The following is a 144,179-nucleotide window of genomic DNA, read 5'->3' on the forward strand; positions in this document are numbered from 1 at the left end:
ACTCAGATAGAATGATCTAAAAAACCACTACCTCCTTAAAAAGGGGGACAGGAAAGAGACAGGAGGAGGGAGGAGACTGAATGGGGTAAATCTCATTACACCAAGAGGTACAGAATACCTATGGTAATAGAGGGGAACAAGGGAGCAGATGAGAAACACCTGAATCTTCTTCTCATCAGACATGGCTTAATGTCAACCTACACATACTCAGTTAAACTGTAAAACATCTAACCTTTCAAGTATTAAAAGGGAAAAAGGGGAGGGGGGACAGAGAAAGGGAAAGGCAATGGGGGGGAGGGCAACCAACAAAAGAAAGGGGGAAAAGGAAAGGGGAAAGAAAGGGGAGGGGTGATATAGGAGGGCAAACACACTGAAGGGGGTGGTATTCAGAAACAAAATACTTGGGAATATGGATAAAGGAGGGGAAGGGCAAAATATAAACCGAGGAAAGATAGCACAGAGTGCAATAAAGAATTAGTAATCATAACTTTGAATGTGAATGGGATGACCTCCCTTAAAAAATAAGAGAACAACAGAGTGGATTGAAAACCAGAATCCTACAATATGCTGCTTACAAGAAACTCATTTGAAGCATAAAGATACATATAGAGTAAAGGTAAAAGGTTGGAGTAAAATATATTTTGCTTCAGGTGAAGTAAAAAAAGCAGAAGGAATCCTTATCTCAGACAAAGCAACAGTAAAAATAGATAGCATTAAAGGAGATAAGGAGGGAAACTTTATCCTCCTAAAAGTTGCCATAGACAATAAAGTTATTTCAATACTGAATATATATATGCACCCAGTGGGATAGCATAAAAATTCTTAGAGGAGAAGCTGAAAGAACTGCAGGAAGACATAGACAGCAAAACTTTACTAGTGGGAGACCTCAACCTCCCACTTTCAGATCTAGATAAATCAAATCATAAAATAAACAAGAAAGAAGTTAAGGAGGTAAATAGATTGTTAGAAAAATTAGATATATTAGACGTATGGAGGAAACTGAATGGGGATAGAAAGGAATATACAGTACATGGAACCTATACAAAAACTGACCATGTACTAGGACATATAAACCTAATGATCAACTGCAGAAAGGCAGAAATAGTGAATACATCTTTCTCAGATCACAATGCAATAGAAGTCATATGCAATATTGGACCAAGGAGATATAGACCCAGAAAAATTTGGAAACTGAATAACCTCATTTTAAAAAATGAGTGGACCAAAAAAAATTATAGAAAGAATTATCCATTTTATCCTAGGTAATGATAATCATGAAACAACATACCAAAACCTATGGGATTCAATCAAAGCGACTCTTGGGGGATATATTATAGCTTTAAATGCTTACCTGAATAAATTGGAGAAAGTAGAAATCAATGAAATAAACATGCAACTAAAAAAATTAGAGGAAAAAATCAAAAATCTCCAATTAAATATCAAATTAGAAACTCTAAAAATTAAAGGAGAAATTAATAAAATCAAAGTAAAAAAACTATTGAATTAATAAATAAAACCAAAAGTTAGTATTATGAAAAAACCAATAAAATTGATAAACCTCTGGTCAATTTGATTTAAAAAAAGAAAGAAAACCCAATTCCTAGTATCATAAAGGAAAAAGGTGAACTCACCACCAATGAGGAGGAAATTAAAGTTAATAATTCAAAATTATTTTGCCCAACTCTACCCAATACATTAGATAATCTAAGTGAAGTGGATGAATATTTACAAAAATATAAGTTGCCCAGGTTAAATGAAGAGGAGATTAAATACCTAAATAACCCTAATTCAGAAAAAAGAAATTCAACAAGCCATAACTCTCTAAAAAAATCTCCGGGACCTGATGGATTCACAAGTGAATTCTACCAAATGTTTAAGGAACAATTAGTTCCAATTCTATATAAACTCCTTGGAAAAATAGGGAAAGATAGAACTCTGCCTAACTCTTTCTATGAAACCAATATGGTGGTGTTACCTAAACCAGGAAGAGTTAAAACAGAGAAAGAAAATTATAGACCTATATTCCTGATGAATATAGATGCAAAAATCCTAAATAAAATCTTAGCAAAATGACTACAACAAGTCATCACGAGGATAATACATTAAGATCAAGTAGGATTTATTCCAGGAATGCAGGGTTGGTTCAATATTAGGAAAACTGTTAGTATACTAATTTATATCAACAACAACCCTATCAGAAATTATATGGTCATATCAATAAATGCTGAAATAGCTTCTGACAAAATACAGCATCCTTTCCTACTAAAAACACTAGAGAGTGTAGGAATAAATAGACTGTTACTTAGAATAATTTGCAGTATTTAACTAAAACCATCAACAAGCATTATATTCAATGGGGAGAGGCTAGAGGCATTCCCAATGAGATCAGGGTAAAACAAGCAGGAGATGATTATAGTAAGCTGCTGTTTGATAAACCCAAAGAGTCCAGCTATTGGGATAAAAACTCCCTGTTTGATAAAAACTGCTGAGATAATTGGAAGTTAGTATGCAAGAAACTTAGATTACACCAACACCTCACACCCTTTACCAAGATAAGATCCAAATGGTTACAGGACTTGGACATAAAAAACAATACTGTAAGCAAATTAGAAGATCAAGGACTAGTTTACCTGTCAGATCTATGGAAAGGGGAGCAGTTTATGACTAAGGAAGAGTTGGAGAACACCAAAAACCCATTAGATGATTTTGATTACATTAAATTTAAAAGCCTTTGCACAGATAAAACCACTGTGACCAAGAGCAAAAGAAATGTAGTAAATTGGGACACAATCTTTACAACTAATGATTCTGACAAAGGACTCATTTCTAAAATATACAGAGAACTGAATCATATTCTTAAAACAAAAAGCCATTCCGCAGTTGCCAAATGGTCAAAGGATATACAAAGGCAATTTACAGATGAGGAGATCAAAGCAATCCTCCATAGGCATATGTAAAAATTCTCTAAATCATTATTAGAGAAATGTAAATTAAACCTTCTCTGAGGTACTACTTCATGCCTCTCAGATTGTCCAATATTACCAGAAAGGATAATGATCATGGTTGGAAGGGATGTGCGAAATCTGGGACACTATTGCATTGTTGGTGGAGCTGTGAACCCATCCAGCCCTTCTGGAGAGCTATTTGGAACTAAGCCCAAAGGGCAACAAAAATGTGCATACCCTTTGACCCATCAATACCTCTACTGGGTCTATATCCTGAAGAGATGATGAAAAAGGGTAAAAACATCACTTGTACAAAAATATTTATAGCAGCCCTGTTTGTGGTGGCAAAGAATTGGAAATCAAGTAAATGTCCTTCAATTGGGGAATGGCTTAGCCAACTGTGGTATATGTATGTCATGGAACACTATTGTTCTATTAGAAACCAGGAGGGACGGGATTTCAGGGAAGCCTGGAGGAATTTGCATAACCTGATGCTGCGTGAGATGAGCAGAACCAGAAAAACACTGTACGCCCTAACAGCAACATGGGAGTGATGTTCAACCATGAAGGACCTGCTCATTCCATCAGTGCAACAATCGGGAACAATTTTGGGCTATCTGCAAAGGAGAGTGCCATCTGTATCCAGATAAGGACATGCGGAGCTTGAACAAAGTTCAAGGACTATTCCCTTTAATTTAGAAAAAAACAGATATCTTACTGTCTGATCATGTTACCTCTTAGACTTCTTGTCTCTTCTTTAAGGATCTAATTTCTCTCTCATCACACCCAATTTGGATCAAAGTACAACATCGAAACAATGTATAGACTGACAGATTGTTTTCCGTGGTGGGGGGGAAGTAAGATTGGGGGGGAAACTTAAAACTCAAATAATATCTTTAATAAAAATAAATTTAAAAAATAAAATAAAAGAAAAAAAAAGAATGAAAGACAGGGACAGCTAGGTGATGCAGCGAACAGAGTACAGACCCTGGAGTCAGGGGGACATGAGTTGAAATTCTGCCTCTCACACTTAACAATGACCTAGTTGTGTGACCTTGGGCAAGGCATGTAACCCCACTACCTTGCAACACCACTTCTAGAAAAAATGAAGGACAAATACGAATCATCAATAATACAGATACCAATGATAGGAGCAGTCTCCAAAGGACCTTTGTGGAACCTTTGTTCATTATTCTGCCTTTTTCCTCAGAAGTAAGAAGTATGGATATGAAAAAGGAAGTTCTTTCCTTGAGATCAAGTAAAGCCTACTTGGAAATGTGCCAACTTGATGTGGGGAATAGTGATATAGTTAGTGAAGAAGAATCTATCCTACTGCCATGACCTTTTTTCTAACTAGGCAACGATCAGGTACCCATAGAGAGGACAAATAGACATATAAAAGAGGGGGGGCTCCAACAGAACTCTCTTCCCAGTATGTCTTGAGAAGCACCAGTACCCCATTTGTGCACATAGGAACAGTGATACAGATGCAGATGACAATTTATCTATGGCATATATGAAGAAGAGTGAACTTCCAGCTGAAGATGACAGTGTAGTAGAGTATGTTCCAGCTGGAGATCAAATGGAAAGAACCATTCAGTAAGTTAGGAGCTAGGGTAAGATATCTATAACAAAGTTGGAGCTGTGCCTATCAGTCTTCTCAAGGGACAGCTCAGTAGTTGTGGTAGTAGAAACAAGATCTCTTGACAATGTAAGTCCAGGTGCTTTGGGAAAAACATCCAGTACCATGTGGAATGGTGTCATGTTCAAGATGTGAAAGTACTGAAGACTATCAGAACAGAGTGAAGCTAAGTTTAACATCTCCTTCCCTCGATGTTCTACCTTCTACTGTAAACAGGAAGAGTGAATTGAATGATCAGTCCTGAGCCTAGTATCTTTTCCATACTTTTCCATCCTAGTATCTTTTCAGATACTTCAACCTGGATCTGGAAGCTGTTCAGTACTTTGTAGAAATTAGTCAGAACCATGGAGATTAGACACACTCTGGAATCAGATCCCTGGGTCCTTATTGAAAATACAAGCTCTGATACTGTGTCCCTAAGGGGTAATAACTAGGAGAGTTCCTAGGAGACGTGCCCTGGGAGGGTCATGGGGCTGCTGAGGCTGACCATTAGATTCAGAATGATGTTAAGCTCTCTTTCCTTGGAAAATGAATAGTAAGTAATAGAAAGAAGAAAGAAGTCCATGAACTCTCAGGTTCACTCCAGGGTTAAGTCTACACTCATAATCTCTGGTCTGCATGTTTCTGAACCTCCTCAAATCTGCAGTCATTTATTTCTCCCTCCTCAACCGCCTTTGTCTCTGGTTTTACTCAACATTATGTAAAACATTTATATTTTGATTCAGTAATGCCTCTCAGTCTTGTTCTCTCTTTTGACTCCCTCTGGATGATCCAGATGAGTCCTGGACGTCTTGGTCACATGGCCACTCTGTTCAGAACACTCTGAGGCACTGGGAACTCAGCCCATGAACTCTTATATTGCAGCCAGTGGAGCTTGAATATCCCCACCTAGGACATCCTCAGATGTACAACCTGGGAACTCAGAAAATGCAACATCCTCCAGGAGTCAAGGAACAGAGAATTCAAATACCAAGATCCAGGGACTATCTGTGGAGATTGATATGAAAATCCAGGTGATAGAAACAAGAACACCTAGGATAAAACCAGAAATACAAATAATAAAAGGACCATTGACGAGAAAGACATTATCAAATAATGCAAAGAAATCGAAGAGAAAATGAGATACTGGAAGCACATAGAGATATGCCGGAAAGACTATAGCAACATACTGCAGGTAGAAGAAAGTGGAATGTTGTGACAGAGAGAGAATCATTAAAAGTTATGGAGAAACAGGCATTAGAGAAGGAAATGAAGAGGCAAATCCTGGGAAAGACATGTTTGAGAGACAGGCATCAAGTAGTTTGTAGCTGGTGGGGAGATCTAGTCCTATCCACAGAAGTTGACTTCTCAGACAGTAGCTATGAGGGCTATACCAGAAGCTGGGCCAATGGTTGGGGGAACACTGCCACATTAAGTTGTCAGTAGTTGTTGCTGGCAGTCATAAAGCAGGTGGGGGTCCTTCTCTCTGATAATTCTTGATATCTCTTTGAAGAATTATCATTTTGATGGGGAAAAGAATACAAATGAGCAAATGCAATGTAATAAAGTATAAGCTTGTTTATATGAATCCTATTTTTCCTTTGATCACTATATATATTTTATCTGCAGGAAGACCTGGATTCCTCAGATGTAACTTTTATAGGCTCTGAGGTTCCAGTCATTGCTGGCCCAACCCCTCATTTGGTTCCTAGAAACATCAAGAGCCCAAAGAGAACATTCAAATTGCTCCATTCTTCCCCTCCTGCTCCTCAAGAGTCACCTATTTTGGGAAAGGTAAAGGGAAGGGGAAGAAGAGGAAGTACCTAGGGTATCTTCTGGGCTGAAAACTTTGTACCTCTCCTCCCTCAAGATTTTAGAGACAAGTCAGTCCTCTTCCCAAAGGCAGATGCTCCCTTGTCCTCTGAGCTCCTCCCCTCCATCCCTAAAGAATTGCCCATAATTACTGAACCCACATTGAGATTCATCAAAGGCAGAAACAGGGACTCACTAGAAAATTGTACCAGTTCTCCCCAATCACCTCCCATTCCCATTCCCATTCCTTAGAAAAGAGAGATCAAAATCCCTGGAGGGGCCACCCAGGGCTCTCCAAAGTCAGAATAGGGGCAGGAGAAACTTGGGAGTCACTCATAGAGTCTTCTGATTCTCTGACATCTGAGGCACTTGCCCTTCAAGCTAAGGAGCAAAAAGGTAGGGGCAGTAAGTATCGCTGGCTGTACTACAGAGGGTCAGACTAAGATCCAAGGCTGCAAGCAGGTTCCAGCTAACAAGGAATTATCTCCATGCCTCAAGGAACACCTCAAAGGTTGGCCCTGGCAACATGCAGACAGCAATGGAGAGGAAGATGAGCAGCCAGTTAATGTTGAGGTAAGAGGTGGAAGAGGAATAGGCATTAGCCCAGAAGGAGGAGATAACACTAAGAACTCATTGGGACCTGTTTTACCAGACTGCTGTGAAGGTCCCTGTGCAGGTTGCCAAACTGCCAGTCCAGTCAAAGGCTAGGGTCAAGGTAATGCCTCCCCAGAATATGGAATGGCCTAGCTTCACTCAAGTAGTAAGAGCTCTCTGGTCATGCAGAGGAACTGTGGGGAAAGGCAAAGAGTTTCCATAAGTGGTAGGAGGGGATCCTTTAGAAAGGAGGATGTCCTTAAGAGGAATCAATGGGTATGTAGAGGCTTGTTGGACTATAGTCTCTAGGCGATCTTCATAGGAGCCACAAGTAGAACAAGCTTTGATGTCGCTAGAGGGAAATCTGGCTTGTTCTATCCTAGAAACCTCAGACATGGAGACAGATGAAAAGGATCTGGCCCTAGAATAAGGAACATGGAGACCAGTTTCAGAGGCCTATGAAAAGTAAACAAAGGTAGGATATGAACTACTTGCTTTGCTTAGATTTTACCTTTATTTATTAGAGGGACTTATCTTCTTAAGCCTATGAAATCCTGGTTAGTTCTGTCCTTAAGAGTCTGAGGGTATTCTCACAAAAGTCCTTTAAGCAACCTTTGTCTCAATTTACCTTAAAATCACAGGAAAGATTTGTATTTGTTTAATTTTTCAAAAAAATTTTGAATTTTAAACAAAAAAAGAAGATAAAAGAAATATATATACTTTGTCATGGACACAACATACCTTAAGATAGAATTTAATATAGAAGAATGAATTTCCATTCCAAGAACTCTAGATAACAAAGACAATGTTTTTTTTCATGTTATAGAGCCTTTTTCTGCTTACTTGTTGATTGTCTTACAGGTTAGCAGCCTGTAGTTTAAATCTTTTTAAGGCTTTGTCAACTCTAGGTCAAAGCGCCTCAGATGATTTCACCCCATCACTCTCACATAAGTCTTTCAGTTTCTTAGGTTTCAGTTTTCCCTTGTATATTATCAGATGCCCTTTATATCCAAATCCTCTGAAGAGCATAACATTTCTATACCTAAGAGATTATGGGAGTTTTCACACATGTAAACCTCAGTTTGACCTATAATAGTAACAGAGTGGGGAGGTTTGGGGAGTTGGACTCAAAGGCTACTGAAGCCTTTTCAGCTCTAGTCCCAGAACCCTTTATGTGACCTCACACAGGTCTCTTCAAGTTCTTAGACTTCAGTTTCTCCTGTAATTGTGATTGATGAGTGTACATGGAATAGAAAGTACAAAATAAAATGAACTTGATAAAAATTACATAAAAACATTAAAGTATTAGAAAGAGTAGTACAATGGGTACAAATGGAAAGAAGAGTAGAATGGGGTAAATTATGTCACATGAAGAAACATGGAAGGTCTGTTACAGTGGGGGTAAAGATGGGAGAGTGACCAATGAGCATTGTGTGACCTTTCATCGGTATTGGCTTAGAGGTAATAATTTAAGCACTAGTAGAATATCAAAACTTATTTTCATGACAGAAAAGTTGGGTGAGAGGAGATCAAATAATGATGGTTGGTGTAGGCATTGACAGAAAGGTGGGAAGATTAGGGAAGTGATAGAATTGAAATACTGATGAGAATGGAAAGGGTGTAATGAGAGAGAAGACAAACAGGAGGAAGGATGACCTGAAGGGAAATAAATACAGAGGAAGTGTTCATAATTCTGATAGTGAATGGGATGAGGTCTCCCATAAAATGGAAGATAAAGAAGAGTGGATAAAAAAGACTCCTACAATATGTGGCTTACAAGAAACACACATAAAATAGAAAGGCACACAGAGCAAAGGTAAAAGACTGGAGCAGAATTGATTATGCTTAAGCTGAAATGAAAAAAAAAAAGGAAGGGTAGGAATCCCGGTGTAAGACAAAATAAAAGTAGAAATGCACCTAATTTAAAGTGATAATGAAGGAAACAACATATTGCTAAAAGTTATCATAGATAATGAAACAATTTAAATACTAACCTTGTATGTGCTAAGTGGCATACCATTCAAATTCTTGAAGGACAAGTTAAATGTGTTAGAGAAAGAAAAAGAAAGCTAAGTGGCAGAGGGGATAGAGTACTAGCCCTGGAATCAGGAGGACCTGAATTTAAGTTCAGCATCAGGCACTTAAATAATTATCTGTTGTGATCCGGCTAGCTAACTTATCCATTACTCATAACCTAATACTTGACTCAGTCAAACTGTAGTCAAGTTCTCAGAAGAACGCTGAAGAGGCAGGAGACAAAGATGACAAGTTCTCCATTTATTCAACCCAAACCAAGTACTTAAATACCCTTTTTTACTCCAATTCCTGTGGCATTTTTAAATTACAAGTCAAACAATGCTCCGGTGACCATGGACAGCAGGTGTTAACGGATTACTTCATCAGTCTGGTACTCTCATACACAACAGTCTCTTACAAATCCCCCTTTTCGTTTTTGAGGAAGTGTTTTAATATTCTTGTGCTTTCCAATGTAACACAGATTCATTGATGGATGCCACATAAGTTGTTAACAAAAGTTCAAGATTAGTATAAACAAATGTACTGAAAAAAAGCATTTTTAAAACTGCACATGTCCAAAAAGTAATTTGCAACAAAATTTTCTATAACTTTGGCCATGTTTAGAATGAAGAAAAATTCCAGTTGCAGAATGAATCTCTCCTTTAAAGCTGGTAAATGTGCCAATAGGCATTATCCTGAGTAACTGGCTCACTCTCACAATTAATTATGATGCACCTGGAATGATCATGGCAATTTGCTATTACATACCAGAGAAGGACATGAGGACATGTTCCCTTATGAAGTCATACAGGTAATATTTTTCAGTGAGCCAGTTTAACGAAGGGTTCCTTTAAAAGAATCCTAACCCAGCTGAGGCTAGTGTTGTTTTCTCAAAGGTCACTTATTCCATCTGCAGCATTTAACATCAAACCCCATAGGGCAAAATGGCTTCATTGACATATAATATTTCTATTTTACCATACCTTAAGTCAAGCAGATCAATTATCAATAGGTTGTAATATATCAATTATCTATCACCAGCGCTTCAGGTGGTTTGAACACTTAGGAGAACCAAGAGTGTGTCAGGCTGTAATTTGGTATTACAGATCCAGGAAAAAAAATCTTAATTCAGTTGTTGCTCAAAACTAAGGACAGTGCTGTAAATGAAATGTAATAAACAGATTTTGAGATGTTAAACGCAACAATCTTAATTCTTATTTTTTAAAGTAACTAAACATCTCCTTCCGGCTAGGAGGTTAGCCATCATCATCATACTTCTCACACAACAATTGGCTAGAGATTGCCACAGAGGATTCTCCAGTCATCATCATTATTTTATCTTCCTCATGTTACATAGGTGCTTTTCCCTCAAAGCAAATTATCAATTTACAAAATTTAGTACAATATTTCTTTTTTCTCAAAAGAAATCAGTAAATAGATTATATGATTCAATATTTCCAAATTCCTTGACATATGATTCATCCCAAATATATTTTCCTTCTTAATAACACATATAAAAACTTTCAAATGGTATAAGCAGATAGGATCAGATTCCAACTTCATTAATTCCTTAAAGGTAGACCCTTTCAAGCAATTAAATTCAAAACTCAAACTAAAATGAGTAACATTTATCCTTACCTATTTAACATCTGAATATCTTAATTACACACACACACACACACACACATACACACAAGCAGACAGAGGCGCAAAATACAGAAACAACTCTCTTGTATCACATTTACCAAGCTGAGATTGATACCCTGCCAATACCAGATCTCAGAATATGGAAACATTTTCCCACCTGTCCAGGCCAGTACAGATGTAAAATGTAAAATGTAAAATGCCCTAAATACACATATATACACGTATATTTATATTTTGACATGTCAAGAAAAGTAACTTTTGGAATCAATAAGAATTTCTTAAGGAAAATCATATATATATATATATATTATATACATATATATTCTTTAATATCTTGAATTATTCAATCAATAAAAATTGAATGCAGTCTTTTGTTTTAGATTTTTTTTCAAGGCAATGGGGTTAAGTGGCTTGCCTAATGTCACACAACTAGGTTATTTTAAAGTGTCTGAGGCAGTATTTCAACTCAGGTACTCCTGACTCCAGGGCTGGTGCTCTATCCACTGTATCACATAGCCGCCCCAAATTGAATGCATTCTTTTTTTATATTTAATATTTATTTATTCTCATTTAATACGAATAACACTTTTTATATATTAATAATATATTCTTGTTTAAGAGTAAGCAAAATACCCCTCCATATAGACTTGCTTGAATGATAAAGTGAAGGGCAGAGAAAAAAAATTAAAATAAAAATAATAATAGTAATAATTGTAGGTATGGCCAGGAGGCACAATGGACGGAGCACCAGTCCTGGAGTCATGAGCACCCAAGCCCAAATCTGGCCCCGTGCACCCAACAATCACCCAGCCATGTGACATACAAGCCACCCCAACCTCACTGCCCTGCAAAAAACCAAAAAAAGAAAAAAATCCAAAATAAAATGAAATAATAATAACAGTAGGTGTGGCTGGGTGGCAGACAGAGTATTGGCCCTTGAGCCAGCAGCACCTGGGTCCAAATCCGGGCTCAGACACCCAACGAGCACCCTGCTATGTGGCCCCAGGCAGGCCACCCAGCCCCATCTGCCCTGCAACCCCCCCCCCAAAATAATAATAATAAAAAATGTGCTTGAATCTTTGTTCTAACACCAACAACTCTGTTGCAGGTGGATCACATTCTTTATGATAAGTCCATGGCAAAAGTTACTTCCATATTTTTCCACTGTTGCCATTGCTGATCTCAGCTCCCTCCTTTCATATTTCTCCATTACCATGTACTATATTTTCTCTCTCCTTTCATTCTGACTCTGCTGTAGGGTAGCTGAGTGGCAAAGCAGACAGATCCCTGGCCCTGGGGCCAAGAGGCCCTGAGCCCCTGTACCACCCCTTAGGCCCAGCATCCAACTGGCCCTATGGTCCCAGACAGGCCTTCCAATCCCAGCCCCTTGCAAGAAGTAAAAAAGAAAATGTGTTATATCTGACCATTCTCCCCCCATTGGTCCATCCTCTTCTCCATCACTCACATCACCACCCTTAACCCTGCCCCCCCTCCTTCTTACTCCAGATGCCTATACCCCATTGAGTGTATGTATATACTGTTTCCTCTCCTAGCCACCTCTGATGAGAGTGAAGATTCCCTCATTTCCTCTTGCCTCCTCCCCTTACATACCACTGCAATAGCTCATTGTAATAAAGAAAAATCTTATTATATGAAATATCCTGTCCTACTCCCCCTCTCCTTTTTCTTTCTCATATTACATTTCCATTTTTTATTGATTCCATTTTTACACCATATTTTATCTTCAAAGTCAGCTTTTTTCCTGTGCTTCAACTATAAAAGTTACTTCTACCTGCTTTATTAACTGAGAAGGTTCATATGAGTATTTTCAGGGTCATTTTTCTATGCAGGAATACATGCAGTTCATCATCATTAAATCCCTCATATTTTCCCCTTCTCCTCCAATCTCTATGCTTCACCTGAGTCCTGTATTTGAAGATCAAACCTTCTGTTCACCTCTGGCCATACTAACAGGAATATTTGAAATTCCCCTGGTTCATTGAAAGTCCATCTTTTTTCCCTGGAAGAGGACATTCAGTTTTGCTGGGTAGTTGATTATCGGTTGCATTCTGAGCTTTTTTTGCCTTCTGGTATATTATATTCCAAGCCCTATGAGCTTTTAATGTAGTTGCTGCTAAGTCCTGTGTGATCTCGGAGTTCTGGAATTTGGCTATAATATTCCTAGGGGTTGTTTTTTGGGGATCTCTTTCTCGGGGGGGGGCATCGGTGGATTCTCTCCATTTCTATTTTGCCCTCTGCTTCTAGAATATCAGTGCAATTTTCCTGTAGTAATTCTTTGAAAATGATGTCAAGGCTCTTTTCCTGATCATGACTTTCAGGTTTTCCAATAATTTTTAAATTATCTTTCCTAAATCTGTTTTCCATATCAGTTGCTTTTTCAATGAGATATTTCACATTTTCTTGTAATTTTTCATTCATTTGGTTTTGAAGTATTGAGTCCTGATTTCTCGTAAATTCAACAATCTCCCTGAGTTCTGTTCTTTGTCTGAAGGATTTGTTTTCCTCAGAGAGCTTTCTTATCTCCTTTTCCATCTGGTCAATTCTGCTTTTTAAAGCATTCTTCTCCTCAATAACTTTTGGAACTGTTTTATCCATTTGACCTAAGCTGGTTTTTAGCATGCTATTTTCTTCAGCATTTTTTTGGATTTCTTTGACTAAGCTACTGACTTCATTTTCATGTTTTTCCTGCATCTCTCTCATTTCTTTTCCTAGTTTTTCTTCTAACTCCTTCATTTGATTTTCAAAGTCTTTTTTTGAGCTCTGTCATAGCCTGAGCCCAATTTCTGTTTATCTTGGAGTCTTTAGATGCAGGAGCTTGTGCTTCCTCATCTTCAGACTGAGTGTTTTGATCCTTCTTGGGCTCACAGGCAAAATATTTCTCAATGGTGTTCCTGTTTTTTCTCTGCTTGCTCATTTTCCCAGCCTAAGCCTATTTTTGAAGTTCTTCCTGAGCTTTTGGGACACTCCCACAAGGATCTCAGTGTGTGAGGCTCTGTCTTCCCTCCTGGTCTGTGAATAACAATAAGCACTCTGCCACAGCTGAGTTGTGTGTGGGGGCCTGCTGTTCTTGGGCGGGGGGGGGGGGGGCTAGATTATGATCAGGATCTGAATGTGGTCAGAACCCCAGCATCCAGTTCCAGGGGTGGAGGACAGAGTTCATCAGTCTCTGGTCACTCCCCTCCCTAAGTTCAATGGACTCATGCCCTGGGGGCTCTTGCTTACTGGCTCTGCCTACTTCTGCTTCCTGGAACTAGGCTGCACTGTCCATACTGCACTTTGTGTGCCCTGAGGGCTGGGCTTCATGTGCACACTCTGGCAGAGGTCTCCCTCCCCCATTGTTCCCCCAAGGTGTGCCCAGTGCTCCCTGGGGTGTAGGTCAGAAAACTCCCTCACTGCTGTGAGCCATGGCTCCAAGAGTCCTGGGGTTTGCCTCCAGGAGGCTGGAATACTTTCCCTCTGGTGGGCCACCCTTCTTGCCGGCCGCCCCTCCAACCCTGGGGAGCAGAGCCTTTCTGCTCTTTTCCAGGTTACCTTGAGTAGAAGAACTGCCTCACTGGGTCCCTCTGTGGGTTCTATTTCTCAAAAATTTAGTTAGAGTCCTTATTTTATAAGTTTTATGAGAGAGCACCTAAGACATGATCCTCTCCTGTCTCCATCTTGGCTCCGCCCCTGCTCCTGGTTTCTAATAGAACAATAGTGTTCCATCACATACATATACCACAGTTTTTTAAGCCATTCCCCAATGGATGGACATTCATTTAATTTCCCAATCTTTGTCACCACAAACAGGGCTGCTATGAATACTTTAGTTCAAGTGATGTTTTTACCTTTTCTCACATTCTCTTCAGGGTACAGGCCTAGTAGTAATATTCTGGGTTCAAAGGGTATGCATATTTTATTGCCCTTTGGACAGCATTCGAAATTGCTCTCCAGAAAGGTTGGATGAGTTCACAACTCCACCAACAACATATTAGTCACCCACCTTTCCCACATCCACTCCAACATTGATCATTGTCCTTTCTGATAATATTGGCTAGTCTGAGAGGTATGAAGTGATACTTCAGAGATGCTTTAATTTGCATTTCTCTAAGAAGTAGTGATTTAGAGCAATTTTTCATACGATTATGGGTCACTTTGATTTCCTCAGCTGTAAATTGCTTTGCATATTCTTTAATCATATTTCGATTGCAGAATGGTTTGTCTTTTTAAAAATTTCACTCAGTTTTCTGTATATTTTAGAAATGAGTCCTTTTTGGAAATACTAGCTGTAAAAATTGTTTTCCAATTTCCTACATTTTGTCTGTACTTAGGTACAGTGATTTTTTTCTGTGGAAAAGTTTTTTTTTTTTTATTAAATGTAGTCAAAATTCTCTTGTTTATTTTAAATGATGTCCTCCATCTTTTTCTTCATCATATACTGCTTTCCTTTCCATAGATCTGACAGGTAACCTATTTCTTGATCTCCTTGTCTGCTTATAATATTGTTTTGTTGTTGTTGTTTTTTCAGGGGCATCTGAGAGCCTTGAGGATCCTTGTGTTTGTTTGTTTTTTTAGATTTTTCAGGGCAATGGGGTTAAGTGGCTTGCTGAAGGCCACATGGCTAGGTAATTATTAAGTGTCTGAGGTTGGTTTTGAACCCAGGTACTCCTGACTCCAAGGCTGGTGTTCTGTTCACTGCGCCACCTAGCCACCCCCATAATATTGGTTTTTATGTCTAAATCCTGTATCCATTTTGATCTTATCTTGGTATAGGATGTGAGGTTTTGGTCTAATCCAAGTTTCTGCCATGCTAATTTCCAATTTTCCCAACAGTTGTTATCAAAGAGACAGTTTTTATCCCAATATCTGAACTCTTTGGGTTTATCAAACAGCAGATATTGAGATAAAAACTGTCTCTTTGATAACAACTGTTGGGAAAATTGGAAATTAGCATGGCATCTAGTCTATTACACTGATTCACCATTCTATTTCTTAGCCAGTACCAGTCAGTTTTGAAGACAGATGTATTATAATATAGTTTTAGATCTGGTAGGGCTAAGTCATCTTCTTCTGCACATTTTTCATTAAATCCATGGTGATTCTTGACTTTTTGTTTCTCCATATGAATTTACTTACAATATTTTCTAACTCATTAAAGTAATTTTTTGGAAATTTGTTTGATAGGGCACTAAACAAGTAGTTTAATTTAGGTAGAATTATCATTTTTCTATATTAGCTCGGCCTATTCTTGAGCAGTTGATATTGGCCAAATTATTTGTGTGAGAAGTGTTTTGTAATTGTTTTCAAAAGGTTTCTGAATCTGCCTTGGTAAGTAGACTCCTAGGTATTTTATATTGTCTGAAGTTACTTGGAATGGGATTTCTCTTTCTATCTCTTTCTGCTGCATCTTGCTAGTCATGTATAGAAATGTTGAGAATTTATGAGGGTTTATTTTGTAACTTGAGACGTTGCTAAAGTTGCTTATTATTTCTAGTATTTTTAGATGGTTTTGGGGGATTCTCCAGGCATATCAGCATGCCATCTGCAAAGACTGAGAGTTCTGTCTCTTCCTTCCCAGTTTTAAGTCCTTCAATTTTTTTTCTTCTCTTATTGTTGCAGCTAACATTTCTAATAAAATATTGAATAGTAGTGGTGACAGTAGGCATCCTTGTTTCACCCCGATCTTATTGGGAATGCCTCTTGGCTATCCCCATTGCATATAATGCTTGTTGATGGTTTCAGATAGATACTGCTTATTATTCTAAGGAACATTCCTAACTTTCTAGTGTTTATAGAGAAATGGGTGCTGTATTTCATAAAAAGCTTCTTAAGCTCATATGATTTCTGATATGGTTATAACTGACATAATTATTTATACTAACAATTTTCCTAATATTGACTGAAGCCTGCATTTCTGGGATAGATCCTACTTGGTCATAATGTATAATCCTGGTGATAAACTGTTGTAAACATTTTGCTAAGATTTTCTTTAAGATATTTGCTTCTATTTTCATCAGGGTCATAGGTTTCTAATTTTTTTTCTCTGTTTTAACTATTCTTGCATTAGATATCAGCACCATTTTGGTGTCATAGAAAGAGTTAGGCAGATTTCCATCTTCACTTATCTTTCCAAAGAGTTTATATAGAATTGGAAACCAGTTGTTCTTTAAATGTTTGGTAGAATTCACTTGTGAACCCATCAGGCCCTGGAGACTTTTTCTTAGACAGTTCAATAATGGCTTGTTGAATTTCTTTTTCTGAGATAGGGTTGTTTAGGTATTTAATTTCCTCCTCATTTGAACTGGGCAACTTATATTTTTGCAATTATTTGTCCATTTCACTGAAATTATCAAATTTATTGACATAGAGTTGGGCAAATTAATTCTGAATTATTAGTTTAATCTCCTCTTCATTGGTGGTGAGTTCACCTTTTTCATTTATGACTCTAACAATTTGATTTTCTTCTTTCTTTTTTTAAATCAAATTGACCAGAGGTTTATCAATTTTCTTGTTTTTTTGCATCAAAACAATGCTTGGATTTATTTATTAGTTCAATATTTTCTTGCTTTTGTTCTTTTATTAATTTCTCCTTTAATTTTTAGAATGTCTAATTTGACATTTAATTGGGGGTTTTCGGTTTGTTCTTCCTCTATTTTTCAGTCGCATATTTAGTTCATTGATTTCATCTTTTTCTAAAAATTTGGATTTCTATATTCCATTCCTTGTTTTAGATATTGCTTCAAATTACATATAAAACATTGTGTTAAGATGTCAAATTAAATTTTATTGCAGCCGTCTGCATTCTCATTTACCCTTCATACCTATCATTTACTGTTTAAAAGAAAGAAAGAAAACCAGATTTCAGCAATCTATTTCTCAAGTGAAATTTTGTTTTCTGAAAACCCTACCTCTAAAAAAGTCTGGTTTTTAAATTGAAGTCATCCCAATTCTTTTAATTTTTAAATTTCTTTTCCGATTTCACATGTAGAGGTCTTAATTACAAATGTATGACATAAAATTATGGCATCATAATTAATTTTGATGCAGAAATGTGAATTCTATCATCCTAATCTGATATTATTTAAGAAAAAAGCATTTCTGCAGGGAGAATCTGAAATCTCCAATCAATTTCTGAAATGAATTTGGCAATTTTTAATTCCTTACCTGTTTGAAAGCCTAGTTTTTTTAATTACATGCAAACCACAACTTTGAATTTCTCAATTGTTTTTTTGATTTTTCATTCTGTAGTCGAGATCCTATGGAAGGCATTACTACATGATGTCAGATTGAATTTTCATGCAGCAATTTAATTTTTCTTTTACAGTTCTGGTCATACTTTAAATTTAAAAAATAACATTTCAGAAATAAAAAAACAGAAATCTCCAATCTTTTTTCCAAACGTCTTAATAAATTTTTAGGCACTAGTCTGAATTCTCATTTACAATTCTGATTAGACATTCTATGCTGAAAAAAAGGACATTTGAAATGAAAACAAGAAAGCTCCAGTGTCTATGTGAAATGAACTTGGCAGTTCTTTAATCCCTATTTGTCTAAAACTCTCTTTTTATTTAAGTGCAAACTCAACTAAAGTACTGAATTTCTAAATATCTTTTCTGATTTGGAATTCTGTGGGTTAAATTACCAAAATGACATAAGATTGTGCCACCATAAGAATTATTGATGTTGCAATCTGAATTCTAATTTAACTTCTGTTCTTAAATTCTATGTTAATAAAGCAGTTCTGATTATTAAAACAGTAATCTCAAAGCTATTTTTGAATTGAATTTGAAATTTGTATTCCCTTCCTCTTTGAGTCTGCTTTTAAATTTAAAGCAAACTTTGGATTTCTATATTTCTCACCTGATATGTTAGTTCTATAAAAATCATTAATTATGACATTGTAATGAACATTGATGAAGGAATCTCCAGTCTCATTTACTATTCTTATCTGATGGTTTATTTAAAAATAACTGCTGCTCACAGGATAACCTGAAATATCCAATCTATCTCTCAAATGAAACTGTCTGCTGTTTGGTCTTTTACTTTTTTTGATTGGTTTTTGAATTAAATTCAAAGGGAAGCAATGGTTTTCTGAATTTCATTCATAGTTTTACATCAAGAGTTTTACATGCCATATAAGCCATTCCGTTGTGATGTCATAATGAATACTGATGCAATTAACTGATTTCTCAATTAGAGTTCTAATCTGACAATCTGCGTTACAAAACTGCACTATTGAAATGATAACTAGATTTCTACTATATATTTCTGAAATGAATTTGGCAGTTCTTTATTTCCTAACTCTGTGAAAGGCTGGTTTTTTAAATTAAATGAAAAACAAACTTTGGATTTGTAAATTGCAATCATTGTTTTTCATTCAGAGGTCCAAATTGGATATAAAGTATTATATGAAGATGCAATGATGGGTTTTGATATAGCAGTATGCATTCTTCATTACAGTTGTGAATACCCTACCCTGAGAACATTTTGCTTTTAAAGTGATGTCACCCCAGAGATTTTAATTTCTAAATTTCTCTGATTCTTTTCATGTATGACATGTATGATAAATGTATGACATTTTTCATGTACAACATATCATTACACTGTCATCATGAATTTTGATGATGTCATCTGAATTCTCATTTACAATTCTGATCTGATACTCTAAAGAAAAAAAGCACTTCTGTAGTGAGAATATAAAATCTCCAATCTATTTCTGAAATGAATTTGGCAACTCTTCATTCCTTACCTCATTGAAAGTCGAGTTTTTAAATTACATGGAAATGCAAACTTTGGATTTCCCTGTTGATTTTCTGATTTTTCATTACATAGTTGATATTCTATGAAAGATATTAATTTATGATATCAAAATGAATGTGCATCAGTGATTTCTCCTTTACACGTCTGATCACACACTTCATGTTACAAAAGCATTTTTGGAATACAAATCAGAAATATCCAATCTCTTTCCAAAACATGTTAGATAGTATATTATACACTACCCTTTGTCCAATTTAGAGACAGATTTCCTCCAAAATGTCTCCTTTCTGCGCCTCTGAAAAGCATAATGTTCAACTAGTCTTATCGAATTACAAACACTATAGAAGCAAATGGCTCAAAAATCATTTTTATTTTATTTATCATCTGTGCACAAGAGTAACTGATGAAACCAACAGAGAGTTTTATTTTGACATGGTGGTTAAAAGTAAGTGAAACATCACAGCACTTTCAGTGAAAGTAATATTTAACATTTCAGATCAAATCGTGATGCAGGTTAGAATTGCTGTAGTAAATCTCAATAGCCTTAGGCAAAACCACTTTTGGGGAATAATACAATGGGTTTTCAGTCTACAAAAAAGCCTTGAAGGGAATTTATAGTTGATCTGTGAATGTCCAGACAATGTTCCAACATAGTTTTCTGAAAAATTAAAAGTATACTTGAAGAGCTAAACAGGATCAGCATTTTTACTATATTTTCAATGAAGTTGCCTAAACAGCACTTTTGCTGAGAGATGTTTCTCAAAGTTGCTGTAAGATTCTACACAATTAGAGAAGTATCTGTTTTCATGTTGAATTGTTCTCTCACTTTTTGTTTGCAAGTATCCTGCTCCGTGTGTCTATTGCAATGGATGTTTCTCAAAAAGCACAGTTTCAGATGTGCATACTGTATTTTATACAAATAAAGCAAAAATGCTCATTAAGTGGTATAAATAATAGAGCACTGTACTAGCAAAGATACATGCCTAAGTCACAATAGGCAATATTATACCACAAATTATAGTATCTAATCATTTGGTTGTTTTTGATACGTTTATTTCTACATCAATTACTACCATAGGCTAATGTTTCAAAAGCAAATAAATTGGACAGTCACAGGACAAAACCTGTTTACCCAAATGTAAAACCTGATATCAGTTTCCAAAAATCATGGTAAATGCAGAACAAAGGGAAGCATTTGATTCATGTGACACCTTTGGGTGAAAAATCATTGATTCCCAGAAACAAAACAAAAAAGCTACTGTACTCCACCTTCAAATGCGTTGCATTGGTTTAGTTGTTAATAGGACAAAATTGCAAGTGTCAAAATGAAATCAGGCAGGTGTTTTAAAGATATAAGTACCCTTACCAAATTGCATTACATTTTTCCAAGATTCTGAAATGTCACTATGGTGTCTGGGAGCCCAGTAGCCTTTCGACGGCTGCACTGACATTTCCTCCTGTTACTATCAGAGCCTGTAAGTTTGCTTCATGGTTCAAGAAACCCATATCTCTGAGCTGGTCCAGTTGCTGTTGAAATCTGACTTTCGCATTTTGTAAGTGAGGGTTTGCCCCGGCAAGTGCTTGCACCATTTGTGGAATAAACTGTTGGTGTCCAGGTGCTGTAGTGCCTGTTGACCACCTTGTGTTTTCCCTATATGCCAATCCAGTCACATTGGTTCCTGTAGGGCTTCCAGCGTTTTCCCTCCCTCCCAGGCCAGGAGTAAACCCTGGTATGAACCCTGGAGCTGCTGTTGTTAATGTCCATAGACCCTGCTGAATCTGCAATAAGGCCTGCATGGCTCTAGGATTGCACACTGCTGATAGTGTGTTGGAATTCTTTATTTGCTGGAGGAAAATGGGAAGGTGCTGTCTTATGTGTTCCTGAAGCTGAGTATTTCCAGCCAATAAGGGATTATTCAGCATCATCTGAGTAGTGACATCATCAGGATTCTGATTTACTGACTGCATCATGCTCCTCATGTAGGGTGCTCATAACATGTTTGGCATTAACTGTGGATTTTCAGTTAACTGCTGCAATAAACTCTGCAGTCCCGGTGCGTGGAACATGTGAGCTCCCACTCCAGGCTCCGGATTTAGCCTAATGCTACTTTGTCCGATAGAGCTCGTGTGCTAGCATTGCTACCATTGTCAGCTACTTTGCTGGCAGCATTTCTGCTGGCCCTTGACCTCTGGGGACCAGACAGTGGAACCCAGGGGTTAGGTAAAGGTTCTCTATTCTCTGTACAGGAAGAGTGACTGACTTCCTTCAGGAGAGGGTGAACTGCTCAGCATTGAAAAAGAGGGTTACCACCAAACTGTTCTTGTGTTGCATTCCACATGGGTTCCTGAATGTCAGTGTACATCCGCTGCAAAGAGTTGTATCCGCTGGGTAGGCTTTCGAGATTATTCAGGGCTCTGTCTTGATTTCTCATCATTTCCTGCAACATTGCCGGATTCCTAGCAACTTCTAGGGTTTTTCTTGTTATTTCTGGGTTGTTAATCATATGACCAATCTCTGGATTCCATTCCACTAACTGCTGCATTTGAGGGCAGGCCATCATTAACTGCCTCACCAGGCCCGAGTTGGAAGGCAGGCTCTGGACAAAGGGATTTTCCATAATCTGGACCATCATGCCCTGGTTGGGCCTCAGTTGCCGCCACATTTGGCTGCGTGGTTCAGCGAAGTGGGAAGCCTTCAGACCCAAGGTGCTCAGCCCTGCCAGGTCTCCAAGGCTGCCCAGACCTGCAGGGTGACTGCTCCTTGTGGAAGCTGGTACCGAGCTCCTGCCATGCTTTATCTATCTCATTTAGAAGATGCCAAAAAAGCGTGTTTTCCTTTAAAAGTATGGAATTTATCTCAATTATTATTTTGGTTTTATACATAATTTTAATTTCATTATCACAGTGATTAAATTAATTGAAATGTTTAAAATATAAAGATTGAATGACAACTTGTCAAGTATCGACTTGGGAATAATATTTTTGATGGGGACAGCAAGGTAGAGCAGTGGATAGAGTACCGGCCCTGGACTCAAATGCGGACTCAGACACTTACTCATTACCTAGCTGTGTGGCCTTGGACAAGTCACCAAACCCCATCTACTTGCAAATACTTACAAACATTGGTAGAACACTTTTATGAAGTCCTCAGGACATGGACAACTTGCTTTGAATGTTCCCTTATAGCTAGATCTATTTTGCTTTCTGAAATTCTGAAATTTATGAAATTTCTTTATTATTTCAGTCTTGCCTTTTTATAATTTGTGTATTTCATATCCTCACATTTATTCCTTTATTCTTTTCTTTCAGTACGTAGTTGTGTTATCATGAAACTGTATATATTATGCCGTAATGATCCTTTTTTCTAGTTTTGTTATATATTCAGTTCTTTCATTTCTTATTGGATATGAAATTTTGCATTTCAAATGTCAGATTAGTTAATGATTTATCAATTTTATCTGTGTTTTTGAAGAAACAGCCTTAAATTTGATTTAATGTATATTTTTCCCCAAATTTGCCTACTTTTCTACTAATTTAAGTTGTTCGCTTATCCTTATTGTTGTCAATTTTTAAATTTAATTTTAACGTTTTCTTTCAGATTCTGTTCTTTGACTTTTCTCATACAATTTTGTTCATGGTTTTTTTGCACAAATACTATTTCCTTTCTTTAGATTACTTTAACAGTATTCCAGATATTTGGTGATAGCCTTTCATCAACATTATCACTTTTGTTCACATAATAATAACTTGCTTCTTCTTACTTTACTTTCACAAATTAAAGTTTCAGGGTTTTATTTCATTGTTAAATCTTAATTCTGGTTAAATTTTTGAATGTAATCCTTGAACTAATAAATATTATACTGCTTTATGGATCTACAAAGGATGGATGAAGTATTTGTTGCTTGTCCCTCTGTGTGCAATAGCTCTGTGAACAGATACATAGGTAATATTAAAATTTTCATGTGGTGCTTAGAAACTTGTAAATGCTTTATGTGTTTCATTTAGAAGATGCCAAAAAAGTGTGTTTTCCTGTTCATGTATGGAATTTATCTCAATTATCATTTTGGTTTTATACATAATTTTAATTTCATTGTCTCTTTGATTAAATTAATTGACCTTTTTAAAATGCAAAGGTTGAATGATAACTTGTCAAGTATCGTCTTGGGAATAATATTTTTGATGGGGACAGCAATGTGCAGCAGTGGATAGAGTACCTGCCCTGGACTCAGGAGTGCCTGAGTTCAAATGCGGACTGAGACAGTTAATTATTACCTAGCTGTGTGGCCTTGGGTAAGTCACCAAACCCCATCGACTTGCAAATACTTAAAAACATTGGTAAAACACTTTAATGAAGTCCTCAGGACATGGACAACTTGCTTTGAATGTTCCTTTATAGCTAGATCTATTTTGCTTTCTGAAATTCTGAAATTTTTGAAATTTTTTATCATTTAATAATTGCCTTTTCATAATTTGTGTATTTCATATCCTCACATTTATTACTTTATTTCTTTTTTCAGTTCATAGCTGTGTTATCCTGAAACTGTATATATTATGCCACAATCATTCTTTTTCTTTTAGGTTTGTTATATTTTCAGTTTTTTCATTTGTTATTTGATAAGAATTTTTGCATTTCATTTGTCAGATTAGTTAATGATTTATCAACTTCATCTGTCTTTTTGAATTAACAGCCTTAAATTTGATTTAATGTATATTTTTTCCCGAATGTACCAACTTTTCTCCTTATTTCAAATTATTCGCTTATGCTTATTTTGGTCAATTATTTAAGTTTAATTTCAATGTTTTATTTCATATTCTGTTCTTGGACTTTTCTCATTCAATTTTGGTCATGGTTTTGTTGCACAAATATCATTTCCTTCCTTAAGATTACTGTAACTCTATTGCACATATTTGGTCTTAGCCTTTCATCAATATTATCACTATCTTTCACACTATAATAACTTATTTCCTCTTACTTTACTTTGACAAATTCAAATTTTAGTGTTTTATTTCATTATTAAATCTCAATTTTGGTTTAATCTTTTGAATGTAATCCTCAGACTAATGAGTATTTTATTACTTTATGGGTCTACAAAGGATAGATTAAGTATTTGTTGCTTCTTGCTCTGTGTGCAATATCTTTGTGAACAGATACATAGATAATATTAAAATTTTCATGTGGTGCTAAGAAACTTGTAAATGCTTTATCTATCTCATTTAGAAGATGCCAAAAAAAGTGTGTTTTCCTGTAAAAGTATGGAATTTATCTCAATTATTATTTTGGTTTTATACATAATTTTAATTTCAATATCACAGTGATTAAATTAATTGAAATGTTTAAAATATAAAGATTGAATGATAACTTGTCAAGTATCGTCTTGGGAATAATGTTTTTGATGGGGACAGCAATGTGCAGCAGTGGATAGAGTACCTGCCCTGGACTCAGGAGTCCCTGAGTTCAAATGCAGACTGAGACACTTAATCATTACCTCGCTGTGTGGCCTTGGGAAAGTCACCAAACCCCATCTACTTGCAAATACTTAAAAACATTGGTAAAACACTTCAATGAAGTCCTCAGGACATGGACAACTTGCTTTGAATGTTCCTTTATAGCTAGATCTATTTTGCTTTCTGAAATTCTGAAATTTTTGAAATTTCTTTATCATTTAATAATTGCCTTTTCATAATTTGTGTATTTCATATCCTCACATTCATTCCTTTATTTCTTTTTTCAGTTCATAGTTGTGTTATCCTGAAACTGTATATATCCTGCCACTATCATTCTTTTTATTTTAGGTTTGTTATATTTTCAGTTCTTTCATTTGTTATTTGATAAGAATTTTTGCATTTCATTTGTCAGATTAGTTAATGATTTATCAATTTCATCTGTCTTTTTGAATTAACAGCCTTAAATTTGATTTAATGTATATTTTTTTCCCGAATGTACCAACTTTTCTACTTATTTCAAATTATTCGCTTATCCTTATTTTGGTCAATTATTTAAGTTTAATTTTATTTAATGTTTTATTTCATATTCTGTTCTTGGACTTTTCTCATTCTATTTTGGTCATGGTTTTTTTGCACAAATATCATTTCCTTCCTTAAGATTACTTTAACTCTATTGCACATATTTGGTCTTAGCCTTTCATCAACATTATCACTGTCTTTCACACTATAATAACTTATTTCCTCTTACTTTACTTTGACAAATTCAAATTTCAGTGTTTTATTTCGTTATTAAATCTTAATTTTGGTTAAATTTTTTGAATGTAATTATCACACTAATGAGTATTTTATTACTTTATGGATCTACAAAAGATGCATTAAGTATTTGTTGCTTCTTGCTCTGTGTGCAATAACTTTGTGAACAGATACACAGATAATATTAAAATTTTCATGTGGTGCTATGAAACTTGTAAATAAATGCTTTATCTATCTCATTTAGAAGATGCCAAAAAAAGTGTGTTTTCCTGTTAAATTATGGAATTTATCTCAATTATTATTTTGGTTTTATACATAATATTAATTTCATTATCACAGTAATTATATTAATTGAAATGTTTAAAATATAAAGATTGAATGATAACTTGTCAAGTATCGTCTTGGGAATAATGTTTTTGATGGGGACAGCAATGTGCAGCAGTGGATAGAGTACCTGCCCTGGACTCAGGAGTCCCTGAGTTCAAATGCGGACTGAGACACTTAATCATTACCTCGCTGTGTGGCCTTGGGCAAGTCACCAAACCCCATCTACTTGCAAATACTTACAAACATTGGTAGAACACTTTTATGAAGTCCTCAGGACATGGACAACTTGCTTTGAATGTTCCCTTAGAGCTAGATCTATTTTGCTTTCTGAAATTCTGAAATATTTGAAATTTCTTTATCATTTAATAATTGCCTTTTTATAATTTGTGTATTTCATATCCTCACATTTATTCCTTTATTCCTTTTTTCAGTTCATAGTTGTGTTATCCTGAAACTGTATATATTATGCCGCAATCATTCTTTTTCTTTTAGGTTTATTATATTTTGAGTTCTTTCATTTGTTATTTGATAAGAATTTTTGCCTTTCATTTGTCTGATTAGTTAATGATTTATCAATTTCATCTGTCTTTTTGAATTACCAGTCTTAAATTTGATTTAATGTATATTTTTTTCCCAAATGTACCAACTTTTCTACTTATTTCAAATTATTCGCTTATCCTTATTTTGGTCAATTATTTAAGTTTAATTTTAATGTTTTATTTCATATTCTGTTCTTGGACTTTTCTCATTCTATTTTGGTCATTTTTTTGCACAAACATTTTTTCCTTCCTTAAGATTCCTTTAACACTCTTGCACATATTTGGTCATAGCCTTTCATCAACATTATCACTTTCTTTCACATAATTATAACTTGCTTCCTCTTACTTTACTTTGATAAATTCAAATTTTAGGTTTTACTTCATTATTAAATCTTAATTTTGCTTAAATTTTTTGAATGTAATCCTTGAAATAGTGAGTATTTTATTTCTTTATTGATCTACAAAGGATGAATTAAGTATTTGTTCCTTGTTCCTCTGTGTGCAATATCTTTGTGAACAGATACATAGATAATTTTAAAATTTTCATGTGGTGCTAAGAAACTTGTAAATGCTTTATCTATCTCATTTAGAAGATGCCAAAAAAAGTGTGTTTTCCTGTTAAAGTATGGAATTTATCTCAATTATTATTTTGGTTTTATACATAATTTTAATTTCATCATCACAGTGATTAAATTAATTGAAATGTTTAAAATATAAAGACTGAATGATAACTTGTCAAGTATCTACTTGGGCATAATATTATTGATGGGGACAGCAAGGTAGAGCAGTGGATAGAGTACAGGCCCTCTACTCAGGAGTGCCTGAGTTCAAATGCGGACTCAGAAACTTAATCATAACCTAGCTGTGTGCCCTTGGACAAGTCACCAAACCCCATCTACTTGCAAATACTTACAAACATTGGTAGAACGCTTTTATGAAGTCCTCAGGACATGGACAACTTGCTTTGAATGTTCCCTTATAGCTAGATCTATTTTGCTTTCTGAAATTCTGAAATTTTTGAAATTTCTTTATTATTTCAGCGTTGCCTTTTTATAATTTGTGTATTTCATATCCTCACATTTATTCCTTTATTCCTTTTTTTCAGTTCGTAGTTGTGTTATCATGAAACTGTATATATTATGCCATAATGATTCTTTTTTCTAGTTTTGTTATATATTCAGTTCTTTCATTTCTTATTGGATATGAAATTTTGCATTTCAAATGTCAGATTAGTTAATGATTTATCAATTTTATCTGCGCTTTTGAAGAAACAGCCTTAAATTTGATTTAATGTATATTTTTTCCCAAATATGCCTACTTTTCTACTAATTTCAAGTTGTTCACTTATCCTTATTGTTGTCAATTTTTAAATTTAATTTTAATGTTTTCTTTCAGATTCTGTTCTTTGACTTTTCTCATACAATTTTGTTCATGGTTTTTTTGCACAAATACTATTTCCTTTCTTAAGATTACTTTAACAGTATTCCAAATATTTGGTCATAGCCTTTCATCAACATTATCAATTTTTTCACATAATAATAACTTGCTTCCTCTTACTTTCCTTTGACAAATTAAAATTTCAGGGTTTTATTTCGTTGTTAAATCTTAATTTTGGTTAAATTTTTGAATGTAATCCTTGAACTAATGAATATTTTACTGCTTTATGGATCTACCAAGGATGGATTAAGTATTTGTTGCTTGTCCCTCTGTGTGCAATAGCTTTGTGAACAGATACATAGATAATATTTAAATTTTCCTGTGGTGCTTAGAAACTTGTCAATGCTTTATGTTTTTCATTTAGAAGATGCCAAAAAAGTGGAATTTATCTCAATTATCATTTTGGTTTTATACATAATTTTAACCTCATTATCACATTGATTAAACTAATTGAAAAATTTAAAATACAAAGATTGAATGATAACATGTCAAGTATAGTCTTGGTAATAATGTTTTTGATAGGGACAGCAAGGTGGTGCTGAACCTGTATATATTAGGCTGTAATTATTCTTTTTTCTTCTAGTTTAGTTAAATTTTCAGTTCATTTATTTTTGTATTTGCTATGAATTTGTACCTATTAAATGTATGGTTAGGTAATAATTTTTCAGTTTTATCTTACTTTTTTAAGAAACATCTTCAAATGTCGTTTAATGCTTATTTTTTTCAGCGAATTTGTCTACATTTCTTCTAATTTCTGTAATTCCCTTATGTTTATTTAGGTCAGTTCTTTATTTAATTTTTAATGTTTTACTTACATTTTCTGTTCTTTGAATTTTCTTTTTCTATTTTATACAAGGTGCTTTACATAAACTTCATTTCTTTTTTTTATTATTACTTTAACATTATTCCAGATATTTGGTCATAGCATTTCTTCAATATTAACACTTTCCTTTACATAATTACAACTTGCTTCCTGTTACTTTATTTAGACAAATTCAAATTTTAGCATTTTTTCAAAATTAAATCTCAATTTTGGTTAATTTTTTCACATTTAATCCTTGAAGTATTGAATACTTTATTGATAATGCATCTAAAAAGAATGGATTAACTATTTGTTCCTTGTTTTCTATGTGTGAAGTGGGTTTGTGAAGAGATAGGTAGATAATTTCAAAATTTTTATGTGGTGCTAAGAAACTTGTAAATGTTTTTTTGTTATCTACCTCATTTAGGAGATGCCAGAAAAAGCCTCTTTTCCTATTAAAATATGGAATTTATCACAATTATTATTTTGGTTTTATGCATAAGTTTAATTTCATTATTAAATTCATTAAATTAATGGAAATTGTTAAAATACAAAGTTTGAATGATAACTTATCAGGTAACATCTTGAGAATATTACATTTGATAGGGTCAGCAAGGTGGTGCTGTGGATAGAGCTCTGGCCTGGAGACAGGAGTAACTGAGTTCAAATGTGGCTCAGACACTTAATAATTATCTAGCTGTGTGGCCTTGAGCAAATCACTTAACCTCAATGCTTTGCAAAAAATAGCCAGAGAATAATATTTTTAGTCAGGGCTAGTACTTACTCTACCTTGGAGGGCACTTATTTTTTGTAAAAAAAAATTTTAGCATTTATTTTTTAACAAAACACATGTAAAAACAGCTTTGAACATTCTTTTTTAAAAATTTGAATTCCCAATACTCTCCTACATTCCCTCATCACACCGTTATTTGAAATTCAATCAGTCTGATATAGGTTAGACATGTATAGTCATGCAAATAATTTACCCATTGTAGTCATGATGTTAAAGAAAACCTAGACTAAATAAATACAAAAAAAAATAATAATTGAATATAGAATGGAAAATGAAGGGAGGAAGGAAGGAAGGAAGAAAGGAAGGAAGGAAGGGAGGAAGCAAGGAAGGAAGGAAGGAAGGAAGGAAGGAAGGAAGGAAGGAAGGAAGGAAGGAAGGAAGGAAGGAAGGAAGGAAAGAGGGAGGAAAGAATGGAGGAAGGCATGAAGAGAGTGGTTGGAAGGAAGGGGTATGGAAGAATGAAGGAGAGAAGCAGAAAGGAAGGAAGAAACAAAAAATGGATGGAAGAAAGAAAAAAGAAAAGAATAAGAAAGAAAATTTAAAAAGATGTTCTTTAATCTGTATTCAATTTTTTCTCTGGGGTTGGATAATGTTTTTCATGCTAAGTCCTTTAGAGTTGTCTTTTATATTTATATTGCTGAAAATAGCAAATCATTCAACACTAATGATCATTCCATATTTCTCATACTGTGAACAATATTGTTTGCTTCTAGTCATTTCCCTATGCTTCAGTTCATATAAGACTTTATAAAGGGATTTAATACTTTTTTAACAACAAAAAAATTTCTTTGGAGCCGCAAGTTGGTGTATTCTATAGAGTAACAGCTCTTTAGTCAGGAGTATCTGAGTTCAAAACCAACCTCAGACACTTAATAATTACCTAGCTGTGTGGCCATGGGCAAGTCACTTAACCCCTTTGCCTTGCAAAAACTTAGAAAAAAATTGGTAGAACTCTTTTTTGAATTCCCCACGACCTGGACATTTTCCCTTGAATGTTCTATTAATGCTAGATCTTTTTTGCTTTACGAAATTCTGAAATTTTTAAAATTTCTTTATTTTTTCCGTCTTGCCTTTTTATAATTTGTGTATTTCATATTCTCACTTTTATTCATTTAGTTCTTTTCTCAGTTCGTAGTTGTGTTATCCTGAAACTGTATATATTATTCCGTAATCATTCTTTTTTCTTTTAGTTTTGTTATATTTTCAGTTCTTTCATTCGTTATTGGATAAGAATTTTTGCCTTTTCAATGTCAGATTAGTTAATGATTTATGAATTTTTATCTTTCTTTTTGAAGAAACAGCCTTAAATTTCATTTAATGTTTATTTTTCCCCGAATTTACCTACTGTTCTTCTAATTTCAAGTTATTTGCTTATGCTTATTTTTGTAAATTTTCATTTTAGTTTCAATGTTTTATTTCATATTCTGTTCTTTTACTTTTCTCACCTTATTTTGTTCATGGTTTTTTGCAGAAATATCATTTTCTTTCTTAGGATGCCGTTAACTGTATAACATTTATTTGTTCATATCCTTTCAACAACATTATCACTTTCTTTGACATAATAATAACTTGCTTCCTCTTACTTTACTTTGACAAATTCAAATGTTAGGTTTTTATTTCTTTATTAAATCTTAAATTGTTTAAATTTTTTGAATGTAATCCTTGAACTAATGAATATTTTATTGCTTTATTGATTTACAAAGGATCAATTAAGAACTTGTTGCTTGTTCTTCTGTGTGCAATATCTTTGTGAACAAATACATAGATAATTTTAAAGTTTTCATGTGGTGCTAAGAAACTTGTAAATGCTTTATCTAGATCATTTAGAAGATGCAAAAAAAGTTTGTTTTCATGTTAAAGTATGGAATTTATCTCAATTATTATTTTGGTTTTGTATATAATTTTAATTTCATTATCACATTGATTAAATTAATTGAAAATTTTAAAATACAAAGATTGAATGATAACATGTCAAGTATAGTCTTGGGAATAATGTTTTTGATAGGGACAGCAAGGTGGAGTAGTGGATAGAGTACCTGCCCTGGACTCAGGAGTGCCTGAGTTCAAATGCGGACTCAGACACTTAATCATTTCCTAGCTATATGGCCTTGGGAAAGTCACCTAACCCCGATCGCCTTGCAAATACTTAAAAAGATTGGTAGAACACTTTTATGAAGTCCTCAGGACATGGACAACTTTCTGTGAATGTTCCTTTATAGATAGATGCTTTTGGCTTTCTTAATTTCAGAAAGTTTTGGAATTTCTTTATTGTTTCAGTCTCACCTTTTTATGAGTTTTTTATTTCATACCCTCACATTGATTCAGTTCTTTCTTTCTTCATAGTTTTGTTATCATGAAACTGTATATATTAGGGTGTAATTATTCTTTTTTCTTCTATTTTAGTCATATTTTCATTTCATTTATTTTGTATTTGCTATGAATTTGTACCTATTAAAAGTTAGGTTAGGTAATAATTTGTCATTTTTATCTACCTTTTTGAAGAAAGATCTTCAAATGTCATTTAATGCTTATTTTTCCACTGAATTTGTCCACATTTCTTGTAATTTCTGTAATTCCCTTATGTTTATTTAGGTCAGTTCTTTATTTAATTTTTAATGTTTTACTTGCCTTTTCTGTTCTTTGAATTTTCTTATTCTATTTTATTCAAGGTGTTTTGTAGAAACTTCATTTCCTTTCTTATTATTACTTTAACAGTATTCCATATATTTGGTCATATCATTTCTTCAATATTATCACTTTCTTTTACATAATTACAACTTGCTTCCTGTTACTTTATTTTGACAAATTCAAATTTCAGCCTTTTTCTTCCAAAATTAAATTTCAATTTTGGTTAACTTTTTCGCATTTCATCCTTGAAGTATTGAATACTTTATTGATAATGGATCTACAAAGAATGGATTAACTATTTTTTCCTTGTTTCCTCTGTGTGAAGTGGGTTTGTCAAGAGATAGGGAGATAATTTCAAAATTCTTATGTGGTACTAAGAACCTTTAAATGTTTTTTTTTTTATTTACCTCATTTAGGAGATGCCACAAAAGCCTCTTTTCCTATTAAAATATGGAATTTATCAAAATTATTATTTTGGTTTTATGCATAAGTTTAATTTTATTATTAAATTCATTAAATTAATCGAAATTTTAAAAATACAAAATTTGAATGATAACGTATCAGGTATCATCTTGAGAATATTACTTTTGATGGGGTCAGCAAGGTGGTGCAGTGGATAGAACTCCGGCCCTGTAGTCAGGAGTACCTGAGTTCAAATTTGGCTTAGACACTTAATAATTAGCTCGCTGTTTGGCCTTGAACAAATCACTTAACCTCAATGCCTTGCAAAAAAAACCCCAGAGAATAATATTTTTAGGCTTGGCTAGTACTGATTCTACCTAGGAAGGCACTTACTTTTTGTAAAAAAAATATTTAGCATTTATTTTTTCACAAAATACATGTAAAAACAGCTTTGAACATTCTGTTTTAAAAATTTGAATTCCCAATACTCTCCTACATTCCCTCATCGCACTGTTATTTCGAATTCAATCAGTCTGATATAGGTTAGACATGTATAGTCATGCAAATAATTTACCCATAGTAGTCATGATGTTAAAGAAAACCTAGACTAAATAAATACAAGAAAAATAATAATTGAATATAGAATGGAAATTGAAGGGAGGAAGGAAGGAAGGAAGAAAGGAAGGAAGGAAGGGAAGAAGGAAGGAAGGAAGGAAGGAAGGAAGGAAGGAAGGAAGGAAGGAAGGAAGGAAGGAAGGAACGATGGAAGGAAGGAAGGAAGGAAAGAGGGAGGAAAGAATGGAGGAAGGCATGAAGAGAGTGGTTGGAAGGAAGGGGTATGGAAGAATGAAGTAGAGAAGCAGAAAGGAAGGAAGAAACAAAAAAATGGATGGAAGAAAGAAAAAAGAAAAGAATAAGTAAGAATATTTAAAAAGATGTTCTTTAATCTGTATTCAATTTTTTCTCTGGGGTTGGATAATGTTTTTCATGCTAAGTCCTTTAGAGTTGTCTTTTATATTTATATTGCTGAAAATAGCAAATCATTCAACACTAATGATCATTCCATATTTCTCATACTGTGAACAATATTGTTTGCTTCTAGTCATTTCCCTATGCTTCAGTTCATATAAGACTTTATAAAGGGATTTAATACTTTTTTAACAACAAAAAAATTTCTTTGGAGCCGCAAGTTGGTGTATTCTATAGAGTAACAGCCCTTTAGTCAGGAGTATCTGAGTTCAAAACCAACCTCAGACACTTAATAATTACCTAGCTGTGTGGCCATGGGCAAGTCACTTAACCCCTTTGCCTTGCAAAAACTTAGAAAAAAATTGGTAGAACTCTTTTTTGAATTCCCCACGACCTGGACATTTTCCCTTGAATGTTCTATTAATGCTAGATCTTTTTTGCTTTACGAAATTCTGAAATTTTTAAAATTTCTTTATTTTTTCCGTCTTGCCTTTTTATAATTTGTGTATTTCATATTCTCACTTTTATTCATTTAGTTCTTTTCTCAGTTCGTAGTTGTGTTATCCTGAAACTGTATATATTATTCCGTAATCATTCTTTTTTCTTTTAGTTTTGTTATATTTTCAGTTCTTTCATTCGTTATTGGATAAGAAATAAGAATTTTTGCCTTTTCAATGTCAGATTAGTTAATGATTTATGAATTTTTATCTTTCTTTTTGAAGAAACAGCCTTAAATTTCATTTAATGTTTATTTTTCCCCGAATTTACCTACTGTTCTTCTAATTTCAAGTTATTTGCTTATGCTTATTTTTGTAAATTTTCATTTTAGTTTCAATGTTTTATTTCATATTCTGTTCTTTTACTTTTCTCACCTTATTTTGTTCATGGTTTTTTGCAGAAATATCATTTTCTTTCTTAGGATGCCGTTAACTGTATAACATTTATTTGTTCATATCCTTTCAACAACATTATCACTTTCTTTGACATAATAATAACTTGCTTCCTCTTACTTTACTTTGACAAATTCAAATGTTAGGTTTTTATTTCTTTATTAAATCTTAAATTGTTTAAATTTTTTGAATGTAATCCTTGAACTAATGAATATTTTATTGCTTTATTGATTTACAAAGGATCAATTAAGAACTTGTTGCTTGTTCTTCTGTGTGCAATATCTTTGTGAACAAATACATAGATAATTTTAAAGTTTTCATGTGGTGCTAAGAAACTTGTAAATGCTTTATCTAGATCATTTAGAAGATGCAAAAAAAGTTTGTTTTCATGTTAAAGGATGGAATTTATCTCAATTATTATTTTGGTTTTGTATATAATTTTAATTTCATTATCACATTGATTAAATTAATTGAAAATTTTAAAATACAAAGATTGAATGATAACATGTCAAGTATAGTCTTGGGAATAATGTTTTTGATAGGGACAGCAAGGTGGAGTAGTGGATAGAGTACCTGCCCTGGACTCAGGAGTGCCTGAGTTCAAATGCGGACTCAGACACTTAATCATTTCCTAGCTATATGGCCTTGGGAAAGTCACCTAACCCCGATCGCCTTGCAAATACTTAAAAAGATTGGTAGAACACTTTTATGAAGTCCTCAGGACATGGACAACTTTCTGTGAATGTTCCTTTATAGATAGATGCTTTTGGCTTTCTTAATTTCAGAAAGTTTTGGAATTTCTTTATTGTTTCAGTCTCACCTTTTTATGAGTTTTTTTTTCATACCCTCACATTGATTCAGTTCTTTCTTTCTTCATAGTTTTGTTATCATGAAACTGTATATATTAGGGTGTAATTATTCTTTTTTCTTCTATTTTAGTCATATTTTCATTTCATTTATTTTGTATTTGCTATGAATTTGTACCTATTAAAAGTTAGGTTAGGTAATAATTTGTCATTTTTATCTACCTTTTTGAAGAAAGATCTTCAAATGTCATTTAATGCTTATTTTTCCACTGAATTTGTCCACATTTCTTGTAATTTCTGTAATTCCCTTATGTTTATTTAGGTCAGTTCTTTATTTAATTTTTAATGTTTTACTTGCCTTTTCTGTTCTTTGAATTTTCTTATTCTATTTTATTCAAGGTGTTTTGTAGAAACTTCATTTCCTTTCTTATTATTACTTTAACAGTATTCCATATATTTGGTCATATCATTTCTTCAATATTATCACTTTCTTTTACATAATTACAACTTGCTTCCTGTTACTTTATTTTGACAAATTCAAATTTCAGCCTTTTTCTTCCAAAATTAAATTTCAATTTTGGTTAACTTTTTCGCATTTCATCCTTGAAGTATTGAATACTTTATTGATAATGGATCTACAAAGAATGGATTAACTATTTTTTTCCTTGTTTCCTCTGTGTGAAGTGGGTTTGTCAAGAGATAGGGAGATAATTTCAAAATTCTTATGTGGTACTAAGAACCTTTAAATGTTTTTTTTTTATTTACCTCATTTAGGAGATGCCACAAAAGCCTCTTTTCCTATTAAAATATGGAATTTATCAAAATTATTATTTTGGTTTTATGCATAAGTTTAATTTTATTATTAAATTCATTAAATTAATCGAAATTTTAAAAATACAAAATTTGAATGATAACGTATCAGGTATCATCTTGAGAATATTACTTTTGATGGGGTCACCAAGATGGTGCAGTGGATAGAACTCCGGCCCTGTAGTCAGGAGTACCTGAGTTCAAATTTGGCTTAGACACTTAATAATTAGCTCGCTGTTTGGCCTTGAACAAATCACTTAACCTCAATGCCTTGCAAAAAAAACCCCAGAGAATAATATTTTTAGGCTTGGCTAGTACTTATTCTACCTAGGAAGGCACTTACTTTTTGTAAAAAAAATATTTAGCATTTATTTTTTCACAAAATACATGTAAAAACAGCTTTGAACATTCTGTTTTAAAAATTTGAATTCCCAATACTCTCCTACATTCCCTCATCGCACTGTTATTTCGAATTCAATCAGTCTGATATAGGTTAGACATGTATAGTCATGCAAATAATTTACCCATAGTAGTCATGATGTTAAAGAAAACCTAGACTAAATAAATACAAGAAAAATAATAATTGAATATAGAATGGAAATTGAAGGGAGGAAGGAAGGAAGGAAGAAAGGAAGGAAGGAAGGGAAGAAGGAAGGAAGGAAGGAAGGAAGGAAGGAAGGAAGGAAGGAAGGAAGGAAGGATGGAAGGAAGGAAGGAAGGAAAGAGGGAGGAAAGAATGGAGGAAGGCATGAAGAGAGTGGTTGGAAGGAAGGGGTATGGAAGAATGAAGTAGAGAAGCAGAAAGGAAGGAAGAAACAAAAAAATGGATGGAAGAAAGAAAAAAGAAAAGAATAAGTAAGAATATTTAAAAAGATGTTCTTTAATCTGTATTCAATTTTTTCTCTGGGGTTGGATAATGTTTTTCATGCTAAGTCCTTTAGAGTTGTCTTTTATATTTATATTGCTGAAAATAGCAAATCATTCAACACTAATGATCATTCCATATTTCTCATACTGTGAACAATATTGTTTGCTTCTAGTCATTTCCCTATGCTTCAGTTCATATAAGACTTTATAAAGGGATTTAATACTTTTTTAACAACAAAAAAATTTCTTTGGAGCCGCAAGTTGGTGTATTCTATAGAGTAACAGCTCTTTAGTCAGGAGTATCTGAGTTCAAAACCAACCTCAGACACTTAATAATTACCTAGCTGTGTGGCCATGGGCAAGTCACTTAACCCCTTTGCCTTGCAAAAACTTAGAAAAAAATTGGTAGAACTCTTTTTTGAATTCCCCACGACCTGGACATTTTCCCTTGAATGTTCTATTAATGCTAGATCTTTTTTGCTTTACGAAATTCTGAAATTTTTAAAATTTCTTTATTTTTTCCGTCTTGCCTTTTTATAATTTGTGTATTTCATATTCTCACTTTTATTCATTTAGTTCTTTTCTCAGTTCGTAGTTGTGTTATCCTGAAACTGTATATATTATTCCGTAATCATTCTTTTTTCTTTTAGTTTTGTTATATTTTCAGTTCTTTCATTCGTTATTGGATAAGAATTTTTGCCTTTTCAATGTCAGATTAGTTAATGATTTATGAATATTTATCTTTCTTTTTGAAGAAACAGCCTTAAATTTCATTTAATGTTTATTTTTCCCCGAATTTACCTACTGTTCTTCTAATTTCAAGTTATTTGCTTATGCTTATTTTTGTAAATTTTTATTTTAATTTCAATGTTTTATTTCATATTCTGTTCTTTTACTTTTCTCACCTTATTTTGTTCATGGTTTTTTGAAGAAATATCATTTTCTTTCTTAGGATGCCATTAACTGTATAACATTTATTTGTTCATATCCTTTCAACAAAATTATCACTTTCTTTGACATAATAATAACTTGCTTCCTCTTACTTTACTTTGACAAATTCAAATGTTAGGTTTTTATTTCTTTATTAAATCTTAAATTGTTTAAATTTTTTGAATGTAATCCTTGAACTAATGAATATTTTATTGCTTTATTGATTTACAAAGGATCAATTAAGAACTTGTTGCTTGTTCTTCTGTGTGCAATATCTTTGTGAACAAATACATAGATAATTTTAAAGTTTTCATGTGGTGCTAAGAAACTTGTAAATGCTTTATCTAGATCATTTAGAAGATGCAAAAAAAGTTTGTTTTCATGTTAAAGTATGGAATTTATCTCAATTATTATTTTGGTTTTGTATATAATTTTAATTTCATTATCACATTGATTAAATTAATTGAAAATTTTAAAATACAAAGATTGAATGATAACATGTCAAGTATAGTCTTGGGAATAATGTTTTTGATAGGCACAGCAAGGTGGAGTAGTGGATAGAGTACCTGCCCTGGACTCAGGAGTGCCTGAGTTCAAATGCGGACTCAGACACTTAATCATTTCCTAGCTATATGGCCTTGGGAAAGTCACCTAACCCCGATCGCCTTGCAAATACTTAAAAAGATTGGTAGAACACTTTTATGAAGTCCTCAGGACATGGACAACTTTCTGTGAATGTTCCTTTATAGATAGATGCTTTTGGCTTTCTTAATTTCAGAAAGTTTTGGAATTTCTTTATTGTTTCAGTCTCACCTTTTTATGAGTTTTTTATTTCATACCCTCACATTGATTCAGTTCTTTCTTTCTTCATAGTTTTGTTATCATGAAACTGTATATATTAGGGTGTAATTATTCTTTTTTCTTCTATTTTAGTCATATTTTCATTTCATTTATTTTGTATTTGCTATGAATTTGTACCTATTAAAAGTTAGGTTAGGTAATAATTTGTCATTTTTATCTACCTTTTTGAAGAAAGATCTTCAAATGTCATTTAATGCTTATTTTTCCACTGAATTTGTCCACATTTCTTGTAATTTCTGTAATTCCCTTATGTTTATTTAGGTCAGTGCTTTATTTAATTTTTAATGTTTTACTTGCCTTTTCTGTTCTTTGAATTTTCTTATTCTATTTTATTCAAGGTGTTTTGTAGAAACTTCATTTCCTTTCTTATTATTACTTTAACAGTATTCCATATATTTGGTCATATCATTTCTTCAATATTATCACTTTCTTTTACATAATTACAACTTGCTTCCTGTTACTTTATTTTGACAAATTCAAATTTCAGCCTTTTTCTTCCAAAATTAAATTTCAATTTTGGTTAACTTTTTCGCATTTCATCCTTGAAGTATTGAATACTTTATTGATAATGGATCTACAAAGAATGGATTAACTATTCTTTCCTTGTTTCCTCTGTGTGAAGTGGGTTTGTCAAGAGATAGGTAGATAATTTCAAAATTCTTATGTGGTGCTAAGAACCTTTAAATGTTTTTTTTTATTTACCTCATTTAGGAGATGCCACAAAAGCCTCTTTTTCCTATTGAAATATGGAATTTATCAAAATTATTATTTTGGTTTTATGCATAAGTTTAATTTTATTATTAAATTCATTAAATTAATCGAAATTTTAAAAATACAAAATTTGAATGATAACGTATCAGGTATCATCTTGAGAATATTACTTTTGATGGGGTCAGCAAGGTGGTGCAGTGGATAGAACTCCGGCCCTGTAGTCAGGAGTACCTGAGTTCAAATTTGGCTTAGACACTTAATAATTAGCTCGCTGTTTGGCCTTGAACAAATCACTTAACCACAATGCCTTGCAAAAAAAAAAACCCCAGAGAATAATATTTTTAGGCTTGGCTAGTACTTATTCTACCTAGGAAGGCACTTACTTTTTGTAAAAAAATATTTAGCATTTATTTTTTCACAAAATACATGTAAAAACAGCTTTGAACATTCTGTTTTAAAAATTTGAATTCCCAATACTCTCCTACATTCCCTCATCGCACTGCTATTTCGAATTCAATCAGTCTGATATAGGTTAGACATGTATAGTCATGCAAATAATTTACCCATAGTAGTCATGATGTTAAAGAAAACCTAGACTAAATAAATACAAGAAAAATAATAATTGAATATAGAATGGAAATTGAAGGCAGGACGGAAGGAAGGAAGAAAGGAAGGAAGGAAGGGAAGAAGGAAGGAAGGAAGGAAGGAAGGAAGGAAGGAAGGAAGGATGGAAGGAAGGAAGGAAGGAAGGAAGGAAGGGAGGAGGAAGGAAGGAAGGAAGGAAGGAAGGAAGGAAGGAAGGAAGGAAGGAAGGAAGGAAAGAGGGAGGAAGGAATGGAGGAAGGCATGACGAGAGTGGTTGGAAAGAAGGGGGTATGGAAGAATGAAGGAGAGAAGCAGAAAGGAAGGAAGAAACAAAAAATGGATGGAAGAAAGAAAAAAGAAAAGAACAAGAAAGAAAATTTAAAAAGATGTGCTTTAATCTGTATTCAATTTTTTCTCTGGGGTTGGATAATGTTTTTCATGCTAAGTTCTTTAGACTTGTCTTTTATATTTATATTGCTGAAAATAGCGAATCATTCAAAGCTAATGATCATTCCATATTTCTCATACTGTGAACAACATTGTTTTGTTCTAGTCATTTCCCCATGCTTAAGTTCATATAAGACTTTTTAAAGGGATTTAATATATTTTAACAAAAAATATTTATTGTAGCAGGGACGTGGTGTATTGTATAGAGCAACAGCTTTTTAGTCAGGAGTATCTGAGTTCATAACCAACCTCAGACACTTAAGAATTACCTAGCTGTGTGGCCATGGGCAAGTCACTTAATCCCTTTGCCTTGCAAAAATTTTAAAAAAAATTGGTAGAACTCTTCTTTGAATTCTCTAGGCCCTGGACATTTTTCCTTGAGTGTTCCTTAAATGCTAGATTTATTTTGCTTTATGAAATTCTGAAATTTTTGAAATTTCTTTATTATTTCCGTCTTGCCTTTTTATAATTTGCATATTTCATATGCTCACTTTTATTCATTTATTTCTTTTTTCAGTTTGTAGTTTTGTTATCCTCAAACTGTATATATTATTATGTAATCATTCTTTTTTTCTTTTAGTTTGTTATGTTTTCAGTTCTTTCATTTATTATTGGATAACAATTTTTGCCTTTTCAATGTCAGATTAGTTAATGATTTATGAATTTTTATCTGTCTTTTTGAAGAAACAGCCTTTATTTTCAATTAATGTTTATTTTTCCCCGAATTTACCTACTTTTCTTCTAATTTCACATTATTTGCTTATGCTTATTTTTGTCAATTTTAAATTTAATTTTAATGTTTTATTTCATATTCTGTTCTTTGACTGTTCTTACCTTCTTTTGTTCATGGTGTTTTTCAGAAATATCATTTTCTTTCTTAGGATTCCATTAACAGTATAACATTTATTTGGCCATATCCTTTCATCGACATAATCACTTTCTTTACCATAATAATAACTTGCTTCCTCTTACTTTACTTTGACAAATTTAAATTTTAGGGTTTTATTTCTTTAATAAATCTTAATTTTGTTTAAATTTTTAGAATGTAATCCTTGAACTAATAAATATTTTATTGCTTTATTGATTTACAAAGGATCGATTAAGTATTTGTTGCTTGTTCTTCTGTGTCCAATATCTTTGTGAACATATACATAGATAATTTTAAAGTTTTAATGTGGTGCTAAGAAACTTGTAAATGCTTTTTCTATCTCATTTAGAAGATGCAAAAAAGTTTGTTTTCCTTTTGAAGTATGGAATTTATCTCAATTATTAATTTGGTTTTATGTATAATTTTAATTTCATTATCACATTGATTAAATTTATTGAAATTTTTAAAATATAAATATTGAATGATAATGTGTCAAGTATTGTCTTGGGAATAAAATTTTTGATAGGGACAGCAAGGTGAAGCAGTGGATAGACTACCTGCTCTGGACTCAAGAGTGCCTGAGTTCAAGTGCGGACTCATACACTTAATCATTACCTAGCTATATGGCCTTGGGAAAGTCACCTTACCCCAATCGCCTTGCAAATACTTAAAAACATTGGTAGAACACTTTTATGAAATCCTTAGGATATGGACAACTTTCTGTGAATGTTCCTTTATAGATAGATCTTTGTGGCTTTCTTAATTTCAGAAATTTTTGGAATTTCATTAATGTTTCAGTCTTGCCTTTTTATGATTTTTTTTTTATTTCCTGCCCTCACATTGATTCATTTCTTTTTTTCTTCATAGTTTTGATATCATGAAAATATATATATTGGGCTGTAATTATTCTTTTTTCTTCTATTTTAGTTATATTTTCAGTTCATTTATTTTTGTATTTGCTGTGAAGTTGTACCTATTAAATGTTAGGTTGGGTAATAATTTGTCATTTTTATCTATCTGTTTGATGAAGCATCTTCAAATGTCATATAATGCTTATTTTTTCACCAAATTTGTCTACATATCTTCTAATTTCTGTAATTCCCTTAAGTTTATTTAGGTCAGTTCTTTATTTAATTTTTAATATTTTACTTGCATTTTCTGTTCTTTGAATTTTCTTATTCTATTTTATTCAAGGTGTTTTGTAGAAACTTCATTTCCTTTTTTTTATTATTACTTTAACAGTATTCCAGCTATTTGGTCATATCATTTCTTCAATATTATCACTTTCTTTTACATAATTACAACTTGCTTCCTTTTACTTTATTTAGACAAATTCAAATTTCAGCGTTTTTTTCAAAATTAAATCTCAATTTTTGTTAATTTTTTCGCATTTAATCCTTGAAGTATTGAATACTTTATTGATACCGGTTCTACAAAGGATGGATTAACTATTTGTTCCTTGTTTTCTCTGTGTGAAGTGGGTTTGTGAAGAGATAGGTAGATAATTTCAAAATTTTTATGTGGTGCTAAGAAACTTGTAAATTTTTTTTCTATGTACCTCATTTAGGAGATACCAAAAAAGCTTCTTTTCCTATTAAAATATGGAATTTATCATATTTATTATTTTGGTTTTATGCATAAGTTTAATTTTATTATTAAGTTCATTAAATTAATGGAAATTTTTAAAATACAAAGTTTGAATTATAACTTGCCAGGTATCGTTTTGAGAATATTACTTTTGATGGGGTCAGCAAGGTGGTGCACTGGATAGAGCTCTGGCCCTGTAGTCAGGAGTACCTGAGTTCAAATTCGGCTCAGACACTTAATAATTAGCTAGCTGTGTGGCCTTGAACAAATCACTTAACCTCAGTGCCTTGCAAAAAAACCCAGATAATAATATTTTTAGTCTTGGCTAGTACTTACTCTCCCCTGGAGGGCACTTACATTTTGTAAAAAATATTTAGCATTTATTTTTAACAAATTACATGTAAAAACAGCTTTAAACATTCTGTTTTAAAAATTTGAATTCCAAATACTCTCCTACATTCCTTCATCGCACCGTTATTTCGAATTCAATCAGTCTGAAACAGGTTAGACATGTATCGTCATGTAAATAATTTACCCATAGTAGTAATGATGTAAGAGAAAACCCATACTAATAAATACAAGAAAAATAATAATTGAATATAGAATGGAAAATGAAAGGATGAATGAATGAAGGAAAGAAGGAAGGAAGAATGGAAGGAAGGAAGGAAGGAAAGAAGGAGAGTGGGAGGAAAGAATGGAGGAAGGCAAAAAGAGAGGGAGGGAAGGAAGGGGGGAGGGAGGAATGAAAGAGAGAAGCAGAAAGGAAGGAAGAAACAAAAAATGGATGGATAGTTGATGCTTGGTTGCGTTGCATCCCAAGCTATTTTGCCTTCCAGAATATCATATTCCAAGCCCTACAAGCCCTTAAATTGGATGCTACTAAGTCCTGGGTATTCCTGACTGTATTACCACAATATTTGAATTGTTTTCTTCCAGCTCCTTGTAGGATTTTCTCTCTGCATTGGGAGTTCTGGAATTTAGCTATAATATTCCTGGGAGTTATTATTTTTTGCTTTTTTGGATTTCTTTCAGTTGGAGATCAGTGGATTCTCTCAATTTCTATTTTTCCCTCTGTTTCTGGAATATCAGGACAATTTTCCTCTAGAAATTCTTTAAAAATTAAGTCAAGGCTCTTTTCCTGAACATGATTTCTAGGTAGGCCAATAATTTTGAAATTTTCTCTCCTGGAGCTGTTTTCCAGATCCTTTGTTTTTTCCATGAGGTATTTCACCTTTTCTTCTAGGTTGTTATTCTTCTGATATTGTTTTATTGTCTTGATTCCTCGCAAAGTCACCCACTTCCTTTAGTTCCATTCTACATTTCAAGGATTTGTTTTCTTCATAAAGCTTTCTTCTCTCCTTTTCCATCTGGCCAATTCTGTTTTTTAAGGTATTTTTAGCCTCATTAACTTTTGGAACTGTTTTTCTATTTGACCTAAACCAGTTTTTAGTATGTTATTTTCTTCAGCATTTTTTTTTGGATCTCATTGACTAAGCTGTTGACATGGTTTCATGTTATTCCTGCATCTCTCTCATTTCTCTTCCCAATTTTTCCTCTATCTCCCTTACTTGATTTTTCAAAATCTTTTTTGAGCTCTGAAATAGGCTAAACCCAACTTCTATATTTCTTGGAGGATTTAGATGCATAAGCTGGAACTTTGTCATCTTCTGATTTTGTGTTTTTGTCCTCCATGGGATCAAAGGAATTGCCTATGGTCAAGTTCCTTTTTTTTTCCTGTTTACTCATTTCCCCAGCCTTTGCCTGGTTTGTGGTATTTTCCAAGCTTTTGAGTTTTATTGGGAGACGCCCACAAGAACTTCAGCATATGAGGCTCTGTCTGCTCTCCTGCCTATGTTCTGGTCTGTGGATAGCAATGGGGGGCTTGCAGAGTGCGACCAGGGCCTGAATATGGACAAAGCTCAAGAGTCCTGTCCTGGGGCCAGACGAGAGACTTTGACAATCTCCCCCAACCCCTGACCTTCCATGGGCTGAGCATTCTGGTCACATCTGCCTGGTGGCTCACTTCCCAGTGGGCTCTGTGCACCTGCTTCCATTTCTTGGGATCTGGGCTACACTGAGGGCCACAGCTATGCTGTTGGCAGTAGCTGTGCTGAGGCACACGCTAGCTCCCACTCACTCTGGCAGAGGTTTCCCTGATGATGTTCCTAGTTGTGCTCTGTGTTCTCTGCATTTCCAGGTCAGGAAAATGCTTCTGCAGCCAGGAGCCAGTGCTCTCTGTGACCCCAGGATGCTGTTCTCGGAAGACTGGAGCTCCTTCACTCCAGTGTGAAAATACTGGTTGTGCTGCCTCCCTCTCCACCCCCATGGAACAGTTTTCCCATGATTTTCAAGGCTACCTTGGGCTGGAGAAATGCCTCACTGGACCTTTCGATGGGTTCTGTCTTTCAAAAACTGAGAGCCATAATTTTAAGGATTTTGGAATTGTTTTGAGAGAGATCCTAGGAAAGACTAGTCTCATATTGTCATCTTGGCTTCACCCCCCCCTCTACCAGTAACTTTAACTTAATTTCTGCAAATCTTCTTTTTTTCAAAGGTACATACAATGAACACTGGAGATAGAAATTTTCTTCCCTGGAATGCCAGTTCACCATTATGATTCATCAGTCTTAAATTGGGAATGGTTCTGAGATCAAAAGTGAGGTTTGGAAAAGCATAAATTCACAGATTACTGTGCTTTTTCTGGGTTTAAAATTGGAAATGGACTAACATTAGAAGAAAGGCAGAAGGAGAGAAATGAGGAATGTAGTAGAATATTCTGAAGGAACCAAGGTGGTTGTTTTGGAGATGAAAGAACATGTCAAATTGAAACATGTGAAAGTGAACAATGTAGAAAACAAGGGACTTAGAGATCTGATGCCCTGAGACCTGAAGGACCAGCTGATCACATATCCAATGAATTGTTGGTAGGAGGATTTTCTTTTTAGACCTCAACATTTGGAGGGGGCCATTTTTTATAGTCCAATAGTATAAGACTCTTCAGTATACCCTCTTTCTTCCAATTACTCTTCCCATATTATCTTCTCCAGGAGCAAATTAGCAACTGCTGTAGCCACATTTCTTCTTTCTCCCTTAAGTGCACATGTATTAAGTTACACCAGCTCCTTTGTTGGGCCCCTCTTTTAGTGATGAGCAGCATTTATTGATACATTCATATTTTTTGCTTATTTCCTTTATTTTTTGTCCTTTGTTTTTCCAATTTGACGTAGAGATCACTTTCAACTTTATTTTTAATAGTTTTGTTCCAATTGCCTTCAACTGGAAATTTTAATATTCATTTCTGTAAGATTTTTGAGTACTGCATTTTTCTCACTCCCCTTAACAGCAAATGATATAACTTATGCATGAGTAACTATGTTAAACTTATTTCCAAATAAGTTATGAATGAAGAATCAAAGCAAAAGAGAAAATAACATCATGAGAGGAAAAAACCATAAAACCTAAAACAAGTTTTACCATTTGATGATAGAGTGCTTTGGTTTGCATGGAGCCTTCATGTGTCTCTGGATATGGATGACATTTTCCATCCCATGGCTTTAAGAACTGTGCTTAATACCTACATTTCTGGGGAGTGTTAGGTTTACCATAGTTAATCATCTCACAGTGTTGCTATTCCTGTGTATAATGTTGTTTTGCTCCTGCTCACTTGATTCAGCATCAGGTATGCATCAGAGTCTTTTGTATTTGCTAGGTTTTTAAGCCTCAAGTATCCATCAAGCTGAAGAGTGAACTTTTCCACCTGACACACTTGGTGATCCAGGAGTGAAATGACAGTTGTTGTGAGGATGCCATTTGAAAGCAAAAAGCAAGTTATGATAATATGGATCAAAATGGAGATGTAGGAAGATCTGAATCCAGGTTATTCCAATAAAAAATGTGAAGAGAGAACTACTGAATAAATAATTGCACAATAACAGAATATAGATGGCCACTACTAATTCAGGATCCAATAGAAATGTTAAAAAAGGAAAAGAACCTATTTGTACAGAACTATTTCTAGCAGCCATTTTAATGCTGGCTAATACTTGGAAATTGAAGGAATGCCCATCACTTCAGGTAAGGGTTGAACAAATTGTTGTATTTGAAAGTAAAGGAATATTATGCGAGAAGAAATGACATGCCGATGGTGATTTCAGGGAAACCTGAAAAGACCTAATGTGATACCAATTTGAGTGAGCTGAACCATGAAAACTTTGTAAGAAGTAACAGTGATATTGTGTGATGTTTAACTGGAAAGGACTTACTTTGAATACAATGAATTCTTATCTGCTGTTGAGGATTGTTTTTATTTAGGACAATTCAATTTTTTAATTTAATTTTAAGAATTTTTTAACTCTTGGTGAGATTGAATTTACAAAGGTTGGTCTACTAAGATCTTTTATCATAGTCTTACGTTCTACTTCCTTCATAGTCTACTCAGTCTACTGAAATTGCTCCTTTACTATTCAATAGTACAGGGTTTGATCACATTCTAAATTAGAACACAGATATGGAATTGAAAGATTTGAGAATCTTGTGTGGCCTTAGGGAAATTACTTAATTTCACTAGGTCACAGATTCTTTATCTATCTCACAAAGTGGTTGTCCAGTTGGACTTATAGGATCCTTTCTTAATATCCCTAATCCAGTGATGTTTAGTTTGCTTGTTATGATTTGAGTTTTTTAGAAGAATATTTATAGAGGATGATAATAATAATGATAATAATAATCATAATCATCATAATAATAATAACAATGTTTGTCCTTCACTTTGAAGAAGACCATGGCATCAGGGTGGTGATGTCATGATGATGCATGTGACTTGGATTTGAGTGAGGGAATGCTGGTGCTAAATCACCAGCATCCTTTCTCCTACAGCATCATCTGGGTCCTGAGGCCAAATATGAATCAGGATAACTGGAGATGGCCGTGGATGGGGGGGGCAATCAGAGTTAAGTAACTTGTCCAAGGTCACACATCCAGTAAATGGCAAAGGTTGGATTTGAACTCCCATCCTCCTTGTTCCAAGGCCTGTTCTTTACTCAATGTACCATAGAGGATGTTGAAAAGGTAAAGCCTCTCTGCAGAAGGAAAGTTGAAAAAATCAAAGTGGTCCATGAGGATGTACCATTAATGGTCGGAGGAAAGAATCTTAGAAATTGAGTCTAGAGTGGAGAAGGCAGGAGAGTTTGTGAAAATTATTTTTATGTAGTTTGATAGGTTGGCATGTGGAAGAGTGTTTGGCAGTGTTTGGACCCAAGAGACAAAATAGAAACAATTAAAAGGGCAGCCTGCAAAGATTAAAATGTTATGAAGTCAAAACAAACCTCAAAATTATTCCTTTCCCATTGGTGTGTGTAGTCCCTCGGGATAAATAGTTGATGCCTCCTCACTCGAAAACCATAAGGCAAGGTGAGATAATCACTTGGCTGTATTGTAGAACTGCAATTTCTCTTACTGGATGGGCTCAAGTAACAATGAGGGCTCTGAATTCTAACATTCTGTGACATCTTGGTATCCTATGTCACCAACTTCTCAAACAGCAACATGAAACTGTTGAGGTCTTTTTCTTGTATCTGAAGGGGAGATATGCTTCCTATTTGAACCTTATATAACATATCAGAAACTTTAGAAAATTCTGAGTCTTTCTTCTCCCAATCCCTTTACCTTTCTCCCTGCTACTCTTCTTTGTTTCGAATGGATATACTATGAAAGGTTTTGGTGGGAACTTCTTCTGTCACTAGTCTATGATGACCACCAGACCACCATCATGGTTCATCACTATTGAACTGAGAGCTGTGCTAAGTTTCAAAAATGAATTTGGAAAAGCTGAAATAGAGAGATTACTGTGCTTTCTCTGGGGAGAAAAAAAATGGAGATGAATACGCATTAGATGAAAGACAAAAGGGGAAATATAAGGAATGCTGCAGAATGAGCTGAAGGAACAATAGTGGCTAACTGAGAGACGGAAAAAGTCAAACTGAAACAGATTAAAGGGAACAATGGGGAGGAGAAGGGACAGAGAGACCTGATGATTTAGGAACTGTAGCACCAGCTGATCACATTCAATGACTTGCTTGTAGGAGGATTTTACTTTTAAAACTCAACTCTGGAGGAGATTAATTTTTATAATCAGTGAGTATAAGACTCTTCAGTGTACCCTACTTCTCCAATTGCTTTTCCTACCCTATCTTCTCCTAGAGCACACTATTAACTGTCTTAGTCAAATTTTTCTACCTACCTTAAGGTCAAATATAGTAAGTAACATGAGTTCCTTTGCTATGCCCCTGTTTTAGAGATTGGCTGCATTTTTTTGATTCTTGCCTGGTTTCTTTCACTTTCCAATTATATGCCAAGACAATTTCCAACTTCTATTTTTAAATAAGTTTTCTTTTCCAATTGAATGGAAGGAGAGTTTTTTAATATTCTTTTTTTGGAAGATTTTGAATCTCACGTTTTTCTCCCTCCCTCACTTCTCTCTTACCTCCCCTTGAAAGGAAGTGATATAAGATATACTTGAGGTACAGTATTAAACACATTTCCATGTAAGTTATGTTGTGACCGAAGAATCAGGACAAAAGGGTAAATAGAATCATTTATGAAATCAAAACATAAAATTTTAAAAAATGGTTCAAATTTTGCTGTAGTACATTTTGCTCTACATGCAGACTCCATCTTCCTCTGTATTACGATGACATTTTCCATCCCCAGTTATCTTAGAATTGACTTTGATCACTGCCTTCCTGAGAAGAGTGAAATTTATCATAGTTGTTCATCACACAAGGTTGATGTTGCTGTGTACAGTGAAGTCCTGGTAAGACTCACTTCACTCAGCATCAGTTCTTCATTAGAGTCCTTTGCTTGCAATCATATTCTTTTCAGTTTCATAGACTAAACATATGACCAACCTAGAATTCTATTACAGATTTTATTGATTGAGAAGCAACCTCTTGAGGGTATTCAGGTCTCCTCTCTGCTTTTACATATTGGGAAACTGAGGACCAGAAGTTGTTCAGGTTATAGGTCTTGTAAAATAGCAGACACTGCATTTTAATCACATCAAAAAGAGAGACCTTCAGAGCATCCCAATATTGTTGCTTCTGACCCCCTTGTCCATACTTGTCCTGTGTGATTTCTCTCTAAAAGAGGCTTTTTGGCAAATATATTTCTGGCATTCCAACATTGTGCCCAGTTCATCATAGCTGTACTCTTTGTAGTAACATTTGAATCATTGGCAATTTAGCTGAGAAAGGATCTCAGTGTCTCTTCGCTTATTCTAAGGGGTGGTGTTCAGAATCTTCCTATGGAATTCTAAATGGAAGAGATTCGGTTTCCTGACATGGTACTGGGAGACTGTCCAGATTTCACATGTCATCATGAGACTGACAGACAATACTGATGAATTTCTCTGGGCTACCCAATTTTGACATACACTTCCCTAAACTCTGATGGTCTCAAATGACTGACAACACCAAAGGTCTTGGTCAGATGCACAGATGTTGTACATAGACCCCTGGAGTTGTTGGGCAGCAAGCACCATGTCAACTGATCTTCCACCCTTTCTGAAGCCATACTGGCTCTCAGGTAGGTGACCATCCTCCAGGTGAAGAACCAGTCTATTGACAAGGAAGCTGGCAAGAAGCTTGCCAGCAATGAGTAAAAGAGAACCACCCCTTTAATTGTCACAGAATAATCTATTCCCTTTACAGTTAGAGACGTAAAACATAGATAAATCTATGGGACCTTGTGTTGTCTATGAGTGTGTGCCCATGATTCAATGTGGTAAGGCAGAGTCAAGACACCTAGGGATAACTCTGGATGCTGTGTGTCTGACCAAACTCTAAGTGTTCCCTGATATCTGCTTCAGGTGGCTGCTTCCTGGTTGGTGTAACAAAGTTTACTCATCCACCCATTCCGTGAGTAAAGGAGTGCAGAGTGCAGCAGAGAACTGCAGAAGACATCAGAGGACTGCAGAGGACAGCAGAGGGCCATCAGGGGACTACAGAAGGGTGCAGTGGGCAATAGAGAACTGCAGAGGGTAGCAGGGAACAGCAGAACTCAACAGAGGGCTGCAGAGAAATGCAGGTTGGTTGAATGATCAATTGGTTCTTGTCCTTTATTATTGAAGAAAAACAGATTTCATTAAACTTGAGACTAATCCCAGTCTATCCAATTATGGCTGATCAGACCAGTACAAATTCTGAATGCTCATTCAGAGTTGAGGTGCAAATCACCCATGTGAAAACCCATGGTACTCCCCCTAGAACATATGTCATGTTTCCTTTGAGCTGCTGCGCTTCTGTCCTCCTTATAGGGCACAAAACTCTCTGAGGAGAGCACACCATGCTAGGAGGTCCTGTGCCAGTGTCTCACATGTTGTACACACAATTCTTATGTATATAAGATAGTCCTTCAGGGTGTCTAAGCATTGCTTCTGCTGCCTTATGAATGTGTACCCTGTGTGAGTTCTCCATAAAATAGTCTTTTTGGCAAGAGTGTTTCTGGCATTCTAACAACATGATAGTTCATTGTCGTGGCCCTCTCTGCAGTAGTGTTGGAATTCTCCACAGTTTAACTTAAGAAAGGAGGGGAGGGGAGGCACCCTCTGTGTGTCCTAGCCAACTACTTCTAGCATCTATTGGTGTTGACAGCTTTGCAGCTTCAATGTCAGGTGCAGAGACTTATGCCTACCTGTTCTGTTCTGATCAAAACCAAGAACTAGAAGAAGTGGGGAAATGTTACATAATGATAAACCTAGGTTTGAGTGAAGGATTACTCTGGAATGATTAGGTCTATCTAAACTTGGACTGGTCTGTCACCGTCATTGAGTTATTTTGTTCTGGAACTCTCATCTTAAACAGGATATGGCTACTTTGTAAAGGGAATCCTCATTCTGATATCATTTGTACCGACTTCTCTCTCTGCTTCTTTCCAACTCCAAGTCTCTGTGACTGAATAAGTCTGCCCTATTCAGCTTTGGAAACCCTAAGAAAACCACGATCTCTCGTCTTTGAACTGTCTTATCTTGGAGACAACCATTCTGCCACATGTGAAAGTCCTAATATAGAAAGACAGTAGATGCAGATAATGTTTTTATTGTGGCAATCAGCTAAATTTAAAGAATTTAATCACCTGAATATCTGGGGAGGGGGATCATCAATTTTTAGTCAACAGAAGACATGAAAGGTAAAGGAAAGCTTGTTCATGCATTTTACATTAATAAACCTTCACAACAGTTGAATTGTCCATAGCAATATCAGCCTGTTAAATTTTAAGGGTAGGATATGAATATTGAAGGAAATTCCAGACTGCTACAAGAGGAACCTCAATGGTTCATGCTTTCCATCTCCTTTCCACGTCTATTTGTCTTGTTGCAGCATGAGACAACTGGATGGCAGCTTAACCTTCATATGGTTCAGTGTAATCAAACCAAGCTGAAATCCCCAGCTTGAGAACCAGTGTGAGCTATAAAAATACAAAGGTGATAGATTATTTCCTTGGCAACTGCGTGTTCTTAGGATTTCTGGAGTATATTATCTTTCTCACTATAATGTTTGAATCAAAAAATGAAAAGCGGATCATTTAAAACTGAGGGGCATGGATTGATAACCAATTAGTGTACCGTTATTGACATCAAATAGACTTTGGAATAATAGAGCAAAGAAATTTAGTCCTTTCTTAGCCATTCTTCAGAAAGTTACTTTCTTTTGTACATGTTTTTGGTTGGAAATTTTCTTATTAAATTCAATAATAGGAAGAAATTGTGGGAAAGGTCATAGATTGCTTTTTCCATTTTGATGTGGCAGTTTTTTTAGAAAAGTGTTTAGGCTGCATACGTTTCAAGGAATGAGTATCATTCATCATGAGTGACAATATAGTGAATGATTAGAAAACCGTGATCTGAATCATCTCACAAGGTATGATGAATTTGAAAAATTTTAATATATTCTCTGATCTTTGCAAAATCCAACACTTAGCACAATGTCTTACGGATAGTAAGTGCTTAGAAGATGATTGTTGAGTTAGTGACAAAATAAAAATTTGGTTTTGACTTCCACATTTTAATAGAAGTTTAACATGATACATTAGGAACATCAGATGATTTTTTGATGTCACACTCATGTAGAATGCCAAATAAATATTAATTAAGAAGTAATACATTATTCCTGTAGAGTTTCTTAAGCCAATGGCTCAAGGTACTTAGATCAGTTCCCTTCACACTGGGAAATCAGGGTGGGTGAAATGGAGGATAGGGTGAGGAAATGAGGATAGAGACAGGTAAAGTGATTGTAGAATAAATTTGAGTTTAATATCATCTCATGGAGTCAGTAAGAATTTATCAAATCTTCACTATGCACTAAGAATCGTGTAAGTGTTAGGAATAACAAGGAATACATAAACGATGATTTCAGCTGTTAGGAACAGGCACCTAATTCTCATGGGAGGGTGGCAAAGAATATTCAAAATAGTGTGTACATAGAAGAGAATGAGAGAATCTTAGAAGGAAGGAAAAGTCCATGGTGGGGGAAGGAGTGTGGTGGCAGGAAAGACTTTTTGAAGATTTCAGCTGAAACTTGAAGGATGTCAGAGAAGACAGTAGGCAGAGATGAGGAGGGGTTTGGGACTGGAGATATATATCAGGGAATCATCCATATAGAGATGAGGACTTCATCTGCTCTCCAATGGAAGATGATGAGATCTTTAAATGAGCTAATACAGAGAAGAGATAATAAAGGACAGACTTTTAGGGAACATTTGTATATGTGGCCTGGATGAAGATTCAGTGAAAAAGTTGCAGAAGGAATGGTTAGGAAGGAAGGAAGGAATAGAGAGCCAAAGGAGAGAAGTATCAGGAAAACCTGGAGTGGATACAATATCCAGGAGAATACAGTGCCAAATACGGGAGAGGTCCATGAGGGTGAGGATTGAGAAAAGGCCTTTAGACTTGACTTCATCACTTTGCGGAAAGCATTATGAATCAAATGATGATACCAGAACTTGCACTGCAGAAGCTTCATAACTGAGTGAGAGGAAAAGTGGCATAGTTTTCTTGAGATATTTAGGTGAGAGATGTAAGGGATGGTGGCATAAAGAGAGAAGCCTTTGAGGATTTAGGATGTGTGGACAGAAGAGAAGGAACTACTTGTTAGCGAGAAAATGAAGAGTAGAAAGAATATGGGAATGACTGGGACAATCTAATGAAAAAAACTGGATTGCCTGTGATGAATGGATTTCCTTGACAAGGAGAAAATGATGATTTCTTCATGACTGGGACCTTCAAAGGCACCTAAGTTGGCATAAAGGGACTCTAGCTTCCTTTTTGTTACTTGAGAAACCTGAAGAAAAATAAAGTGAAAGAAAGAATGAGAAAAAGTGGCTTAAGTCTGTATTCAGACGCCATGAGTTCACACTTTGTGACAGGTAAGATTCTTCAACATCAGTCCTTCAGAGTTCTCTTGGGTCACAGGATTGCTGAGCAAAGATAGGTCCTTCACAGCTGATCATCCTGCAATGTTGTTGTATGTTGTATAGGGCACATTTCTGATCATTCTGCTCATGTAAGTTTTTACTGAGAGTATCCTGGTCATTTTTTTCCCATAATAGAACAGCATTTCATCTCAATCCTATGAGATACATTTTTCAGCCATTCCCCAACTCCTGGGGAACCCAGCCTTCCCCAACTCCCCAACACCCTAACCCTCCATCTCTAGCTACTCATCACCAAAAGAGGGTTGCTATAAATATCCCCATACATATAGATTCTTTTCTTCCCTTATTTCGTCTCTTCTGGAAGGCTGTCCTACCAGCTGAACTATTAGGCAGAAGGGTAGGCCTGGTTTTACAGCCCTTTGGGTGGAGTTCCGAAATGCTCAACAGAATGGTTGAATCCTTACAACATTCCTCCAGCAATGCATCAGTGTCTCAATTTCTGTTCATCCATCCCTTGCAAAATTTTTCATTTCCTCCTCCTCTCATATTAGCCAATCCAATAAGGTAAGACCTCAGAATTGTTCCAACTGCATGTCTTCCATTTATAGTCAGATAGCATATTTGTAAAATAATTAAATAGATTGTATTGATAATCTCATCTAAAAACTTTTCTTATTTCTTCATCAATGATCAATTGAGAAATGACTTATTTTTTTAAAAATCTGAGAAATTTAATTTGAGAAATGGAGTCTTTATCAAAGAAACTTTATGAAATTTTTTCCCCATAGTTGCTATTTCTAGCTGTATTTCCTTTGATCCTGTTACCCCCAACCCCATTTATTCTATTTTATGTCTCCTTTTGCTGTGTCCCTCCTCAAAAGTGGGGTTCATCTGAGTATTCTCTTCCAAGATCTTCCTTACCTTTTGTCATCTACAAACTCCACCCTTCCTCAACTCCCCTTTCTTCCATCCCTTTTCTCTCCTAGGGTCAGATAGATTTCTGTCCTCAATTGAGTGTGTTTGTTATTCCCTCTCTGATTCAATTCTGATGAAAGTAAAGCTTACTTGCTCCCCCTCCCCGTATTCCTTTTCCATTACACTGCAAAATATTTTCTTGGTTTTTTTTATATGAAATACCTTTCTGCATTCTACTTCTCCTTTCCCTTTCCCCTGGTGCATTCCACTCTGAGGATTTAATTTAGCAAGCTCTTTAAATTATCTCTGCTTCATTGATTCAAAGATACATACAATGAAAAATGGAGGTGTAACTGTTCCTCTTTGCCTGAGATAATCACGAGTTCACCATTATGTTTCATTAGGATCAAACTGGGATCTGAGCTAAGATTCAAAAGGAACGTTTGGAAAGGCAGAAATGGAGAGATTATTGTGTTTTTCCTGAGAGAAGAAATGGAGATGGACAGCATTAGAAGAAAGGTCGTAGAGGAAAAATAAGAAATGCAGTAGAATGAGCTGAAGGAGCCAGGGTGCATGTATTAGACAGGGTAATGCAAGGTAGGACAGCATGTTCTTTTTCTTAGATAAAAATTTGAGATGTGGGAAGATTTGAAACAAGGTTCTTCCAAGAAATAAATGTGAAGAGAGTAGAAGAGCTGAAAAAATGGAGTGTTATTGAGGCTAGGTCAACACCATAGAACAGAATCAAAGAGAGAGTTTGTATTTAAAAGGAAATAAAATTATTTGTACAACAATATTTTCAGCAATTCTTGTAGTGGTGACTTAGATTGCTTGTTACAGGTAAATCGATTCATTGTGGCAAAGTTGAAGTAATTGGGGCATATGAATGCGAGAGAACATTATGCTAGAAGAAAGAATATTCAGAAGATGATTTCAGAGAAACCCACAAAGACTTGAATCAATAAAAATTGAGTGAGCAGATACAGCGGAACACTGTTCACAGTAACAACAATATTGTCTGATGATTAACTGGGATTCACATACATTGTTTCAATAATAGAATGTTTGATTTGCTGGTCAGGGTTTCTTATTTTCAACCCATGGTGAAGGTGAATTGACATAAGCCCCTTCAGTCTAGTCTTATCTCCCACATCCTTCACACCACTTATCTTCACCACAAACTCACTATTTCTCTCATTTTTCTCATTCAACTCAGTCTCAAAGTCTTTTTCTATTCAATAGGAGAGGGTTTGGTCCCATTTTAAGGTGGAATCAGGAAAGGCCATGACTTTAGAATGGAAAGATTTGTGTCTGAATATTGTATGACCTAATCAGATATCATTTCCTTATGTGACAAAGTGGTTGACCAGATGGACTTGTAGGGTTTCTCCATATTCCTTGATCCAGTGATATCTAGTGGTGTCCAGTTTGCCAGTTATACTAAATGAGGGGAAGAAAAGCAATGAGTTCCAGAGCAGAGACATAAAATTTAAGGCAAAGGCTGCCTAAGAGAGAGAATTGATCCATGAGGAGTGGGAGTTCAGAGAGAGAAGCAACCAGGCCTCTATTTTGAAGAGACTTTGGTTTGTTGGTAAATTTTCTAGGGACTGATCGAAAGAGACAGAGTCTTGAGAGAGATTACCTCTGAGTAGAGAAGAAGCCTAAGAAGTCCTGGTTTTCAGGGCAAGTTCACTAGAAGAGCCTATTCATGATGGACAGCCATCATTCTGATGAAGATGTCTATGGTTAGGCCTAAAAGCTCAGTTTGAGTCAACAAGGTATGACTACCCCAAACATTATTGGTATTGATGGGGGCTGGTTTAAGGAGCATTATTTCTGGAATAAGCTGTTGTGGATGCTCTGGAGTAGTGGATAAAGCAATGGGTTTGCAGTTAGCACACCTAAGTTCAGATTCAGACACTGAGTGACCCTCAGGAAGTGACCTAAATGCTGTTTGTCCTGTAAGACGAAGATCATCAAAGCACCACTGCAATGTGAGGAGCAAAATCAAAGCACAGGTTTCACATATTTATTGAGAATCTAATGTTCAACATTTAGTGGTTGTCATACAGGAGCTTTGGAACTCATTATTCCCTTTCATTCTCCTTTGCCCCTCTCTGTTTAGAGCTCTGGTACATAATTTTGTTGAGTTTTAAGAAGAATATTTACAAAGGATGTTGAGAAGCTTAAGACTCTCTAGCAGAGGAAAATGGAAAGAGGTCCATAAGGATGTAAGTGACAGGGCAAAGAACCTCAAAATTGGTTCTAGAATGGAGCCAGGAGAATATGTGACAATCTTTTTAATGTGGTTTGAAAGTTTGCTATGGATGTGAGGGTATGATAGTGTTTGGACCCAGTGGTCAAACTAGAAATAATTGAAAGGGTCAGCATAAAAAAAGTCAATGGCTATAAAATAATAAGAAAACATTCCAAAATGATTGATTTCCTAGATGAGGATGGGCTCCTTCAGGATGAATAGTTTATTTCTCCTTATTGGAAAACCATAAGCAAAGGTGAGATAAGCACTTGTTTGTACTGCAGGAGTGGATTTGCAATTATTGGTTGGGCTAAAGAAACACTGAGGTCTGTTTGAATTCCTCTTCTCTATGACCTCTTGATATCCTGTGTCCCCAAGCATCTCAGGATGGGCTTAGTAAGGACTTTTAACTATCATTTGAAGGGAAGACATGCTCTCCTGTTTGATCCCTTTATAATCCATCAGAGACCTTAGATGTTTCCAAGTATTGATTCTCCCAGTCACTTCACTTTGTTCTGTGCAACTCTTCTCTGTTTGAAAGGTACCTACAATGAAAGATGGAGGCAGAGCTTTTCCTCTTCATTTGCCTTGAATTCCCACCCATGCACACATTATGATTCATCAGTATTGGGCTGAGAGCTGTGCTGAGACCCCAAAGGGAGTTTTGTACAAGCATAAATGATCAGAGCTTTGAGATAAATAATTGGAAATGGCTCAATTAGAAGAAAGTCAGAAAGGTAGAAAAAGGAATGTTGTAGGATATTCTGAAGGAACCAAGGTGGGTGTGTTGGAGATGAAAGAATATGCCAGATTAAAACATGTGAAAGTGAACAACGGGGAAGAGGAGGACCATAGAGACCTGATGACCTGAAGGAGCCCTTGATCATATATCCAATGAATTGCTGGTAGGAGGCTTTTCTTCGCAAACCTCCATATTGGAGGGGACTAATTTTTATAGAGCAACAGATTACGACTCTTCAGTGTGCCGTCCTTCTTCCATTTACTTTTTCCACCTTTTCTGTTCTAGGAACAAACAATGAACTACTGTAGTCAAATTTTTTCAACCGACTTTAACTTAAAATGAAGTGAATTACATCAGCTCCTTTGTTAGGACCCTTTTTTTAGTGATGGGTTATATTTATATAAACTTTTTTTCATGTCTTTCCTTTTTTGTTCATTCCTTTGATTTTCCAATTTGATGTTGAGATAATTTTCAACATTTATTTTTATCAATTTTTTTCTAATTGCATACAACTAGAAATATTCATATTTACATTTGCAAGGTGTTTTGAGTCCACATTTTCTTCACTCTCTCTCTATTTTATGGCAAACCATGTAACATATACAAGAATAACTGTGTTTACCTTATTTCCAGATAAGTTATGAAGAATTAGAGCCAAACCAAAAATAACATCATGAGAGGAAATGAACCATAAATCTTGAAATAAGTTTTAAAATGTGACGATTGAATGCTTTGATTTTCTTGAAACCTCCATTTGTAAGAGTGTATAATAAGATGGCATTTTCCATCTCAAGTGTTTTAGAACTGCGTTTGATCTCTCCATTCCTGAGAAGAGGTCAGGTTATCATAGATGATCATCATACAATTTTACTCTTAATGTGTACAATGTTCTACTGGTTCTGCTCCCTTCATTCAGCATCAAGTCTACATCAGAATCTTTTGGTCTCAATCATTCATAAATTATATTTGCAATGTTTTTCAGCCTTAAGGATTCACTGAGCTGAAGACTGGACCTTTCCACCTAAGAGTCTCGGGGGACATGTCTCTCCCTGAGTGGACACTCTTGTTAATCAGGAGTGAGATGACAGTTGTCTTGAGGATGCTATTTGAGAGGGATAAGCAAGGTATGATAGAATGCTACTTTTCTTGGTAAAAATGGTGATATCAAAGGTGTTGATACAAGGGAACAATGGGGAAGAGAAGGGACCTAAAGACCTGTTGATCTGAGAACTGTGGGACCAGCTGATCACATCTCCAGTGAATTGATAGAACGAGGATTTTCTTTTCAAAACTCCATGCTGGAAGAGCCCCAAAGTAAAAGACTTTTCAGTATACTCTCTTTCTCCCAGGTACTTTTCTTCTCCAGCTGCAAACTGTGAACTGCTGTAGTTAATTTTTTTCTCCTTACCTTCAGTTCAAATGTGACTTAAAATATCTCCTTTGTTAGGAACCCTGTTTTACTGAGGGCCACTTTACTAATACATTTTGTATTTATTTGTTCCTTTATTTTTCTAGTTATATGCAGGAAGAAATTTCACTTTTATCTTCTTTTTTAAGGTTTTTGAGAACAATGGGGTTAAGTGGCTTGCCCAAGGCCACACAGTTAGGTAAATATTAAATGTCTAAGGTCAGATTTGATCTCAGCTACTCCTGACCCCAGGGCAGATGCTCTATCCACTGCTCCACTGAGCTGCCCCACTTTTTATCTTTTAAGAATTTTCTCCTGAATCCTAAAATGAAAGTTTTTAATATTTCTTTTGATATGACATTTTTCATCCCCCATTTTTCTGTCTCCTCTCTGCCTACTCAACTGCCTTTTATAGTAAGCAATATAAGTTTCATGTGTCTATACTATGGAAATAAGTTATGTTGTGAAAGAAGAATCAGAGCAAAATGGAAAATAATACCAAAAGAGGTAAAAAACATATAATACAAAACAAGTTTTACATTTTATTTTAGTAGGAGTGGAGCTCTCCATGCAGATTCCATTTTTCTTGGATGTGTATGGCATTTTTCATCACAAGTTCTTTTTTGAATTTATTCTGACTTCTGCATTTCTGAGAAGAGGTTGATCATCACACAAAGATTCTATTGCTGTGTACCGTGTTGTCCTATTTCTTAAACCTTCATTCAGCATCAGATGTGCATCGGAGTTCTTTTCTCTCAATCATTCATACTTTGTATTTGTTATAATAATCAGCCTCAAGGATTCCCTGAGATGAAGAGTGAACCTTTCCACCTAATAGGCTGGGGGTTCTTTTCATCATCCCTTGCTCAATCTTGGTTATCGGGAGTGAGCTGACACTTGTCCTGAGGATGCCATTTGAGAGGGAAAAGCAAGGTATGAAAGAGTGTTATTTATTTTTTGGCGAACAGTGGAGATTTGGATAGATTTGAAACTGGGTTATTGGAAGGAATATATCGGAAGAGGATAGAAGATCTGTATAAAAACAAGTGCCAAATAACAGAGGGTAGATGAAGACTACTAAGTAATCATCCACTAGAAATGTTCACAAAAAGGAAAAAGAACCTATTTGTACAAAAAAAAATATTTCTAGCAGTTCTTGTAGTGTTGGCTATGTTTTGGAAATTGAAGGCATGCCCATCAAGTCAGGAACGACTGACTTAATTGTGATATATGAATGCAAGAACATAGTATGCTTTAAGAAATGACATTCACAACATGATTTCTGGACAAACTGGAGAGATTCCCACCAGTCCACCTTATGATTCATCAGTATTAAGCTGGAAACTGTGTTGAGGCACAAAAGTGAGTTGCGGCAAAGTGGAAATGGGGGCATTGTTGTGCTTTGTCTGGGAGAAAATATTGGAGATGGTTCAGTAATAGAAGAAAGGCAGAAGTGGAGAAATAAGGAATGCAGTTGAATGAGGTGAAGGAACAAGGGTGGGTGTATTAGAGATGACAGGAGAGTCTCAAATTGAAAGATGTGTAAGGGCACAGTGGGGAAGAGAAGGGCCATAAAGACCTGATGACTGGAGAGCTGAAGGATCAGCTGATCACATTTCCAATGACTTGCTGGTAAGAGGATTTTCTTTTGAAACCTCAAGCCTGGAGGACACTAATTTTTACTGCTTAACAGTATGAAACTGTTCAGAGAACTCTCTTTCTTCCAAATACTTTTGCCACTTTATCTTCTCCAGGTACTACCTAGGAACTGGTATAGCCAAAGTTCCTCTACCTGTCTTAAATTCAAACATAGTAAGTTGTATCCATTCCTTTGCTAGGCCCCTGTTTCAGGGATCAGCTACTGTTATTTTTTGTCAGTGTGATTCTTTGTTTGTCTAATTATTTGTAGAGATAGTTTACAGCATTTATTTCTTGTTTCAACAATTATATATAAAGCATAATTTTAGTATTAACATTTGTAACATTTTTGAGTCCCACATTTTCTTCATTCATCCCTTCCCTCTCACTTCCCCTTTACAGCAAGCAATTTAAGTTATACCTGTATAACTATACTAATTTTCTTTCCCAAAAAGTTCCAATGTGAAAGAATCCAAACAATAGGGAAAATGACATCATGAAAGGAAAAAAAGAAAACATAAAACAAGTTTTAAAAGTGAAGGTTGTATGGATTTGATCTGCATACAGACTCTATCTTTCTCTAGATGTGGATGGCATTTTCCAACACAAGTTTTTTGGAATTGACTTTGATCACTTTGATACATTCCTGAGTTTATCATTGTTGATCATCCCACAATGTTGCTATTGCTGTGTACAATGTGACCTGATTCTGCTTACTTACTTGGAAATCACAGGCATGCCCATCAGTTGTGGCAAGGCTGATGAAATTGGGGTATGGAATGCAAGAGAATATTATGCTATAGGAAATAACATGCAGAAGATGATCATAGGAAAACATGGAGCAACTTAAACTGATAGGAATTAGAGTAAGCAGAACCGAGAGAACACTGTCCACAGTAATAGAAATAATGTCTGATGATTACCCAGTATTGACCTGCCTAGTTTCAACAATACAAAGTCTTATGTGCTGGTAAGGGTTTCTTATATTCAACTCTTGGTTTGCTTGAATTTACAGAAACCCCTTCATCATAGTCTTAACTGCTACTTCCTTCATAGTACTTATCTTTACCCCCAAACTTACTATTTTCTCATCTTTCCCATTTAGCTCAGTATAGGAGTCTAGTAAAATTATTCCTTTCCTATTCAGTAGCACAGGACTTGGCAATATTTTTTTAGGTAGAATCAGGAAAGATCAAGGCTTTGGATTAGAAATCTTTGCATCTGGATCTTATATGAGCTAACGGGACACAGTTTCTTTATCTAACAAAGTAGTTGACCAGATGGACAAGTAGGGTACTTGATCTGTACCCCATGATCCAGTAATGTCATTTCCTGGCTGTAAGAAATGAGGGAAGGGGAGCAATGAGATCCTGAGCAGAGTCATGGAATTTAAGGTCAAAGCTTCCTAGCAGAGAGCATTGATGCATGAGGAATGGAGGCTTAAGGGTAGAATAGGAACCATATCCAATTTGATTCATATTGTTTTTTGTTTGCATCATAGTTTTCTTGGATTTTTTAATAATTTAAAAGGAAAAATCAATTTTCAGTGAAGTCAACTAGATTTTGTTTTGTCTTTTGGCTACTTTTCATGGAAAAAGGAAAAGAAATGAAGATCAAAAATTTTTATAAAAATGAGGGGAAAAAAACCAAACCGTTATGTGCAATTGTTCTTTCCAAAGAGCTAGTACTTTTACTCTGACTGAGACGTCTATCCTGTGGTGGGTCTTATGTTTCCTCCTGAGTGCATTGGAGTACTGGATGGTTAGTGCCTTGAGTTGAATTCTGCAGACTTTCTAAGTCTCTTTTGAGAGTAATTTTGTGACTATAGGAACTATTCAATTTGATCCTGCATTTTTCTCTTCCTATCTGTGACTGAATCCTTTCCCATTTTGGGCTTTACTTTTATTTTCCAGAGTCATTTTCCAGTGAAAATAAATAAATATATATATATATATATATATATATATATTGTAAATGTGATATATATGTATCTATTGCAAAGATTTAGTTCTCCATAATACCCCTCTCTCTCCAGTAGTGTCACCCACCTCCCATGGGAAAAACCATAATATTTGCACAAGACCGTTAGGCCTGTGGGTAGAGTTGTGATGATATTTTGTTATTACCTGTGTTAGATGCTCTTTGTATGTGAAGGGTCAAGCATTCAAACTTGATTATCATGAAGTCAGCTTTGATGGACCGGCCATGGTGTGAGAATGCGAAGTGTATACTTGCGCAAAAGGATATTTTGTGTTGCACTGACCCCGGACAAATGCTGAAAACGGGGCAGAACTTGACGCAGGGATATTCTGCTGGTGTCTTTGGAACTGTGCAATGGGTTGATAGTAATTTTGTGACTGTATAATCGATTGAATTTGATCCTACACTTTTTTGTTCCTCAGTGTTCCTGAATACTCTCGAGTTTTTTGCTCCTAAAATGATTTGTTTTAATTTTCCAGAAACATTTAGAATGAAAATTGAAAAAAATATATATATATATTTTGTTGCTGTGATATATATATATATATATATATATATATATATATATATATGGCAATGATTTACTTCTCTGTAATTACCCTCTCACTATGCTGCCTAGCCACCCCCCTTCTCTCCTTCTTACTACAGATGTCTGTACCCCATTGAGCATATATGCTGTTTCCCCTCCTAGCCACCTCTGATAAGGGCAGAGATTCCCATATACTCCCTCTCCTTCCCCCCTTCTATATCATTGCAATAGCTCATTAAAATCAAGAAAAATCTTAATTTATGAAATATCTTAGCCTATTCCTCCTCTCCTTTTTCTTGCTCCCATTATGTTTTCCTTTTAGCTATTGACTACAATTTTTACTTATATATATATATATATATATATATATATTCAAATTCAGTTTTCTCCTGTGCTTCATGTATAAAAGCTCCTTCTACCTGCTCTATTAAATGGGAAGGTTCATATGAGTATTATCAGCATCATTTTTCTGTACAGGATTACATGTAGTTAAATTGTGAAAGCAGTATGTCCTGGGTCCCTTGGAATGTAAGGATTTCTTTTTTCTGTTTTTCTTTTTTTTTTAGGTTTTTGCAAGGCAATGGGCATAAGCGACTTTCCCAAGGTCCAACAGCTAGGTAATTATTAAGTGTCTGAGACCAGATTTGAACCCAGGTACTCCTGATTCCAGGGCTGGTGCTTTATGCACTGCGCCACCTAGCCGCCCCTGCCAGCTAGCCACCATTAATGCAAGGTTTTCTTGACAAAAACATTTCTTAACCCTGAGAGGACTTCATCAGGAACTTTCCCACTCCAGTCGAAACATCAGATGGTTTAAGTGAGCACTAGATACCCTCCTGTTAGGTTTCTTTTTTCTTTTAATATTTTATTGACTTATTTTTCTGAGTGTATGAAACATTCATTTTCAAGAATCATTTTTTGCAAGATTTTGAGTGTGCCATTTTTTCTCTCCCCACACAGAAAGGAAACTAATAGATCAGCTCCACATGTATATTCAATCATGTTATATGAGTTATCTCATAGTCCTAAGGTCCCTTCCAGGGACACTGCTACTTTTACCCAACAGAGAAAATGCCTGGCTATTGTCAACAATTGCGGGAAATAGCTTTCTGAAACAAATCCCTCTCTCTTAAACCATGTTCAAATATGAGCAAACATCTGAATTGGGTTAGACAAGAAGTCATACCCACTCTGAGCTTGGTCATCTGCTAGGACACCAATCTGTCATTAGAGAGAGCTCTCGCTCTATTCTTTCCCCTTCCATAGCCTCCTCTCCCCTCCCCTTCCTGTCCTCTCCTCCTCAGCTCGCCACTGGTCACCATCTCCCCCGTCACATGCCTAGCTGGCTGAGTCAAACTGCTTTCAACTTGCACCAGACATCCCATATACACCCATTTCTCCAGAACATTTCCTTGGAGTACTTGATGGTTATTGCCTTGAGTTGAATTCTAGAGTCTCTCTAAGTCTCCTTTGAGAGTAATTTTGTGACTATAGGAACAATTCAGTTTGATCCTGCATTTTTCTCTTCCTATCTGTGACTGAATCCTCTCCAATTTTTGGCTTTACTTTTATTTTCCAGAGTCATTTTCCAATGAAAATTAAAAAAAAATTGTTACTGTGATATATAAATATAGCAAAGATTTAATTCTCCATAAAACACCTCTCTCTCCAGTAGTGTCACCAGACTCCCAGGGGAAAAACCATAATATTTCTGCAGGACTGTTAGGCTTGTGGGTATGTGATGAGATTTTGTTATTGCTTGCGTTAGATGCTTTTTGTATGTGAAGGGTCAAGCATTCAAACGTGATTATCATGAGGTCAGCTTTGATGGACTGGCCATGGTGTGAGAATACCCAATGTATACTGGCCCAAAAGGGCATTTTGTGGAGCACTGACCCAGGACAAATGCTGAAAAGGGGGCAGAGAAGGTGATGCGGGGATATTCTGCTGGTCTCTTTAGAACTTTGCAATGGATTGATAGTAACTTTATGACTGTATGATCGATTAAATGTGACCCTACTCTTTTTTGTTCCTCAGTGTTCCTGTTTGTCCTAGGTTCTTGTTGGAATGAAAGCACCAACCATTCCTGCATTTTTATCATGAGGGCAAGATCGATGGACTGGCTTGATTATCATAGGCTCAGCTTTGATGGACTGGCCATGGTGTGAGATTTTCAAACCTCCAGTTGCCCAAAAGGATATTTTCTAGAGCATTGACCCAGGATAAGTGGTGAAAAGGGGTCAGTGCACAAGATGCAGGGACATTCTGCTGCTTTCCTAAGAACTTTGAAATGGATTGTGCAACATGGGAGCCAAGGAAAAAGCCTGCCCATTATGGTGAGGCATCAGAGAGGGTGCTGTGCTCTATGAATAAAGCAGAAGGTAATGCTCTCAGGAAATGGGAGATGTGCAGGTTTATTGTCCCCACTTCTGGCTTTCACATGGGTGATTTGTGGCTTCCCTGTGATAGAGCATTGCTAGCTTATATTGGTCTGATAAGCCACAGTGATACACATGGTCACTTGTCTCTAACATAGTGATGTCATTTTGGTTTTTTCAGATAGTGATTATGTTTGTCTTTCACTCTGCAAAATGCCCACGACACGGGGGAGGTTATGCTAACACAAACCAACGAGTGGGATTTGTGTGAGGAATTTCTGCCCCAAGTTACCAACCTCATTTTCTCTTCCAGAGCTATCTGGGTCATTCTATGACAAAAACCTTTCCTCTGTCTGTCAGTCTCAATGATTGCCTTTGTCATCTCACTGTCTACCTGTGTCTGTGTCCTGATGACCTGGTTATGTTTTTCATTGAAAATGCTCTAAAATTAAATGTGTTAATCTGCAGATTTGACCTTCATAAGGAACAACTGTCACAAGAAAGAACAAAAGGAATTTGTTTAACATACAGGTTGGTAAGTATTTCTTTAAGCTTGCTAATTATGCAGGCATGTGGGGAGTCCAGGCTAGAGAAAGGAATTCTGCATATGATGTTTCTAATGGACCTTCATAGCCCTTTTGTATGAGAAAGTGGGATCTGATAAAGGTATATATGTGTTTATCCATCAAGGGAACATCCCTGAAATTAGGAAGTGACTGTATATCAGACACTTCTCCTAGAGCCATGTATAGGAGGATAAGTCCAGAGAGAAAGCTCCACCCAGCATTCCCATGCTTTATCATTTCAACTAATCCTAGGTAAGGCAGCTGAAAATGTCCTTTCTGTTATGTTGGCTTCACCCTGTGACTTTTGATTTCATATTATTGGTCATCAGTTTACAACCAATTTTAATCTATCTGTCTCACTTCTTGTCTATCCTTCCTTCATACTACTTACCTATCCTTCATCTGTCTGCACATCTCTATTTGCATGTTTGTCTGTCTCTCTCTTTTTGCCTATTTAGTTACTGGTCCAGCTGGCTGTACCAGTCCGGCCAATTCTAGTATTTCTTGGTATTGTTTCTTTCTGATTCCAGTAGGAGCATTTATTATTCTTGAGTTTTCTGAAATGTTTCTGAAAACCAAAGCCTAAATCCATTTTGTCATACTTGGATTATGAAAGTCAAATGTGCCTGACAATGACTTTTCACTTGGTTGGGCAGTAGAATATTGATTCAGAAGAAGGTATTGAAAGAAGATAGGGGTCAATAAAGGAATGTCATGGCGGTTTCTTGATGTTTGCCCTCTATGAAGGAAGAACAAATTTAGCTTTTGGAAAGCGATTTTATTGAGACTGTCAGATCCTAAGTCAGGGTGAATGGAGATGACCCTAAATGGCAGGCCATCAGGCATAAGTGACTTTGTCCATAAGGGCAAACGTTCTGAGGCTAGATTCGAACTCCCTTTCGTGAGACGCCAAGGTCAGTACTGCGTCATGTAGCTGCACTCCTCCATATTCATCAAATGGTCATACATAGAAAACACAGTCCTCATCAGAATAACTTGAATTTGTTTAAGGGCCTTGGATCTACATGGATTCATTCACCCCTTCGAGGTTCTGACATTTGATTCATATTGGTTATTGCTGTTTTCATTATGGCTTTTCTGATTTTTTAAAATATTAAAATTGAAAAATCAATTTCATGATAGAGAACCGCATTTTCCTTTAGTCTTTGTCCTTCTTTTGAAGTAAAAAGAAAAAAGAACTGAAGATTAAAAGTTTTCTTAAAAATGAGAAAAGAAACAAATGGTGATGTGCAATTGTTCTTTTCAAAGAAGTAGTACTTTTACTCTGACTATGATGTCTGTCCTGTTGTGGGTCATATGTTTTCTCCTCAGTGCTTTAGGGTACTTGATGATTAGTTCCTTCATTTGAATTCCGGAGTCTTTGAAAGACTCTTTCGAGAGATATTTTGTGATTGTAAAAAGGATTCAATTTAATCCTGCATTATTCTCTTCCTGTGTATATCTGAATCCTTTCACACTTTCACTTTCTTAAATGTTTACTTTTTACTTTCCAGAGACATTTTAGAATGAAAATTTAAAATATATGTATTTTTACCGTGATATTTGTGTGTATATATGTATATGTATATGTATATGTATATGTATATGTATATGTATATGTATATGTATATGTATATGTATATGTAGATATATAGATATATAGATATATAGATATATAGATATATAGATATATATATCTCAGAGATTTAGTTCTCCTTATTTGCCCTCTCTCTCCAATAGAGTGACCAGCTTCTCAGGCAAAATCCATATTATTTCTTAAAGAGTGTTAGGCTTGTGGCTAGAGTTGTGATAATTGCTTGTTATTGTTTGTGTTAGATGATATTTGTATCTAAAAGTTGAAGCATTCAACCATTATTATCATGACGTCAACTTTGTTGGACTGGCCATAGTGTGAGAATGCCAAATGTACACTTGTACAAATGGAGTGACCCAGGACTGACAGTTATTTCTAGTGTGTCTTGGCCCTGTTTCTTTCTGATCCCCATGGGAGCATTTGCGGTTCTTGAGTTCTCTGCAATATTTCTGAAGTCCAAAGTCTAAATCCAATTCCTCATACTTTGATTTTGACTGTCACATATGCCTGACAATGACTTTATACTTAGGCAGTAGAATATTGACAAAGAGGAAGAAATTCAAAAAAGATACACGATAATATAGGACTTTTGTGTTGATTTGTTCATGTTTGTCCCCTATGAAGGAAGAACATCTTTAGCTTTGGGGAGGTGATGCCATTTCAAGGACATGAATGGGATTTTATCGAGACTACGAGGTGGTTTTCCAGAGTGCAGGACAAACATAATCACTACCTAAAAGGACCCAAATGACATCACTAAGTTATTTTTATTTTCCAGAGAAATTTTAGAATGAAAATTTACAAACATATTTTGTTACTGTGATATATATCTGTGGCAAAGATGTACTTCTCTATCATTTCCCTCTCTCTCCATCGAGTCACCAGCCTCCCAGTAGAAACACCAAAATGTTTCAGAAAGGTTGTTTGGATAACTTGTTATTTTTTGTGTTAGTTCCTTTTTCTAATTAAAGAGCCATCCATTCAAACATGATTATCATGAGGGCAACTTCGATGGACTGGCCACAGTGTGAGAATGCCAAAGTTAGATTTGCCCAAAAGTATATTTTGTGGAACACTGTCCCAGGTTAAAGGATGCAAAGGAGTCAGAAGACATGATGCACGGACATACTGCTGGTCTCTCTTGAGAAGTTTAAAATTGATTGTGCAAGATGTGAGACCGGGGAAAGGCCCACCCAGCATGGGTTGGCATCAGAGAGCATGCTGTTCTCTATGAGTAAAGCAGAAAGGAATCCTCTCAGGAAATGGGAGATGTGCAGGTTTTGGGCATTCATCCTTGGTGCTCACGTGGGTGATTTGTGGCTGACCTGTGATTCAGCATTCGTACCTTTTTTCTGCAGTACATGGCACTTACCCAAAAATTGACCATGTACCAGGACATTAAAATCCTAATGTTCAACAGCAGAAAGGCAGAAATAGTGATTACATCTTTCTCAAATCATACTGATATAAAAATGATATGCAGTTCTGGGCCAGGGAGATGTAGAACCAGAGCTAATTGGAAACTGAGCAGCCTCATTTTGAAAATGAGTAGATGAAGTAAAATATTATGGAAGGAATTAATTATTTTTTCCTCGATAATGACAACAACAATAAAAAAAAATACCAAAGCCTATGAGATACACTCAAGGCGGATTTCAGGGGATATATTAAATCTTTAAATGCTTACATGAATTAATTAGAGAAAGAAGAAATCAATGAACTAAATATGCAACTATGAAAATGTGAGAAAGAACAAATTAAAACTCCCCAAGTAAATACCACATTAGAAAAATATAATAATTAAAGGAGCAATTAATAAACTTGTAAGTAAGAAAACAATGGAAATAATAAATGAAACCAAGAGATGGTTTTATCAAAAAGCTTGTAGAATTGATAGACTTCTGGCCCATCTGATTAAAAACAAAGAATGAATGAATCCAAATTGCTAGTATCTCAAATGCAAAAGGTGAACTTACCACCAATGAGGAAGAAATTAAAATTATAATTTGGAATATTTTACCCAATTCTATGCCAATAAATTAGACAATCTGTAACTTTCAACTTGCTACTCAAAAGGAGGTTTGCCTAGATTTCCTGCTGAGTTTATGCAGAATTTTCATGGTTGGAATGGACGTTTCCTTTCCGGACAGGGATTCCTCACCCATCTTTAAATACCCACTCTTTAATCCCCAACCCCCTCCCCTCCCATTTCCCTTTGTAGCTCTGATTTAGGGCCTGGAGGAAGAGTGTCCTAGGAAAGAAGCTAAGGATGACAGCTCATGCCTAGGATAGCTACAAGATCTTCAAGAGCATTAGCTTGTTCACCTCAGCTGTGAAACTCTGGGAGCCACAGAAATTGTAGAAATATCAGGTATTATAGCAAGGTTGGAGGTGGCCTGTCTCTCCCACAGGCAATAAGCAGATGAGGCACTTAAGAAGCAAGAGAGAGGATGCAATGAGCGTGGAACTAACCCTTCCAGGCCTATTGTCTGGTGTCTTCACCATCCCCTGCCAGGAAGATTGAGCTGCCTGCCTTGTTGCCCCTTCCTAGGACAGAGAATGCCTGGGCCTTTGTAATTGTACTCAGGTACAGATTTGACATCTTGAAGAAAATGGGAAGAGACTGAGCTGCTGAGAAAACAGTAAGATTTCACATTCTTTGAGGGCTGAAGAAACCATGAACTGGCAGTATTGGTTGAGCTCCTAGGATCTTCAAACTTGAGACTTCTCTTTATTTTCCATCACCAAGCCATGAAATATCCCCTCCCCAAGGGGTCCCACAATCCAGGATCCTCTATTCTCATGCCCCTGGGTCAGAGGAAAAGCCCCAGCCCTCTTCTCCTCTTGAAGAACAAAAGCCTATTACAATCAAGGTAAGCCTCCAGATGGCAGAAAGCCATGGGGGCAGGGTCCCTTCATTCCTGGGCCATTTGCCTAGGGTTTCTTTTGCCTTTGGGGAAAAAGCTATACCAGAAAATGTAAAAGAGCAATGTGACGGTCCCTTCCCCTGGTAAGAGACAGAGAGGAACCCCAATATGTCATTTCCTTGGGGACCTGTGATTAGTCAGTCCCCTAGGAAAAGTGGAGGTATTAGCCATTTGGGTAGTGTCCATTCTGGAACAATGGTGGGGGCAATACCTAGTGGGTATGAGATCTAGGTTCATGTGCCTGGTGGGCACTATGCATCACTTGCCCAATTCCTTCTGGGATGAAACGCTGGTGTGGAACAGTGGGGAAGAGGCCTGGAGAGAATAGCATGATGACATCACCAGAATACAGGGGCAGACCTGGAACCTGTGACATGTGATTTAACCACCCTTGTGTCTTACATGTGTGCCCCATTCACAGGTGTGCATTAAGCACACTGATTGTGTGTCTTTGGCCATTTACTTCTCCACACATGAGCCTTGGTCACCCAGAGAGCCCAAAATGGAGAGCCACAGACTGGTGCTCTTGGAAGAAATAGAAAAATAATAGAAAGGGGGGTAGGTTTTGTGGGAAATTATAACAAGTTTAGCTTTAGGGATGTTCCATTGAAGATATCTATGGAACATACAATGCCAAATGATTAATAGGCAATTGGAAATCAGAGACTGGAAGTCATCAGAGAGGTTAGGGCTAGATCAGTAGATTTCAAACCCTTTAGGACTGAACACACTTGGGGTTGTGAGATCACCAGGAAAATTGTAAGTAGTATATAGAGAAAAGGGTCTTGTGGAATACCACAATTAGCAGCTATGACCTAAATGTAGATCAATCAGAGGAGACTGAATAGGAGTGGTCAGATTAATAAGATGTCAATCATGAGAAGAGAATGATTGACAGTGTTGAGAAAGTGAGAAGGCCATCATAGTAGATATATATTTTGTAACTTTGAATAGAGCAGTTTCTAGTGAATTGAGAAAATGGAAGGCAGACTGTGCAGAATTAAGAAGAGAGTGAGAAGACAGGAAGTGTAGGCATTGATTGTGGATGGTCTCAGAGTTATACCACAGAAATCAGGAGAGAGCTAGGAGAATAGCAAGGATGGAAGCTTGAAGTATTTTTTTCAGAAGCAAGGTGATAATGAACATGTTTGTAGGCAGTAGAAAAGTAGCCTTTAGACAAGGGACATAATGAAGACAACTGAGGATGGGGTGTACATGCACAATGATTTTTAGCATATTAATATATTAGTCATGTAGTCAAAGAGGAATTATCGGTAAGGGGGGATACTTTGAGAAAGAAAGGAAAGACATAAAAGAATTGTAAAGTGAACATAGTTTGCTTTGCTCTGCCTTCAGTATCCATAGTTTCTTTTCTGGATGTGGATGGCATTTTCCTTAAGAGATTGATTGAGGTATTTTTAAAAAGAGACTAGATCTTTTCAGCTTCACGAGAGCTGGCAGACAGTGGACCGGAGAGAGTGAAGTGAAATAAAATCCTTTGTTTTCTAAACTCAACTCAACTCTCTGTAGAGGAAAGACTTATCCCCCTGTCCCCTAGAAATATTCATTGAGAAATTTCCAAAGGCCTTTTTGTAGGTCACGCTTCCTTAAAGCATCATCATGCTCTAGGTAGGTGAAATGGTAGGCTTAGACCCGAAAAGATCTGGTTTGTTTAGGTATGTGGTCTTAGACAAATTGATATCTCTGGACTTCAATTTTCTTACCTGTAAAATGGGAAGAAACATGCTTGTAATCAGTAACTCGGGTGGTGGTTCTGAGGCTTAAAATGATAATATAAACCACTATTTAAATATTATTCTGCTCTTTTCCCATAACAGAAAACAGGTTAAATTCCAGTTGAAATCTAAGAGGCCTTCTCTTCCATGACAAATGGATAAGTTTTTGTTAAGCACTTCCTGTGATGTGCAGTGTACTAAGTTCTAGGAAGATAAAATTGAGCTCATCCCTATCCACAAATAACTTGAATTCTAATAAAGAGACCAAGTATAGAGGAGGATAGCTTCCCAGTGAAGGGAATTTTGGTTTGAGGAGTCCTAAGCTGGTTCGTGATCATTGAAAGGAGTATCAATGAAGAGAAGCAATGGTATTATTCATTTGATGATTACTTCCAAAGGAAGAGGCAGAAGGAATGGGCTACTTAGAATTCTTTCAAGAGTGTTCAGATGAGTTTTCTGACAAAGGGATCCCTCCCTGTCCCCTCTCCCTCTCAAAGACTAGCAATTTTCATTATATTTCTCACTATAGACATGGCTAGCAGCAAATATGAGAAAGTCATTGTTTCTTCCATGGGCTCTATAGAGCCTAGGCTTATGGCATGTTAGAACGAGAGGCACTGGGAGAGAAGCATCCATTCTATTTTCCTGACTTTACAGAAGAGAAAATCAAAACCAAGGGAGATGATAAAACTTGGTAGAATGCCCTTTTTCTGACTTTTCATCCAGTATTCTTATTAACTGCTGAGCTTTGTTATAGGCAACATCATATCAATGTCCTGTTTGACCTTGTTGGCTCTGTCCCATGGCTATATCCCTCATTCCAACCAGTTATCCTAGAAATTTCTACTCACTGTTTACAATGAATGGAGCTCGACAAGAAGGTAGATGCAAATCCATCACTAATACTGGAAAAATGACCTACAGAACAGAACCAACCGACAATGAATGGTTTCTAGTTTCATCTTTACACAGAAGACCACTAATAAGAATTGTAATTATAATGCTTCACAAATATTTTCTCATTTTTATTCACAATAAGCCTAGGAGACTATTATTATCTTTGTGAGGATACTACACCCAGTGAAAGTTAAAGTAATTTTCCAGTGCCACACACCTAATTTTAGTGTCTGAGGCTGGATCTTTTCACCTGCGGATCTACTGCTTTCTTTCCTGAGGCCCCCAGTGACCTTATCTAAATCACTGACCAAGGTCCAGTTGGTGTGCTTCTCATACACATTGAGCTAACCAGCCAAACATTATGTATGACCTCTGAACCTCAAGTGTAGATGTTGTCCAGGAGGGTCAGGGTTCATGTTCTAGGCCTAATAACTAATTGTTTGATTTATGACGTCTCTTCTGGCTTTTAGTTTACTTGTTTGTAAAATGAACAGTTTGGTCTAGGTCTTTTTAAGTTTCTTCCTGTTCTCAAATCTGTGATCCTATTGTTTAGTCATTTTTCAGTCATGACTGACTCTTTGTGATCCCATTTAGAGTTTTCTTGGCAAAAATACTAGAATGGTTTGCCATTTCCTTTTCATTTTAGAGATGAGGAAATTGAGACAAACAGCTCAAGATCACATAGCTAGTAAATATTTGAGTCTGTATTTGAACTCCTGAAGATGAGTTTTCCTGACTCCAGCTCTAGTATGCTATCCACTGTGCAACCCAGCTAGCCCCTTATTTTTTAATTGATATTTTGTTTTTCCAGTTACACATTATGAAAGTTTTTCAACATTCATCCACTTGTATGTTTATAAGTTACAGTTTTCTTCCTCCTTCCCCCTCCACTCCCCTCTAGTGGATGTTGTACATTTGCCTGTTCAATACATTTACATATTAGTCATTTTGCACGTGAGGAATTAGAAGTAATGGGGGGGGGGAGAAAATGAGGAAATAGGAAGGAAAAACATAAGAGAAATTATTTAAAAAATGAGCCTAGTCTTCTTTCAGATTCTGTGATCATTTTTTAATATGTATGTTGATGGCACTGTCCCTATCAAGCTTTCCAGAGTTGTCCTAACTCTCTGAACTGCTGAAAGAAGCTGAACCCATCACAGATGATCCACTCACAGTCTTGTTGTTACTGGCGATGATGTTCTCTTGGTTCTGTTCCTTTCACTCAGCATCAGGTCCTGTAGTTTTTTCCAGGCTTCTCTAGAGTCTGACCATTCAGGAATTTTTTCATCTGAATAAGTTTTGAGTATTTTAAAAAATAAAGGAAGCATGTGACTCAGAAGTACTAGATGTATTATAATCCACACTTGGAAATCACTAAGGTAATAAATTGGTCAAGACTATGGTCTTGCCAGTCTTATTAAAGTTGGGTTCATGAAATTCATATTTTGTACCTTTTCCATGTTCTATGTTCAACTTATTAGTAGTGTTCCAAAAGGCTTAGTCTAATTTTAAAACTGCTGTAAGTGAAGAGGGAATATGTCTGAGAGGAGCTGAAAGAATTGTGCACAGTGCATGTTGTGGGGAGCTTCCTTGGAGTCCTACTGCCACTCTGTGCCTGAAGGCTACAGGGGCAGAAACAAGTTGTCAGGGACTCTCCTGAGCTCTCCCCAATTCCACTCCAAACAACTATGTTCACATGAATTATTTGTGCTTGACTTGTGGAAGAGCATTCTGAGCTCACATCAGTCCTTATCCAAGGCCATCCCAAATACCAAGTCTGATCACCAAATAATCTTTGCTGATTTCAAAAAGATGACTCAGATTTGAGTGATTTAGAAAAGCTTTATTTATTTTGTTTTGTGATAGTTTCATTTTTCCTCCCCAATGACTTATCTAAGGCATTTTTTAAAAAAAATATTTAATTTATGCATTTTCCAACTATACACAGAGATAGTTTAAGCAATAATTTTTACCAGGTTTTGAGTTTCACATTTTTCTCTCTCCCTCTACCCCTGCCCTGCCAAGAAAGCAATCTAATATAGGTTCCTCTACCCCTGCCCTGCCAAGAAAGCAATCTAATATAGGTTATGTGTCGATCATTTTCCTTTTTATTTATATTGACCAATCTGATAGGTGTGAGGTGGTATCTCAAAGTTGTTTTAATGTGAATATCCCTAATTCACAATGATTTAGAGCAGTCATTTCTTCATCTAAGAACTGCATTTTTATATGCTTTGACTATTTATCCTTTGGAAAATGTCTTGATACATGATAAACTATTCCTTGTTTCCCTCCCTTACTTATGCCATCACCTTTTATGACTCTATTTGCTATCCATTTTGACCTTATCTTGTTATAAGGTGTGATAATTTTTTTCTAGGCTTTCTTTCCTTCTTACTATTTTCCTGTTATCCCAGCATATTTTGTTAAACAGTGAGTTCTTATCCAAGAATCTGGAATTCTTCAGTTTTATCAAACAGCAGATTAGTAGGGTCATTTACTGCTGTTTCTTTTGTACCTAATCTATTCCACTGAGCCACCACTCCATTTATTAGCCAGTCCAAAAGAGCTTTGATGCATGCTGATTTCTCAAATGATTTTAGTTCTGGTAGAACTAGGCCACCTTCAAGATTTCTCCATTTTTCCATTCCAGACATCTGGCATGAGGTAGGTGGGCTATGGAGTAAAGGCTGTAGAGGAAGGTGAGCAGGGGCTGGTGAGAGTGAATAGACTACTCCAGGATTTCAGAGGGCAGCTCAGGGAGGTTGGTTGCTTGGTTGGTTCTTGTCCTTATTTGTCAAAGAAGACATAAAATTTCATCACTGTCTTGGAGACAAATGACAGTATGTCTGACTGTGGCTGATCAAGCCAGTAGGAGCTCTGAATATTCTACCAGAGGTCAGGCAAAAATAATCCATGTACACAACTGGGATGTTTACTCTAAACTTATATATGTCACATGTTTCCTTTGAGCTGCCACCAGTCTGCCCTCCTCATGGAGAACAGCAGCCTCTCTGATGAGGGCATGCCAGGCTGGGCTGTCCTGTGCCAGTCTTTCCCATGATGTACACTCTATTCTAATATTTTTTTAGTTTTTTGGAAGGCAAATGGGGTTAAGTGGCTTGCCCAAAGCCACAAATATAGGTAATTATTAAGTGTCTGAGGCTGGATTTGAACTCAGGCACTCCTGAGTCCAGGCCAGTGCTCTATCCACTGCACCACGTAGCCACCCCCTTTTCTAATATACTTAAGAGAGACCTTGAGGGTATCCAGGAATTACTCCTTCTGAGCCTCTTGTGAGCTCTTTCCCTGTGTGAGTTCTCCATAAAATAGTCTTTTTGGCAAGTGTACTTCTGGAACTCTAACAATGTGGCTAGCCCATCGTCGTTGCTCTCTCATTAGTAATGTTGGAATTTTGAGTTTGAGAAAGGAGGGGAGAGGAGGCATACCTGTGGGTCCTAGCCATCTGCCTCCTGCACCTGTGTCTGCTTTGGACTCTGAATGGCAGGCACAAAAATTTATTCATAAGTGCCATGTTCAGATTAAAATGAAGAACCAGAAGAAATGGGAAAAACTTAAAAAATTTTAAATCTGGCCTTGGGTGAAGGGCTAAACTGGAATGATTAGCACTATGTAAACCTGGTCTGGACTGGCTCAATGATTGAGTTATTTGACTCTGAAACTCATCTTAAAACAGACCATGGCTTCTTTGTAAAGGGATCACTCATCGTGATTTAAGTTGTGCTGGCTGCAGTCTCTGCTTCTTACCAATTCCAAGACTGTGACTGAGTCATTCTTGCCTATTCCGCCTCAGAATCCCTGAAAAACCCATGATCCCTCATCTCCGAACTGTTCTTGTATTGGATTCTACCATTCTACCCCATGTGAAGGTCCTAATAGTGAAGGACAGCAGATGCAAATGATTGTGTCAGTGAGCTACATATTTAAAACCTTAACCACAGAAGTATTTGAAGGGGCTGGATTTTCAGTTTCTAAGCAATCTAAGCATGAAAGGTCAAAGAAAGCTTGCTCATACATTTTGCATTAATACATCTTCACAAGAGTAGAACTGTCCATACTAATATCAGATTGTTGAAGTATAAAGCAATTGGGAATAGAAGCCTATATCAGACTGATTGCCATCGAATTGAGATTGCAATGAGGCTAGGTAGAAGAGAATTTGGAACTCAAATTTTTACAACCCTAAAGTTCAAAGTGGTTTTTACAGGTAATTTCATAAAAAAATAAATGCTAAATAATTTTTGTCAAAAAGGAAGAAACCCCAGATTAGAGTAAGTACTAGCCAAGACACAAAAATATTATTCTCTTTTTTTTTGAAAGGCAATTAGGTTAAGTGATTTGCCCAAGGCCATACATCTAGGTAATTAATGAGTTTCCGAGTCTGGATTTGAACTCAGATACTACTGACACCATAGTTGGTGCTCTATCTACTACATCACATAGCTGCCACAATAAATATTTAAAAAAAAAACATTTTAAATCCCTTTAAAAAGACATATATGAACTGAAGCAAAGATAAATGAGTAGACCCAAAGAATATTGTTCACAGTATGAAAAATATTGTATGATAAATAGTTGTGAATGACATCGCTATTTTCAGCAATATAAAGATTCAAGACAACACTAAATGACATATGATGAAAAAGATTATCCTTCCCCAGAGATAAAACTTAATACAGAATGAAGCACATCTTTTTAAATTCTCTTTCTTATCCTATTCTTCTTTCCTTCTTCCACCCATTTTTTGTTTCTTCCTTCCTTCCTGCTTCTCTCATACCTTCCTCCCTCCATCCGTCCTTCCTTCCTGCCCTCCCTTCCTCACTGGCTCTCTCCTTCTCTGCTTCCCTCATTTCTTCCTTCCTTTCATTCTTCCTTCTTTCCATTCTGTATTCATTGATTATTTTTCTTGTATTTATTTAGTCTAGATATCCTTTTACATCATGACTACTGTGGGTAAATGATTTGCATGACTACACATGTCTAACCAATATCAGACTGATTGCCTTCCAAATAAGGGTCCGATGAGGGTTGGTAGGAGAGAACTTGGAACTCAAATTTTTAAAACTGAATGTACAAAGCTGTTTTTACTTGTAATATGGTAAAGAAAAATAAATGCTAAATAATTTTTTTCGAAAAGGAAGAGACCCCAGAGTAGAGTAAGCTCCATCCACTGCGCCATATTGTTGTCCCCATCAAAAATATTACTCTCAAGATGATATTTGACAACTTATCATTCAAAGTTGTATTTTAAAAATTTCCATTAATTTAATCAACTTGATAATAAAATTAAACTTATGCAAGAAACCAAAATAATAATTGCGTTAAATTCCATAGTTTATAAGGAAAACAGACTTTTTTGGCATCTTCTAAATGAGATAGATAAAGCATTTCCAAGTTTGTTATCACCACATGAAAATTTTACAATTATCTATATATCTGTTCACAAAGATATTGCACACAGAGAAACAAGGAAGAAATACTTAATCCATCCTTTGTAGATTCATAAAGCAAAAAAAATATTCATTAATTCGAGGATTGCTTGCAAAAAATTAGCCAAAATTAAGATTTAATAATGAAATAAATCCTTAAAATTTGAATTTGTCAAAGTAAAGTAATAGGAAGCAAGTTATAATCATGTGAAAGAAAGTGATAATGTTGATGAAATGATATGCCCAAATATCTGGAATACTGTTAAAGTAATCCTAAGAAAGGAAATGATATTTCTACAAACAACCATGAACAAAATAGAATAAGAAAAGTCAAAGAACAGAATATACAAGTAAAACATTAAAAATTAAATCAAGAATTGACCTAAAAAACCATAAGTGAATAACCTGAAATTAGAAGAAAAGTAGACAAATTCGGGGAAAAAATAAGTATTAAATGCCATTTAAAGCTGTTTCTTAAAAAAAGATAAAATTGATAAATCATTGACTAACCTAACATTTAAAAAGCAGAACTTTATATCAAATAACGAATGAACTGAAAATATAACAAAACCAGAAGAAAAAATAATAATTAAAGCATAATATATACAGTTTCATGATAACACAACTACGAACAAAAAAGAAATAAAGGAATCAATGTGAGGATATGAACTACCCAAATAATAATAAGGGAAGACTGAAAGAATAATGAAATTTCAAAAATTTCAGAATTTTAGAAAGCTAAATAGATCTAGCTATAAAGGAACATTCAAAAACATGCCCAGGCCCTGATGAATTCATAGAAAAGTTTTAATTTTTTTTTTAAGTTTTTGCAAGGCAAAGGGGGTTAAGTGACTTGCCCAAGTCCACACAGCTAAGTAATTATTAAATGTCTCAGGGTGAATTTGAACTCAGATACTCCTGACTCCATAGCTGGTGCTCTATCCACTGCACCACATACGTGCCCCAATAATTTTTTTTTTAAATTCTAAATCCCTTTAAAAAGATTTATATAAACTGAAGCAAAGGGAAATGAGTAGACCAAAAGAATGTTGTTTACAGTAAGAGAAATACTGTATGGTAATTAGATGTGAATGACTTTTCTATTTTTAGCAATAAAAAGATTAAGACAACTCTAAAGGACTTATGATGGAAAACATTATCCATCTCCAGAGAAAGAACTGAATACTTATTGAAGGACATCCCTTTAAATTTTCTTTCTTATCCTTTTATTCTTTCCTTCTTCCACCCATTTTTTGTTTCTTGCTTCCTCCGTCTTTCCTTCCTTCCCTCTCTTCCAACCTTCTGCCCTTCCTTTCTCCCTCTCTCATTCTCTCCTTCCTTCCTTCCTTCCTTCCTTCTTTCCTTCCTTCCTTCCTTCCTTCCTTCCTTCGTTCCTTCCGTCCTTCCTTCCTTCCTTCCTTCCTTCCTTCCTTCCTTCCTTCCTTCTTTCCATTCTGTATTCACTTATTATTTTTCTTGTATTTATTTAGTCTAGGTTTTCTTTTACATCATGACTACTATGGGTAAATGATTTGCATGACTTCACATGTCTAACCTATATCAGACTGAATGCCTTCGAAAAGAGGGTTGGATGTGGGTAGGTAGGAGAGCATTTGGAACTCACATTTATAAACTGAATGGTCAACGCTGTTTTTACATGTAATTTGGTAAAAAATAAATGCTAAATATTTTTTTTCAAAAAGCAAGAGTCCCCAGAGTAGAGTAAGTACTAGCCAAGTCTCAAAAATATTATTGTCTGGAGTGGCTAGGTGGTGTAGTGGATAAAGCACCAGCCTTGGAGTCAGGAGTACCTGTGTTCAAATCTGGTATCAGACACTTAAGAATTACCGAGCTGTGTGGCTTTGGGCAAGCCATTTAACCCCATTTTCCTTGCAAAAACCTAAAAAAAATTATTGTCTTTTTTTTTTTGCAAGGCAATGTGGATAAGTGACTTGCCCTAGCCCACACAGCTAGCAAATTATTAAGTGTCTGAGTACGGATTTAAACTCAGGTACTCCTGAGTCCAGTGCAGGTGCTCTATCCACTGCGCCACCTTGCTATGCCCATCAAAAATATCATTCTTGAGTCAATAATTGACAAATTATCATTCAAAATTTGTATTTTAAAATTTTCAATTAATTTAATCAACTTGATAATAAAATTAAAATTATGTATAAAACCAAAATAATAATTGTGATGAATTCCAAACTTTAATTATTAAGTGTATTAGGCTGGATTTGAACTCAGACACTTTTGACTCCAGAGCTGGATCTCTATCCACTGCACAACCTAGCTGCCCTAATAAATATTTTTTTTGAAAAAATACTGTTAAATCCCTTTAAAAAGACTTATGTGAACTGAAGCAAAGGGAAATGAGTAGACCAAAAGAATATTGTTCACATTAAGAGAAATATTTCATGATAATTAGCTTTGAATGACTTCACTATTTTCAGCAATATAAAGATGCAAGACAAATCTAAAGGACATATGATGAAAAACAATATCCATCACCAGAGAAAAAACTGAATACTTTTTGAAGCCCATCCTTTTAAATATTTTTGTTATACTCTTCTTCCTTCTTCCACCCATTTTTTGTTTCTTCCTTCCTTCCTGCTTCTCTCCTTCCTTCCTCCCTCTCTCCTTCCTTCCTTCCCTCTCTTCCAACATTCTGCCCTTCCTTCCTCCCTCTCTCCTTCCTTCCTTCCTTCCTTTCTTTATTTCTTTCTTCCTTCTTTCCATTCTTTTTTCAATTACTATTTTTCTTTTACATCATGACCACTAAGGATAAATGATTTGCATGACTACACATGTCGAACCTATATCAGACTGATTGCATTCGAAATTAGGGTGCGATGAGGGTAGATAGGAGAGAATTTGGAACTCAAATTTTTAAACCTGAATGTTCAAAGCTGTTTTTACATGTAATTTGGTAAAAGATAAATGCTAAATATTTTCAAAAAGGAAGAGACCACCGAGTAGAGTAAGTACCAGCCAATAAACAAAAACATTATTCTCTTTTGTTTTTGCAAGGCAATGAAGTTAATTTTCTTGCCCAAGGCCACACAGCTATGTAATTATTAAGTGTCTGAGTCCGCATCTGAACTCAGGTACTCCTGACTCCAGGGCCGTTGCTCTATCCATTGCACCACCTTGCTGTCCCCATCAAAAATATTATTCTCAAGACAATAATTGACAAAGCTTCCCAAATGAACTTGCCCTGAAAACCAAGACCAAAAGAAATTTAGTAAATTGGGAAACAATCTTTACAACTAATGATTTTGACAAAGGACTCATTTCTAAAATATACAGAGAACTGAGTCATATTTTTAAAACAAAAAGCCATTCCCCAATTGACAAATGGTCAAAGGATATGCAAAGGCAACTTACAGATGAGGAGATCAAAGTCATACATAGCCATATGAAAAAATGCTCTAAATCATTAATAATTAGAGAAATGAAAATTAAAGCTTCTCTGAGTTTCCACCTCACACCTCTCAGATTGGCCAATATGACCAGGAAGGATAATAATCATTGTTAGAAGGGCTGTGGGAAATCTGGGACACTACTACACTGTTTGTGGAGCTGTGAACTCATCCAACCCTTCTGGAGAGCTATTTGGAACTATTCCCAAAGGACAACAAAAATGTGCATACCCTTTGACCCAGCAATACCACTCCTGGTTCCATACCCTGAAGAGATGATCAAAAAGGGTAAAAATATTACTTGTACAAAAATATTTATAGCAGCCCTGTTTGTGGTGGTAAAAAATTAGAAATCAAGTAAATGTCCTTCAATTGGGGAATGGCTTAGCAAACTGTAGTATATGTATCTCATGGAACACTATTGTTCTATTGGAAACTAGGAGGGACAGGATTTCAGGGAAGCTAGAAGGGATTTGCATGAACTGATGCTACGTGAGATGAGCAGAACCAGAAAAATACTCTACAACCTAACAGCAACATGGGAGTGATGTTCAACCTTGAAGGACATGCTCATTCCATCAGTGCAACAATCGGGAACAATAATGGGTTGTCTGCAAAGGAGAGTGCCATCTGTATCCAGAAAAGGAGCTATGGAGTTTGAACAAAGTGCAAGGACTATTCCCTTTAATTTAGAGAAAAACACATATCTTATAGTCTGATCTTGTTACCTTTTAGACTTCTCTTCTTTAAGGATATGATTTCTCTCTCATCACACCCAATTTGGATCAAGGTACAACATGGAAACAAAGTAAAGACTGACAGAGTGCTTTCCATGGGGGGGGGAGCAAGATTGGGGATAAAATTGTAAAACTGAAATAATATCATTAATAAAAATAAATTTAAAAAAGAATATTAGAAAAGTCAGTGGCTAGGTGGTGCAGTGAATAGAGTACCAGCCTGGACTCAGTAGTACCTGAGTTCAAATCCAGCTTCAGATACTTAATAATTACCTAGATTTGTGGCCTTGGGCAAGCCACTTAACCCCATTTGCCTTGCAAACAACTAAAAAAAGAATATTAGAATAGAATGTACATCATGGGAAAGACTGGCTCAGGACAGCCCAGCCAGGCATGCCCTCATTAGAGAGGCTGCTGTGCTCCATGAGGAGGGCAGACTGATGGCAGCTCAAAGGAAACATGTGACATACATAAGTTTAGAGTAAACATCCCAGTTGTGTACATGCCTGACCTCTGGTAGAATATTCAGAGCTCCTACTGGCCTGATCAGCCACAGTCAGACACACTGTCATTTGTCTCCAAGACAGTGATGAAATTTTATGTCTTCTTTGATAAATAAGGACAAGAACCAACCAAGCAACCAACCTCCCTGAGCTGCCCTCTGAAATCCTGGAGTAGTCTATTCACTCTCACCAGCTCCTGCTCAGCTTCCTCTACTAAAAGTTAACAATGGTTAACTTTCCTTTGAATCTCTTAATAAGCATGGGAGTTGGGTTCCATTGTTATCTTTCTTATATAGGTGAAGAAACTCAGGCAGATAAGAATTTACTGAATTGTGCAAGGTCAAACAAGTATTTGATTAGTGGGTGTCTCAGTCTGGTTGAAAACTCAGTTCTCTTCCCTCCACCAGGTCTAGGGTTTTAGTCCTTGTATCACTTGACTAATTTTAAACACATGCATTTTATGCAATTAAAACATGACCTGAGATTGGGTTGATGAGTATCACTAACCCTCTAAGGAGTCAGTGACACATCTGTGAAGAAGGGATCCTAAATCTATTACTTTAGGAGGAGTAGATCATTACTGATTCTCTATTGTCAACATTCCCAACCAATCCTTGGAGATTTCCCACAGTATATTCATCCCATCCCAAACAGAATGTATATTTTCTCTCCCTAAACGTTCTCAAATTCTTCACTTGGGTTATTGAACAAACACTAGGCCTTCCTGTCACTCCAGTTTTTAAATTCCAAGTTATCATTGCCTCCTCTCTCAACCTCCTTCCCAATCAATTCCATGAATTATTCAATTGAATAGTATCTCTTCATTACATCTTGGTTTCTAGGCTCACACAACCTCCACCATAACATATACAGTTTTAAATATCAACTGAATAATTTCAATAATGATTTATATAAACTCCCAATTGACTTTCTGATCTGAAGTCTCCTCTTTGCTTAATCTTACCTCCCCATAGCAGTCAAATTCTGTTTCTAAAGCATCCATTGGATTATTCCCTTGTTCAACTCTGCCTCCTTAACCACTCTAAAAGTGTTCTTAAAACTCTTCTGTTTGTTTGATATTTGAAGCTTTATGGAATCTGAATCAAAGTTCCTTATAGCAGAGACTCTGTGACCCAGTAGGGGCAGGTTGAGTCTCCTGAAGTTATGAGCTCTTTCTCCCTTCAGGGTTCTTTAAGAATTAGGAGGAGGAGAAGGAGGAGACAGGGGATTTTCTGCCTTTATCGTAGTGCCTCTCCTATAATGATCAGCTAATATAAATTAGTCAACTAGAAATAACTACCTTTTTAAGGTGATAGACTAAGTTTGAGATACTTTCTCCAAAAGGTTATACAAATGTAGACCAAGGGAAAGTCATCCCACATGTAGAGTGCATGAAAAAGGGGATTACTCACAGAAACTCCTGAATTCACTTTTCTGGAGTCCTTAAGAATATTCTCCTTAGGTAAAATGTGACTTTCTTCTGATCTTCCCAGGGAGTTCTGAATGGTATTCCCCTATATAGAGACATTATCTTTGTTTATGAGTATTATGTTGCTGTCAGTAAGCACTATGGTCCGGGGGTGCCAGGGAGGTTTGAGTTGTTGGAACCTCTAAACCTCACAAAGTCCTTTTCCTTTGAGGACAGAGAGGTAGAGACTCCCTCAAGCCCCATCAATACATGTCCCTCTCACAGGGGATTCATTAGAACTCACTCCTTTCTGGAATTCATTCTATCAAACAATTCAAAGAGGTTGCCAAACCACCTTGCTGTTTTATATTAAACCCAGAGGACAAACTGTTGTTTTCCTTCAGCCAGTTTTATTGTTCTTCTGTGATTGATTATCGATGTAAAGAGACTTGGGTCTCATTCACATTTAGGTCACATGTGTGAGTGAATGAGCAAATAGTGAATCCCATGCGAGTCTAATGACTAACAGGTCCTTCAAGGTTGATGTTCCTTTTTTCCCAAGTACACTGACTTTCAGCCACACTTCTCTTTTTCTGTTCTGTCCACAGCTTGAGGAGTTCCTGTCTTTTTTTCTTTACATATTACCCCTTTTCACCTGTAAAATATAAAACCTCTCTTCATTCAAGGCTTGTGAAATTTTGCTCACGTATGGCTTTTGCTACTCCTGAGTAGCTAGTTTCTTTGTAAGGATTTGCCTTTAGTGACTTTGTGAGCATTTTTTCCTCTAGTGGACTGTAAGGTCCTTTTGGATAGAGATTCCTTTATATTCACCACCCAGGAAAAATTACCTATACCTGAAAATTTTTGAGTTATTCTTTTCTCCAGTGATCTAAGACATTACTATTAAATATTCTTTCTTTCAGTATTTTGCCTTTATTGTTTTTTTGCAAGGGAAATGGGGTTAAGTGGCTTGCCCAAGGCCACACAGCTAGGTAATTATTAAGTGTCTGAGACTGGTTTTGAACCCAGGTACTTCTGACTCCAGGGCCGGTGCTTTATCCACTGTGCCACCTAGCCACCCCGCCTTTAGTGTTTTAAAGACAGACAAAAAGAGGCAACCTCGGAATTCCTAATGAGAGTTAGGAAGAAAATCTTTCTTCTACCCATTTTAAAGATATTTAGTTCTAGTGATCAGAAGGGAATTGAACAGCATTGAACTATTTCCAGGCAGCAATAACAGCATTCCTACAAATTGATCTCCTTTGCTTCCTCCATTGACTGGCACCATATATGGAGTCTCCCATAAGAACTCTATATTTCAGCTGTAAAAGTAATGCTTATGAAATGAGTTTTCCTTCAGTTGCTAAACTTAGGCTTCCCTAAATACCAATGGAAATCCAAATTTCTGCTTTATAGTTCAATAGGCTGCTATTACTATGGATATTTGCACTCTTGTAAAGACATATTTAATGCAAAATATATGAGCAATTTTAGCTCCTGCTGCCTAGAAACTGAAGATTCCCCCCACCCCAAAACATTTTTTTTGTGATTTAAATTTTTAAAACTTAAGCTGGGTGACACAATAACAACATCATTTTCATCTAATGTCCTTTGATAACAGAACTTTCACATGTGGCAGAACGACTGTCTCCAAGATAAGAACAGTTCAACGATATGAGATCATCGTTTTCATAGGGTTTCCGCAGCTGCATAGGGCAGAATTATTCAGTCACAGAATCTTGGAGTTGGCCAGAAGCAGAGAGAGAGTAGTTGGTACAAATGATATCAGAATGAGGATTCCCCTTACAAAGTAGCCATATTCTGTTTAAGATGAGAGTTCCAGAACAAAGTAACTCAATGAAGGTGACAGACCAGTCCAAGTTTCAATAGCACTAATAATTCCATATTAGCCCTTCACTCAAATCTAGGTTTATAATTGTGAAACGTTTCCCCACATCTAGTTCTTGGTTTTGATCAGAACAGAACAGGTAGGCATAAGTCTCTGTGCCTGACATTGAAGCTGCAAAGCTGTCAACACCAACCGGTGCTGGAAGTAGTTGGCTAGGACACAGAAAGGGTGCCTCCCCTACCCTCCTTTCTTAAGTTAAACTGTCGAGCATTCCAACACTACTGCAGAGAGGGCAACGACAATGGACTATCATGTTGTTGGAATGCCAGATACACTCTTGAGTTCTGCTGTTCCCTAGTACCTTTTGCTGTTCACTGCTGCCCTCTGCCGTTCTCGGCTCATCTGCCTCCCTCTACTACCCTCTGAAGTTCTCTACTGCCCTCTGAAGTTCTCTACTGCCCTCTGCTGTGTGCTGGTGCCCTCTGTAGTCCCCTGATGGCCCTCTACTGCCCTCTGATGTTCTCTACCGTTTTCTTCTGGACTCTCCTGTTCTCTGCACACCTCTACTGCACTGTGCAGGCCCCTGCAGTCCTCTTCTGCCCTCTCCTGTTCTCTACTGCCCTCTGATATTCCCTGCTGCCACTGCAGTCCTGTGCTCTTCTTTGTCCCTCTACTGCCCTCTGCTATACTCTGTAGTACTCAGCTGCCAACTGATGCCCTCTTTCTGCCCTCTGCTCATCACTGCTTCTCTCTACTCTTCTGCTTTCCTGAGAGATGTAGAATTTCCTGATGGACAATTAGTGTGAGTGCTACTGAGCCCTTTTCATGGCTATTTCCAAATTTGATGTCCACCTGAGCCACCTAACTCTCACATGTGGCTCCAAGAAGTAGTGGGAGTCACAGTGGCCACTCTGGCAGTTTCAGTACTTGCGTTAAACCATTCTTAGGATAACTAAAGGTATCTCAAACTCTTTGGGGAATTTGGGAGTTTTATGCAATCCAAGCTTATGAAGTTTTCCACTGGTGGAATGGGTGGATGAGTAAACTTTGTTACACCAACCATAAAGCAGCCACATGAAGCAGATATCAGGGAACACTTAGAGTTTGGTCAGACATCACTGAATCTAGAGTCATCCCTAGGTGTCTTGACTCTACCTTGCCACACTGAAGCATGGGCTCATAGACAACACGAGATCCTATAGATTTATCTATATGTTTTACGTCTCTAAGGGTAAAGGGAAAAACTTGTGCTGTGACAATTACTGGGGTGGCTCTCTTTTAGTCATTACTGCCAAGATTCCTGCCAGATTCCTTGTCAATGGGATTATACTTCACCTGGATAATGGTCACCTACCTGAGAGCCAGTGCGGCTTCAGAAAGGGTGGAAGATCAATAGACATGGTGCTTACTGCCCAACAACTCTAGGGCTCTGTATCCAGCATCTGTGCATCTGACCAAGACCTTTGATGTTGTCAGTCATTTGATACCATCAGAGTTTAAGGAAGTGTATGTCAAAACTGGGTAGCCCAGAGAAGTTCATCAGTATTGTCTGTCAGTCTCATGATGGAATCTGAAATCTGGACAGTCTCCCAGGCCCATGTCAAGAAACCAAATCACTTCCATTTAGAATGTGGTAGGGAAATTCTGAAGACAACGTCTTAGGAGAAGTGAAGAGACACTGAGATCCTTTCTCAGCTAAACTGCCAATGATTCAAATGTTACTACAAAGAGTACAGCTATGATGAACTGGGCATAATGGTGGAATGCCAGAAATATACTTGCCAAAAAGACTCTTTTATAGAGAAATCACACAGGACAAGTACGGACAAGGGGGTCAGAAGGAACAATATTTGGATGCTCTGAAGATCTTGCTTTTTTTGCATGATTATAATGCAGTGTCTGCTATTTTATAAGACCTTTGACCTGAACAATTTCTGGTCCTCAGTTTCCCAATATGTAAAAACACAGAGGAGACCTAAGTGTCCTCAAGAGATTTCTTCTCAACATATAAAATCTAGAATCAAGCTATAGGTTGGTCATATGGTTGGTCTATGAAGCTGAAAAGAATATGATTGCAAGCAAAGGACTCTAATGCAGAACTGAGGCTGAGTGAAGTGAGTCTTACCAGGACTACACTGTACACAGCAACATCATCCTTTTGTGATGATCAACTATAATAAATTTAACTCTTCTCAGCAAGGCAGTGATAAAAGTCAATTCTAAAATATCTGGGGATGGAAAATGTCATCCAAAAACAGAGGAGATGGAGCCTGTATGCAGAACAAAATGTACAATTTAAAACATTTTTAAAATTTTTTTTTTGGCTTCATAAATGATTTTATTTACCCTTTTTTCCTGATTCTTCTATCACAGCATAACCTACATTGGAAATGTGTTTAATACTGTATCTCAAGTATATCCTATATCACTTGCTTTCAAGGGGAGGTAAGAAACAAGTGAGGGATGGAGAAAAATGTGAGATTCAAAATCTTCCAAAAAAGATTATTATAAAACTATCCTTCCATTCAATTGGAAAGCCAAACTTATTTTAAAAAGAGAAGGTGAAAATTATCTTGGCATATAATTGGAAAGCAAAAGAAACAAGGCAAGAGTAAAAAAAATGCAGCCAATCCCTAAAAGAGGGGCATAGCAAAGGAACTGATGTAACTTACTACATTTGAAGTTAAAATAGGTAGAAAAAAATTGACTATGGCAGTTGTATTGTAGGAGAAGACAGGGTAGGAATAGTAATTGGAAAAAGGAGGGTACACTGAAGAGTCTTATACTCACTGATTATAAAAATTAATCTCCTCCAGAGTAGTTTTAAAAGGAAAATCCTCCTACCAGCAAGTCCTTGGAGGTGATCAACTGGTCCTACAGTTCCCAAATCATCAGCTCTCTCTGTCCCTTCCCTTCCCCATTGTTTTCTTTAATCTGTTTCAGTTTGACTCTTTCCTTCCATCTCTCACTTATCCACCATCATTCCTTCAGCTCATTGTGCTGCATTCCTTATATTTTCCCTTTTGACTTTCATCTAATGCTTATTCATCTCAATTTTTTTTCTCCCCAGAGAAAGCACAGTAATCTCTCTATTTCAGTTTTTCCAAACTCATTTGTGAAACTTAGCACAGCTCTCAGTTCAATACCAATGAACCATGATGGTGGAGTGGAGGTCATCACAGACTAGGGAAAGCAAAAGTCCCCACCTCAAACTTTCGTTGTATATCCCTTTGAAACAAAGAAGAGTAGCAGGGAGAAAGGGAAAGGGATTGGGAGAAAAAGACTCAGAATTTTCTAAAGTTTCTGATATGTTTACAAAGTTCAAATAGAAAGCATATCTCCCCTTCAGATACAAGAAAAAGACCTCAACAGTTCCATCTTGTTCTTTGAGATGTTGGTGATCTAGGATACCAAGATGTCACAGAATGTTAGAATTCAAAGAGCATTCATTGTTGCTTTAACCCAACCAGGAACATAAATTGCACTTCTACAATACACCCAAGTGATTATCTCAGCTTGCCTTTGGTTTTCAAGTGAGGACGAATCAACTATTTATCCTGAGGGAGTACACCCACCAATAGGAAAGGAATAATTTTTGAGGTTGGTTTTGACTTCATAACCTTTTACTCTTTGCACGCTGCCCTTTTTAATGTTTCTATTTTGTCTCTTGGGTCCAAACACTTCCAAACACTCTTCCACATGCCTCTCTATCAAACTACATAAAAGCATTTGACACAAATTCTCCTGCATTCTCCAATCTAAACTCAATTTGTAAGATTCTTTCCTCTGACCATTAATGGTACATCCTCATGGACCACTTTGATTTTTTCAACTTTCCTTCTGGAGAGAGGCTTTACCTTTTCACCATCTTCTATGGTACATTGAGTAAAGAACTGGCCTTGGAACAAGGAGGATGGGAGTTCAAATCCAACCTCTGCCATTTACTAGATATGTGACCTTGGACATGTTACTTAGCCCTGATTGCCTCCCCCCACATCCACGGCCATCTCCAGTTATCCTGATTCATATTTTGTCTCAGGACCTAGATGAAGCTATAGGAGAAAGGAAGCTGGTCACTTAGCACCAGCACTCCCTCACTCAAATAGAAGTCACATGCATCATCATTACATCACCACCCTGAGGCCATGGTCTTCTTCAAAGTGAAGGACAAACATTATTAGTATTATATTATTATCATCCTCTAAAAATGTTCTTCCAAAAACTCAAATCACTAATATACAAGGGGCTTAAACAATAGAGGTCCAAGGAAGATGGAAGTGAATAAGCAGTTCTCCAAGCTCCTATGGGGTCTTTTAATATCAGCATTAATAAAATATGAGAAATTGCTGCTTTGATGACTCATTTTACAATTGAGGGATTTGAAGTCATATGCGCCCAGTCACACTGTACTCAGGTGTTCTAATTCCAAGCCCTATCAAACAGGTCTATCCACTGAGCATCAACAACTGCTTACTCCATAAATTATGCTCCTCAAACAAGCACCCATCGACACCATTACCTTTTGGGACTGTCCAATCATGTTGATTCATACTGAGCCTGTAGACCTCTAAAGTAGAGACATCTTCATCAGAGCAACTGATATGTATCATGCATAGACTCCTCATATGAACTAGTCTTGAAAATAAGTACTTCATAGAATTCTTGCCCACACAGAGATGTTCTCTGACATGTATCTACCTCTTTCTACCTCTCCATACAAATAAAGGGCTCTTCAAACTAGAGGACTAATTTCTTCTCTCCCTTAATCCTAATTCCTCATAGGTAGCCTTGCCCTTAAACACCATGACTTTGTTCAAGAACTCACTGCTTCCCTTCCTTCATTTCTCATAACTGGGAATCTTGACATCACTGGATTGGGGGATCTAGAGAAAGGATCCTACGAGTCCAACTGCACAATCACTTTGGGAGATATATAAACAATCAGTGACCAAGAGAAATTTAGTAATTACCTTTAGATCACATGAGATTCACAAATCTTTCCATTCCAAAGTTGTGTTTTGTCTTAGAATTTGAACAAACCCTGTTCTGAACAGTACAGGAACAATTTCAATAGACTGTAAGACAGACTTGAATGGGAAGGATGAGAAAATAAGAAGTTTGGAGGATGAACATCAGTGCTATGAAGGAAGTAAAGGATAAGCCTGCAATTAAGGGTCTTAGTAGACTAACAATCAAACAAATCAATCAAACAAAAGTTTGAAATTAAAATCCTAAAGAGCAGATGAGACTTTGTCTTATTGAAATTAAATACATCATTCCTAGGTAATCATCAAACAACATTGCTGATACTATTTACAATGTTCTCCTGGTTCTGCTCACTCAAATTTTGATCACTTTCAGTCTCTCCAGGTTTTCCTGAAATCATCTTCAGCATGTCATTTCTTATAGCAGAATATTCTAGCACCTTGATATAACACAATTTGTTCAACCATTTTCTCAATTGCTGGGCATTCCATCAGTTTCCAAGTATTAGTAAACACAACAATAACTGCTAGAAGTATTTCTGTAAAAATATATTATTTTTATTTTTTGCATCTCAATTATACCTGAGTTAGCAGTGGTCATCTATCATCTGTCATTCTGTAGTTTTTATTTATTCAGTTTGTATACTCTCCTCACATTGATTTTTTTGGAATAACTTGGCTTTTCACCTTCAATATCTCCATTTTTATCCAAGAAAAGTAGGATTCTATCACACCTTGCTTATCCCATTCAAATTGCATGCTCAGGACAGCTGTCATCTCAGTCCTGATTCGCAAGAGTATCCAAGCAGGGATAGCCATGTAGCCCCAGACTCTTAGGTGGAAAGGGTCACTCCTCAACTCAGTGAAACATAAAAGCTGAAAAACATAGCAATACAATACAATACATTCATGCAATGTATGAATGATTGAGTGCAAAAGACTGGCGTCGACATGATGATGAATGAAGAGAGCAGAAACAGTACAATACAGACAATTGTAAAATTGTGTGATGATCAAATATGATGACCTGAACTCTTCTCAGAAAGGGAGAGATCAAACTACGTTCTAAAACACTTGAGATAGAAAATGCCATGTTATCATATACATTTTTACAGATGGAGGTTTCAAGCAAAACAAAGCATTTTATCATCACATTTTAAAATTTGTTTCAAGATTTATGGTTTATTTTACCTTATGATGTTACTTTTGGTTTTGCTCTGATTCTTCATACCTTCTTTGGAAATAAGTTTAACACACTTATTCGTGTTTATGTTATATTGTTTGCCATAACCTGAATAAAGAGTGTAGGGGGGGAGGGAAGAACATTTGGGACTCAAAAACCTTGGAAACATGAATATAAAAAATTCCAGTTACATACAATTAGAAAATAATAGCTAAAAATAAATGTTGAAAATTATCTCAGTATTATCAATTTGCAAAAAAAAGGAACAAAAAAGGAAACAAATAACAAAATAAATGTTTATATAAATGTAGGCCATCACTCAAAAATTGGCCTAACAAAGGAGCTGATGTAATTCATTTCATTTTAAGTTAAGGTCGGTAGAAAAAATTTGGCTACAGCGGTTCATTGTTCCTGAAAAAGATAAGGTGGGAAAAGAAACTGGAAGAAAGCAGGCACACTGAAGATTCATATTCAATTGATTTATAAAAATTTGTCTCCTACAGTGTTTAGCTTTACAAAGAAAATCCTCCTATCATCAATTCACTGGATATATGATCAGTGCGTCCTTCAGGTCATCAGGGCTCTATGGCCCTTCTGTTCCTCACTGATCACTTTCACATGTTTAAATCTGACATATTATTTCATCTCTAACACAGGAACCTTGGTTCCTTCAGACTTTTCTACAACATTCCTTATCTCTCCCTTGCTCACTTTCTTCTAATTGACCCATTTACAATTTTTTATCCCAAACATCTGATCATTTCTGCTTTTCCAAAACTCACTTTGGGGTCTCAGCATAGCTCTCAATTCAATACTGATGAATTATAATGTATGCACAGGTGGGCATTCCAGCCAAGTGAAGAGGAAAAGCTCTGCCTCCATTTTTATTGTAGGTACCTTTCAAACTGAGTAGAGTTGCACGAACTAATTAAAGTTACTGGGAAAAGAAATATTCAGAAATATCTAAGGCCTCTGATAGATTATAAAGGGATAAAACAGGAGAGCATGTCATCCCTTCAGATGAGAGTTAAAAGTCCTTACCAAGTCCATCCTGAGATTAACCTCAGGATTAGCCTTAACCTCAGGGTTAAGAAATGTTTTTGTCAAGAAAACCTTGCATTAGGGCGCTAGGTGGGTGGTGGGAGGCTGGGTGGTGCAGTGGATAAAGCACAGGCCCTGGAAGCAGGAGCACCTGTGTTCAAATCCTTCCTCAGACACTTAACAATTACCTAGCTGTGTGAATGTGAGCAAGTCACTTAAGTCCATTGCCTTGCAAAAACATAAAATGGAAAAAAAGAAAAAAAGAAAAGACGCCCTTACATTCCAAGGGACCTGGGATATCCTGCTTTCACCACTGAACTACCTGTATTGTTGTATAGAAAAATGATACTGATAATACTCATATGAACCTTCCCATTTAATAGAGCGGGTAGAAGGAGCTTTTATACATGAAGCACAGGAGAAAACTGAATTTGAGGATAATATATATACATATATATATATATGTATAAAAAATGGAGTCAATAGATAAAAGGGAAATGTAATGGGCAAAAGAAAAAGGAGAGAAGGAATAGGCTAAGATAATTCATATAATAAGATTTTTCTTGATTACAATGAGCTATTGCAATGAGATGGAAGGGGGGAAGGCAAGGGGGAATGAGGGAATCTGCCCTCATCAGAGGTGGCTAGGTGAGGAAACAGCATATATCCTCAATTGGATATAGACATCTATATTAAACAGGAGAGAAGGGGGACAGGGGGAAGGGGGGTATATAAGTGATGGAGGAGAGGATGGACCATGCTGGGAGAGTTGTCAGATATAACACATTTTCTTTTTTACTCCTTGTAAGGTGTTGGGATTGGATGGCCTGTCCAGGACCAATAGGGCTGGTTGGTTGCTGGATAAGGGGTGGTATATGGTTTAGAGACCTCTTAGCCCCAGAGCTGGGGATCCGTCATCTGTGACACTCAACTAACCTATAACAGAGACAGAGTGAAAGGAGAGAGAAAATATAGTTCATGGTAGTAGAGAACTATGAATGGAGGGATTTGTGATCAGCAATGACAATGGTGGAAAAATATGGAAGTAACTTTCGTGATGGACTTATCCTAAAGCATGTGATCCACCTACAACAGAGCTGGTGGTGTTGGAACACAGACTGAAGCCCATTTTTATTATTATTATTATTTTCTTGGGGGTGTTTTTTGCAGGGCAAATGAGACTGGGTGGCCTTCCTAGGGCTGCACAGCTGGGTGATTGTTGGGTGTCTGAGGCCAGATTTGGACCTGGGTGCTGCTGGCTCAAGGGCCAGTGATCTGTCTGCCACCCAGCTACCCCTACTATTATTATTATTACTATTTTGTTTTGGGTCTGTTTTTTTGCTTTTTGTAGGGCAGTGGGGTTGGAGTGGCTTGAATGGGGTCACACAGCTGGGGGATTGTTGGGTGTCTGGGACCGGATTTGGGCTCAGGTGCTTCTAACTCCATGGCCAGTGCTCTGTCGGTCCACTGCACCACCTGGCCATACCTACAATTATTATTATTAATATTTTTAATTTTAATTTTAATTTTTTATCTCCCTTTAATTGCTTATGCGGGTCTATGTTTTCTTGGGGGAAGAGGGTATTTTCTTTATTCTTTTGGGGTTTTTTTTGGGGGGGTTGCAAGGCAAATGGAGTTAGTTGGCTTGCCCAAGGCCACATAGCTAGGTAATTATTAAATGCCTGAGACCGGTTTTGAACCCAGGTACTCCTGACTCCAGGACTAGTGCTTTATGCACTGTGCCACCTAGCCACCCCTATTATTTTTATCTTAAACAATATTATTTTAATAATGTATAAAAGCATTTTTGTACAAAATGAGAATAAATAAATAAACAAACAAATAAATGAATGAATAGAAGGAAGGGACAGTCACTATGAAGGCACAGTAACTGGAGAAGAAACTTACATGTGATGAATAGCAGGTAAAACGGGATTGCTGCACCATAGTGTATATATGAAAGGGAGTGAATTGCCAAAAGATGGGAAAGATAGGAAGGGAATTGTTCATAAAAAGCTTTAAATGTCAAACAGAAGAGTTTTATATTTGCTTTGTATATATTTTAGTCCAGGATATATGTGTTCATATTGTTTCTTCCGGTACGAAAAAATTTCTTGAAATAAAGAAAAAGGACCAGTCATAACAATTATCTCAATTTTCACAAGAACTTTTATAAATTAACAATTTTAATAAAAAAATAATACTTTTTTGCTGATCATGAGAATTCTATTTTTTCTAGTCAAAACAATTATGAAGGTCCTCAATGCTCTCTAAACTAAGAGGGTCAGGTAACAGGTCACCCTACCATCTGGCAAGATACATATTTTGAAAACATTGCATTCTGTTTTTTTGCATCTGTTGCTGGAGTTGATTTCCGCGAATAGACTATATCCCCTGAAACCTAACCAGTGGGTTAAAGGGGAAATGGGGCCTGGGTGTGGATAATGCGGTTAAAATCTTTATAAACCACCTTGCCATGCTTTCAGTGTGTCTCTCTGAGAGAAAACATCTTGGTGTACCTGGGAGTCTGCCCTTTTCCAGAAAAAAGTAAAGAAAAAAATTTTCCTTTGCTCAGACCAGTCTTTGAAAATCTTCTTTAGCGTATTTTCATCACACCCTGATAGAAGACACTCAATCTCAGGAACACTCAGACCCTTAAAAGTGGGCTCTTTCATCTAATTCAACCTTCTCATTTTACAGCTTCCTTCTCTTCAGAAATAGAAGAATTCCTCAGCCCCTTATCGCTTGTGTTTGAGATGGTGCCAGGTTCAATGACATTTTCTGCTCCAGAACAAGAACTGCATTTCTACTTGGTTCCAGTCAAGAGAGAGGGCAATGTTGCTCACTTCTCTGCCAGTACTCACATCCAAGTATTCAGAAGGCACAGAAGGACAAAGTAGATTCAGTGTTACCTGCAGACTGCTCCTGCATTTGATGCAAATCAGAGTCCTGCCATTTGTGGAAAGCTAGGTGAAAGGCTCTCTTTTCTGGTGCATTGAGTCAACTTCTTCGGGGAGAGTCCAGACAGAGCTGTTTCAGCCCCCTGGGAACCCACCAGGCATGTGTCCTGACATTGCCCCTGCACTCCTGTGTAATGATGGGTTTGCAGACCTTCTGCAATTCTTTCTGCTGAGGCTCATGTTCTTCCTTTGCAGCAGTTGGCATCTTATCCAGTCAGTAGATTATTTCATCCCTGACTCTAAATGACTTATTCAGTGCCACACCAATCAAACTACCAAAATACCTTTTTAGAGAGCTAGAAAAAAATAGAAGCAGAATACATCTGGAGGGAGAAATGGTCAAGAAGATGAAAGGAATTCATTGGAGAAAAAATGCAAAGGAAAGTTGCCTACCTGCAGGAGATCTAAAACCATACTGTAAACTGGCAGTCATCTAAACAGTATGGTACTGCCTAAGAAATAGAGAAAGGTTCAGTGGAAGTAGGAAATGATTAGAGTAATCTCCACTATGAGAAACTCAGACTCCAGCTTCTGGGATAAGATCTCCCTATTTGACTAAAACTGCCAGGAAAACTGGAAAATCCTGTGGTATAGACAATCAGACACCAGCATCTCACATCCAATACCAAGATAAGCTATAGAACATATACAGTGTAAAACCCATGGCTTCTGAATGCACAGCAAAGATTACTAGGTTCACTTTATTAAACTTTTTTCATATTTTTTCCCTTTCTCATACTTTCCCCCTCTTTGTTCTAATTCTTCTTTCACAACTAATATGGAAGACTGTAAGCAGAACTGCAAATTCCCTGCAATTGTCCTATGTCACTTCATTGTCAAATATAAATCCCCCAAGATGAGAACAACCTCAGCCCATCCCTCTTCTCTTCCTCCAGCTTCCTGCCCCTTAGTCTTCCAAAATGCCTTACCTGACCCCAGACATGTAGAGGTATGTGTGTGGGGTATCACTTTAACCCACTTTCCCCCTGATTCTTCCCTGCACAGGAAGTTGGAAGGACTATAAAAGTTTGACTCACATTCCCCTGAAAGGCTGAAGTGAGTCTAAACCCAGCCATTTCTTAAAGCTATTATCCTTTCACTCTTTCCTTCAGGCAGTGTCACCTAGACATTTGTTCTTCATTCTGTCCTCAAGAAACTTATTGTCTCTAAAGGAAAAAGTTTAGTCTCCCACTCTTAGATTTAGACAAGTCTAACCAAAAAATGAACAAGTAGGTAGTTAAGATTACCTCTAGAAAACCTAGACATGATAGACTTATGGAGGTAATTGAATGGGTATAGAAAGGAATATACTTGTTTTTTCTCCACTACATGGCACTTACACAAACACTGACCATGTACTAGGGTATAAAAACCTAATGTTTAACTGCAGAAAGGCAGAAATAGTGAATGCATCTTTCTCAAATCATAATGTAAAAACAATCACATGCAATATTCGGCCAGGGAGATTCAGACCTCTAACTAATTGGAAACTAAATAAACCTCATTTTAAAGAATGAGTGGATCAAACAATAAATTATAGAAAGAATTATTTCATCCTAGAAAATGAAGATAATGAAACAACACAACAAAACCTATGGGATACACTCAAGGCTGCAGTAAGGGGATATATAATATCTTTAAATGCTTAAATGAATAAATTAGTGAAAGAGGAAATCAATGAACGAAATATGCAAATAAAAAAATTAAAGAAATAAAAAATTAAAAATCCCAAATTAAATACCTAATTAGAAATTCTAAAAGTTAAAGGAGAAATTAATAAAATTGAAAACAAGAAAACTTTGAACTGATAAATATAACCAAGAGCTGGTTTTATCAAAAAGTCAATAAAATCGATAGCCTTCTGGTCAATTTGATTTATAGAAAGAAAGAGAACCAGATTGCTAGTATCATAACTGAAAAAAGGTGAACTAATTTGGAATTATTTCTCCCAGCTCTTTGCCAAAAATTGGATAATCAAAGTGAAATAAACAAATATTTACAAAATTATAAGTTGCCCAGTTTAAATGAAGAGGAAAGTTAATACCTAAATAACCTTTTGTCAAAAAACGAAATTCAACAAGCCATTATTGAACTCCCTCAGAAAAAAATCACCAGGGCCAGATGGATTCACAAGTAAATTCTTTCAAACATTTAAGGAACAATTGGTTTCCAATTCTAGACAAACTCTTTGGAAATATAGTTGAAGATGGAACTCTGCCTAACTCTTTCTATGACACCAATAAGGTGCTGATATCTAAAGCAGGAAGAGTTAAAACAGAGAAAGAAAATTATAGACCTATCTCTCTGATGGATATAGGTGCAAAAATCTTAACTAAAATCTTAGCAAAACAATTACAACAATTTATCCCTAGGATAATACATTATGACCAAGTAGGATTTATCCCAGGAATGCAGTTAGTTTAATTAATTATATCAATAACAAATTTATCAGAAATCATTTCATTCTATCAATAAATGCTGTAAAAGCTTTTGCCAAAATACAGCATCTATTCATACTAAAAACCCTAGCGAGTGTTGGCAGAATTAGACTGTTTCTTAGAATAATAAGCAATGCCTATCTGAAACCATCAACAAGCATTATACACAATGGGAATAGGCTAGATGTATTCCAAATAAGATCGGGGTGAAATCATCACTACTATTCAGTGTTGTATTAGAAATGTTAGCTTTAGCAATAAGAAAAAGAAAGTGAAGAAATTGAAGGAATTAGAATTGGGAAGCGAGAGACAAAACTCTCACTGTTTCCAGATGACATGATGGTATACCTAGAAAATCCCCCAAAAGTCATCCAAAAAACTACTAGAAATAATAAGCAACTTTAGTAAAGTAACAGGATATAAAATAAACCCTCATAAATCCTCAAAATTTCTATATATGAGTAGCAAGATGCAGCAGAAAGAGATAGAAAGAGAAATCCCATTCGCTAGGTGGTGCAGTGGAAAGAATACTGAGTCCTGGAGACAGGAGGACCTGTCCTCAGTAATCTGTCCTCAGACACATAATAATTGACTAGCTGTGTGACCTTGGGCAAGTCACTTAACACCACTGTCTTATAAAAAAAACTTTAAAAAACGAAGGAGAAAGTAACTTCAGACAATATAAAATACCTGGGAGTCTACCTGCCAGGGCAGACTCAGAAGCTTTTTGACAACAAATGCAACATGCATGTCACACAAATAAAATCAGATTTCTATAACTTAGCAAATATTAACTACTGATGGATAGACCCAGCTAATATAAATAAAAATGACAATTCTACCAAAATTAAACTACATGTTTAGTGCCACAACAATCAAAATTCCAAAAAATTACTTTAATGAGTTAGAATAAAATTGTAAGTCAATTCATATGGAGAAATAAAAAAGTTGAGAATTTCCAGGGATTTAATTTTTAAAAAGTGCAAAAGAAGGTGGCTTAGCCCTACCAGATCTAAAATTATATTATAAAACATCAGTCATCAAATCTTCCTGGTATTAGCTAAGAAATAGAGTGGTGGACTAGGGGAATAGACTAGGTGCAGTAGCAGGAGATGTTTCTAGTAATCTGCTGTTTGATAAACCCAAAGAGTCCAGATATTAGGATATAAACGCTGTCTTCGATAAAAGCTGTTGAGAACATTGGACTAGTATGGCAGAAACTGGGATTAGACCAACACCTTACACCCTATACCAAGATAAAATCAAAATGTATACGGGATTTCTACGTAAAAAAACAATATTATAATCAAGCTAAGAGAACAAGGAAGTTTACCTGTCAGATCTATGGAAAGGGGAGCAGTTTATGACAAAGGAAGAGATGGAGAACATCATTAAAAACAAACTAGAGAATTTTGATGATATTACATTAAAAAGCTTTTGCAGACAAACCACAGTAGGCATGATGAAAAGAAAAGTAGTAAATCAGGAAACAAATTTTACTAGTATTCCTGACAAAGGATTCCTTTAAACTTAGTCAAATTTAAAAAAAATAAGCAATTCCCCAATTGACAAATGACCAGCAAAGGCAATTTACAGATAAGGAATTCAAAGTGACGGAAATTCATATGAAGTCCAACTTCACTGAAACCAGTTTAGCCCGGGATTCCAGCCGGACAGAGCCTTCCCTTCTGATTGGCCGCACAGAGTCTCTGCTAGCCAATGGGGAATGGAAGCCACTGCATGTCACTGGGCACTGGGGAGTAGGACCCCGGCCAGCTCAGGACCCCTAAAGGGGAGGCCATGCGGGTTAAGGGACTTGCCCACAGTCACACAGCTCATCATCATCATCTTCCTCATCAAAATAACAGCAGCACTACAGTGTCTGGGGCCGAATGGGAACTCAAGTCCTCAGCACTCCAGGACTGGGGCATTGCCCGACTGCAGCACCTCTCTGCCCCAGGCTCTGCAGAGCTGGAAGAAGACAGGGAAAAAGAGTGGCCACACCTAGGATGGACGGACCTTTCAAGTTACAAAAGGGAGGAGTGAGGGGGCATAGATGGCCAGTGGGGAGGACCTCAAGTCATCCCTTCCTGGTATGAGGAGAAGAGACACAAAGGAGAGAAACTGAGGGCCAAGGAGAAAAGAGAAGTTCGGAGAGAAAGGAGATGATGATGGACAAAGAAGGCACTCTTCTGGAGAACATGGGTGCAATCGGATGTCTGGTGCAGGTTGAAAGGGGTTTGACTCAGCCAGCTAGGCATATGAAGTGGCAGATGGTGACCAGTGGTGAGCTGAGGAGGAGCAGACAATAGAGGGGAGAGGAGAGGAGGCTACGAGAGGGCAAAGAAGAGAGAGAGCTCTCTCTAATGACAGATTGGTGTACCAGCTGGCGACCAAGCTCAGAGTGAGTACGTCTTCTTGTCTAACCTAATTCAGATGTTTGTTCATATCTGACCATGGTTTAAGATAGAGGGATTTGTTCCAGAAAGGTATTTCCCCCAGTTGTTGACAAGAGCCCGGATACTGCTGTTTGGTAAAAGTAACAATGTCCCTGTAAGGGGCCTTAGGACTATGAGATGACTCATATAGCATGATTGATTATACATATGGAGCTGATATATTGGTTTGCTTTCTGTGCAGGGAGGGGAAAAATAGCAAACTCAAACTCTTGCAAAAAATGATTCTTGAAAGTGAATGTTTCATAGACTCAGAAAAATAAATCAATAAAATATTAAAAGAAAAAAAAGAAAGCAAAGAGGAGGGTATCTAGTTGAACCATCTGATGATTCACCTGGAGTAGGAAAGTTCCTGATGAAGTCCTCTCAGGGTTAAGAAATTTTTTTTTCAAGAAAACCTTGCATTAGGGGCGGCTAGGTGGCAGGGGCAGTTGGATGGCCCAGTGGATAAAGCATTGGCCCTGGAATCAGGAATGCCTGGGTTCAAATCCAGTCTCAGACACTTAATAATTACCTAGCTGTATGGCCTTGGGCAAGCTACTTAACCCCATTTGCCTTGTAAAAACCTAAAAATAAACTCCTAGCTTTCAGGGGCAGCTAGGTGGCACAATGGATAGAGCATATGCCCTGGACTCAGGAGTACCTGAGTTCAAATCCGGCTTCAGACACTTAATAATTACCTAGCTGTGTGGCATTGGGTAGGCCCCTTAAACCCACTGCTTTTCAAAAATTTTTTAAGAAAAGATAAAAAGTTGAAAATTCTCCCTGCATATAGCTGGAAAAATAAAGGAACAAATAAACAACTAAAAAATGTATTGGTTAAGTAGACCTCCCTAAAACAGGGTCCTTAACAAAGGAGATATTTTAAGTCACATTTGAACTGAAGGTAGGGAGAAAAAAAATTAACTACAGCAATTCACAGTTTGTAGCTGGAGAAGAAAAGTAACTGGAAGAAAGGGAGTACACTGAAAAGCCTTATACTTTGGGTCTCTTCCAGCATGGAGTTTTGAAAAGAAAATCCTCCTATCAGTTCAATGGAGATGTGAACAGCTGGTCCCACAGTTCTTAGATCAACAGGTCTTTAGGTCCTTTCTCTTCCCCATTGTTCCCTTTCGTATACTTCAATCTCAAATTTTATTTCAGCTCTAATACACCCACCCTGATTCCTTCATCCCAGTCTACTGCATTCCTTATTTCTCCCCTTCTACCTCTCAGCTAATGCTGACTGATCTCCATTTTTTTGCTCCCAGATAAAACACAGGAATCTCTCTATTTCTGCTTCTCTACAACTCACTTTTGGGTGTAAGCACAGTTCCTAGCTCAATACTGATAAACCAAAATGGTGAACTGGTGGTCATCACAGGATAGTGAAGAGGAATATCTCTGTCTCCAGCTTTCATTTCATGGACTGTTGAAATAAAGAGGAGTAGCAGAGAGTAAGGTAAGGGCACTGGGTGAATAAAAAGCCAAAAGTTTCTTAAGTCTCTGATGCATTATATATGGTTCAAATAGGATAAAAGGTCTCCCCTTCAGATACTATTAAAAAAAAAACTCAATAGCTCCATCTTGTTTGGAAAGGGTGGTGAGCCAGGATACCAAGACATCATAAAATATTAGAACTGAAATAGACTTCAGTATTCTTTCAGCCCAACCAGTCCCAGAAAATGCAGGCCTACAATACAACCAAGTGTTTATTTCACCTTAGCTTAAGATTTGGCAGTGAGAAAGAATCAACTCTATATACTGAGGGAATCAATCCTCCTATAGGAAATGAATAATTTCTGAGGCATGTTTTGACTTCGTAACATTTTATTCTTTTCAGGGTGCCCATTTTATAAGTACTATTTTGTCCATTGGGTCCAATTACTGCCAAACCCTCTTCTACCTACAAACCAATAAGACCACATAAAAATAACTGTCACATATTCTCCTGCCTTCTTCACTCCGGACTCGATGTCTAAAGTTCTTGCATCTGGCCAATGGATGTTACACCATCATGGACCACTTTGATTTTTTCAATTTTCCTCTTCCAGAGACTCTTTAATTTTTCAATATCCTCTATCAATAGTCTTCTAAAACCTCAACTCAATAATATACAAAAAGAGTAGAGGTCAAAAGAGGGATGGAAGTGAATAAGCAGTTCTCCAAGCTCCTGTGTGAAAGACATTGGTATTTTAATATTAGCATCTCTTAAAATATGTTAAATTAGTACTTTGATGACTCATTTTATAACTGAGAAAAGTGAGGGAAGCAGGGTTGAAGTCACATGCTCCCAGTCACACTGTACACAGGTGTTGTAATTCCAAGCCCTATTAAGCAGGTCTATCCACTGAGCATCCACAACTGTTTACTCCATAAATTATGATCCTCAAACAAGCCCCCATCGATACCAATAACTTTTGGGAGTGTCCTATCATGGTGACGCATACATGAGCTTGCAGATCTCTAAACCAGAGACATCTTCATCAGAATGATTACCCTCCATCATGCATAGAAACCTCATATGAAGTAGTCTTGAAAATCAGGACCTCATAGAATTCTTCCCCACACAGAGATGTTCTCTCTCATGTATCTATCTCTTTCTACCTCTCAATACAAACCAAGGGCTCTTCAAACAAGAGGACTAATTTCTTCTCTCCCTTAATCCTAATTCCTCTTAGGTTAATACTCTCTCTTAGCAAGCCTTGCCCTTAAATACCATGACTCTACTCAAGAACTCACTGCTACCCTTCCTTCATTTCTCATAACAGGGAATCTTGACATCACTGGATTGTGGGATCTAGAGAAAGGATCCTACAAGTCCAACTGCACAATCACTTTGGGAGATAGATAAACAATCAGTGACCAAGTGAAATTTAGTAATTCCCTTAAGATCACACAAGATTCTCAAATGTTTTCCATTCCAAAGTTGTGTCCTATCTTAGAATGTGAACAAACCCTGTACTGAATAGTGCAGGAGAAATTTCAATAGACTCTGAGACAGACGTGAAAGGGAAGGATGAGAAAATAAGAAGTTTGGAAGTGAAAATCAGTGCTATGAAGGAAATACAGTGTAAGACTACAAAGAAAGTTCTTAGTAGACTACCCTAAGTAAATTCAATCTCACAAAAGGTTGAAATTAAAAAATCCTAAACATCAGATGAGACTTTGTCTTATTGAAATCAAATACAGCATTCCTAGGTAATCATCACACAACATTGCTGATACTACTTACAATGTTCTCCTGGTTCTGCTCACTCAAATTTTGATCACTTTCAGTCTCTCCAGGTTTCCCTGAAATCACCTTCTGCATGTCATTTCTTATAGAAGAATATTCTAGCACCTTGATATAATGCAATTTGTTCAACCGTTTTCTCAATTGCTGGGAATTCCATCAGTTTCCAAGTTTTAGCACACACAAAAATAACTGCTAGAACTATTTCTGTACAAATATATTATTTTCCTTTTTTAACATCTTTATTGGACCTGAAGTAGTAGTGGTCATCTATCATCCCTTATTCTGCAGTTGTTGTTTATTCAGTTCTACCTATCTGTATCCCTAACACATCCCTATACCTAGGCCTATACCTATGTCTATCCAAAGCCCTATCCCTATACCTATCGTTATACCCTATCCCTATCCCTATCCCTATCCCTATTCCTATCACTATCCCTAACCCTATCCTATACCTATCCTTATCCTTATCCCTATACCAATCCCTCTCCCTATCCATCTCCCTAAGCCTATTGCCATCCCTATTCCTATACCTAATCCTATTACTATCCCTATCACTGTCCTTATCACTATACTTATACTTATCACTTTCCATATGCCTATCCCTATCCCTTTCCCTGAACCTATCTCTATCCCTATCCCTATCCCTATCCCTCTCTCCCTCTCCCTCTCCCTCTCCCTCTCCCTCTCCCTCTCCCTCTCCCTCTCCCTCTCCATCTCCCTCTCCCTCTCCCTCTCCCTCTCCCTATCCCTAACCCTATCCCTATCCCTCACCCTATCCCTAACCGTATCTCTGATCCTAACCCTCTCCCTCACCCTATACTTATCCCTATCCCTATCCCTATTCCTAACCCTATTCCTATGCCTAATTCTATTCCTATAACTATCCCTATCTGTTTCCCTTTCTCTATACTTATACGTATCCCTATACCTTTGCCTGAACCTATACATATCCCTATCCTTATCGGTATCCTTATCCCTATCCCTATGCCTGACCCTATATGTAACCCTATCCCAATCCTTGCCCCTATCCCTATCGCTATGCCTATGCCTATCCCTGTCCCTTTCCCATTCTTATGGCTTTCAATATACCTATCCCTATCCCTGTCCCTATAACTATCCCTATCCCTATCCCGATCCCTATCCGTATACCTATACCTATTCCAATCCCTATCTCTAAACTTTTACTTAACCCCATCACTATCCATGTCCTTATCCCTATCCCTATCCCTATCCCTATCCCTATCTCTATCCCTATCCCTATTCCTATCCCTATCCTTATCCCGATACTTATCCCTATCCCTATATCTTTCCCAAACCTATACATTTCCTTATCAATATACCTATTCCTATCCATGTCTCTATCCCATTCCTACCCCTATCCCTATCCCTATCCCAATCCTTATCCCAATCCCAATCCCTATACCTTTCCCTATACCTATACCTTTCCGTATCACCATAACTATACCTATCCCTGGCTCTATCCCTTCCCTATGCCTATTGTTATACCTAACTGTATCCCTATCCCTATCCCTATACCATCCCAATTCCTAACCCTATAGATTTGCATATCCCTATCCCTATCCCTATCCCTATCCCTATCTGTATCCGTATCCGTAATCCATCGCTATCTCTGTCCCTATACCTAGGGCTATCCCTATCTCTATACCTGTCACTATCGGAATCCCTTTCCCTATCCCTATACTGATGCCTATAACTATACCTATCAATATCACAATCCCTTTATCTATCCCTATCCCTGTCCCTATCCCTATCCCTATCCCTATCCCTATCCCTATCCCTATCCCTATCTGTATGCCTAACCCATCCTTATTCCTATCCCTATAGATATGCTTATCCCAGTCCCTATACCTACACCTATGCCTATCCCTATCGCTATAACGATACCTATCCCTATTCACTATCCCTAGCCAGATCCTTATACCTATACCTAACACTACCGAAATCCCTTTCCCTATCCCGTGCCCTATCCTAATACTTTTCCCTATTCCTATAACTATGCCTAACACTACACCTATTGCTATCCCTATCCCTATCCCTATCCCTATCCCTGTCCCTATACCTATCCCTATCCCTGTCCCTATCCCATCCCTATGCCTATTGCTATAACTATCCCTATCACTAACCCTATTCCTATCCTATCCCTATCCCTATTTCTATACATATTCCTATACCTATCCCTATCGCCATCCCTATCCCAATGCCTATCCTTATCCTTATACCTATCCCTCTCCCGATTCATCTCCCTATGCCTATACATCTCCCTATACCTAAATATCCCTATCTCTATCAGTATCCATGTCCTTCACCCATCCCTATCCCTATCCCTATTCCTAGGGCTATCCCTATGCCTATACCTATACCTATCCAAATTCCCTATCCCTATCCCAATCTCTATACATATACTTATCACTATCGCAATCGCTTTCCCTATCCATATTTCCATCCCTATACCTTTCTCTGTACCTATCCCTCATCCCTATCCCTCTCTCTCTCCCTATCCCATTAGCTGTCCCTATCCCATCCCTATGCCTATCCCTGTCCCTATAACTGTCCCCATCCCATTGCTATGCCTATCGCTATCCCTATCCCTATCCCTATTCCAATCCCTATACCTATCCCGATCCCTATCCCTACCCCTATCCATATCCATTTCCCTTTCCCTAAACCTATTCCAATCCGTATCCCTATCCCTATCCCTATCCTAATCCCTATCCCTATCCCTATCACAATACCTATCCTTATCCCTATGCCTATCCCTATCCCTATCCATATCGCTAATCCTATTCCTATAATTATCAGTATCCATTTCATATCACTATACCTATATGTATCCCTAACACTGTACCTAAACCTATCCCTGTCCCTGAACCTAGCCCTATCTCTATCCCTATCCGTTTCCACATCCCTATCCCCATCCCTTTCCCTATCCCTATCCCTATCCCTATCTCTATACCTATCCCTTTCCATATATCTATGCCTTTGCCTATCACTATACCCATCCCTATCCCTGTCCCTATACCATCCATTTGACTATCCCTATACATATACGTATAACAGTCCCTAACCTATCCCTATCCATATCCCTATCCCTAACCCTATCCCTATCGCTATTCCTATCCCTATCCCTATCCCTATCCCTGTCCCTATACCTATCCCTATCCCTGTCCCTATCCCATCCCTATGCCTATCACTGTAACTATCCCTATCACTAACCCTATTCCTATCCTATCCCTATCCCGATTTCTATACATATTCCTATCCCTATCCCAATCCCTATCCTTATCCCTATCCCTATACCTTTCCCTCTCCTGATTCATCTCCCTTTGCCTATACATCTCCCTATCCCTATCCCTATCACTAACTATCCTTATCTCTATCAGTATCCATATCTCTCACCCATCCCTATCCCTATCCCTAGGGCTATGCCTATGCCAATACCTATACCTATCCAAATTCCCTATCCCTATCCCAGTCTCTACACATATACTTATCACTATCACAATCCCTTTCCCTATCCATATTTCCATCCTTATACCTTTCCCTGTACCTATCCCTATCCCTATCCCTATCACTCTCTGTATCCCTATACCTTTCCCTGTCCCTATCCTTATCCTTATGCCTATCCCTTTCCCTATGCCTTTCCCTAACCCTATCCTTATACCTAACCATGTTCCTATCCCTAACCCTATCCCTGTACCTATCCCTCTTCCTAATCCTATTCCTATAACTATGCCTATCTCTTTCCCTATCACTATACATAAACATATCTGTATCCATATACCTATACCTATTCCTTTTTCCTGAACCTACCCCTATCCCTATCCCTATCCCTATCCCTATCCCTATCCCTATCCCTATCCCTATCCCTATCCCTATCCCTATCCCTATCCCTATCCCTATCCCTACTGCTATCCTTATCCCTATCCCTATCCTTATTCCTATAACTATGCCTAACACTACGCCTATCCCTATCCCTATCCCTATCCCTATCCCTATCCCTATCCCTATCCTTATCCCTACCCCTATCGCTATCCCTATCCCTATCACTATCCCTATCCCAATCCCTATCCCAATCCCTATCTGTTTCCATATCCATATCCCTCACCTATCCCTATTCCTTTCCCTATACCTATGCCTATCCCAATCCCTATACCTATCCCTTTGCCTTACCCTGTTGCTATAACTATACCTATCCCTATTCACTATCCCTATCCAGATGCCTATACCTATACCTAACACTAAAGAAATCCCTTTCCCTATCTCTATGCCTATCCCAATACTTTTCCCTATACCTATAACTATGCCTAACAATCCCTATGCCTATTCCTATCACTATGCCTATCCCTATTTGTATCCGTATACCAGTTCCTATACATATCCCTATCCCTGTCCCTATCCCATCCCTATGCTTTTGGCTATAACTATCCCTATCCCTAACCCTATTCCTATCCCTATGCCTAACCCTATTCCTATACATATTCCTATACCTATCCCTATCCCTATCCCTATCACAATCCTTATCCTTATCCCTGTCACTATACTTATCCCTCTCCCGATCCATCTCACTATGTCCATACATAGCCCTGTCCCTATCGCTATACCTAACTATCCCTATCTTTATCAGTATCCGTATCCCTCAACCATCCCTACCCCTATCCCAATCATATCCCTATCCCTTTCCCTATCACTATGACTATCCCTCTATCTATCCCTATCCCTATCCGTATCCCCATTCCTATCCCATTCCCTGTCCCTATCCCATCCCTAAACCTATTCCTATCCATATACCTATAACTGTCCCTATCCCATGCCTATGCCTATCACTCCCTATCACTATTTTAATTCCTATACCTATCCCGATCACTATCCCTACCCCTTTCTGGTATCCCTATCCTTATCCAAAGCCCTATACCTATCCATACCTCTATCCCTATCCCTATCCCTATCCCTATCCCTATCCCTATCCCTATCCCTATCCCTATCCCTATCCTTATCCCTATTCCTATACCTATCCCTCTCCCTATCCATCTCCCGATCCATCTCCCTATGCCTATCCCTATCCCTATCGATATCGCTAATCCTATTCCTATAACTATCAGTATCCATTTCATGTCGCTATACCTATGCGTATCCCTAACCCTGTAACTAACCCTATTGCTATCCCTGAACCTGTCCCTTTCCCTATCGGTTTTTGTTTCTCTATCCCCATCCCTATCCCTAACCCTATCCCTATCCCTATCCCTATCCCTATCCCTATCCCTATCCCTATCCCTATCCCTATCCCTATCCCTATCCCTAACCCTATCCCTATCCCTATTTCTATCCCTATCCTTCTCCATATCCCTTTCCATATACCTATACCTTTTCCTATCACTATACCCATCCCTATCCCTGTCCCTATCCCATCCCTTTGACTATCCCTATACATATCCGTATAACTGTCCCTAACCTATCCCTACCCCTATCCCAATCATATCCTTATCCCTGTCCCTATCACTATGCCTATCCCTATCCCTCTATCTATCCCTATCCCTATCCCTATCCGTAATCCTATCCCTTTATCTGTCCCAATCCCATCCCTTTGGCTATACCTATAACTGTCCCTATCGCATGCCTAGGCCTATCACTACACCTATCGCTAAACCTATCACTATCCCTATCCCTATTCCAATCCTATACCTATCCTGATACCTATCCCTACCCCTCTCCATATCCCTATCCTTAACTCTATCCCTATCCCCATCCCTATAACTATCCCTATCCCTTTATCTATCCCTATCTCTATCCCTATCCGTATCCATCACCCATCCCCAACCCTATCCCTATTCCTATGCCTATACCTATCCCCATACCAATACCTATCCAAACTCTCTACCCCTATCCTGATCCATATACCTATAGTTATCACTATAGGAATCCCTTTCCCTCTCCCTATCTCTATCCCTATCCCTCTCCCCTTCCCTATACCTATACCTAACCCTATAACTATCCCTATTGCTATGCCTATCCCTATCCCTATTGCTATGCCTATCCCTATCACTATTGCTATGCCTATCCCTATCCCTATCCCTATCCCTATCCCTATCCCTATCCCTATCCCTATCCCTATCCCTATCCTTATCCCTATCCCTATCCCTCTCCATATCCCTTTCCATATACCTATACCTTTTCCTATCACTATACCCATCTCTATCCCTGTCCCTATCACTATGCCTATCTCTCTATCTATCCTTATCCCTATCCCTATCCCATTCCCTGTCCCTATCCCATGCCTATGCCTATCGCTATCCCTATCCCTAGCCCTATTCCAATCCCTATCCCTAACCCAATCCCTATGCCTACCCCTATCCGTATCCCTATCCTTATCCCTATTCCTATTCCTATCTGTATCCCTATCCCTATCACTATTCCTATCCCTATCCCTCGCCTAATCCCTATCCCTATACCTATCCCAATCCCTATCGTTATCCCTTTTCCTATACCTATCCCTCTCCTTATCCATCTCCCTGTCCATCTCCCTATGCCTATCCCTATCCCTATACATATCGCTAATGATATTCCTATAACTATCAGTATCTATTTCATATCGCTATACCTATACATATCCCTAAACCTGTACCTAACCCTATCCCTATCCCTGAAACTATCCCTATCCCTATCCCTATCCCTATCCGTTTCCGTATCCTTATCCCTATCCCTATCCATATCCTGATCCGTAACCCTATCCCTATCTCTATCCCTATCCCTATCCCTATCCCTATCCCTATCCCTATCACTTTCCATATACCTATACCTTTTCCTATCACTACACCCATCCTTATCCCTGTCCCTATCTCATCCCTGTGACTATCCCTATACATATCCGTATAACTGTCCCTAACCTATCCCTGTCCCTATCCCTATCCCTAACAATATCACTATCATTATTCCTATTCTTATCACTATCCCTATCCCTATCCCTATCCTTATTCCAATCCTATACCTATCCTGATCCCTGTCCCTACACCTCTCCATATCCCTATCCTTAACCCTATCCCTATGGCTATCCGTATCCCTATCGCTATTCCTATCCCCATCACTATCCCTATCTCTGTCCTTATCCCAATCATATCCCTATCCCTGTCCTTATCACTATGCCTATCCCTATCCCTCTATCTATCCCTATCCCTATCCCTGTCCCTATCCCATCCCTATTCCTATTGCTATAACTATCCCTATCACTAACCCCATTCCTATCCTATCCCTATCCCTATTTCTATACATATTCCTATACCTACCCCTATCCCTATCACAATCCATATCCATATCCCTATCCTTATACCTATCCCTCTCCCGATTCATCTTACTATGTCTATACATATCCCTATCCGTATTGCTACACCTCATTATCCCTATCTTTATCAGTATCCGTATGCCTCAACCATCCCTATCCCTATCCCAATCATATCCCTATCCCTGTTACTATCACTATGACTCTCCCTCTATCTATCCCTATCCCTATCCATATCCATATCCCTATCCCATTCCCTGTCCCCATCCCATCCCTATGCCTATCGCTATACCTATCCCTATCCTGTGCCTATCGCTATACCTATCCCTATCACTATTCCAATTCCTAAACCTATCCTGATCACTATCCCTATACATTTCCATATCCCTATACTTATCCCTAGCCTTATCCCTATCCCTATCCCTATCCCTATCCCTATTCCTATCCCTATCCCTATCCCTATCCCTATCCCTATCCCTATCCCTATCCCTATCCCTATCCCTATCCCTATGCCTATCGCTATCCCTATCCCTATCCCTATCCTTATCCCTATTCTTATACCTATCCCTCTCCCTATCCATCTCCAGATCCATCTCCTTATGCCTATCCCTATCCCTATCGATATCTCTAATCCTATTCCTATAACTATCAGTATCCATTTCGTATCGCTATACCTATATGTATCCCTAACCCAGTACCTAAACTTATAGCTATCCCTGAACCTGTCCCTATCCCTAACCCTATCCATTTGCGTTTCTCTATCTCCATCCCTATCCCTATCCTTATCCCTATCCCTATCCCTATCCCTATCCCTATCCCTATCCCTATCCCTATTCCTATCCCTATCCCTATCCCAATCATATCCTTAACCCTTTCCCTATCACTATGCCTAGCCCTATCCCTCTATCTATCCCTATCCCTATCTGTATCCCTATCCCTTTATCTATCCCAATCCCATACCTATGGCTATAGCTATAACTGTCCCTATCGCATGCCTAGGCCTATCCCTATCCCTATCGCTATCCCTATCCCTATTCCAATCCTACACCTATCCCGATCCCTATCCCTACCCCTCTCCATATCCCTATCCTTAACTCTATCCCTATCCCCATCCCTATCCCTGTCCCTATAACTATCCCTATCCCTTTATCTATCCCTATCTCTATCCCTGTCTGTATCCATCACCCATCCCCAGCCCTGGCCCTATTCCTATGCTTATCCCTATCCCCATACCAATACCTATCCAAACTCTCTACCCCTATCCAGATCCATATACCTATAGTTATCACTATAGGAATCCCTTTCCCTCTCCCTATCTCTATCCCTATCCCTCTCCCCTATACCTAACCCTATAACTATCCCTATCCCTATCCCTCCCTATCCCTAACCGTAACTCTATCCCTATCCCTATCCTTATCCCTATTGCTATCCCAATCAGATTCCTATCCCTATCCCTATCACTATGCCTATCTCTCTATCTATCCCTATCCCTATCCCTATATTCCAATCCCTATGCCTATCCCGATCCCTATGCCTATACCAATAACTGTCCCTATCCCATGCCCATGCCTATTGCTATCCCTATCCCTATCCCTATTCCAATCCCTATGCCTATCCCGATCCCTATGCCTACCCCTATTCATATCCCTGTCCTTATCCCTATCCCTATTCCTATCTGTATCCCTATCCGTATCCCTATTCCTATCCCTATCCCTCTCCTAATCCCTATCCCTATACCTATCCCAATCCCTATCGTTATCCCTATTCCTATACCTATCCCTCTCCTTTTCCATCTCCCTATCCATCTCCCTATGCCTTTCCCTATCCCTATCATATCGCTAATCCTATTCCTATAACTATCAGTATCTATTTCATATCGCTATACCTATACACATCCCTAAAACTGCACCTAACCCTATCCCTATCCCTGAACCTATCCCTATCCCTATCCCTATCCCTATCCCTATCCCTATCCCTATCCCTATCCCTATCACTTTCCATATACCTATACCTTCTCTTTTCACTACACCCATCCCTATCCCTGTCCCTGTCTCATCCCTTTGACTATCCCTATACATATCCATATAACTGTCCCTAACCTATCCCTGTCCCTATCCCTATCCCTAACAATATCACTATCATTATTCCTATTCTTATCACTATCCCTATCCCTATCCCTATCCCTATTCCAATCCTATACTTATCCCGATCCCTGTCCCTACCCCTCTCCATATCCCTATCCTTAACCCTATCCCTATCCCTATCCCTATCCCTATCCCAATCATATCCCTATCCCTGTCCCTATCACTCTGCCTAGTCCCATCCCTCTATCTATCCCTATCCCTATCCATATCCCTCTCCCTAGACCTTTCCCTGTCCCAATCCCATCCCTATCCCTATCCCTATCCCTATCCCTAACCCTATCCCTATCGCTATTCCTTTTCATATCACTATCCCTAACCCTATCCCTATCCCAAACATATCCCTATCCCTGTCCCTATGACTATCCCTATCGCTATTCCTTTTCGTATCAATATCCCTATCCCTATCCCAAACATATCCCTATCCCTGTCCCTATCACTATGCCTATCCCTATCCCTCTATCTTTTCCTATCCCTATTCCTGTCCCTATACCTATCCCTATCCCTGTCCCTATCCCATTCATATGCCTATTGCTATAACTATCCCTATCACAAACCCTATTCCTATCCTATCCCTATCCTTATTTCTATACATATTCCTATACCTATCCCTATCCCCATCCCTATCCCAATCCCTATACCTTTTCCTCTCCCGATTCATCTTCCTATTCCTATACATCTCCCTATCCCTATCCCTATCCCTAACTATCCCTACCTATCTCTATAAGAATCCATATCCCTCACCCATCCCTATCCCTATTCATAGAGCTAACTCTATGCCTATACCTATACTTATCCAAATTCCCTATCCCTATCCCAGTCTCTATACATATACTTATCACTATCGCCAATCCATTTCCCTATGCGTATTTCCCTCCCTATACCTTTCCCTGTACCTATCCATATCCCTATCCCTATCCCTCTCTCTATCCCTATGCCTTTCCCTGTCCCTATCCTGATCCCTATCCGTATCCCTTTCCCTATCCCTATCCCTAACCCTATCCCTATGCCTAACCGTATCCATATTCCTAACCCTATCCCTATCCCTATTCTTATCCTTTTCCATATACCTATACCTTTTCCTATCACTACACCCATCCCTATCCCTGTCCCTATCCCATCACTTTGACTAACCCTATACATATCAGTATAACTGTCCTTAACCTATCCCTATCGCTATTCCTATTCTTATCCCTATCCCTATCCCTATCCCTATCCCAATCTTATCTGTATTCCTGTCCCTATCACTATGCCTAGCCCTCTATCTATCCCTATCCCTATCTGTATCCTTATCCTTATCCCTTTCCCTGTCCCAATCCCATCCCTATGCCTATTCCTATTGCTATCCTTATAACTGTCCCTATCGCATGCCTAAGCCTATTATTATTCCTATCCCTATCCCTATCCCTATCCCTATCCCTATTCCAATCCTATACCTATCCCAATCCCAGTCCCTACCCCTATCCATATCCCTATCCTATAGTCTTAAGGGTGGCCTGAGAGGGGTGGGACAATAATATATCGTCCATGTAGTGGATGCAGGTTAGATGTGGGTAGGTACGGATGAGTTTAAGGGCTGCATCAACTTAAGTCTGACAAAGGGTGGAGCTATTTGCCATGCCCTGAGGCAGAACCACCCAATGAAAGCGGTCATTTGGAGATTCAAAGTTTGTAGCAGAATGGAAAAAGCAAAGTGGGGGCATCCTGAGGATGCAGAGGAATGCGGTAAAAGCAGTATTTAATGTCTATTACAAAAATGGGTTGGTTTTTGGGTATAGCCGATGGGTGAGGGAGACCTGGCTGTAATCGGCCCATGGGGATAAGCCAGCTGTTGGGTCCCTGGAGGTCATGTAAGATATGGTATTTTCCTGGTGTCTTTTTGGGGATAACAAAAATCGGGGAGTTCTAGGGACTGGTGGAATGAACAACGTATCCCAAGGAAAGCTGCTCCGAGACAAGCGTGCGGAGAGCAGTCAATTTAATAGTAGGTAAAGGCCACTGATCCATCCACAAGGGGGTCTCATCCTTCCATTGCATTGGGGTAGGCTGGGGGGGGCAAGGAGGGAAGGATGGCAGGGGCAGAGTAGTAGCCTCTAGAATTGGGGGTGACCGGTAGAGACATCAGTGGATATGTGGAGACCCATCTGTTTCTGGAGGTCCCTTCCCCAAAGGACATGGGGAGCACCCGGTACCATGAAGTGTCGGTTGGATCCTGAATGACCTTCCCAGTCCTCCCATCAGAGGTCTCAGGATAGCATCCAAGTGGATGTTTCCCCACAGACCCCCATGATGGTGGGTCCTTTTTCAGTGGTCCATTCACTGTGGGCCTGATTGGCAGGGATAATAGTGGTGTCAGGTCCTGTGTCAATGACCCCAGTCCAGACCGACCCGGCCAATTTTAGGGACATTCTGGGCTGCCCAAGTTGAATGGGTGCTGTCCAGAGGATTTCGTTCCCTCTTAGGCATGGGGCTGAGAGTTGCCCCATATCCTGTTTCCTGAGGGGGAAGGAGGAGGGGGAGCGAGATCCAAATGACAGTCTTTAGCCCAATGAAGGCCTTTCTTCCATTTGGGGCAGGGTGTCCGTGGCTTCCTTGTCTGTGAGGGCTGGGGCCCATGGCTGGGGGCAGCACCAGGGAATTGGTGCTGCCGATTAGCGCATTCTCTTGCTAGGTGGTCCGTTCCTGCACATGCATAACATTTCCTGTCTTGGTTCCCTGTCTTTGCACTCTGAACTTGTATGTGCAAGGTCTCTAGGCCTCGGGCTAGGGCGGAGGCTTAATGGGTCACAGACCCCACATGCAGGCAGGCTAAAATCCAATCTTCTATGTGAGTGGATTTAGAAAGATCAATCAGCCTCTGGCATTCCTGGGAGCAGACTTCATTAATGAGTTCTTTAGTAAGGGCATTGGCTGCTCCTGTGTGAGTGTCTTTGAATTCAACAGCCTCTTGGACCTGAGCAACGAAATCAGAAAAGGGCTCTGTCCATCCTTGGATGAGTTTGCGCAAGGGCTCTTTAGAGGGCCCTGATCATGGTGTACGATGCCAAGCCTGTAGTGCACAGAGCCTGACCTAATCAAAGTACTGGGGGGGGGGGCTGGGACTGGATGCTCTTAGTACTAAAGGTCCCTTCCCCTGCTAGCATGTTAAAGGTTAGTTGGACACCAGTGAGACTATTGTGCTCAGCCTGTTGTTCACATTCATCATAAAAGGCAGCCTTCCACATGAGAAAGTCCCCAGGGTTTAAAAGGGTCCACAGCAGTTGTTTATAGTCCCCTGGGCAATTAAGATCAATGCTCCAAGTATCTAACATGCTTTGCAAGTAGGGGCTATTAAGGCCTTCCTCCCTGATGACCTTCCTCGTTCTTTCCAGGACCTTAGCATCTGTGGGATACCACCTTAAGGGTCTTTGTGGGGTAGGGTTAATGTTAACTGGGAAAGGCTGAGCAAAAGGCTCTGGCTTTGGGGAAAATGCACCCCAGCAGGAATCTCTCATCTGGTGGGCTTCTGTGAAGTCATTAGTATATGCTGAGGGGGCAGGGGAAGCATCTTGATGTTTCAGACCACAGGGGTTATCACCAATGAGCTTGTCAGGGATTTTACTGTGTGTCCAGGGTGGCTCTGGGGGAGAGTGTTGGGGGAGTTGGATCCAGTCATCTCCCCGAGGCAACTCAGGGTAGAGACGAGGAGGCTTTGGGGGCATGTGGTTTGTCTGGCACAGGATCTGGGGAGGGCTTAAGAGGAGGGGGAAAGTGTATTTCTCATCAGTTTGAGTGCCCTCATTGCGGACCTCATTGAGGTGGCACAGGCTCTCTCTTTTCTGCATCTAAAGTTGCCTGTAAAATATCTTGAGGCTTTTCTCCTCGCCCTGAAAGGCAGGCATGTATTGCAGTGACTATAGGATAGAAGGGCAGTGGGTGAGAAAAGTCACCACGGACCTCAGCTATGCCGACAAGTGTCAAAACACGCCCCCAAACTTCAGGATCCAGGATGTGACCAGCTTCAATCCGGGGGCCAAAGCCAAAACTGTCTGGAGTGTTATCGTACATTCTTTTTCAGTGCATTTTGGACGACGGCAACTTAGCAGTTGTTTAAGAACCTGTACTTGTGTATCTTGGGAAGAAGGGGGAAGATTCCCCATTAGGACAAGGGACTACATGGGGCCATAATAGCTGTGGGGCCGCTGGGGTGGGGGGGCCATCAAGAGACCGGCCCGAATGGGGCATTTACCTTGGCCAGCAAGCAGGAGTGCGAGTCTGAAGAGCCCTTCAGAGGGGGATCCTGGATTTTGACACCATTTGTTGTGGCTTGCTTCCTTGGGACCCACAGCAGTGACCTCCCTCCATGAGGGGAGCTGAGAATAAGGAGTCAAGCCACTACTGCCTTATGCCTCCAGCTCAATTTTATTATTGCTTAGCTATTACATATATATTGTTAGGTCTTCCAGGGTAGAACAAAGAAAAATGAGGTAATTTTGGGAAGGTGCAAGTGGTGTGTACGGGCAGCTTCTTGCATTACAGGATGGGGGGTATGTTAGGGAGGAGATGATAAGGAACTGCTTTGTCTAGTGCCCTTGGTCAGTGGGGCAGAATGTCCAGCTACCAAAGACTCTGGCTCCCATGGCCTCTAGCTCACCTGGTCTCTCAGGGCGGCAAGCCAGCTCCTGAGACTGTCCAGGTGGCAGTTTACTTGGAGATGATTTGTGTCATGGCTGTTAGAATAGCCTGTGTACCCAAATATGTCCTGTAACCATTTGGATCTTATCTTGGTAAAGGGTGTGAGGTGTTGGTCAAATCTAAATTTCTTCCATACTAACTTTCAAATATCCCAGCAATTTTTATCAAAGAGGGAGTTTTTATCACAATGGCCTGAATCTTTGGGTTTATCAAACAGCAGATTACTATAATCATCTCCTGCTTTTGCACCTAGTCTATTCCACTGGTCCACCACTCTATGTTTAGCCAATACCAAACAGTTCTGATGACTGATGCTTTATAATATAATTTTATATCAGGTAGGGCTAACCCACCTTCTTGTACACTTTTTCTCATTAAGCTCCTGGCAATTCTTGACTTTTTATTTCTCTATATGAATTTACTTACAATTTTTTCTTGTTAAAGTAATTTTTTGGAATTTTGATTGGTATGGCAGTAAACAGAAAGTTTAATTTTGGTAGAATTGTCATTTTTATTATATTAGCTCTATCTATCCATGAGCAGTTGATATTCCCCAGTTATTTAAATCTGATTTAATTTGTGTGAGAAGTGTTTTATAATTGTTTTCAAAAAGAATCTGAGTCTGTCTTGGCAAACAGACTCCCAAATATTTTATATTGTCTGAGGTTGCTTTGAATGGGATTTCTCTTCATAGCTCTTTCTGCTGTTTCTTGCTAGACATATATAGAAAAGTTGAGGATTTATGAGGGTTTATTTAAAACCTGCAACTTTGCTAAAATTGCCAATTGTTTCCAGTAGTTTTTTGGATGATTTCCTGGGATTCTCTAGTTAGACCATCATGTCATCTGCAAAGAGTAAGAGTTTTGTCTCTTCCTTACCAATTCTAATTCCTTCAATTTCTTTTTCTTCTCTAATTGCTGATGCTAACATTTCTTATACAATATTGAATAGTAGGGGTGATGATGGGCACCCTTGTTTCATCCCTGATATTGGGAATGCCTCTAGCCTCTCCCCATTGAATATAATGCTTGTTCATGGTTTCAAATAGATACTGTTAATTATTTTAAGGAACCGTCCATTTTTCCTATACTCTCTAGTGTTTTTAATAGGAATGGATGCTCTATTTTGTCAAAAGCTTTTTCAGCATCTATTGATATGATCATATGATTTCTGATAGGTTTGTTTTTGATATAATTGAGTATACTAACAGTTTTCCTAATATTGAACAAACCCCACATTCCTGGAAGAAATCCTACTTGATCATAATGTATTATCCTAGTGATGACTTGTAATCATTTTGCTAGGGTTTTATTTAGGATTTTTGCATCCATATTCATCGGGGAAATATGTCTGTGATTTTCTTTCTCTGTTTTAACTCTTCCTCGTTTAGGTAACAGTACCATATTGGTTTCATAGAAAGAGTTAAGCAGAGTTCCTTCTTTTCCTATTTTTCCAAAGAGTTTATTTCGGATTGGAACCAATTGTTCCTAAAATGTTTGGTAGAATTTACTTGTGAATCCATCAGGCCCTGGACATTTTTTTTAGGGAGTTCAATAATGGCTTGCTGAATTTCTTTTTCCGAGATAGGGTTTTTTCGGTATTTAATCTCTTCTTCATTTAACCTGAGCAACTCATATTTTTGTAAATATTCATCCATTTCACTGAGATTATCAAATTTATTGGCATAGAGTTGGGCAAAATAATTTCGAATTATTACTTTAATTTCCTCCTCATTGGTGGTGAGTTCACCTTTTTTATTTATGATACTAGCAATTTGGTTTTCTTCTTTCTTTTTCTTAATCAAATTGGCCAGAGGTTTATCAATTTTATTGGTTTTCTCATAATACCAACTGTTGCTTTTATTTATTACTTCAATAGTTTTTTTGCTTTTGCTTTTATTAATTTCTCCTTTAATTATTAGAATTTCTAATTTGGTATTTAATTGGAGATTTTTGATTTGTTCTTTCTCTAATTTTTTAGTTGCATGTTTAGTTCATTGATTTCCTCTTCCTCCATTGTATTCATATAAGCATTTATAGCTATAATATATCCCCTGAGAGTCTCTTTGAATGAAATAAGGGGATAGGACCAGGTCTCTAAAGTTGTTTCTGGCTCAACTATTCTATGGATAGAAGAACAATTGGGAAGAATTGCTAAAAAAAGGACGATTTTGGCCTGAAGTTAGGAAAACCTTTCTGAAAATTAGTAGTGCCATCACAACATGGAACAGGTGGCACTACCTTTCGTAGGGCATGCTATCTGTTCTTCAGATTCTTAAGTTCTTAATAATTTCCTAAGACTCTCAGGGCTAGTGAGTGCATGGATGACCTCAGCTTCTGAATTTGTTGCAGAGGCTTTGGATGCTTTGTCAGGGTCATCCCAGTGGGGCTTCATACTTGAATTTGACCTGCTCCAAGAGCTGTCTGGCTGTTGCACAGATGCTCCTGTGATGCAGCCTTAGCTTCCCTTTGCCACCCTCTTCATGACACCCAGACATTCCAACCAAGCACATGCTACAGAGACAATTGTCAGAGGCCCACACAAAGCCAGTCTTTCTTGGAGGTTTGTATCACTCCATGCATAAAGTGTCAGCAGTTTGGGAGATTCTATTGGCTCTTTGTGGCTCACACATGCAGTTCCCTCCCCAGTCTTGAAAAGCTGCTCTCTTCCCTCTGGCAGACGGGAACTTGCTTAGCAATCATCCCGCTGGTACCCTGTGGGACCCACACAAGCAGTACCCACAAGGTGGCAAAACCCACTCGGTGACATGTAGCAAACCACGTACAGTGGGGAGACAGGCAGCGACATCTACTGAGCTAAAACACAAGGCTTCGGCCCCCTGATGCGCCATGACTTTTTGAAAGCTGCACGCATGCGTCAGCTCACGAGGGAGGTGTCCCCAGGATGCTCTGTGGGTGGCGGCCCCCCTTGACAGAAATGCATGTGCCATGCCCGTGCCTGGCATCAGGCCTGGCTGGTTCCACAGGAGGACTCCGTGTGCCCTCAGTGTTGGGCACAGAAAGAGTAGGGGCGATGAGGGAGAAGTCACGGCTGCGCAGAACTTCCAGGGGCACCTCCCTCCATGCCAGGCCAGCGGAAAGCTTCCACGAAAGCACAGGGTCGTTTTTTGCTGGTGCAGAAGTGGAAAGGGACAAGGAGGTGACCTTGTGAGGACCCGCCCAGCCCGCCACAATCTGGAGCTGCGGGTAGAGGGCACTTCTGCTCCGCACCTCCCTGCCCCTGGGTGTGCCTCTGTCCTGTCCTTTCCTTGCTTCGCCCCCATGCTCCGCCTCTGCCCACCCATTGGGTGTGAGTCTGCCCTGCCCCCTCTCCTTGCCCCGCCCCATGCCTCACCCCTCCCTCCCCTGGGTGTCCCTATGCCCCACCCCCTAGCCTTGCTCTGCCCCTCCCTCCCCTGTGTGTCCCTCTTCCCTGCCCCCTCTCCCAGGCTCCCTTGGGGCTCTTCCTGTTCCCCTTTCTCTCTGGGGGGGGGGGGGGGAAGAAGCTCCTTCCTTTCCGGCCTCTGACAGCGTCCAGGTAGGGCATCTCTGTGGGGCTCTGGAGAGAAGCAGGCCTCGGTTCTCATTCTGCTCCGTCCGATTTGCACGGAGGACACAGGACCAGGTCCTGGGGGGCCCAGAGTCACGGAGAGAGCCCCTAGGGGCACGAATGCCATGGGGTAGCTGTTAACTGGGCATTTAGTATTAGGAGCTTCCTCCGGGCTCTCACACTCCTACTGTCGCTCGAGTCCATGCGGACCTGGGATTGGGGGGGTGTCTCTAGAGATTCACTAGGGACAGTGACTGCCCTTTCTGTTATTGGGGTACATTGCATTGTCCCTTCTGATCACTTGAGGCCCTCCACCTCAGTGTTCCCCCTGTAGGTGATGGAGGCTTCTCTACATGGTCCCTGGGGCCCTCCCAGCCCATCTGCTCCGGGGTGCATGGAGCAGCACCTCGCTGCCTCCCCTGGTCCTCCCCCTCTCACTGTGCTTCTCCCTCCCTCCCACTCCGCCCTCTTTCCGGGCTGCTTCTGCTTCCCTTTATTCCTAGGGGGCAGAAGAGCCTCCTTCCTTGCCATCCTTGGATGCCTTTGAGGGAGGGAGTCCCTGAGGGGCTTCTGAGAGAGGCGGGGTCAGTTCTCATCCTTTACTGTCTTCGGAAGGTGCCAGGGAGATTACTCCCCCCCAACAAAGTCCTCGGAAGGCTCTGTTTTGGAGGAGCCGTCAGTGCAATGGAGTCTGGACTCAGAGTTTCTCAGACCCGAGGAGCCCAGCAATGGTGTCCGCAGCTCTCCTGCACCACAGCTCTCCCCGCAGCCCCTTCCCCAAGCTCCAGGGTGACAGCACCAACAACAGCGCCTCTGCTTCCTCGTGGACCCAAGCCCCTTTTGTCCAGCGCCAGCGCCACCGCTGATCTAGCAGGTCCGGCTCTCGGGCCCTCAGACTCCCGGTTACAATTCAGTTGTAAATCTGGCTGATCTGGGGCGGATCCTCCCTCTGAGCCCAGACTCACCCTCCGGTACTCAGCCAAGGCTGTTGTGGGAGACAAGTCCTGAGGTAGATGTTCCTTCTCCTGGCTTTTCTTTCTGGGTTTCGTGGTTCGGATTTCTTTTAAGAGGTTTGTTTCATGTGATATATGGGGAAGAGATCAGGAGACTTTAGAACTGTGCCTGTCTTCTCTCCGCCATCTTGGCTGTAAGTCCGGAAATACATCTTTTAGATATGGGCAATGTGAATATTTGTTTTGCTTGCCTGAACAATTTTTGTTATACAAAGTGTTTGGTTTTTCTTTTTTCATTTTCCAATGTGGATAGAGGGGCAAAAGTGGGAGAATAGGAACAGATGGCTTAAAATTATAAAGAAAATAAACAAAAGAGGGTTCTTAAAGCATCTTTTAAAAGATTTATGCATGAGAACAGAAGGATTAGTCAAGCTGGATAGCGTTGCAAGCTATAGGTTGAATTTCTATGTAATAAAAAAGCAACAGTAAGTATATGTAATAGAAATCCCGTTTCTTTTTCTGTTTCTGTTCTATGTATGTGGAAATGTTAATTTTATCTAGTTTGTTAAGCTCAGAATTAAAATAGAAATTAAAAAAACACTGTAACCGGGTGTTGCTGTTTTTTTAAAGTAGGTTTCACACTAATCCAGAGGCTCCTTTTATACCATCAAATTTATCTACAGATGACAGTTTAGTCCATAACATGTCTGATACTGATCTATCAGGGGTTGTGAATGGCAGCTTTCTAAACCCATGAGACTCATGATATGAAACCCAAGAAGATAGGACATAGTACAATAGTGACACTACCAGACTTTGGATCCCAAAGACTGTAGTTCTGATCTGTCTAGCCACTGACTCCAAGTGTGAGAAATCATTTTATCACCTATGGTTCACTATCTTTAAAACAAGGGGGATGGTCTCCCAGCTTTGATGCCCTAGACAACAAGATTTTTGAGAGGCAATGCTAATAGAGAAGACAGAGTGTTGGACTTGGAACATCAGGAAGATCTTGATTCACATCTCACCTCTGACAATTAGTAGCTGTGAAACCAAGGACAAGCAAATCATGTCACTTTTCTGAGCCTCAGCCTTCTCATCTGTAAGATGGGGATAATACTCATCACCCATGTTCTAGGGTTGTTATGAATCCTAAAAAGATACAAAGTCTTTTACTAATTTTCAAGCCCGATGAAGGCTATTTGTTAGTATTATATCCAGTTAGGATTTCTATTTTTTTTTTGCTGGAGGGCCTGCTGGACAACAGGCAAATTGATGCATTTTAGTGGCACCTGGAACTGATCTAACTATTCTTATAAATTATTTGGAAATAGGTCCCCAATGACATGAGAATGTGCATATTTATTGACCCATTCATATCAAAACTAGGCTTAGTTATGATCTAAGGAAATCATGGAATAAGAAAAAGATCCATAAGTACAAAAACAAATATTTATAACTTCTGTTTTTGTAGTGTCACAGAACTAGGAACTAAGGGCATTTCTTTCCAACTGAGAATGGCTGCAGTACGTGAAGGTAATGAAATATTATTGCCCTCTAAGAAATGGCCAAAGAGATGAAACTTCATGAAAGTATATAAGCTCAGGTTGACATTTCCCAAATTGACAAATAGTTTCCCAGTTATGAGCCAATAATTTCAACTACTACGTTGTCCTATAAGTCAAAGAAAATTTTTTGAAAGACATAGGAAGGGGCTATCTTATACTTTATTTTTATTCCTTAAGGAAATAATTTCTCTGTCATCACATTCATCTGAGATCATTGTATAACATGGAACCAATCTAAATACTATACCTTCTGTGGGGGTGGGAGTAGGGAAGCAAGATAAGGGGAAAAAATTGGAAAACTCAAAATAAATAAAAGTTTTCTTTAAAAATTAAAGATAAGGGGGTTGACATATATGATTTATAAGGCCCTTTACAGCTCGAAAATTCTACTTTTGTTAAGAATTAGATTTTCTGGGCCGGCTAGGTGTCACAGTGGATAAAGCACCGGCCCCGGAGTCAGGAGTACCTGGGTTCAAAACTGGTCTCAGACACTTAGTAATTACCTAGCTGTGTGGCCTTGGGCAGGCCACCTAACCCTATTTGCCTTGGAAAAAAACTAAAAAAAAGAATTAGAATTTCTAAAGCATTTTTAGGTTTGCAAAACTCTTAACAAATATCCCATTTCATGCCCACAATTTTCCTGTGAGGTAGGTTCTATTATTATCCTTATTTTAAAGATGATGAAACTGAAGCAATGAGTCAAATGACTTGCCCAGGGTCACACAGCTGGTTAAGTGCCTGAGGCAATATCCAACCTCAGTTCTTCCTGACTCTAGGCCAAGCACTTGATGCACTGTACCACCTTGCTGCCTCATTCTCATTGTCCTTGTAGTTGTAACATTCTATATTCTATTTTCTTAAAAAATGTTTTTTTTCTGTCATTTTCCTCTTCAAACATATTGCCTTTACTGCGTAGAACATCGTGCCTTACAGCAAAGAATTATGAAAAGAAATAACAAAAGCAAGACGAAACCATAAATAGAATGTGTTAGTTAGACAGTGGATGCCAAGTTTTCCCCCCACCCCGTCTCCCATCTGTGCAAGTGAAATGTGATTTTCTCATCTCTTTTTGTAGGCAAGCTTGTCTATTATAACTACATATGATTCAGTTTCAGTTTTATTTTTTCCACGAACATTGTTATGATTATTCTATGTATTATTTTTCTGATGGCCTCACTTGATTCAGGTTGTATGTATTCTCCTTCTTCTGATAGGACTGTCCAATAATTTGTTCATCAGAATCTTTTCTTTTCTATCTATGGTCTATTTGTCAAAGTCCCATTTAGCTCTCAAAGTCTTCTATACTCTAAATTTCCTTCTAGTTGTAGTATCCTTTGTACTATTTTCCAGTGTATCCTCCCTGTGACATTTTATGTTCTAAGTTCCCTTCTGGTTGTGAAAGTCTTTTATTTTGGGGGTCCCAGTTCTACTGTAAGATTCCCATCCTAAACCTGCCCCTTGCTCCTTTGGGCAGGACACTTCCCCTGTTTGGATCTCAGTTGCCTGCTCTCTAAAATAAGAGTATAGGACCAAGTGTCTGAAGTTGTTTCTGGCTCTAACATTCTATGAATCGATGAACAATTGGGAAGAATCGCTAAGAAAAGGTCGATTTTGGCCTGAAGTGAGGAAAACCTTTCTGATAATTGATAGTGCCATCACAACATGGAACAGGTGGTACTACCTTTCGGAGGGCATGGTATCTGTTCTTCAGATTCTAAAGTTCTTAACAATTTCCTAAGACTCTCAGGGCTAGTGAGTGCATGGAAGACCTTGGCTTCTGAATTTGTTGCAGATGCTTTACAGGATGCTTTGTCAGGGTCATCCCAGCGGGGCTTCATGCTTGAACTTGACCCGCTCCAAGAGCTGTATGTCTGGCTGTTACACAGACGTTTCTGTGATTCAGCCTTAGCGTCCCTTTGACATCCTCTTCCTGACACCCAGACATACCAACCAACCACGTGCCATAGAGACAATTGCCAGAGGCCCACACAAAGCCAGTCTTTCCATGCAGTTCCCTCCCTGGTCTTGAAAAGCTGCTCTCTTCCCTCTGGCCGAGGGGAGCTTGTTAGCAATCATTCCATTGCTACATTGTGGGACCCACATCGACATCAGCAGTAACCACAAGTTGGCAAGAGCCACTCGAGTACACATAGCAAACCATGTACAGTGGGGAGACAGGCAGCGACATCTACTGAGGAAAAGCAATAGGCTTCAGCCCCCTGATGCGGGATGGATCTTTGAAAGATGAGTGCGGATCTGTCATCAAATAGCTGCACGCATGTGCCAGCTCACGAGGAAGAAGCCTCCAGGATGCTCTGTGGGCGGAGGCCGCCCTTGATAGAAATGCATGTGCCATCCCGTACCCGCCCTTATGCCTGCCTGGTTCTGTGGGAGGACTCCATTTGCCCTCATTGTCGGGCACAGAAAGAGCAGGGGTGATGAGGGAGAAGTCAGGCCTTCCCAGAACTTCCAGGGGCACCTCCCTCCATGCCAGGCCAGCACGGAAAGCCTCCACGGAAGCACAAGCTCGTTTTGTACTGGTGCAAAAGAGGAATGGGACAAGGAGGTGACATTGTGAGGCCCCACCCCTACCCTCCCCGCCCTCTGGATGTCCCTCTGTCCCACCCCCTCTCCTTGCTCTGCCCACTATGATCATCCAGTCCCCGCCCTCTGAGTGTCCCTCTGCCCCGCCCCCTCTCCCAGGCTCCCTCGGGACTCTTCCTGCTTCCCTTTATCTCTGGGGGGCGGAAGAGGCTCCTTCCTTTACGGCCTCGGAAGCCGTCCAGGTAGGGCCTCTCTGCGGGGCTCCGGAGGGAAGCGGGCCTCCGTTCTCATCCTTTCCGGTCTTCGGGAGGGGCAGGGTATATTAACACCCCCCCCCCACAAATAGCTCGGAAGGTCCTGGCCTCCCAGGGCAGTAGAAGCCCAGAAGTACCCTCTAGGGGCATTAGAGCCATTTTGGGAGGGTTTTAACTGGGGACTGATGTGAAGTGCTGCCTGAAGCCTCTCAGGGTTGGCTGAGGCCATTACCAAGTGCCCATCTCATACCTCGTCCAATGTGGAACAGAGAGGGGAGGTTTCTGTACTCAATAGGGAGACTTGTAATAATAAATCACATTATCAAATGATGCTGTGTTACAGTATATGGTAGAATAATTTGATGCTAATGATTATTCTACTTTGATATAAGATATTGAAAGAGTATTCTATCATGTATCATATATGACATTCTCTATTATAGTTATTATTTTATTTGTTATACAAATGATATTTCCTGAAGGACTAAGCCCTGATTCCCTGAGACAGTGGTGGTAATGCTATTTATTAATGAATATGGAACTTGATAAAGTGATCCCTGGATTACCCTAGAGCTCAGGGTGACAGGGCTCCCACCACTGACTTAGCTGAACCCTTGTCTATTATTGGCCTGGAAGAAAGGCACTAGGAGGCTCAGGCCAGGCCCTTAGCTACCTACTCACTTTCTACCTGGCACCCTTACTATCCCCCCCAACAAGTCATCCATCCTGTTAGCTTGCTAACAATATCCCCCTAAAATGACCATGGACTTGTTGGGCCCTAAGACTATACAAGGAGTACCAAAGAAGGTCCATCCAGCCAGGGTCAGGGTAGGAAGGGACTGGCTGATCATTCTGTACCCCAAATGTAACTCCCCTCATTCTTCTCAATCTACCCAAGCAAAGGTAGACAGAACATTGATGTGAACATCACAAACAATGAGTTCTGGCCCCAGTGCTGCAATGAATGAACTATAGGAGATCAAGGGTAATATTTATGATGTTCAATTCAAGGCAGGGTGGTTTGATTAATGGACTTCTGGGAGCTGAAAATTTAGAATAACTTGTAACATCTGAGGAAATGGCTATGCCCTAACAAAAAGTCTGTTCCCCAAGGGCCCATGGGGTTTTATTATTCTCTCTGGGGTTAGGGAGCCCAGTGCCTGGCCTAGAGGTGGCAACATCCACAGGAAGATTTTATCGTCATCAAGGAGACTGTGCACTCATGACAAAAACCCCATGTGGTCTCTCACTCTGGTAACCACTCTTGGGAGAGAGAGGTTCCTCTTGTGGCTCTTCTAGTTTGGCAATGATCTCATTCATTAATTCACCCCTTTGTCTGTTTTTCTTCCAGGTTTGTCTAGGATGAAGACTTGGCTTAGAGAAGACTCCAAAGGCAAGTTGCCCTTCACGATTGAACCACAGGTGTGATGATTATTAAAACCTGTACCCCAGGGACCTTGGTGTCTGTAGCCATTCAGAACCTTGTCTGGACCAAGCTTCCCTCTGCTCCTTTCCTCTCATGTTTAGTTTTCTGCTTTGGAGAGAGGCTCTGGGTCCAGTCTGAGTCCAGCTCCTGTTTGGGCTCCTGGCTTTGCCCCGGAGGCAAGGACTTCTCTCTCTGAGCCCAGCCCTGTCCCTGCTCATTGCCAGTGGAGGAGCTCTCTCAGTGTGAGGATTCTGAGGACCAGGGTCCATATGGAAGTTGTAAGGCCTTTCTCCAGAGAGGGAGTGTCTCTGTGGCCATTGAGTCCTTGGCAGGCCCTCTTTGCTTTTTAGGGTTGTGGACTCCAGGTCAAATCTGGGAAGGAAATGCTAAATTGCACTTGAGAATTAAATCACAAAGCCTCAAGTTAGGGAGGCTTACTTCCCCCCTCCCCTGGGTAAACATTTCTTTTCTCTTTGTTCTCTGGCTTTACCATCACAAAGCCCAGGGAAGGAGAAAGGGAATAAACCAGGCTGTTCTTACCCTCTCCAATGGACCACAAACTGTGCTAAAGTCCTATCCATTTATCTCACAATCCTAGGAGGCAGCTGCTATTCTTATTCCCATTTGACAGTGCAGTAAACTGAGGTAGATAGGTGAAATGGCTTTGCCAGGGTCCCAGCTAAGAAGTCATGGAGGCCAACTCTCAACTCATGGCTGTCTTTGGGTTCGGTTCTGGTGTTTTTGAATTTAGACATAATTGTGTTTAACCCAGCAGTGAGGGAATGGCCCTCCCTAGCCCTTGGCACATTTTTCCCCCATCTAGTCTGATGAGAAGAAGATTCAGGTGTTTCTCTTCTACTCCCTTCTTCCCCTCTATTACCATATGTTTTTTGTACCCCTTAGTGTAATGAGATTTGTCCCATTCAATCCCATCCCTCCTCCCATCTCTTTTCTGTCCCCCTTTTTAGGGAGGTACTGTATTTTTTTAGATCATTCTATCTAAGTCATAGAAAATTCTGAGTGTCTGACCCTTCTAGTTCAGTATATTCTGTTGAATAGAGTCCAAATTCCTGAGAGTTATTAGTCTTTCTCCCCGGTGGAGTTAAAGCCAGTTACATCCCATTAGTTATCAGTCTCATGGATAGGTCATGGATGTCCAGCATTTCTGGCTAGGTATATTCTCTCTGTTAGAGTCACATTTCTCAGGATTCTCAGGATTTATTAGAGTCTCTACCCCTCCCCCTATGCTGGGATATAGCCAGTTTCAACTTGCTGGATTGCATTTTTTTCCTTTTACTGCTCCCCCCTTTTTTTTACCTTTTCATGTGTGTCTTGAACCTCCTGTTTGATATCCAAGTTTTCTGTTTAGCTCTGGTCTTTTCATCAGAAATTTTTGGAATTCTTCCATTTCGTTAAATGTCCATCTTTTTCCCTGGAAGAGAAGGCTCAGCTTTGCAGGAAAGTAGATTCTTGGCTGCATTCCAACTCCCGTGCTCTTCGAACTATCTCGTTCCAGGCCCTTTGATCCCTTAAAGTTGATGCAGCCAGGTCCTGCGTGATCCTTACTGTGGCTCCTTGATATTTAAATTGTTTCTTTCTGGCTGCTTGCAGGATTTTCTCTTTTACCTGATAGTTCTGGAGTTTGGCCACAACATTCCTTGGTGTTTTCCTTTTAGGATCTTTTTCTGGTGGGGATCGATGTTCTCTTTCAATAACTACTTTGCCCTCCGATTCCCTGATGTCAGGGCAGTTTTCCATCACTAGATCCTGTAATATTATGTCCAGGCTTTTTTTCTCTTCAATGTTTTCGGGAAGTCCTATAATTTTCAGATTGCCCCTCCTCGATCTATTCTCGAGGTCAGTGGTTTTGTTGATGAGGTATTTCACATTTGCTTCTATTTTTTCTACTTTTTGATTTTGTTTAACTGACTCTTGCTGTCTCGTGGAGTCATTAGTTTCTGTAGACTCCATTATTTTTTTGGGGGAGGAGTTTTCTTCATTAACCTTTTCCAATTGGTCGATTCTACTTTTGAAAGAGCTTTCCATTTGACCCATTGAGGTTTTGAGAGAATTAATTTCTTTTTTGCATTTGCTCATTTGAGGATGTGAGAGAATTATTCTCATTTTGCAAGGTATTAATTGTCTCCCCCAAATTTTCCAGTTGATTTTTAAACTCCTTCCTTATTTCTTCAAGGAAGTCTTTCTGTGCTGGAGACCAGATTGTATTCTCAGAGGTTCCAGGTCTCTCTGAGTTGGGGTCTTTCCCTTCCAGGAATTTTTCTATGGATCCACCTTTCCGCTGACCCTTCTTCATTATGCTAAGACCTTGAGTTGCGTGGGGCTGGTTCACCTGGGCTTGGGATCTCTAAAGGCTTTATTGAGTGCAGTTTCTCTGGCTGGCAAGTAGGAGGAGCTGGTTGCCCTCTCTGGGGTGTCTGTGACCTTGGTTGCCAGGCCTTCTCCCTTTGCTTGAGGGAGGGAATTGGAGCTATTGAATTCTTTTGCCTTCAATCAATGGTGGGCTTTACCCTGGCCTGAGGTGATTCCTCAGCTGGGCTGGTTCTTTTGCTCACACACCTGGGCCTGAGGCAGAAATAATTTGCATTTGTTTGGGAGGAGACCTCAGTGCAGTGGAGGCATGGGCTCAGAGTTTCTCAGACCTGAGGAGCCCAGGGATGGTGTCCTCAGCTCTCCTGCACCAGACCTCTCCCCGCAGCCCCTTCCCCAAGCTCCAAGGGGACAGCACCAACACCAGCGCCTCTGCTTCCCCGCGGACCCAAGCCCCCTTCGTCCAGCCCCACCACTGATCCAGCAGGTCCGGCTCTCGGGCCCTCAGACTCCCGGTTCCGATTCAGCTGTTGGTCTGGCTGATCTTCCCTGGGAGCTCAGACTCACCTGCTGGTACTCAGCCAAGGCTGCTGTGGGAGACAAATCCTGAGGTAGATTTTCCTCTCCTGGCTTTTCTTTCTGGGTTTCCTGGTTCAGATTTCTTTTAAGAGGTTTGTTTCATGTGATAGATGGGGAAGAGATCAGGAGACTTTAGAACTGTGCCTGTCTTCTCTCCGCCATCTTGGCCCTTCCAACTCCACCTTTCTTTGACTCTGTCTCAAACTCTGTGTCTGTCTGATTCTCTCTGTCCCTCTCTCACTCTCCATCTTTGGCTCTTTTGTGACTCTCTCAATCTGTTAAGATCTCATTCTATGTGTCCCTTATCTCTGTCTCTATTTGATTCTTTTTCTCTATCTCAAACACACACTCAGACACACACAAACAAACACACAGACACATACAACATAGCTGTACATAGGTCTGCCTTATTCCCCATGTAACCCCCCCACCCCCCAAAGAATAAGGAGACCCCTCCCAGGGGTGCCTCATTTCTCTTTCTCACAATGCCCCAGCTGTTGAGTGACTGGTCCATGCTCATGTTATGACTGACGACATGAGCACTGAATTAAGTTTGCTCTGTGCCCCACCCCCACCTCGTGCACTAAAGCCCCCCCCCCAGCCTTTCTATTCCTTTCTATTCTAGTGTGGTTTGTACTCATTATTTCTTGCCACAACAGGGTTGCTGAGTCTGAAGGCTCTTTGCAACATGGGTCTCCCCCAGGTCACTGTAGTGATGTTGAGTGAAATGAGTCGGGCATTGGCATGAAAGAGATGTTGGATGGGGCCACAGTAGACTTTGGGGAGCCCCATGAGAAGATGCACCATCCCAGCAAGAAGAGAGAGGAGACTGAGGCAAGTTGTCTATGCCAGGCAGCTGAAATCAGTCACAGTTTGTAAATGAATAGGATATGAGAAGGGAGAAAAGAGCTAGTTAAATCTCTGAACAGGAGATAGTGATAGTGATAATGAAGTCAGACAACACAGCTCCCTTATGGGAAATATCACAACCTCGCTTTGCATGGTCACCAATGTGTCTATAGTCCTGTAAACCACTGGTGCTCTGTTTCAGAGTTCTTGAAAGGGCCTATCATGATGAGGTTGAGGCAGGGCTTGGCTGTGCAGGGGTGCTAGGTGAAGTGAAGGAGTGGGCAAGATTCCTAAGGGGCAGCATATGATGGAGAAGGACTAGAAGCAGCATCTTAGGAGCTGTGGAACAGCATTACTAGCCCCCGAGAGAAACTGAGAAACATTAGTTGGGGATGGGTAGGATGAGACCCAGGAGAAGGTGGTGTCTACGAGGCCAAGAGAAGAAGGGATGGTCAGGGATGTTCTGTAGTGCTGAGAGATCCCAGAGAAAATGACTGAGTCAATGGTCATTTTATAGGGATTGGGGTGGGGGGGATGTGTGACAGCTGTTTGATACCTGAACCCAATGATCATCATCAGAGAGGTAAACTCCTCTGAAAGGCCTCAGAACTGGAACTGAGGTAGGCACTGATTCTGAACCAGACATGGGTTTCCAAGAAGAGTCGAGTCCCAGGTCTGGCACACGTGTTGACCTGGTTTTTGGTGATGGTAGATGTTTTCTGAGAATTTGGATAAGGACATCATTAACCTTTCAATTACACACACTTTTTTCCTAGAAAGAAGAGACTATCTGGATCAGTTTTACTGATTTTCAAAAATAACATCTGCTTTTTTTCCTTTTTTTTTCATTAAAGGATCACGTTAACGGCAGTATCTGTCATATAGTGGGTCCTTTGTGAGCACTTGTGATTGGTGACAGAAAAGAATGTACAAGTGTAAGGGCATGTTACTTAAAAGAGCGAAATTGTGTTTCGAACTCCTAGCCTTTGGAGTCAGATGGGCACCCCACTGGGCAGGGGTTCTTGTGGGGAAATGGGGCTTATGGAGACTCATTAAGAAAAAGTCATCCAAGTGATGGACCATGTCACAGCATGACTGGTGAAGCCCAGATCTTTTTCAGGCCCCCAAGAGAGTGGCGATCTCTCTTGATGCTGTTGTTTACTCCTGAGGGGTGCAGCTCGACTTGGAGAGAGGCCAGGTGCAGCCCGCCTGCCCAGGCTCTGGCCCTCCTGTCTCTGTCTTACCAAAATGGATTTTAGGCTTGTCTCTGCTTAATGCCCCCACTGACCTTAAGGTCGCCAGTGGACCTCTCCACACCTCCTTTCTCTTCTGTAAACAGAAGGGCTTTGAATGACAGTGAGGTCTACCCAGGTTCTGGACCTTGAGCAAGCTGCTCCCCCTACCCGGCCTCAGTTTCCTGCCCTGAAAAGATGGGGTCTTTGCTGCTTGTCCTTCTGAGGCCCTTCTGGAGCCAACATAACTCCATTTTTGCAATGAGGGGCAGAGCACTACCTTTGTCACCCCTCCCCCACCCTCTGCTGCTCCCCCTCCCCCTCCCTCTAGGTGTTCCTCTGCCCCTCCCCCTCTCTTCCTCCCTCTTCCTGTGCCCTCCCTGCTTCCCTTTCTTCCTAGAGGACAAAAGAGGCTTTAAGGGGAGAAGGATCCTGCACCTATTCTCCAGGGTGAGTGATATCATTGAAATACTAAGTGATGACTCTAATGGCAACCTTCAGGAAACTGGGGAAAAGGCATTCCCTGGTCAAATGAAGATGGCAGAGAAGGAAGTCAAAGAAGTCACCCAGCAAATTGGATCCTTGGGAGTGAAAGATCCAGTTGTCCAGGCAGCAGCTGCTGAGTATGATGATATCCAGAAGGAAGAGGAAGAGCTCCCAGGGGCAGCAGTTGCTGATGATGCAAAAGCTGGTACAGTTGTCTGCCAGATGCCTCATATGCTGGCATACCATCCTAAAGTTTTCATGGGGCTCGGCACAAACTGGAGAAAATATGTCTGTAAAGGTTGGCTGCCTCACACTGGTATTGATTTTTGTGATTGCCAATATGTAGATTGTTTGGGCTGCTTCTACCCATGACATAGGTGTAACTCAAACAAATGTGGGAGGGGCGGCTAAGTGGTGCAGTTGATAGGGCACTGGCGCTGGAGTCAGGAGTACCTGAGTTCAAATATGATCTCAGACACTTAATAATTACCCAGCTTTGTGGCCTTGGGCAAGCCACTTAACCCCATTTTCCTTGCATAAACCTAAAAAAAAATTGGGGCCACATGTCACCAGAATCACAAATGAGTATACACTAAGACTGAGGAAGAATTCAGTAACCTGGTCAGTAAATTTCCAGATCCAATTCCTGAGCAAGATCCTGGCAACAGTTCACTCCCTTTCCTTTCCAGGGCTTCAATTGATCTTCATATTATTATTCTTTTTTATTTTAATACACTTTGGGGCTTAGGAAAAGAGTTGGAATGTTCTTAAAAGTTAAATCAACTGATCATTCCAGGATTAGTGAATAACATCTTTTCCCAGAAGATTCCATCCTTTGAAGAATTTCTTTTTGTTAAATAAGCCATTTCTTCCCTATCTTCTTTCCACGTTCAGTTATCACTACAGCCCAGTTTAGAATAGTTTGAATTTTGCAAAGTGAAAGGAGCCTCATTTTCTAAAGCCAGGAGTTTATTGTCTTTCATGTTGACTTTAATGCTTAATAGTAAAACCAAGCCAAAGCAATTGTATCCGCCACTTAATGTGATAATCTGATCCTGTTTACCCTCCAATGTGAAATATACGGTTTAAAGAGTTACAGTTGTTGTGATCTTGTTGTATTATGTGTCTTCATCAAGAAAATACAGAAATATTTTATGAGGGATAGCATTTAAAAGTAATAAAACTATTAAGAAAAAGTTGGTTTCTAATCTCAACTTTTTCCCTTCAACTCAGAATCCAGGTAGGGCTCTGGGCAACCATACTCCATGGGGTAACTGTACACATAGGTGCTCCCCACAAATTAGATGAAGGTAAGAAAAACACATCTGAAAAACCCCATTTAGGGTCATGACAAGTTAGACATGACAGAAAATGAGTTAAGATCTTTCAGGGTAGTCAGGTGGCATAATGGCCAGCTGTGTCTAGTGTTAGGAAGACTCATCTTCTTGAGTTCAAATTTGTACTTAGATACTTACTAGCTCTTTGACTCTGGGCAAGTCACTTAACCATGCTTGTCTCAGTTTCCTCATCTGTACAATGAACTGGAGAAGGAAATGGCAAACCCCTCCAGGATCTTTAACAAGAAAACCTTAAACGCGACAAGAAAACATCAAACGGGGTCACAAGCAGCCAGACGCAACCAAGAATAAATGAATAAAATAAAGAAGAAAGACATTTGCATGTCACCTATAAGGCTGCATGAAACTTGGCCCTAAAGCCAGACCATGGAGTTCTTATACTGGGACTTGCCATAACCAGGAGGACTCTTCCCCATTCAAGCTTTGCTTCTTAGCGAGGGGCTTCAAGACTATATCACATTTTCCTGTAATTGCTTACAGAGCCCAAGAGGAGGGATAGAAATGGAACTTTTAATGGTTAGCAAATTCAGTTGCCTTTAGGCAGACTAGATGGTTGGTCAGCCTCCTAACCTTTTGTCCCATTTATGTAGTGCCTGCCAGCATCATCAGAAATGGGATCACAATGGTGGTCTCTGACCCACTCTTAGTCTGCAGGAGGAGTCTCAGGCAGCATCATCCTTGGCTGTTGTTATAATTACAACTCCCAAATAATTTCATGTGACCTAGAGTCCTTATATGAACCCATGCCAAATGGGAAAAAGACCTTTCTGGTTTGGCTTTTTCCCTTTTGAATCTGGCACTGACTGAAACAGGAAATAGAGTTTTAGGAACCTGGAGCAGAATTCATTTTCAAAGAATTAATACAGAAAAATTGTCCTGATATCCTAGAAGCAGAGGACAAAATAGAAATGAAGAGAATCAACTGATCCCCCCGAGAAAGAGATCCCAAAAACCCAACCCCCAGGAAATTTATAGCCAAGTTCCAGAACCCCCAAGTCAAAGAGAAAATACTACAAGCAGCCAGAAGGACACAATTCAAATATCGTGGAGCTGCAGTCAGGATCATACAGGACTTAGCAGGAACTACATTAAAAGCTTGTAGGTCTTGGAATATAATATTCCAGAAGGCAAAAGAGCTCAGAATGCAACTGTGAGTCAACTACCCAGAAAAATTGAAAATCCTCTTCCAGGGAAAAAGATGGACTTTCAATGAACCAGGGGAATTTCAAATGTTCCTGTTGGAATGGCCATACGTAAACAGAAGGTTTGATCTTCAAATACAGGACTCAGGTGAACTATAGAGAGTGGAGGAGAAAGGCAAAATATGAGCGACTTAAAGATGAGGAACTACATGTATTCCTGCATAGAAAAATGACACTGATAATACTCACATGAACCTTCACATTCAACAGAGCAGGTAGAAGGAGCTTTTATAGATGAAGCACAGGAGAAAGCTGAATTCAAAGATATATCATGGTGTAAAATGGACTCAATAGATAAAAGGGAATGTAATGGAAGAAAGAAAAAGTAGAGCTGGAATAGGCTAAGATATTTCATATATTTAGATTTTTCTTTATTCCAATGAGCTATTGCAATTATATGGAAGGGGGGAAGGCAAGGGGGAATGAGGGAACCTTTGCTCTCATCAGAGGTGGCTAGGAGAGGAAACAGCATATATACTCAATGGGGTATAGCTATCTGGACTAAGAAGAAGAGAAGGGGGATGGGGGAAAGAGGGGAGATGTGAGTGATGGAGGAGAGGATGGACCATGGGGGAGAGTGGTCAGATATAACACATTTTCTTTTTTACTTTTTGCAAGGGGCTGGGATTGGATGACCTGTCCGGGACCATAGTGCCAGGTGGATGCTGGGCCTAAGGGGTGGTATGGGGGCTAAGGGCCTCTTGGCCCCAGGGCCGGGGATCTGTCTGCTGCACCACTCAGCTAACCTACAGCAGAGACAGAGTGAAAGGAGAGAGAAAATATAGTACATGGTTGTGGGGAAGTACAAATGGAGGGAGTTGCGATCAGCAATGACAATTGTGGGAAAATATGGAAGTAACAATTGTGATGGACTTATCCTAAAGAATGTGATCCACCCGTGACAGAGCAGCTGGTGTTGGAACACAGACTGAAGCTCATTTTTTATTACTATTATTTTGGGGGGGGCTTGCAGGGCACATAGGGCTGGGTGGCCTGCCTGGGGCCTCACACCTAGGTGATTGTTGGATGTCTGAGGCTGGATTTGGACCCAGGTGCTCCTGGCCTAAGGACCAGTGTTCTATCTGCCACTGAGCCGCCCCTACTATTATCATTACTAATTTATTTTGTTTTCGGTCTTTTGGGGTTTTTTGCAGTACAGTTGGTTTGGGGTGGCTTGCATGGGGTCACACAGCTGGGTGATTGTTGGGTCTACGGGGCCAGATTTGGGCTCAGGTGCTCCTGATTCCAGGACCTGTGCTCCATCCACTGTGTCACTTGGCCATACCTACTACTATTATTATTTTTTTTTAATTTTAATTCTAATTTTTTCTCTCCCCTTTACTTTATCGCTCATGTGGGTCTATATATTTGGAGGGAGTGGGTATTATGTTTAACCTTTAATTTTTTAGATTTTTTTTTGCAAGGTAAACATGGTTAAGTGGATTGCCCAAGGCCACACAGCTAGGTAATGACTAAGTGTCTGAGACAGATTTGAACCCAGGTACTCCTGACTCCAGGTCTGGTGCTGTATCCACTGCACCACCTACCCACCCCTGAGTGTAGACTACTCTTGGCTAAAGTTTAGCCACTCAGCTAGATGGAGTAGTGGATAGAGTGATGGCCCTGAAGTCAGGAAGACCTGAGTTCAAATTTGCTCCCGGACACTTACTAGCTGTGTGACCCTGCAAGTCATTTCCCCCTGACTGCCTCCCACCCCGGGCCATCTCCAGTCCTCCTGATTCCCATCTGCCCACTGGACCGAGGTGGCTCGAGAGAACAAGAGTGAGGCTGGTGACAGCACCGCCCCCTCAATCACATCCACTTTCTGTACCTGTCATGGCATCACCTCCCTGGCGTTATGGTCTTCTTTGAGAATGAAGGACAAACGTTATAATGTTGGCCAAGACAGAGCAGGAAATGGACAGTAGTCTGGGAGGATCCAAGAGCTAAGAGTCAAAAGAAGATTTTGATTGTAGCAGAAGGGAGACTGGAGAATTTGGGGCAAAAGGAAGGGAAATGAAGAACCAGAAAGAAGTCACTATGACACATACATGCCCACCACCCTGCCCCTACAAAGATGGGCAGAACGTGAGAAGAGAGTACTGCCCTGAGTCGAGTGCTTCCTTTTCCCCTAAGCAATCATTGGGGTGTTTGTGGTGAGAAGGGTCAAGGACAGGGAAGGGTGGTGTCCCATCTCCAACTTACAGAGGCCTACAGGAGTTCTATGCTGCTGGTCCTTTACGGTTGTACTCATCAAAAGGGGAAGCTATCAAAAGCCACTTGATGTTTGTGCAAACAATCTGGAAAGACAACTCTTTGGATGAGGAGAAATGGGTTTTCGCCAGGATCTGTGTGCCAAACAGAATTTTGACTCAGAAATGCATGTCCAGGAGGGAAAACCTGGTGGTAAGTAAGTAGACTTTGCTATTATGGTGATGTTCCCTGCAAGTTAGTGTGGCTTTGCTTTTGGCATATGGAAAATCCTCTCTTGAAAAGTCTAGGCATCTTCCCCAATTCTCCTTATCCCAGTGATGGCTGGGGTGCAGGACAGGATGCCTTGGCCTGCTAATCCCCTGGTTTCTAAAGAAGTGGCCATGTGGGCAGTCACTCAGGGAGGCAGCAGAGACAAGGAGGAATCTCTGCCAGGGGTGGAGGGTGGGGAGGGCTTAATTTTTATGAAAAGGTCAGGTCCTTCCCTGGATACTTGGGAGGGGTCTGGTATTGTGACCATTGGGAGGGGGGTGATTTCATCAAGTAGTCACCTCTCCTTTGTAGGTCACCTTCTGACCTGCCACTTCCCCAATTTCATTCTTACCTTCCTGAGCACTGGGATAATCCAGGACCTTCATTAATGAATAACTTCTCAATTTATGTTTCCATCAATCAGCTAAGCACAGAGTGCCCACCCCTCTTCTTGAATATTAGTTATTCTAATGAATTAGATTGCAGCCCATTAGGATCATGAAGGCAACATGCAGTTATACTCTATGACTGGAGATCCAGTACTGCACAGTGTGTCATGGAGCATTATTATTATCCATATTAACTATGAATCCTAAAGCACTTCATTGGGGATCATGCCCCCTCACATATACACCCTCCCCACCACACAGTTGGGATCAATCACAAGGCCAAGCAGAGTCTGCATGTGAGTGTGTGTGTGTGTGATGTGTGTATGTCTGCACATGTATGTGATGTGTGTGAGGGTTCTTCTCCTCCCCCACCAGATAATGGCCTGCCCCTCCTCCACACTCTCCACAATTAGAATCACTCAAAAGGCCAGGCAGATTCTGCATGTGAGTGTGAGTGTGTGTGCACATGTGTGTGATGTGTCTTACTTCGATATTTTGTCAACATTCAATGGTACTATATAAAAATTAACCCCCACAGTTGTTCACATGGAGTATTTGTACCTAAACTGTGGTTGAGCATACTGAGTTTGTATTGGTTTGGTCAGCCACATTTGGACATACTGTGATTTATCTCAAACATAGTGATGCCATCTTTGTGATCTTCAGCAATGAAGGAAAAGAACCAACCAACCATAAAAATTCCAGGAGAAAGAAGAAACAAAAGGGAAAGAAGATAATTAGTAAAATATTTTAGCAAGAGTTTTCCTCTGATACCCAGGACCTAGAGATTGTATTCACCTCACCACTGTCCTTCATATCCTTTCAGATTATTTTTCTCTTCTTCGGGGTTTTGTGGGTGGAGGGAGAAGTGTTTTCTTTTGTTCAAAGTAAGCCTTATCCTGATTGTGGAGAAGGCAGTGTGTCCTGGGGTCTCAGTGTTGTGTTGAACTGTCCTAGGTCCCCAGTCTACAATCCTTACCCTTTAAAAAGGAAGCAAATAATAAACCACCTTCCCGCAAAAGTGAAAATGGAAGATAACTGAAGAATGAAGAGATCTGAATGAACTTGTTCCATGGTATGATGGTCCCTGTCAGACCTTGCTCTATACACTTCCCAAGGACACTTGCTTCCAGGACACTCCCAAGCCTCTCCTTCTCTATAGGGACCAGTGCAATGGAGAGACCTTGGCAGCTGATGATCTTTCCCCTTGAGGGCCTGCTCTCTTTCTCATCTTGAAGATATGCATGATCTGGATCTTCTAGATAACTATCTTCTGGAAGTATACTCACTCTTTTTTTCTCACAACCCCTCTCCTATTCCCCTGAGGAGTCCATTAAAGGGGTCTTAGTACAGGCAGGCCTTATTAAGTGGGTGGTTTCTCATTATCCCATCAGGCTCCTTGAGAATTTGGAAAGCTCACTTCCCAAATAGAAAAAAAATATATTTATAGTTCTGTTCACCAGTGCCTGGAGTACAAGGGGGAAAGTCTTGGCAGAGATGGAGGGCAGTTTTGGTGGGCGTGTGAGGATTGGACTGGAGGGTGATGAGGATGGAGGAAGGTGCAGGGTCATCCTTTGACTTTATGTTCCAGGTCATGCACCTTCTCCTAGATTCAGGAGGGCTGTCTAGGTGCCACTTGGGTACTAGGACCTCTTCCCTCTGTGCTGACCTGTCTGCCATCTAGCCTAGAGAACCTGTGCTCTTTGTTCTTTGTAATTGGTTCACTCTTTTTCTTTAGTCTCTGAGCTTCCAGAATTCAGGATCCAGGTTTTCCTGCCTTTTCTGGGCTCCCTCTGATCCAGCACTGGAAGGGGCACATGATGGGTAAACAGTGACTGCCTGTGCTCTCTGCTGTCAGGACATGGCCATGTTAGGGATGAGCAGTAGGTGGGATTGCAGGGGGTCTGGGATGGGGGTCTTTAGGCTTCCAGTATTGACATTGTCTGTATCCTCCCCCTCCTCAGTCCTCCGTGGTGCCATACTGATCCAAAAACCAGCCCTAAAGGGGTTTAAAAACCTGCTTCATTGAGTCTCTTTCCTTCATCTTTCTGTTATCTCATTGACTGTATTTTTGTCAGAAAGCCTCCCTTACCACCATTCCTAGAACAAGACACAGAATTGGGACCAGGTTGGAAAAGTTGGGTTCAGAGGATGGCATAGTCTCCATCATGGAATAGAGAGTCCAGTCCAGTTGGAATGCTGCTGGACAGAGACAGAGTCCAAGATCAACACAGACTTGTGGTGAGAGAACTGGGGAAACCATTCGCAGGGGACTTGAAGGAACTCAGTCCTATCTTGTAGCCCCTAGCACATACTGCCCTTTCTGGAAATACAGAAGTATGTCCTGCTTTGGGAAAAAGGCAAAGTACTCTAAGCCCCAACCCTCACCTGAGACTCCAGCAAAGGTGGGGTGAGGTCACTGATTTGTGGAATACTGTGCTCTAGATGTTATGGTGATTATGTTTGACATCTAAATATCAGTGTTTCAGCTGTGTCAAACTTTTTGTGACTCCATTTGGATTTTCTTGGCAAAGATCTCAGAATAGAGTTCTACTTTCTTCTTTTAAAGAGGATGAGGGAACAGCCAAAAAGACTTAGAGACTCACCCAGTTTCACACAGTATGAAAGGTCAAAGTTGAACTCCGGAATTCCCCTGAATCTTCCTGACTCTACACACCTGATGTTTGCCATTGCATTATTGAGCAACCTGAAAAGTTTTACTTAAAGTTGCTGTTTTTATTTGTCTTGATCCAACATTTTGTCCTTCAGAAAAATGCACTGAGAAGACAATATGGGGATCATGATCATCTCATGTTTCCAACACTGAAAAACCTCCACAGTCCATGAAGAGACTGAGGAAAATGTCTCTAACTCAAATTGCATTTTCTTGTCTGTCTACTCAAACTTTGTTCTTCCTTTAGTATATTTGGGAAATCATCCTCCCCCTCACCCCCACCCTCTGTGTCCCCAAATTGCTAAAACTAGCTAGCTACTGTAGGCAGGGTATGAGAAGATTGTTAGGTTGTTCTCCATGATGGTGAGAAAGCTTCTGTCATTCTCATGGTTCAGTGTCCAATGAGGTAATTCTTAACTCCCTGAAACAGCAGGAAGGCCAAAGGGCCTCTGGATGTCATTGTTTCTACTCTTCAGTCATCTCCTATGCATCATTGCTGTTTTTAAAGGAGCCCTTAGGCAGGTAGTTTTTCTTTCTCCCATTGGCCCTTGTAGGAACTGCCACCCTAAAGTCAAAGAGCAACAGTACCTGAGATTGGGGCAATTGAGAGAGGAGGGAGAAAGTCTGGGGAAGGCAGATTTAGGCTTCCTTCATCCCCATAGAACCACCCCTACACTTTCCACCTTAGTCCTTCTGGTTATGCCCTCCCCCATCTAATGTAGAA

General features: G+C 38.6%; 1 pseudogene; it reads right to left on the reverse strand.

The window, feature by feature from the left end:
- Positions 1–20,799: 20,799 nt before the first annotated feature.
- LOC141498767 (ubiquilin-1 pseudogene) lies at positions 20,800–118,751 on the reverse strand (annotated as a pseudogene).
- Positions 118,752–144,179: the final 25,428 nt, after the last annotated feature.

The sequence above is a fragment of the Macrotis lagotis genome, chromosome X (genome assembly GCF_037893015.1).
Source record: "Macrotis lagotis isolate mMagLag1 chromosome X, bilby.v1.9.chrom.fasta, whole genome shotgun sequence".
NCBI classification, from domain to species: domain Eukaryota; kingdom Metazoa; phylum Chordata; class Mammalia; order Peramelemorphia; family Peramelidae; genus Macrotis; species Macrotis lagotis.